General features: G+C 40.0%; 2 protein-coding genes across 4 annotated transcripts; both read right to left on the bottom strand.

Moving 5' to 3' along the window:
• Positions 1–481: 481 nt before the first annotated feature.
• Positions 482–6,372, bottom strand: FBXL22 (F-box and leucine rich repeat protein 22). Its single transcript, XM_043555226.1, has 2 exons — positions 4,668–6,372; positions 482–1,576 (listed from the first exon to the last, which is right to left on the bottom strand). The coding sequence occupies exons 1-2, from the start codon at positions 5,000–5,002 to the stop codon at positions 1,240–1,242; spliced, it is 672 nt and encodes a 223-aa protein (XP_043411161.1). The 5' UTR covers positions 5,003–6,372; the 3' UTR covers positions 482–1,239.
• A 1,445-nt stretch (positions 6,373–7,817) lies between these two features.
• USP3 (ubiquitin specific peptidase 3) lies at positions 7,818–114,641 on the bottom strand. 3 transcript variants are annotated; one of them, XM_043555222.1, is made up of 16 exons: positions 114,328–114,626; positions 83,602–83,662; positions 79,851–79,982; positions 61,855–61,938; positions 59,903–59,984; positions 58,596–58,678; positions 56,179–56,292; positions 53,355–53,468; positions 43,190–43,336; positions 42,478–42,522; positions 39,532–39,638; positions 39,309–39,389; positions 15,351–15,469; positions 14,013–14,126; positions 13,805–13,872; positions 7,818–11,561 (listed from the first exon to the last, which is right to left on the bottom strand). In XM_043555222.1, the coding sequence occupies exons 1-16, from the start codon at positions 114,416–114,418 to the stop codon at positions 11,396–11,398; spliced, it is 1,608 nt and encodes a 535-aa protein (XP_043411157.1). In that variant the 5' UTR covers positions 114,419–114,626; the 3' UTR covers positions 7,818–11,395. The 3 variants fall into 3 exon arrangements, with proteins under 3 accessions (XP_043411157.1, XP_043411160.1, XP_043411159.1); XM_043555225.1 differs by lacking the exon at positions 114,328–114,626 and adding an exon at positions 82,377–82,494; XM_043555224.1 differs by lacking the exon at positions 42,478–42,522 and having other exon boundaries at positions 114,328–114,641.
• Positions 114,642–144,179: the final 29,538 nt, after the last annotated feature.

Genomic DNA, 144,179 nt, shown 5'->3' on the forward strand with positions numbered 1-144,179 from the left:
CCCCACCTTCCGCCACTGTAGCTTTATTGTCTTTTTATATACCAATTACTGTCCCTTCTACTAGAAGGTAAGCTCCGTGAGAATGGAATTTCCTCGCTGGTTCCCCAATATTGGGCAACCGTGAGTAGGGATGGAGAGCCTCTTTCCCAGAAAAGAAACACCTGGCCTCAAGTGCCTAAAGGCCCTAGGTAACCGCTGGTGGTGGGCGGAGCCAGAGCGTGAGCGTCGCCTGCCCGCCGGCCCATGGCTCCCTGCCTTCCTCTCTTAACCCAAGTTTTCACCGTGTACCTGGGACCCGGAGGCTGCTGCCTGGACGAGAGCCTATACTTTGTGGCTAAAGGTGAGACATCAGTGACTAAAGCCCTGAAATTAAGTCAAGGCGTGTGCCTATGTTGAGCAAGTCCAGCATGTAAAAATCTAACTTTGTATCAGCTTCTAATTGGTTTCATTATCAAGAGACTTAACCGGGGCTGCTGCTCTTGTTTTCAAATCTTTACTTAGGGTTTTTCAAACGATTTCTTCTGCCTTTGTGATAAGATAACCATAGAAAATAAGGATATGCTATTTATGAAAGAATCACATTTACCAGCGCATTTTCTAGAATTATGTGTGCGGTCTCTGCTGGGGAAAGGCAAGCGGGCTCGCCCGGCCACCGAGCAAAGGTGCGGGCGACAGGGCCGCGGTGGCGGGTTCGGTGGCTCTCTCCGACTGTGAGTCCCGGGTCCCCCGCTTCTCCCGCCCGCTCGCGCTGCGCGGAGGCCACGCTCCTGGGAAGCAGGAGCCGCAGAGGTAGTGCGGGACGAGACGCCGGCTGCGGACGTCGCCCCACCCCCGTTCTCAGGGCGCTTGCGCGATGCCGGAGAGCTCCCGGTGGCCACGCCTCCCCGTGCGGGTATTTCGGCCCCCGCCGGGGATTGTAGTCCATGCGTGGTGCAGGCCTGTCCCGCTGCTGCAGGCAGTGTGTGGTTGAGGACCTGGGGCAGAAGGGCGTCGGGAAATGTGCTGGTGTTTAGTGAGAACTATCCGAGTGTTTTCCCAGCATCCGGTTAATCTTGCACTCCTGTGCGTAAAACCGTCATTAATGTGAGGTAGGCATTAGTGTCCCAATTTTGCAGACAGGGAAACTGAGCTTCAGAGGTGTGACAACGCTCTGGGGGGTGGAGGGGCTGTGGCTGGAAACCAGGTTGCTCCTTCCGCCTGGCGGCCCTTGGCCGCGTGTCGTGCCTCGGCGCCGTCTGCCTAGCGCGGCAGTAGCTTCCGAAGGGCAGTGCCGGGCGCCCTGGGGAGCTGGTCGGGGATCATCGTCGCGCTGTGCTCGGCTCGCAGCGCCAGGCGCGGGCACGCGGCGCTCAGGCGGCGCAGGCCGGCCGCGCTCACGTTGCGGCAAAAGTCCACGTGCAGGGTCTGCAGCGCGCGCCCGTGCGTCGCCACAGCAGCAAGCGTGCGGTTGGTGACGCGCGCGCAGTTCTCCAGGCGCAGCGCACGCAAGTGCTGGCAGCAGCGCAGTAGGCGCACGAGGCAGTCGTCGGTGACATGGCCGCATCCTGAAAGCGTGACAGACTCGAGGTTGGGGCACCTGCGGAGAGATCGTAGTGACCCGGGGAGGGGCCCGCGGGGTCGCGATTTGCGTCTGCCCTGGGCCGCGCCCGGTCCTGGAGCTCCCAGGCCAGGTTGCCCCCTAACAACGCTGGGACTCTGCATATTGTGGGCACGGAAACAGGGAAAGGGACTCAGCAAGTTTAAGGAACTTGGCCTGCGATGCCGCGGCCAGGATCAAAACCAAGGCTTCTGTCCCATTTCCCCTACTTTCTACCTCTCCATTCCACCAAACTTTAATCTGTGTGGCTTTCAGCCTCGTGAGCCGCCCCTGGTCCTGCTGTAGGTGGACAACTCTGGATGTTCTTGGGTTCTCTCCGGACTTGTTTGCTTTGGGGTGAGAGAAGAGATGCTGGGTGACCAATCGAGTCTAGCTTCAAACTTAGGCCTTGATGCTCCTGGGAGGATGGTCAGGTGGGAACAAGGGTTTCCTGTAGGGTGGCTTAGAGACAGGCACGTTCAACCCGTGAATCTGGGGTCGGGACATTTCTTCCAGTGTGCCTGGCTCTGGGTTCTAGAGCCCGGGTTTCAGCTCAGTTAACTAAACAGTTATTGCATGCCCACTGGGATGCCAGCCTAGAAAAGGTCAGGAACCAAGAGTGAAGTGGGTATAGTCAGGGCCACTTCTACACAGTTTGGAGGCTCCTCTGCCTCAACCTAACCAGCACCTGCTGCTGAGAAGAATCTTGAGCAGAAGTTAGATTTGGCTTGTTTGCGGTGTGACCTTTGCTAAACCACTCACTGAGCTTTAGTTTCTTGGGGGAAGTGGGGCAGGCACAGCAGGAAGGGAATAATGCCTACCGGTGGGGTTGTAGTGAAGATTGAGATGGGGGGTGTAAAGAGCCTTAGGGCCTTTTGTAGGCAATTGTAACTCACTTTTTCTGGGAGCACACAGAACCAGACAGCTTTGCAGTCAAGAAGGACCGGTCTCGTGGGCAGGGGCCTTGGCTCCCTGTAGCCAGAAGGAGCTGGCGTCTAGACTGGGGCTTTCCCTTTCCTGATAAGCTTCTCCCTTAACCCCCTGACTGTACCAGACTGGGCACCACCTCATTTCAGGCACTGAGCCCATTCCACCTCCCCAAGTTCACATGGCTTCTTTAGTCTTCGTATCCAATCTTCTGTCTACACCCTGTTGTGTGAATGAGGGCTCAGGTAACTTGCCTGTAACTTATTTGCGCTCTGACCAAGGACAAATGCCTGAGCTGTGCTAGTCCTCCTTATCTGTCAAGCGGGAGAAATTATCACCTTCAGGGTGGTTATGATGATTAGGTGTTTAAGCCACAAAGATGGTGAGTGGTCCCTTTTGTTGTAAGAACCTTTAGAATAATCTTGCTTGTAGGAACAAAACAGAGAAAGCAGACTCCTTCCCTGCCATCCTTCCCTGTTTTCCCGTCTCTCCCTGCCAAGAGCCGATTGCTTAAAGAACCAGATTTGGTGGATATTAGTATCCACTGTGTGCCAGTGCTACTGTGTCATTTAATCCTCTTAGCCTGTGAGAAAGGTGACTTAGCCCATTTTAAAGATCAAGAAAGTAGGTTGAGAGAGTGTAAATGTTTGGGCTGGGCTCCCATGGTTGGACAGGAGCAGAGCGGGGAGACTCCGCACGGAACCCTGACCACCAAGCCCTTTGTTCTTTTTGTGTCACTGGGGCCCCTTGCTGCACCCACATGGTGCCACGAGGGGCCTAATCCTTACCTTGTCAGCTCTCTTACAGCAAGAATGGAACAACTTGAGAGCAGGCGTGACCCTCCCCTATATGTCACTCCAGTCTGATTTCCGGGCCTTGTTAAACCCATCAAGATGGCCTCATCCCGGCAGGGCCTAGCCAAGATGGGCTTTTCTTCCTGCTGCCTTAAAAAAAAGGCAGGGCGGGGCCACCACACTGTTTGCTTTCATTCCTGTCATGCTGCCAGTAAACAGCAGCTTTTAAACCTGGGTGGCAGCAAACTGGCGGAGCCTAGTGTGTTACCAACCAAGAGTGCTCTTCCTCAAAGTCAGGACAGGACTGGTAAATACAGGCTGAGAGAGAGGCTGGCAGCGGAAGTCTGCTTGTGTGGGCTACCTTAGGCAGGAGGGTGAGACCATGGAGGGTTGCCTGTGGCTCAGCCTCTACCCATGGTAGGCTTGACGGATGAGTACAGGATGTATTTGGGACATACTTACATCAGAAAATTAGGGGCAGCCTGGGTGGCTCAGTCGGCTGAGCTTCCGACTGGCTCAGGTCATGATCTCGTGGTTCCTGAGTTCCAGCCCCACCTCGGGCTCTGTGCTCACAGCTCAGAGCCTGGAGCCTGCTTCGCATTCTGTGTCTCCCTGTCTCTCTGCCCGTCCCCCATTCATGCTCGCTAGCTCGCTCTTTCAAAAAATGAATAAACATTTAAACAAATTAATTTCGTCTAAAATTCAAATTTAACTGGATGTCTTGCATTTTTTTTTTCCTAAAATCCAGTAATCCTAGGCTATGGGCAAATCACATGATCTCTCAGAGCTTTGATTTGTTCATTTATAAAAATAGGCCAAAACACCCTTCCCTAGGGGTACAGTGAGATTAGTAAATTTCTAATGAGGAAACCATTCTTCAATACCACCACCCCTCCTCCCCCTGCAGTCTGGCTTGGTTCGACTAACCCAGAGCACCCTTGCTCTCCTTCCTTAGTTGCATGTCACAAACCTTGGAGTTTGTTTGCTAGGGGAAGAGTGGAGGCAGAAGCTAATAGCTGAGTCTAAGAACCTTTCCCAGGGCCTGACCTTGAAAATAGAGGCCCAGCCAGACCCCCTGAGGTCTTAATGGCTGCCAGGGCAGACAGCTGCCCGAATGCTTCCTCCTTGTGGCAGAAGCAGCTCCAGGACCTGTGAGGCTAAGAGGAGGAGAATCCCCACGACTGTACTCATCATCCTCTGGGGACTGTGCTGTGGACAGGCTGGGACATTCTGCCTTGGGCCTAGTTAGATTCTCCCCCAAATGGAGCTATCTTGGTCTTGTGGTTTGTTCTTCCCTGTCCCCCAGAAGTCTCCTAGAGCTCTAGAATCCAGACCCCACCAAAGCCAGCTCTGCTCAGGAGGTGGCCTACCTGTCGCACACCTGGAAGAGGAAATCATTGACCAGACTCTCATGCCGGCTGCAGATGGTCCTCTGGAAGGCGCTCTTGAGCCAGTCCTCAATACTGCACACCTGCACGCGACTAGAGTACCAGCAGATGGAGAGGCTCCTGAGGGCTGGGCTCAGCAGGAAGTTGTCCTTCTTGAGTTCTACGAGGGAGTGAAAGTGCAGCAGGGGCCAGAGTGTGGGGTCCTCAAACACGTCCTGGAGCTGGGGGCAGGTCCTGGCAAGGTTCTTCCTGCTGTCCTTGTCCAGGAAGGAGAAGAGGTGCAGCAGGCACTCCCGGTTGAGCTGGGTGAGATGCATGGCGTGCAGCAGCCACAGTGTGTGGCCGGAGCCCGGGGACCTGCCCTACCTCCTGCTCCTCCTCCCCCGCTCTGGGCTGGTGGACATATATGGTTGAGGAATGGTGTTTATTTTTGGCTAACAACTGGTGCTGAAGCTCTGAGAACGGAGCGGGGGGGAAGCCAAGATCCAGACATACGTGTAGCAGTCTGTGGTTCGGCTTATGTTCAGAGGAATTGAAAATCCTGGCAGAAAAGCAGGCTATTGAAGTTAAATAGCTTCCTTAAAAGGGATTTCTTTCCCTTTTAGCTGACAGTGGTGCTTAGCAGAGAGCTCTCTTGGCTCTTCCCAAGGCACTTTCATTGGAGGGTGGACTGCCAGACCACCTGTCTAGGCCTGCAGTCTCCGCTCACTGGGAGAGACCCTAATTATAAATTGTGTTTTCATTTTCTAGTGTATCAATAGGAGTCTTCTGTTTGACTTAGTAGGAAGCAGCCTGTTGTCTAGAGAGCTAAGGGTGACAGTTCTGTGTGCAGAGGGGGAAGGTGAAGCCATGGGTAATGCCCCCTTTCCTGTGAGTTTTGCAGGCCAGGCTGGACCACCTTCAAATCCTGCTACCCTCCACCAGGCGACTGGACTGCCTTGGCCTCCCAGCTGGCTGTTTTTACCTTGAGTTGTGTCGCAAAGCTTCCCCTCAAGTAGCTTAGCTGTCAAGGTTCTTCTGTGTGTATTTGTGGAACCTTTTAAGCTTCAGTTTACCTGGCTTTACATCTTCCTATTTTTCCGGCTAAGAGCCCTGCTGTATCTCGTCTGTATTTCCCAAAATGTCAGGATGGATGAGGTAGCTCTTAGTACAAAACTGCCTGAAACAATTCTAAGTATTTTAGCCTAAGCTTGCCCTTTAAGCCAGCCACACACCATCCTCTTTGTGAATGCCTTCATAACCGGGCCCCTGAGCCTAGGCAGGCTGCCTGGAGGCATCATCCCTTAAGTTCTCCTTTCCTGACGTAATTTAGATTTCTCAGTACGTGGATCTATTTTTTAATACTCCACTCCCACTCCCCCCGGATCCTACTGTATTCTGCTATTGTGAATTACCGGCATTGTATGCCCCTCTGTTAGTTTGTTTGGGGGAAGAGGCCAAAGGCTGCATGCTGCCTCATGAGGCATGAACCAGATATTTCTCTGCTCCAGGGAACACCATCTAAGAAGTTAGCTTTGTTCATTCTCCCATTTGATTGGAATTGGACATAAGGGGATACTAGGTGTCCAGTTGTGTGGCTATAATGCAGATGAATGCAGACTAAGGCTTAGTCATTCCTGGTGCAGCTTTGCGTTTGAAATAAGCATGATGCAGGGGCGCCTGGGTGGCTCAGTCAGTTGACTGACTTCGGCTCAGGTCATGATCTCGCAGTTTATGAGTTCGAGCCCTGCACTAGGCTCGCTGCTGTTGGCACAGAGCCCACTTCGGATCCTCTGTCCCCTTCTCTCTGCCCCCCCTGGAGCCCACCACTCTCTCTGGGAAATAAACCCCAAACAAAACAAACCATAATTCAGCTAAGGAAACCTCTGAGACACCAGACTTAGCGGTCCCATGTGCTTGGTTACCCCAGCACGGCCAAGGCGAAGTGGAAGGGGTGACTTTTCTTAAAAACATACACCAAGAGACAGCTAAAAGAAGCATTTCTCAAGGAAAGGGTCACTAGTCACAGCTAATGTTCCAGACTAACCATTTTAATGGTTCACAAGTACAGCTGACAGCCACGGCCCCTCTTTGGCTCTGGTTGCACTTAGCCAGTCTAACGGTATGCTCGGCTGGGTTTTAATAGAAAGCCTTACGATCTCCACTTTCCCTCCCAGTTCCTTTCCAAACCAGTACTTTTCAGAGGGCTGACCTCTTAGAAATAGGTGGTTCTTTGAACTTCTTAAAAGGTTGGCCACTGGCAAGTCCTTGTGGTCTGTTGTGGCATCCACAGAGTCCTGCGACCCTGCTGGAACAGTTCCAGGCTGGCAGGGCTAACGTTCAGAGCCTGGGGGAGGGGAGGAATATGCCGGAACAGGGGGTGGGCCCATGGAGGCAGGCGCGCCTGCAGGGAGGGTCTGGACCGCCAGGGTGCTGTTGACAACTGCTGCTCCCAGTTGGCCTGTAAGCCTCTGACCAGCACAGCTGCCTATGGGAGCTGGAGGCAAAACCATGTGCGCTTCCGGCACCTCTGTCTCCAAAGGTGGAAGACTGACAGGAGCAGGCCAATAAGTAAGAGGGAAAAAGGAGGGATGTGGACGGGGGAGAGGGGGATGGTTCTTGTGTTTTCATTCTCCAGGGACCATGGGGGCAGAGGGGTCGTGTGTGTATGTGTGTGTGTGTGTGTGTATATATATATATATATATATATATATGAGCTTACTGAAAACCAGAATGTTTATTTCTTAACAGTGGCACTTTATTTGCCTGTCTTACTTTATTTAAAAGGTGACCAAGAAACATCCTTTGCTCAGAGCCCAAAAGCCAGTTCCTCAGGGTGGGGTCTAGCTCTGAAGGAGGCAAGCAGACGGCACCTGATAAGATGAGCTGTGCCAGGAGAGGCAGGGTGATCTCACTTCGCTCTGGTGCACACGGGCTGCTCCTCCAGCACCTGACTGCAGGTGCCAGGGTGTCCCTTCCCGCCACTACCTGTCCCTGCAAGTCACTCCATCCCGGCCTCTGTACTCTGGCAGCCCCAGATAGGGAGGGTTGAGAAGCAAACTGCTGACTGACTGACAAGGCCCATGGCTGGAGCAAGTGCACCATTACTTCCTTGGCTCCCATGAAAGGAGCTCAGAAATAATAGCCAAGAGGAAAGAGACCAGAAATTTAATGATACGTTCATCCATAAAACAGTTCAGGTTGGTGAAGCAGAAAAGGGATGTGATTACAACATAAATGAAATTAGTCACTTGCACAGTTAACCCTCTCGCATCACACAAACGAGGCTTTCGCGGCAAACGGTCACATCAGACACAACCAGCACCGGCGGAGGGCAGGGCGCTCTGGAGTCCATCATGCTCAGACCCGCGAGGCGATGCGGAGACCTTGCCCTCCAGCATGACCCACCACGTGGCTGCCTCTTCCTGCACCGCAGCCCGTTCCTGTGGCTACACCCCAGTCCCCTGGGACCGGTGCCCTGGCCGCAGAAACAGACGGCTCACGAGCCTTTTCAGGGCCTGAGTGAAGAGGCCACTTGAGCCACAGGGTACATGAGGGAGTTTAGGGGACGCTGGGGGCCGAAGTGGGAGAAGCGTATCTAAATAGACTTATGTACACTAAACCAATGAAAGAGGTTTGGCTGTTAAGAAATAAAGATGTCCCCAACTGCAGAACCAAGCTGCTGAGTAGGTTCCCCAGGTGAGATACACATTTAACACTTGACCGGGGCGTGTACACTTGACTGGTTTAATTCTATTACATTTGTCATCACTAGACACTGAGTAGAATACAGTGGATAAGCAAAGGTTTCTCCACCATGGAGAGAGATTTGTGTTGCCACAAACTGTTTCTATCACCCACCTGTGTGGGAGGACTTCTGAGGAAGTTTTCTTGTTCCAGGGGAGAGGTGTGACAGCATGAGGCACCGCCTCAGCATAAGCTCTCTGCGCGAGAAGCCACACACACACAGACGACATGGCACAAGGGGAAAGCCCTGAAGAGCACACAAAGATCAGCTTTTAAAATAGGTGTGATAAGGCTACACAGTTAAATTTTGTAAATACGAATAGGCACATTTACATCACTGGTGTTCAAATGCACAGTTCAAATGGATCCAATCACTTTTCCAAACAGCCTTCCTTCATAACACCATTCAAACATTCTGCTTAAGTAAAATCAAGCACTAAAAATACTCTAAAAATTCAAAGAGGAAATGTGTCCATCTCTTAAGCCAATGATGTTACCTGTCTAAGGACCACCTTCCCCCAGCAAAGCAGTCTGGCTGTCACTAAGTTCCTTTTGGTACGAAAAGACAGTTTTTCTCCACCAACATCAACACTGCCCAAGGCTTTATTGTTGAAGTCATAGCAGCTGCCCATTAAGAGGGAATAATCTAAGTGCAAATGTTAGAAGTCACAGCTATATACCATCTCAGTGAAAGAGCCTGAATTCATAGGAGATACTGAACAAAAATCAAAGAAGATGCACATTCCAAGTTCAATTACATGTGGTGTTAATATATTAATAGGTCAAATTATGTGAAACTTTCACTTTAGTAGATCAAAAAAGCAAATACCACAAACTTCCTATGGTTCAACCTAATGTAATTTAGAAGTTTAAACTATTTAAAATATATGTTGCCCTCTTAATTATCTTCCTAGACTCTAAGGTGTCAGACCTAAACATAAAGGCAAAGCTTTTTTCTCTGGAGTGAAAATTTAGACCACTGCTATCTAAGAGAACTGCCCTAGACCTAAGCAGTCCTATGCCACACATGGCTGCTGAGCCCTTGGAATGTGGTTTGTGTGACAAAGAAGTGAGTTTGAAATTTAATTGAAAAATATATATAATGTTTATTTTTGAGGGGGGGGGGATGGGAGGGGCAGAGAGAGAGAGGAGATACAGAATCCGAAGCAGGCTCCAGGCTCTGAGCTGTCAGCACAGAATCTAATGTGGGGCTCGAACTCAGGAACCAAGAGATCATGACCTGAGCCAAAGTTGAACATTTAACCTTCTGAGCCACCCACGTGCCCCTAAATTTAATTTTAATTAAAATTTAACCACATATAACTGGTGACCACCATAGTGGATAGTACAAGTTTAGACACAATTGCAGTTTTCTCCTGGCCATGTTAAAGTGTTGAGCAGCTGATTTTTGCTCTGAGAGAATAGGAGATATACCTAGCTAATAACTGAAATGGAGCCACATCTTCTCTTGCAACTTCAAATATCCACCCTGAGGACAGCTGTTAGACTTTATTTTACATTCATGCACTTAAAACTTGACAGTTTTTTCTTTTAATAGAAAAAAACAAGATTACCAAAAAGTCTGGTAGGTTGGCTTAACATGAAATACATTCTGCCCCTTGTGACTTGTAGACACTTGAGAAGAAAATAAAGGCTGGAATGAGAGATGAACCTGAAAACAGTGCCTAGTCCTAAGGTGCAACCCTCTCTGGGAGTCCCTTTCTCTGATTCCTTCATCAGTGCTGCCACTGCCCCCCACCCCACCCCGAAATCAACAAACTAACCTGGAACACTTGCAGAAATCACAATTACCTTTCTTAGATGGAATTCTGGTTCCAAATTTCAATTTGAGTTAAATCTTAATGGAGCCTGTACCTATGTTTCTTGAACACAGTTTTAAAACCAAGACTGCTAAACTCAAGAATAGAAACTCTGTTCACAGTGAGAATATTTTCAGCTTGCTCTGCTATCAGGATAGGCCAGTAGGAGTTGTTAAAACCCAAAGTAGCAAAGACTCAAATTTCCTTCTGGGAAGTGTAGGTGATGGTCAAATCAGCTCTGGAGGTCAGCATCTCAACTTGAGATGGCCAAGCAAGAAATAAGGCAAAAGTGGACAGGTAGTTCCTTCCATCCAGCACCACAGACAGTGGGGGAACTAGAGTCTGGTTCTAAAGGCAAACAAGCTGTGGTCTCCTCACCTGACAGTATCTATACCGTGTAGCTGAGTCACAGACATTTTTAAACACTAAATGTATCTGGTCTTATCTGGACTTTGCTGTACTCTTCTCTCCATGAAAACACACGCAAGCAAAAAATAACCCCGAAACAAAATAAAACTTCAAAGGACTAATTCTTGAATTTGCAGTACAGGTACAAGTGATCCAACAAATTTATTTAATCAGTGCTGATAAGCAGCAGCCTTGAGAGATACCAAGAGCAGCAATCACCTGGTCTACTTAATGATGCTCTCCCAGTTACCTCTTACAATCGAAAAGAAAGATTACTGACAGTCACTGAAATCTTGTGGGCCACAAATGATGTGCACACATGATCCTGGATTTCGAGTCCACCTGATCTCCCATTACAGCTGTGAAAGGCAGCAGGCAGTTCTGCTCTTCGCAATCAGGAACATATCTTGCTTTCAGCATGTGACAGTAACAAAGCATTGATGTAAATGTGCCTCAAAGTGAGAATTGAAAACATTAATATAAAAAAAGTCAAATAGAACTAAGTTCTTGAAACTACATATAAAAACAATTATTACAACTAAAGCAGCAAATCAAAGTATCTGCTGAGGTTTTCTGGTAGAACTAAAAAAAAAATTAGTTGGTGCCCATGTTTAATATGTCACTACCATTGACAAAACTAAACCAAAAATAGGAAATTGAAAAGTGCATAATGAAATTAAATCTCGGATCAAGTATTTACGGAAAACTGGAAATGTTTGTCCGGTATAGTTGACAAATAATGATTTAAAGGAGGTATTAAAGTTTATCTGATCCAGCTTTGGCCTGGCGTTCCACATAAAAAAGGATGTAGGCCTTTGCCTTCACAACGGTGTCTTCATCAGTCAGCGTTACAGTACTGTCATTGAAATGGAACCAGCGACCTTCATGAGTTGCATATGCTGTGTAATGTCCAGAACCGACCCTATAAGGAAACGTAAAAAAAAAATGAAAGAAAAGGACTACAGAAATAACAGAAGGATCTGTGCCATCATATAATCTGTTAGATATGCAATAAATTATAAATATTGTAATAAAGAATAAGCCCTAGGGACTTGTGGTTTAAGATGGCGGACAAAACTCGTGTGTATGTTCCTCAAAACTCAAGGAAGTAACAATGAATGTGCAGGCATTGGAAATAGAGGGAAGAGGGCCATTGAATGAGCAGGAACTGAAGATGTTCTACATCAAGGAAAAGCAGTGTTCACATAGCACTGGGTTAATGGAAACACCAAAGGGGCCAAGGAGCTCAACCTAACAAGCATGGGTCTAGGCTTATGGACACATGGAAAAGTGAGGAACAGATTTCCATCACAGCCTTGGAAAAAACCTGAGCTTAAGAAAGTAATCTGCCTCCAGGAAAAGGCTTTTCTCTTTCAGCATGACCCACCCACTCAGCCATACAGTCAGCCCTATAGTCAGCCCTCCCAGGTGAGAGAAAAGCCTCAGGTAGAACAGACACTTTTCGTAAATGCTAGAGAAACCCTTACCATTTATCAATAATAATCTCATCATCTATTAGGATTCTAAATAGCCCCAAATCATCAAACCCTTGGGGGGGCAGCGGTGGGGACATAGTATGAAAGAAAAGTACTGGGAAGAACAAGCAATTAACCACTAACAAATTTAATGCAGAAAACCAAAGAGCTTTAAAAATTCTTATGAATACAATGGTTTAAAAAAGATAGCGCAACCATAAAACAAAAATGTTTGTTAGGAAAAGGAGTTACCAGAAAAATGGTATTGCCATGGTATTAAAAATGACATCTTCAATTTGGGTACAGATGAAATCCAAATTGGTGATTTGGAAAAATAGGCCATGGCAGTCTTAAGAAACAGAGATGGAAATCATTAAACAATGGTTAAAATGTGGAAAAGAACCAGAAAATTCACTATATAATAGTCACCCCTTGTCCTCAGTTTCCCTTTCCACGGTTCAGTTTACCACAGTCAGCTGCGGTCCAAGAGATGATGCTTTCTAATATATTGTCCAAAGGTCAAGAGAAGCCTAACACTGTCACAATTATAATTAATATTATAATTGTTTATAAATTAAGCTATCATAGGTATGTCTGTATGTACATGAAAAAATAAAGTGTATATATAGGATTTGTTACTATGATTGTAAGCATCCAGTTGGGAGTCTTGGAACGTATCTTTGCAGATACGGAGGGATTGCCACACACGTAACAGGGAGAGAATGGGGTGGAACAAACAATATTTTCATGAGCTGAGGACACCAAAGAGTGTCCCTATCAACTACTAACAGGAATACATCTACTATAATTTCTTAAATCTGAAGAGAGAGGATCCTACAACCTTCCAGTAAGTAAAAAAAGGTTGCCTATAAAGAGATGAGAATCAGACCTGTAGTGGACTTGGCCCTGGAATGATGAAGTCAAGGGAGCAATGTCTACAAAGTTCTGAGGGAAAAGGGTTCTCAACACGGATAGGGGTTTGTCCATGTTTAAAAGTAAAATAGCCATTCTCAAGGAATCAGAAAGCATAAACTAATAACAAAATTACCAGAAAAAAACTATTCAATAAAATAAAAAAATCTTTAAACAGATGATATGAAGTAAGTTACTCCAAATAATTTCCCATTTTCCCCCAATTTAAAAGTCAAATGGCAAAGGAAATAAACAACTTTAGAGTAAAGCCTACTGAGGATTTTGTGGACAAATAGGTTCTCAATGCTGAGCTCAAATGAACCCTTCTCCATTTTGCTTTCATGTGCCTTTTCTTCTAACTTCACAACATCCTCTCCAGAACATTCTTTGACACCACGACTGAAAGAAAGTTCTACCTCACCTGTGTTATGTATCTGAAACCATTTTTAAGGAGTTGATGGAGAATGATCAAGAGTGGTGCAAAATTGCAGGTCTTCGCTGTGCTTTTTATTTATTTATTTTTTTTAGCGTTTACTTATTTTTTGAGACAGAGACAGAGTGTGAGTGGGGAAGGGGCAGAGAGAAAGGGAGACACAGAATCAGAAGCAGGCTCCAGGCTCTGAGCTGTCAGCATACACCCTGACGCGGGGCTCGAACCCACAAACTGTGAGATCATGACCTGAGCTGAGGCTGGAAGCTTAACTGACTGAGCCACCAAGGTGCCCCTTTGCTGTGCTTTTTGAAAACCAACCATAAGAAAAGCCACTGACACACTTACCCAGAACCATGGTGCACCACCACAGCAGCAAGGTCATACAGGCAGCTCTCCGGGCCACTGTTCTCAGGCTATAGAACAAGGGAGAAGACATCCAGGACTGAGTTAGGAGCAGGGGTCAATGACACCCTAGCTCCTATCAATGTAAAGACTTAATTTTACTGAAAAGCCATCTTAGCACCTCCTAGCAAAGGTAATTAATTTACCATACCTCTAGTAAGTAGCATTTCATGTCTAGGCCTCTCAATGGAAATTCTACATAGGTATCAACTTTGTTTCTTAAATATGCAGTCCAGTGAAATCGTTTCAGATGTAAGCATAGTACCTGGATGAGAGATAAGGACAAAGATTGTAAAAAAAAACAAAAACACCTAATTTCCCTTTCAGTAAAATTAGCTACTTGGTACTAATACCTCTCAGTAATATTTTAGGTGGCCTATCAGTTTTTTTTTTCTTTTTTGAACCTTGATAGTACTTTCTTCCACATACCTTATTATGATATTGTGATTTATAATAAATATAACACCTGAAATTAATACAACACTGTAGTTAACTGACTGGAAATAAAAACTAGAAAATATATATGCTAAGGGTTTAGGAGCTGTATGGAAAGGGGGTTAAGACCTAATACACACATATATATATATATTATATACATATATATATTATATATATACACTATGTATTTTCTAAAATAATTATATATACTTTATATAATGTTATATATTTAATTAGACTTATATAGTATATATATTATATATGTATTTCCACACAGCTCCTAAACTGTTAGAATTTCCAAAGGGATGGCCATATAGGTGTCTTTGTTATGCCAATAAGGGAACTTGTTGACCGCCTCAAAGGATCGGGCGTGGTTGCCAGGGGTCCAACCATGTGATTACAGAATTGGAACTTTCAGTCTCCCCTACCCAACTCTCCAGGTAGGACAGAGGGGCTGAAAGTTGAACAACTGCCAACAGCCAATGACTTAATCAGCCATGCCTATGTAATGAAGGCTCCATAAAAATCCTAAAGGAGAGGTTTGGAGAGCTTCCAGATGGGGAACCAAAACACTGCAAAGTGCTACTGTGCCAGGCCCAAACTCCACAAGGACAGAAGCTCCTCTGTTCAGGACCCTGCCCTATGCATCTCCTCATATACATGTCTAGCCTGTTGGGCAGAAGCATAAAGTAACAAGCTGCATTTGCTGGGCTTCTGAAGCAGAGGTAGTCTTATGGGACTGAGCCCTGAACCTGTGGAATCTGATCACTATCACCGGCTTTGACAGTGTCAGAGTTGCACTGAATTGTAGGACACCCAGCTGGCTGCTTAGCAGTGGTGTGATAGGAAACCATCCTCTCCACATACTGGAAATTGTGATCAGGACACATTAATTATACATTCTCAAAGGGTTTATTTACCTCTTGCTGAAAACTCTAGAGACCAATATAGAATAGATCACATAGGCTAAAGTTACAAAAATAATTTGTCTTCTCATCAATCATAAACATTTTTCCCCTCAAAATTGCATAATTTGAAACTCCATGCTTACCTTGGGTAGTTTCTGAATCCAAAACTTTTTAGTGGATTTTTGTTTCTTTTTGCATTTGTGGCACATATATAACTCTGTCTCATCGAGTTCTTCTAAGTCAGTAAAACTGCGAAGACAATCTAAAACCAAATTGATTTTGGCGACATTAAAACAGAAAGCCTTCTATAGAGACAGTGTGTTGTAGAAAACAGACTGAACTTTGAAGCTGGACAACTATGGCTCAAATCTCAACTTTATTAGCTTTGTGACCTTGGAAAAGTCAGCCTTTCTTTGTTGCAAAATGGATACCAAAAAACCCCAAACAAACCCACTTTGAAGAACTGCTGTGAGGAAAATAACATGTGAAGTTCCTGGCCATCATGTCTGACATCTGGTAGTGATCAGTTAACGACAGGTGATACGGTTATTGGGTTTGTTGTTTTTAATGAAGAATTAGTCTGGATCATTTTGATGAAAATGGTTTCCTTAAATCCAAGTTTGAGGAGCAACTTTCTCTCAATGTCTTACATTATAGTTGGACAAAGTCAGATCCAACATTTTCAGTCATAACTTACTTAAAAACATGGATTGCAGGAAACGACATTACTGACCTTCCTACTATACCTCCAGTGAATCCTTTGTTCCAGGCTCTACTCTGAATCCACTAGACAAACCACAGATAGTTTTTTTTTTTCTTTTAAAGGTTTAACTGTGTAATCTGGGGTTTGGTGTACTGCAGCCCCAAGCCAAATCCAGCTAGTTGGTTTTGTAAATAAAGTTTTCTTGGAACACAGACACACCCACTCATTTATATATCATCTGTAACTGCTTGTACACTTAACAGCAGAGTTAAGTAGTTGGGATGCAGAACTTCTGTGCCATAATGCCTAACATATTTATATCTGGCCTTTTATAGGAAAAGTTTGCCAACTCCTATTGTAATCAGTAAGGTATGTATTGTTCTGTAGAGAAATAATATTCTTTTTAGAGAAGAATATGAATGCCTGTACCCAGCCCTCAGGTAAAAAAAAAAATGGATTCTCTCTAGTACTGGAGGAGCCAGACTTTATGTATATATACGGCTTCCCCTAGAGTTCTGCAGTGAACGACCTAAATGGCCATGTGTGGGAGCCCTGCTAGGAGTTTCCTGTATCTTCCCACTCACAAACCCCGTATTTCCCCCTAGAAATAGCCATTATCCTGAATTCTGTACTGTCTTTTTGCTTGCCTCTCTAGACCACATATATGAACATATGCATCTTTAAACAATATAATGTTTGAAAAGTTGGGTAGCAAGCACAAACCTATCTATATAAGGAAAAGGGACACTGGTCTCTGTACTCAAGAGTTTTCAGGTCATAGTCCATGCTGGCTTCCATGAGACAGTATAAGTAAGAGCCTGGGAGTGCATGGGCCAATGTGTGGAAAAGGGGACCATGCATTCTTTGTGGGATTTTTTTGAGGTATAACTGGCACATATTATTTTCAGCTGCACAACATAATTCAATATTTGTACTGTGAAATGATCACCACAATAAGTCTAATTAATATCCATCACCATATGTAACATAGTTTAATTTTTTTTTCCTGTGGTGAGAACTTCTGATTTCTCTTAGCAACTTTTAAACATACAATACAGTATTATTAACTGTAGTCAACATGCTCAAATTGTATCCCAATGACTTACTAACTGCAAGTTTCTACTTTTTGATCCCCTTCACCCATTTTGCCCACCCTCCATCCCTCACCTCTGGTAACTACCAATTTCTTTTCTGTTATCTATGAGCTTGGATTTTTTGTTGTTGGTTTGGTTTGTTGTTTTTTTTTGTTTTTGTTTTTTTTTAGATTTCACATAGAAGTGAGATCATAAGGTATTTGTCTTTCTCTGACTTGTTTAACTTAGCATAATGCCCTTGAGTTCCATCCATGTTGTTGTAAATGGCAAGCAAGATTTCATTCTTTATGGCTGAAATATTCCATTGTATAAATATGTTGTCTTTATCCATTCATGTAACAGTTGCTTCTATATCTTGATTATTGTAAATAATGCTGCAATGAACATGGGGATCATTTATATCTTTTCAAGTTAGTATATTCATTTTCTTTGGTAAAACACCCAGAAGTGGAATTGCTGCGTCATCTGGTAGTTCTACTTTAATTTTTTGAGGAACCTCCATACTGTTTTCCATAGTGGCTACACCAATACACATTTTGACCAGAGTGTACTCCACATCTCTGCCGACACGTTATTTCTTATATTTTTGATAACAGCCATTCTGACAGTTGTGAGGTGATACTTCATTGTGGTTTTCATCTGCATTTCTCTGATTATTAGTGACGTAGAGCATCTTTTCATATACCTGTTGGCCATCTGTATGTTATCTTTGGAAAAATGTCTATTAGGATCTTCTGCCCATTTTTTAAAAGGAACTGGTTGTTGTTTTGTTGTTGTTTTGCTATTGAATTATATGAGTTCTTTATATATTCTGGATATTAACCCCTTACCAAATATTATTTGCAAACATTTTCTCCCATTCAGTAGGTTGCCTTCTTATCTTATTTCCTTTACTGTCCAGAAGCTTTTTGGTTTGAAGTTATTCCTCTTCTTCTAAGTAGGCTTCAAGCCCAGTGTGGAGCCCAATGCAGGGCTTGAACTCATGGCCCTGAGATGAAGACCTAAGATAAGATCGAGACTCAAATGCTTAACCATCTGAGCCACCCGGGCACCTCTGAAGTAATCCCTCTTACTTATTTTCCCTTTTGTTGCCTTTGCTTATGGAAACAGATTCAAAAAGTCACTGCCAAGACCTATGTCAAGGAACTTACCTCCTATGTTTTCTTCTAGGATTTTCATGGTTTCAGGTCCTAGGCTCCAGTCTTCAAACCATTTTGAGTTAAAAAAAGTAGTCCACTTTCACTCTTGTGCATGTGACTGTCCAGTTTTCCCAACATCATTTATTGAAGAGACCATCCTTTCCCTTGTATATTCTTGGCTCCTTTGTTGTAAACTGACCATGTATGTATGGACTTATTTTTGGATTCTCTATTCTGTCCCACTGATAAATATGTCTGTTTCTATGCCAAAACCATACTGTTTTGATCTGCTATAGTTTTGTAATTTAGTTTAAAAGCAAGGAGTGTGGGGCACCTGGGTGGCTCAGTTGGTTGAGCATATGACTCTTGGTTTCAGCTCAAGTCATGATATCATAGTTTGTGAGTTTGAGCCCCGCATCGGGCTCCATGATGGCACTGTGGAGCCTGCTTGGGATTCTCCTGCTCTCCCACTCTCTGTCTGTCAAAACAAATGACTAAACCTAAAAAAAAAAAAAAAAATCAAGGCGTGTGATGCCTCCTGCCTTCTTCTTTCTCAGGACTTCTTTGGCTATCTGGGGTCTTTTGTGGTTCCACACAAATCTTAGGATTATTTATTCTACTGTGAAAAATACCATTGGAATTTTTATGGGGGTTGCAGTGAATCTGGGGATTGCTTAGGGTTAATATGAACACTTTAACAACATTAATTATCCCAATCCATGGGCATGGTATATCTTTCCATTTATTTGTATCCTTTAATTTCTTTCTTCATTCTTACAGTTTTCATTGTACAGGTCTTTTACCTCAGTTAAATTTATTCTTAGGTATTCTTTCTGATGCAACTGTAAAGGGACTATTTTATCTTTCTGACAGTTCATTATTAGTGTATAAATTGCAATAGTTTTTTGCTATAATGATTTTGATGCTAAAACTTGAATATGCTTTTTGGTGGAATCTTAAGGGTTTTTCTATATATAATTCTGTGTCATCTTTGAAATAGGATGCCTTTTTTTTTCCCTTGCCTAATTGCTCTGGTGACGATTTTCAATACTATATTGAATAGAAGTGGTGAAAATGGACATCCCTGTTTTATTCTCTGCTCTGGGGAAAGGCTTGCAGCTTTCACCATTCAGTATTATGTTAGGCTGTGGGCTTGTCCTATATGGTCTTTACTATGTTGAGGAAAGTACCCTCTATATCCACTTTAAGAATTTTTATCATAAATGGGTGTTGAATTTTGCCAAATGCTTTTTATGCATCTACTGAGATAACCATAGAATTGTTATCCTTCATTTTGTAATGTGTTGTATAACACTGACTACCTTGCAGATGTTAAACCTTCCCTGCATCCCTGGAACAAATCCTACCTGATTATGGTATATGAACCTTTAGTGTACAGTTGACCCTTGAACAACACAGAGATTCAGGGCATTGATACCCTGTGCAGCTGAAAATCCATGTATTAAAAAAAAATCCATATATGGCTTTTGACTCCCTCAAAACTTAACTACTGATAGGCTATTGTTAACCAGAATCCTAATAACACAATTGACACATATTTTGTATGTTATATATATTATATATGATACTCTTACAGTAAAGTAAGAAAAAGGAAAATGTTATTTTAAAAAATCACAAGGAAGGGGCTCCTGGGCTTGTTAAGTGTCCAACTTTTGATTTCAGCTCAGGTCATGATCTTAGGGTTTGTGGGATCAAGCCCCACGATGGGCTCTGTGCTAACAGGAAGGAGCCTGCTTGGAATTCTCTCTCTCCCTCTCTCTGCCCCTCCCCCACTTGGACGCACATGCTTGGTCTCTCAAAATAAATAAGCTTTAAAAATAATCACAAGGAAGAGAAAATACGTTTATGGTACTATACTGTATTAATTGAAACAATTCGCATATAAGCGGACCTGTGTAGTTCAAACCCATGTTATTCCAGGGTCAACAGTATTGTTGAATTCACTTTTTTAATGATTTGTTGAAGATTTCTGCACCTATGTTAATCAGGAACATCAGCTTTTCTTATGGTGCCCTTGTCTTTGGTATCAAGGCCATTGTAACATGGCCTTGTAAAATGAATTTGAAAGTGTTCTCTCCTTGGGGCGACAGGGCAGCTCAATCACTTAAGCATCTGACTTTGGGTTTCAGCTCAGGTCATGATCTCATGGTTCGAATATTCAAGCCCCGCATTGGGCTCTGTGCTGAAGGCATGGAGACTGCTTAGGATTCTGTCTCCCTCTCTCTGCTCCTCTCCTGCTTGCTCTATTGCTCTGTCTCAAAAACGAATAAACATTAAAAAAAAGTGTTCTTTCATTTTCTATTGTTTGGAAAAGTTGGAGAAGGATTGGTATGAATTCTCTAAATGTTCAAAAGAATTCATCACTGAAGTTGTATATAGTCCCTGGCTTCTGTCTGTTGGGAGTTTCTCAATTACTGATTCAATCTCCTTACTAGTAATGTCAGTTCACATTTTCTGTTTCTTCATAGTTCAGTCTTGGTAGGTTGTAGGTTTCTAGGAATTTTTCCAGTTCTTCTAGGTTGTCCAGTGTGTGTAACTGTTCGTAATAGTCTCTTAGGATCCTTTGCATTTCTGTGGTATCAGTTGTAAGGTCTCCTCTTTCCTTTCAGATTTTGAGTCCTGTCTTTGTCTCCATGAGTCTGGCAAAAAGTCGGTCAATTTTATATTTTCAAAGAACCAGCTATTTCATTGATTTTTTTCTATTGTCTAAAGTCTCATCTATTTCCACTCCAATCTCTGTTATTTCCTTCCTACTACTAACTTGGGGCTTTGTTCTTTTTCTCATTCCTTTAAGTGTAAAGTTATTTTGTTTATTCGAGATTTTTCTTGTTTCTCGAGGTAGGTATTTATCACTGTGAACTTCCCTCCTAGAACTGCTTTTGCCCTTAAGTTTTAGTATGTTTTGTTTCCAGTTTCATTTGTCATAAGGCATTTTTTAAATTTCTCTTTTAATTTCTTCTTTGACCTATTGGTTGTTCAGAAGCATGTCATTTAATCTCCAAATATTTGTGGATTTTCCAGTTTTCTTCTCATAATTGATGTCCAGTTTCATACTCCTATGGTGAGAAAAGATGTTTGATACGATTTTAATCCTCTTAAATTTATTAAGACTTCTTTTGTGGCCTAACAGATGATCTATCTTGGAGAATGTTCCATGTGCACTTGAGAAGAATGTACATCCTTTTGCTTTTGGATGAAATGTTCTGTACATATCTGTTAAGTCCACCTGGTCTAATGTGTCATTTAAGGCCAATGTTTCCTTATTGAGTCCATCTATGTTGTCCCACATGGCAAGACCTCATTCTTTTTTATGACTAATATACATCATGTATATCTATCCCACGTTCTTTATCCATTCATCTACTGATGGATACTTGGGTTGCTTCTACATCTTGGCTATTGTAAATAATGCTGCAGTAAACACAGGGGTGGATATATCTTTTGGAATTAGTGTTTTCATTTTCTTTGGATAAATACCCAGCAGTGGAACTACTGGATCATATGGTATTTCTATTTTTAATTTTTTTTGAGGAATTTCCATGCTGCTTACCCCAGTAGGTTGCACCAATTTACATTCCTGCCTACAGTGCACTAGGATTCCCTTTTCTCCACATCTTTGCCAACACTTGATATTTCTTTTCTGTTTGCTACTAGCCATTCTGACAGGTATAAAGTAATACCGCATTGTGGTTTTGATTAGCATTTCCTTGATTAGTGACGTTGAGCATCTTTTCATGTCTAGCCATCTGTATGTCTTCTTTGAAAAAATGTCTATTCATCTTGATTTTTTACTTGGATTTTTTTGGTGTCAAGTTTGTGTGTGTGTGTGTGTGCGTGTGTGTGTGTGTATGTGTATTGGCTATTAACCGCTTATGGGATTTATCATTTGCAAATATCTCCTCCCATTCAGTAGGCTGCCTTCTTGTTCTGTTGGTTCCTTTGCTGTACAGAACCTTTTTATCTTGGTGTAGTCCTATTAGTATATTTTTGCTTTAGTTTCCCTTGCCTGAGGAGACCTATCCATAAATATGTTGCTAAGGGTGATGTCTAAGAGATAACTGCCTGTATTTTCTTTCAGGAGTTTTATGGTTTCAGGTCTTACATTTAGGTCTTTAATCCATTTAGAGTTTATTTTTGTGTATAGTGTAAGAAAGTGGTCCAGTTTCACTTTTTTGCAAGTAGCTGTCCAATTTTCCCAACACTATTTATGGAAAAGACTGTCTTTTCCTCAGTGTATATTCTTGCCTCCTTTGTTGTTGATTACCTGACCATATAGTTGTGAATTTATTTCTGGGCTCTTGAGTCTGTTCCATTATCTCCAAGTCTATTTGTGCTAGTTCCACACTGTTTTGATTAGTGTAGCTTCGTAGTATATTTTGAAGTGTGGGATTGTGATACCTCCAGTTTTATTCTTTATCATGATGGTTTTGGCGATCTTTTGTGCTTTCATACAAACTTTAGGATTGTTCTACTTCTATAAAAAATACCAGTGGTATTTTGATAGGATTTACATTCAATCTGTAGATTGCTTTGGGTGGTATGGACATTTTAACAATACTCTTCCAACCCATGAGCATGGTATATCATTCCATTTCTTTGTATCATGTTTCATTTCTTTCATCAATGTCTTACAGTTTTCAGAGTATATATCTTTCACTTGGTTAAATTTATTCCTAGGTATGTATATCTTTTTGCTGCAGGATTTTCTTTCTGCTTCTTCATTACGAATTTTTTGGTGGAGTGTTTAGGGTTTTCTATATATGCTATCATGTCATCTACAAATAATGACAATTTTACTTCTTCCTTACCAATTTGAATGCCTTTTCTTTTTCTTGTCCAACTGCTACAGTTAGGACTTCAAGTACTATATTGAATAAAAATGGTGAGTGGATATCCTTGTCCTGTTCGTGATATTAGAGGAAAGGTACTCACTTTTTCACTATTCAGTACTATGTTAGCTGTGGGTTTGTATATGTGACCTTTATTATGTTGAGGTATAGTCCCTCTACACCTACTTAGTTGAAAGTTTTTATCATGAATGGATGTTGTATTTTGTTAAATGCGTTTTCTGCATCTTTTGAGATAATCATATGGTTTTTGTCCTTTCTCTTGTTAATGTGATCTATCACACTGATTGACTTGCGAGTAGTAAACCACCCTTGCATCCCTGGAATAAATCCTACTTAATTATGTTGAGTGGTTTTTTTTTTTTTTTAATGTATTGTTGAATTTGGTTTGCTACTACTTTATTATTTTTGGATCTATGTTCATCAGAGATACTGGCCTATAGTTGGTGTTTTTGTTTTTTGTATCTTTGTTTTTGTATCTTTGTCTGGTTTTGTTATCAGGTTAATGCTGGCCTTGTAGAATGAATTTGGAAGTTTTCCTCCCTATTCTATTTTTGGGGATAGTTTGAGAAAAACAGGTATTAACTCTTCTTTAAATGCTTGATAGATGGGGGAGGGGAAGGAAAAAAAAAAAAAGAGGTTAGAATGGGAGAGAGCCAAAGCATAAGAGACTGTTAAAAACTGAGAACAAACTGGGGGTTGATGGGGGGTGGGAGGGAGGAGAGGGTGGGTGATGGGTATTGAGGAGGGCACCTTTTGGGATGAGCACTGGGTGTTGTATGGAAACCAATTTGTCAATAAATTTCAGAAAAAAAAAATAAATGCTTGATAGAATTCATATGTTAAGTCATCTAGTCATGGACTTGTGCTAGTTTTTCTTTTTAATTGTTGATTCAATTATATTACTAGTAATTGATCTGTTCAAATTTTCTATTTCTTCCTGGTTCAGTTTTGAAAGATTGTAAGTTTCCAGGAATTTACCCCTTTCTTCTAGGTTTTTCAATTTGTTGCATATAACTTTGCATAATATTCTCTTATATCCTTTGTATTTGTTGTGTCTCCTTCATTTCTGATTTTATTTACTGGGAGTCCTCTCTTCTTCTTGGTAAGTCTGGCTAAAGGTTTATCAATTACCTTTTCAAAGAACCTGCTCTTAGTTTGAGCGATCTACTTTTTTTTTTATTTCCTTCGTTCTAGTTTTGGGGTTCATTTATTCTTTTGGGGCCCCTTTAGGTGTAAGTTAGGTTGAGAATTTTGTTTCTTGAGGTATGCCTGTATCAGTATTACCTTCCCTCTTAAAGCTGCTTTTGCTATGTCCTGAAGATTTTGGACCTTAATGTCATTTTCACTTGTGTCTATGTATTTTTTTATTTCTGCTTTGACTTCTTCACTGACCCAATGGTTGTTTAGTAGTATGTTGTTTCTCCATCTGTTTTGTGTTTTTTCAAGATTTTTTTTTTGTAATGAATTTGTAGTTTCATTATGTTTGGAAAAGATAGTTAATATGATTTTAATATACTTGTTTTGTGGCCTATCATGATCTATCCTGGAGAATGTTCCGTGTGCACTTGAAAATAATGTGTATTTTACTGGTTTTTGAGTATAATGCTCTGAATATACCTGTTAGGCCAATCTGGTCCAATGTATCATTCAAAAGCATTGTTTCTTTACTGACTTGCTGTCTAGATAACCTATCCATTCATTGATGTAAATAGGGTATTAAAGTCCCCTGATATTACTATTGTCAATTACTCCCTTTAGGTCTGTGAATGTTTGCTTTATGTGTTGAGATGCTATTTGGGGCACACAGATATTTACAATTGTATTTTCATGTAGGATCAATCCCTTTATGTAGTCCCCTTCTTTGTCTCATGCTACAGTCTGTGTTTTAAAGTCTATTTTGTCTGATATAACTGTGGCTACCTTGGGTGTGTGTGTGTGTGCGTGTGTGTGTGTGTGTATGTGTGTGTGTTGTGTTTTGTTTGCTTCTATTTGCATGGTATATGTGTTTGCATCCCTTCAGTTTCAGTCTGTATGTTTCTTTAGGTCTGAAGTGAGTCTCTTGGAAGCATACAGTTGGATTTTTTAAAATCCATTTCATCACCCTATATCTTTTGACTGGAGCATTTAGTCCATTTACATTTAAAGTAAGCAGGATTCTTTGAACTGTTTTCTGGTTGTTTTGTAGTTTTTCTGTTCCTTTCTTGTTCTCTTGCTCTCTTCCTTGGTAGTTTGATGGCTTTATTTAGTGTTATGCTTGGATTCCTTTATTTTTTGTGTATCTGTATCTACTGTAGGTTTTTTATTTATGGTAACACTTGGGTTCATATATAACATCTTATGTGTTTAGCAGTCTATATTAAGTTGATAGTCCCTTAAGTTCTAAAAGGACTACATTTTTACTCCCCCTCCATATTATGTATATGATAGATTTTGCATCTTTTTTATTGATCCCTAGACTGATTTTTGTAGATATAATCTATTTTGCTACTTTTGTGTGTTAACCTCCATTAAGTGATTAATCTACTACATTTACTATATATTTGTTTTTACCTGTGAAATTTTTTCCATTTGTAATTTCCTTTTAGTTATGGCTTCTTCTTTCCACTTAAAAAATTCCTTAAACATTTCTTAAAAGTCTTGTTTCATGGTGATGAATTCCTTTAACTTTTGTCTGGGAAACTCTTTCTCTCTCCTCCTATTCTGAATGACTACCTTGCTGGATTGAGTATTCTTGGTTGGCAGGGTTTTTTCCTTTCAGTACTTTGAATACATCTTGCCATTTCCTTCTGCCCTAGAGTAAGTTTTCTGTTTCCTTCTCTCTTTGCTCCCTCTGAGATCTCTGTAAAGTGAATGTCACTATGCTTGATGATGTCACTGAGGTCCCTTAACCTATTCTCATTTTTTTTTCTTCCCCATTTAGATTGGTTGCTTTTGATTACCCTCTCTTCCAGATGACTATATTCTTTTGAATCCTCTAATCTGTTGATGGCCTCTAATGTATTTTTTATTTCAGTTATTGAATTCTTTACCTCTGACTGGTTTTTATACTTTTAAGTTCTGAGTTCATCCACTCTTAAGTCCAGTGAGTATATTTATGCCACCACTTTCAATTCTTTATTAGGCATATTGCCTATTACCATTTCATTTAGCTGTGATTTTGTCTTGCTCTTTCATTTGGGACATATTCCTCTCTCTACTCATGTTTTATAACTCTGTGTTTTTGTTTCTATGTATTAGGTAGGTCAGCTACATCTCCTGGTCTTTAAAGTGGTGGCCTTGTGTAGGAGAGAACACCCCCCTCAGGTCACCAAAACCAGGTCCTCCAGGGGTGCCCTTTGTGTGGGTTACATGTGACCTACTATTGTGGGTAAGCCGCACAGTTCGGTCCCATGCCCTTTATATGCCTCAGGCCACCTTGGTTGGGCTCGTTGTTGGATGAAGTCCACATTCAGCCTAGCTGCTTGCAATTAGCCTCTGTGCCACAGCTACAGTGGCACAGAAGACCAGGTTTTGCTCCATTGCTTTTGAGAGGCTTAAACTTAAAGGGTGACCTAAGTAAGTGGTCCCATAACTGATTTATGCATAACTGGTTTATGATAAACCAAAATACAACAGAAGACAGAAAAGGCTCATTAAACAATTCATTAGTAAGCCATACAAGCTGAATCTGGTTTTTCAAACATTCGGTTTTTAAAATGGTAGCCCCAACTGTCTCTCAAAGCCATCTTGTGTTCTCACACCCCTTTCTTGCTACAAGCTCAACAGCCCACACCTGCTGCTATACCCCTCAGACATTGAGTCAGCTTTACTGTCACAGCTGCATCAGAAAGTCAGAAGACTGTCGTGTCCGTGGGCAGCCTCCAGTTTTAATAAAGAAGGAACATTATAAACCCTCGTTGGATTAGTAAAGAACTACCCACATAGTCCTCTCCATATGGGTTTTAAAAGCTTGTTTTTAGCTCTCCTTAAAACTAATGCCTATTTGTAATGGCTTCTATGGGTTAAAACAGTAACAATCCACAATAATTCTAAATTTCCAACTGCTGCCTTTTTATAAAACAGCTTTTATATCAGTTTTTAAATAAAAATTCTCTTAACCATGGTACTGCTGGACAGAATTATAAGGGTCACTTATTTTCCCCTTTGTATTCTTTTGAATCTTTGCTAAATTCTACAATGAATATGACACTTTTCTTAATGTCCTTCAACTTTTATTGAAACATACATGCATACAGTCATTATTTCTCAAAGAAAAAGACTGCTTAGGCACAGCCTACCCCTGACATTCACAGATTTGATGCCTGCCGTTTTAATTATCTGGAAAGTCTGAATGACCCTGAAATGACTACAGTTTACTATTTTGCAGCAGCATGAATACAAATTTCACTTCTCAAAGCTTGTATGTGGAAGTGAATCACATGGCCAGTGAACAGTCTACTAGCTACCCAGCATTCACATCTCAGCAAAGCTTTGTTCTCTACTTACCTTCACACCTCCCATCTGAGGAAGCTGCTTAAACTTTTTTCATTTGTACATTACTGCATTTCATGAGCAAAAAAAAATATATGCCATGGTGGTTTTTGAAACTCCTAAGATTCTCAAAGGTTTCAGGGCATATATTTCACAAGTGTCAGTCTTCCACATTATTTAAACTGTTAAATACATCCCTATGGAGAGCAGGGAATAAAACTGATTTGTTGACGTTATTAGATCCCCTTTATCCACTATATAAATTTAATTTAGCAAAACAGTAATTGGGAAGTATGTTTAAATTAATCCACATTTTTTTTTTACTCCCCCAAAGCAAATATATAATTATGAATGTGATAGAATAGGTTAAAAAAATCCAAACAACATAAAAGAGCATGAAAAAGGAAGTCCTAGTTCACTTTATTCTGGAATGCCTGTCCCTAAGAAATCACTGTGAACAGATGGATATGCTGCTCAAGAATTTTAATGCACACCTGAATGTTTTTTATTTTATACCAATGGAATCATTCTATAAACATACTTCCATAGATAGTATTCCACAGTACTTTGTAGCTATCTTTCTGTGGCCTGGCTACTGATCAACTTTATATCTTTCTTAATTACTACATAGCATTATTTATTAAATTTACAATTTATTAAACTAGTGGGCACATAAAACTGTTTCTGATCTCTGCAATAACAAAGAATGCTTCAAGGACATCTTTTTACAGCTTTCATTGTCCACATTCACAAGTAAAATTACTTTTTAAGGAAATGCTCACTGAAAATGATCACTGTCCTCCCAAACCAGCAATTTACATTGACCCCAATATGTGACAGTGTCCACTCTCCAAAACCTTTACTAACAATGAATATTACCTATCTTTGTCATTTTGAACAATTCTGCTTTATGTACACTTTCTTGAATATGTGAGACAATGCATTTTCATATGTTAAATCAACTGTTTGCAATTCTCTTCCTATTCATATACTTTACTCAAGTACTCTTTCTCACAGGTCATCTCCTTTTCCACTTTGTTTATGGTGTCTTTCACCATTACGCAGTTAAATTTATGAATATTTTCCTTTATGGGTTCTGGCCTTGGTGAAAGCTCTCCCTTACAACAAGATCCAAAAAAAGCTTGCCGATAGAGTCCTGTGGTTTTATTTTTCATATTAAATTTTTTAAGTTTTTTTATTATTTGAGAGAGAGACCAGGGGAGGGGCAGAGAGAGGGAGAGAAAGAAAGCCCAAGCATGCTTCGCGGTGTCAGTACAGAGCCGAATGGATTCAAACTCAACCATGAAATCATGTGTTGGACACTTAACCAACAGAGCCACCCAGGTGCCCCTCATACTAAATCTTGAAACCTTGTACTAATTTGAGAAAACACAGGAATTAGGGATGAAATTAACGTTTTAATTTTCATTTTCACTCAAACTATCTATTGACTTTCTTTTCTGCACTGATTTGAAATTTTTTCTTTGCTATATAATTCCCATATATAAGCATTTCTGCACTAGTACCTGCTAAATTAGTACATCTAGGACATTTTCTACCTCATCTCTAACCTGTTTCCTCATCTTCACTTAAAAAACTTTTTAAGCACCTCTTAAGAATTTTTCTGCTTACAGGAGAACTTTTGAGCAAATTAGAATAAATTTAGGGAATAATTTGGGGGATAACTGACATCTCTACCATTTCATATTGGGTCTTCCCATCCAAGAATAGGACATGGCTCTGTTTATTAAGACTTTTAATCTGTTCTTGTATAAAGTTTTATAATGTTCTTCACCTAGGTCTTAAATATTTTTCAATAAAGATTTTACTGCTACTGTGAACAGGATCTTCTGCTATGTATAGTAAAGCAATTGTTTTTTTGCCTACTTTTTAAATATTTATTTTGAGAGAGCACAAACTCATTCTTGAGTGGGGGAATGGGAGAGAGAGAATCCCAAATAGTCTCTGTGCCTGACATGGGTGGAGCTCAATCTCCCTTATCTGAATCGTGAGAACATGATTTGAGCCGAAATCCAACTGAAACACCCAGGGACCCCTTGCCTATTTATTATTTGGCTGCCTTGTTAAACTTTTTAGCTCCATGTTTAGAACTTATCAAAATAATACCTGTTTTTTAAAAAATGGACAGTTTTAGAAAAACAAGTCTCCTACCCAGGGCTGCTCTTCAGGGATAGCTATTAAACATTCTCTCATAATTTCCAACTAATTTTCTTGAAATGTTCGCAGCGTCTAACCAGTTCATCTGCAAATGTTGACAATTTGGTCTTTCCTCGTCCTTATTTTTATTTTCCTTGTCTAATGCCTTGTCCCTCAGTGGCAGGACTCCTGGCTGCTTCCACACTGTAATGGAAAATCCTTAGTGCTTCACTGTTAACTATGAAGATCACTGACAGCTTTTGATAATCTCCATCAAATTAACATTTTTATTCCTAGCTTACTAAGAGTCAGTAAAAGGTTTTTTTCCTTCTTCAATCAGCGATGTATTTGGAATTGTATCAAACCCTATTTGGGCGTTTTTATCTTCTCCCATTAAATTATATTTTCCAATATTTCATCTGCAGGGGCATAAGGCAGGCTGGCCAGAGCAGGCTGCCCCAAGATAGGCCACTTTGAATTTTTTTTTTTTTTTTTTGAGAGTGCAAGTGGAGGGGAAGGGCAGAGGGGAAGAGAGAGAGGGAGGGAGAGAATCTTAAGCAGGCTCCACACTCAGTGCAGAGTCCAACATGGGGGTTGATTCCCATGACCCTGGGATCATGACCTGAGCCAAAATCAAGAGTCTGACACAAATGACTGAGCCACCCAGGTGCCCCAATTTTTTTTTTAAGATGGGCCACTTTAACATGAACATTATTTTGAGTTAAAGCAAACAAAACCCAGCAGGTTCAGCAGGCTCAGGAAAAGCTCTTTACCTCCCCCTCAACTGCCAGCTCACCAGGAAGAGATTCCTCTTTAAGAAACTTATGTGCCTAAATAACAGGACAATCTTTGTTTTACAAACATCTCTTCTCCCCTTTGATCCTCAGACCCCCACCCCTCTCCTTAGCTCGTGGAAGCCTCATGTTGGTCCTCAGGATTTCAAGTCTGTGTGGATTCCCTGTACATACCTAAATTTGATTTTCCCCAGTTAATCTATCTTGAGTCAATTTGGTTCTTTGCCCAGAGAGAAGGACTTTGAAGGGCAGAGGAAATTCTTCTTCAGAAACAGTTGACATAGTCAGTAGGATACTTTAATTCACTAGACACCACTGCAACGGAGATCCTTGGGACATCTGACATACACCCGGCAGAAGGTAAGATTTCTTACCCTGTCAACCTCCCAAAATCTCTATCTGCAGAGTCCAGTACACCAAGAGTGGTGAGAGTCCTCCTCACTCTTGCTAAGTTAAATTAGCAGTAGAAAATATTGGTGGAACCTAGTTCCTCAGGCTAAGCAACTCTGGTTAAATTTGGCAGAGTCCTCTTTTGGTTACTGATCCATTTCCTCCAAAAAAAAGTTGTTGGGATTTTCTGTTTGTGTTTTAAGTCATTTGTCATATGAACTTTGTTGCTAAGGGACATCTTGGAAGCTAAAGCCCCAAAACTGGTGGGCACAGATCAAGCACTTAAAAGCTATTAATTAGAGTGCTGTCTCAAGAAGACTCTTGTGATAGGTAAGTTGATCACAGAACAGGTTAGATTGACACTAGGTTTACCCACTAGCCTCAAGCAAACTTCCTTGCAAAAGGTACATTGCAATACAACACACAGTCCCCAAACCTACAGCACATCCCTTCTAGGTATTCATGTGGCTCCAAGAAACCCAAGGTTTAGCCAAAGCTGTTAACATGTATAGAAGATATTTTTTCTTTCATCTCATTCTGTATCCTAAAAGGGTAGCCTCATGGCCAGTGGAATAGACTGGGGATTGGACTCTCCCTCTGGCCAAGCCAGCTCTCAGGGGTGTTTGTCATGGGAGGTCCCACCCCCTTATAATCTTTGTCATCTCGGGCACCTGGGTGGCTCAGTCATTAAGCATCTGACTTTGGCTCAGGTTATGATCTCACAGTTCACGACTTTGAGTTGTGCTTTGGGTAAGCTCCTGCTCTGCTTCAGGTGAGCCCCACTTCTCTCTCTGCCCCTCCTGAGATTCTCTCTCTCTCACACACACACACAAAAAAAAGTGATTGTCATCTCAGTCACCATTGCCTGTTCATGCTGGCAAGTCCCAGTCCATCAGCACCTGCCCAGTGTCACAGATTAGCAGGCTGTGACTGGAGGAATCTTGTGTTTTTCTGGGAGACCAGAGAACCTGTTTTTACTATCCTTACCACCTGTGAAATGAATGTCTTTGCTTTCTTAGACTAATTTTGGGAGCAGATTGTTAGATCATGGGGGCTGTATCATCTATGCCCTTTTTGGATGCTTCTTGCTTCTTTGGTTCAGCCATTAAAAGGTTAATTGGAGTCACTGTTAATAGATCCTACTCATAGATGGTCTTTAAATTGGTTATATTTAAAGGAAAGACACTCTGTATAGAGAGATCTCAATGGTCTTATTAGAGAACAGTGAGGCTTAGGGACTCCCTTGACAAGCTGAACAGAAATCAGGCCTAAGACTTAAAAATAAATGTCCACATCTAATGTAAAATCCCCTTAAAATCTGGCCTCATCTACCTGTTTTAACCTCCTTTTCCTACCAAGAATTACAGGCAGCTAAATCTCTGGGTTCAAAGAATACATGTTGCTAATGTAGAGGCTGAAAGCCAGGTAATAAATTTGACAAAAGCACTTGAGACTGGCAATAAGGCTTGCTTTGCTCCTACCTTGCAGGGCTCTGTAAGCACGCTCTGTTAGCTTGAGGCATTCCTTTGCAATACACTTTGCAGATGTATCCTAGACCCCCTTCACAAAGAAAAGAAGACCAAACTTTCTCCCAGGCCCTCACACAAATGATCTGCGCAAGACCAGCATTCAGGGGCTAACAGAAGACTGAATTATGTATGCTGCAAGAAGGCTTTTGTTAAATTGCTTGATAAGGACTTTACTACATCTGTCGATTCCCATTTTAGTTAAAAAAATTTAAAAAAAGGGGAGAGGGGGGTTAATTTAAAAAGGCAAGCCAATCCCTTGATATTCTGACTGTAATCCAGTCCTTTGGGAATTAGAAACAGTTGGCTTACAAACCTCTACAAAACCAGAAATGCAACTCTAGTATCAAGTCAAATCCCAGCTATTTTTACCAATCCCTAAAGCTCGCCTATTCCCCTCAAAATGTTGGTAGCTATTTATTATAAAAGATCAGGATACTGGAACAAAATTGTCCTATACTTAAAACAATAATAGTAAGTTTTAAATCGCAACTGCCCTGAAACTCTAAACAAATTTTTTTCTTTATATTATTTTTTTTAATGTTTATTTATTTACTTTGAGAGAATGTGAGCAGGAGAGGGGGAGAGAGAAACCCAAGCAGGCTCCTCGCTGTCAGCACAGAGCCCAGTGCGGGGCTCTATCTCACAAACTGTGATATCATGACCTGAGCCAAAATCAAGAGTTGGACACTTAGCCAACTACCCAGGCACCCCTAAAATTATAAATTTCATCATGTCTTTAAACACAGTTCACAGTCACCTGAGACTGAAGAAAAAATAAAAGACCTTTTTAAAATGCATACTGCTAAAATGTCTTGTGCCCAGATTCCAGCACCTCTGGTAATAGGCAGATATGCTCCAGATTTCCATTTTGGAGAAAACTTGGGATTCTTTGTGATCTAAGTTTTCTGTCCGCATCTTCTCTAGGACCTAAAAGCCATTCCTTTGAAATACAAACTTCAGGGAAGTTTGTAAATAAAGGGCAATTGGGCCTTAAATGTCCTCTCCACAAATTATTAGTAAAAACAAAAGCTATAATATTTTGTCTCTTGACTGGTTTGAAGCCAAGCACTTATAAGTACTGGGAATTCCAAAACTCAGAAAGACAGAAACTAACCCAAATGTTTTCCCAATTCGCATGATCTGGGAAATTTTCAGTACGAAAGCTAACTTAAAGTTGGTTTAACTAAAAAACATGTCTTTAAGAGTTAGCATGAAATGTAAGACTGTCATCCTACCTGTGTTTACTGAAAGTCAAGTAAGTTCACCTCTGAAAATTTATCAGGAAAAAAAAAATATTGATTTTTGTCTAATGCTTCATGAAGTTTTCTGGGAATTGTTAAGAACAAGCAAACAGATGTAAATAAGATAAAAAGATTCGTAGGTAAACTTTTAGTTTCCCAAATCCCTGAAACTAAGTTAAATGATCGGTTAAGTGAAATTTATTGAATATCTAGGTCATTTCCAAATAAAATAAAACCATAAGTACTGAACATAGGTTAATTTATTTTTGTCGTCTTATAGAGAAACTAAAACAGAAGTCTGTTAGTAAACCTAGTTTTTTACTGAAAAACTATGTTTTCAGAAATTATGAAATGTACTCACAAATTCGCCATTCTAAAAAATACTGTATAACTTCATAGTTGCTTACCACTTAGTTTTCACTAGAAACAAATAAATGTAATTAAGACTACTAGAAACAATAAGAGAATTCCATATGGAAGGAAAGAAAGATATGTGGTTTTGGTAGAAAAAAGTATGAGGGATAGGAATACATTTTTTTGTTTAGGGAAAAGAAAATTTTGTCGTAAAGGGAGACTGGTTTTTTAAAGAGGGGAAAACTTAAGAAGTGAATATAAAAGAGGTTTCAGAAGGTTTATGGGAAAGGAATTTTATATATGATCGGTACTGGCTAAGATTAGGATAAACTTAAGTTTTAGTTTTTCTCTTTGCTAAAAGACCAAGGTTTTCTTAAACATAAACAAATGTTTTTGTTTTTAATCTTTAAAGGTAATCTGCCTAGAAAAGAGAAAATGATCACAGAATGCTTATTTACCAAGTCTTTGAGTATTTAAGAAAACGGGAGTCTAGTTAGTTGTGAGCAAAATTTAGCTTTTTTAACCCTATGTGAGGTTCTATATTTGCCTTTGAAATCTTTTACTGTCACTTTGGTTAAATAGATAATTATTGTTTCATAACGATCTGTGATCCTAATATGAAGTCTTTTGACCACAATGTAAGGTGTTCGAGAGTGGTCCTAGAATATTTCAAAGTTTTTGTGAGAAATTAAACTAATTAGGTATGTTAAATTATGTGGGAAATGTTGTCAAATATCTTACATAAAACCCCTAGCACTCTGATGTCCGAGTATGTTATTATGTGTTGTGTGTCACAGAAATAACCAAATTTCCTTGTCCTCTACAGTGTAATGAACTCTGATACAGTCACTGTTTTACTCTGATGGTACTGTAGATGTGCCTTATCTTCAGTGAGACTCACATAAAGAACTCTAAGTATAGGTTTCTGATAAGCTTAAGATCATAAAACTGAATTCTTACCATGAAACTGGTAAGAATTTCTGAACTAGGAGAAAAACTGGATTCAACCCAAAACAAGAATTAATGACATAGAAATGAAAGAACTGAAAAGGGTAATTTGAAATTTTATGACTTTTTTATTTACCACATTGCTGACTTTCTAAAATGCTTTGTTTTTCTAGATTAAAAAAAAAAAACAAACTTTTTCTCTTAAATGACTTAGAGCAATCTGATAGAATACTACCACTGGAACAAATTGAAACTTGCATCTTTTTCTCTACCTGAACCCTCCAGAATTCAGAAACTCTCAGTAAGTATTCTTATAATTATTTGCACAAGTTCAATTCTGTTCTCCTGGTAACAGGACACAATTGGAAACACTGGTTATATAACCAAGGCTTTGACTGGAATGTCACATTTGATACACGCATAAATTCAGATATGACCAGACAGCTTTAAGGAGCCAATAAAGCCCCTCAGAGATATCAATTTAGTACCTTGCTTACAGAGTTCCCAGCAGCCTTACCAGGTGAGTAAATGTTGTTAATTCCTGACAAGTACAGGAACCTCAGGATATTTTGGGGACCTCAGGAAGAGAGGAATTCACCCAAATCTATAGGTATTGCAGAAGTTGTGATGATGTTTTGTTGGGGATCTGGTCTCAAGAGGCTGTTAAAGCTTCAACCTAGAAAAAGCTCCAGGCAAAGCAGGTTTTATTGCTATTCCTGCTGCACTTATATAAGTGATCAGGCCACGTTTTTTTGAAACTAGATTTTACAAACAAATGAGTTATTAATTTGGCTCTCTACAAAAGGTGATTATAGAGTAAATAGGTTTCAGTAACATACCTATTAGATTCTAATACTGTTCATTATAATCTAGACTAGATCCTGATTTCTTCTAGTTTCCTACGATGCCTAGCTATAACTCTCCACAAACATTTTTTATTTTTGTCCCAACCTTCTACATTGAGAAGAAACTGCCCTTTCCCCTGAAGCCCTCCAAATTAAATATGAATAAATTTATGTAAACCTCAGAGAAATAAACACATCAGCATATACAGGCACTCTTCATGCCTTTTGCTCTGTGGGCCATTCAAAAAGATCACCAGAGACATTCAAACTACAAACCAGAGAAAATCTGTCAGACTGCCACTGCACTGAAGACGCTTTAAGCTTGACATCTAGGAATCTTCTCAACTGGCTACCCTCAAAACTCAGACACCAGCTTAAAATTTGATCTAATCACTAACTGCTCTGTGTGTTTCCACAGAAATGCCTCTTATTTAATACCTGATTGCTTGAACTATAGTTCAAGGCCTAACTCTGAGAACACACTTGCATCATGCCCCCCAAAATGAGTTTAACTGAACTGATCTACTGACCAGGACTGGTTCAACCAGACAGAACAATCAACCGGCTCAATTTTAATGTGTGAAACTTGAGGGAAGTTTCAGAGGAGGAAACTGCAGGTGCCCAGGGTAGGCAGCCCCAAAGACAGGCCACTTTGGCATGAACATTGTTGTTTAAGTTAAAATTCAGGAAAAGCTCTTAACCTTTCCCTCAACTGCCTAAATTTACATTGGAAAGGCGAGCCTGTACCATGAACAAGAGATACATCTTTACTGAAGAAACTTCCCTATGTAACAGGACCACCTTTATTTTCCAAACATTTCCTCTCACCTTCCTGCTAATATTCCTTACCCTCCTACCCCTCTCCTTACCTCATGTTGCTTGTCTTCAGAATTTCATGGCTGTGTGCATTCCCCATACATAAGATATTAAATTTGGTTTTCTCCTGCTAATCTGTCTCAAGTCAATTTGGTTTTCAGTCCACCTAGGACTTTGATGGCCAGAAGAAATGCTTCCTTCCCAATATATCAGTCCTGCAGTGCTGGAAAAATCCTACTTGATCTCTTTATGTTATTGTACTACAGTACTAAATTCTATTAGCTAATATTTTATGTAGGATTCTTTGGTCTATAATAATATCTTTCCTTTTTGATGCCATCTTTGTGAGATTTTAGCTTCTCATAATATGCATGCTTTCAGTTATATAATTTCAAATTCCAGGGATCTTTCTCACCATATTTTTCCTTTCTATGAAAACTAATCTTATCAATTAACATTCCAGAAACCACACAAGGAATCCTTGCATAAAGCATGTAAAAGCGTGTGAAAGGTAATCACATCTCCATCTGTTTAATAAAGAAATGCATATCGACTAAAATTCATCACATTCTGGATGTCCCAAGAAAAGTAGTATCTTTAATTGATAACAGTGGTACACAGAAAGAATGAGGAGATACCCAACTCTACCGTCTAGTTTTTTAAGTCAACAGTAAGCTCTTTAATAAAATAAAAATCAAGTTTGAAAATTCAAAGGAAAACCAGCTGAGAATACAGGAAACCTGTTTCCAGCCAAACCCTAAACCCCTCAGGATGGTCTGGGCCCCCTGAAGCTAAATCCCAATCAAATCAGATTTCAGGGAGTCTATGCCAAGAAAAATACCACTTGGGAAGTAAGGCAGATGCCATTTGCCACTTGTTTATAGTACCAATCAACCACTTAAGCTATGTCATACACTCTCCGCTCCTGGACAGTCTCCAGAGAGTAAGGTCTTTGAGTATTACAGCATTCTGGAATAGGTAGTAAGTGAAATGCCAGAGGGGACTATAATCACGTATACAACCAATTCAGGATAGGGGCACACAGTGCAGAAGGAAGGTAAGAAACCTGAACAAACCAGGGTCTCTGGGTTTCCAAGATCATCTGGACTTACTGGGTTTTGTTAAACATTAGGAAATACTGTTCAAATATATATTCACATATTTGTACTAAAGAACATTTGTGGGTTTTTCTTACCTAATGTCAGCATTATTACTGTTCTCACTGAAGGAGTTATAAAATAAGCCATGTCCAGTTTAGATAACCAGACTTTGACAATAACTAATAATTTCTCACTGCTTTCCTCGCTAAATGATCAAATGTTTGTCTTATGATTGAGTTAGCTTGTGCTCACATGCCATCAATATAAAGAGAAAATAATCTGACATTTGATACCAAGTACACTGTGGTATTTTTGAAACCTGTAACCATGTCTTTTAGAGGGAAGAGGAGCAGATGGGATTTGCTTAAATTTCTTCTGTTCAAAAGAGACCATCAATACTGTTGCAAAGGTGAGGAACTGAAAGCATCTACAAAATGTTCTCATACCCAGTTTCTTCCCTGTCTCACAGGAGTCCAGTGTCTTGGACAGCCACCCCGAGAGATTTCAACATACTACCTGAGGAACAGGGCTACAAGCACCTATGCTGCTCCTTTTTTAACAAAACTAGATGCTGCCCAATGTACCTGACACAGACAAGCCTGCCCCTTCCCCAACAGTTATTTTTACTAGGTGATGGTGGTGGTGGTTTTACTCTTTTCTACTTGGATAATTTGATTCTAGAGCACTACTGCCCAGTAGAACTTCACGCAATAATGGAAATATTCTCCATCTGTGCTAATACAGTAGCCACTAGTCACATGTGGTTATTGATCACCTAAGCAAATGAATTTTTAATTTTAATTTACATTTTTACCAACCACCTATGTGGTATGACTTCACCACAGTGGACATTGTAGTTATAGACCAATTAGAATTTTCTGTAGGAAAACTCTGTGTGTGTGTATATGTGTGTGTGTATATATAAATGGATATATATAATATATAAAATACTAAACATATAAAATATATAAAAATCCTTATGACAACGCTCCCTAGAACAGCTGAAAGAAAAAAGAATTACTTTCAGTGAACAGACAATTCAGGGTATAAATTGTTATTTGCCTTCAGTGTAGAGTTACTTAATCAAAGAACACACACTAGGCCCTCTTTCTCCTATCTTAGTTTCTTTTTATGATGAGTGAGAACAACTAGTCACTTTAGTAACTGGTCAGAAATCAGTCTTTGGCCTTGACTAAAGTAGTTAACACTCATCAAAGAAAAAATCTGTTCCAAATCTCATAGTCCTGCTTTCAAAATCAAGGCCTCAGGCTTAACCAACAGATGTAGCATCAATAGATTTCTAAAACTTAGTCACAGAAAAGAATAACACCCTAACTTAAAAAAATTTAGCTGAGTGTTCCTTCCTTCTATGGATACTAGTGGTATATCCACAAAATGAATTCTATTTCATTAGGTCAGAAACTGTTACTCTCAATTTTAAATCAGTATTAAAGAAAAAGGTGAGAAATACCTTATGTCTGATTTAGTATCTCTGGCACACATTCTTTTGTTTGATAGAAAAAGACATTCAGGTTTGACTTTTGTTATAACACAAGTTCATTAAAGCAATTAACATCATAGCACATGTAGATGGAGTTTATAAGTCTATTCAGGTGGAAAAACAATTCTACAACATTAAAGTATCTTTACCTCGTAATGAACAAACTGGTCCATTTTCTTGATTCTTAGAGCGCTTATTTCTGAACTGACTTGGAATATCTAATGAAAGGTCTTAAAAGGAAATAGGAAAACAGCTGTTAAAGGTACATACCACACTCAAAAAAGAATTTCAAAAACTGGCATATTTGTACATTTATCTCTTTACGGTCATTTTAATACATTATTTTATCTCTACATGCCAAGTATGTCTTACCTAGGAATGGATCAAACTTTCTAGATTCTGTCCCACATATGAGGCAGTTAACCTCATTCTGGAGAATACCTCCGAATATAGCTGTGACAACCGTAGATGCTCCATTTCTAAAGAAAATCACCACAGAGGAAAATACCTCAGTAAAAAATGGAAAATATGTACAAAGCTCCCCTTTGGGGAAATATGTCATTTATTTAACAGATATTAAATATTTTATTTAAATTATGAAATACAAACACTTTAACGCTATAGAGATATCTACCAAATAAAAGGTTTAAGCCACTGCCCCCCCTTCCCCCACTATCACTTCCAATTCCACTGATTTCTCCAAAAGTCACTAACCCTGGACATTTGTCATTACTAACAGATCACGCACATGCCTATACTCAGGACAAGAGGACCCCTTTACCCACAAATATATCCCTCAGAAAAAAGGGAAACCACCTTATATTCAAATTTTTGCAAAGTCTCTCATATGGAGCTCTCTCAATTACTTTGAATAACTTCACTCAGGGATAGTTTTAGATTTTTTACATGGCCAACTGTCAGGCTGAGGAAAAAAAGGTAAAGAAATTTAATACATAGTAATTACTGATGGAGGTATGACTTCACAGTTGAAGGCTAGATGTTACCGTCAACAAGCCTTTTAAAAATCTCACTTAAAATAATACTGTAATTTCCTTGCTGAGATCAAGAATATAGGTTGAGAATGATTAAACAAAAAACCAAAACCAATAGCCCTAAAGTACTTTTTGTGCTTCAGCTTCATCATATGTCCCACAGGAATAACATCTACCTACCTCAGAGGCCTGGTGAAGATGAAATGGGAGTCTACACAGTGCTTTCAGACAAGTGCTTACCAAAAAGAAAGCCTTCAAATTATTTCAAGGCTTTTCTACTGGCATAATAATTAGGCTCATACCTGCATTTTGCTTTTTTTTTTTTTCAAAATATATGTCTTGAACACGTACCTCACTCTCTTTGACAGCAGTATGGCATGCCACAGTACGGACACATAATAGATGCAAGAACCACCAAGAAAGTACACCATGAAAGCAGGATTAGCAAACACTTAGAGAGCACTTAATCTATGCTGAACTACATTCAAAGTACTTTCCATGTATTAAATCAATTCATCTGCAAAACAACTCTATGAGGTAGATACAATTATTCCCACTTCAGAGACCAGGAAGCTGAGGTCCAACTTGGCCCAGGGTCACACAGCTGATCTGGTGTGAGCAGATGCTCTTAACACTATGCTCCTTTTCTTAATTTAACCAATATAATGTAATGGCTTTTCAGGTGGTTTCAACTATTTGGTATCATTGATAGTACCTACCACAAACACTTGTGTATTATTAACCTTTGTGCACTTACATATGCAGTTAGGTCAGTAAATGCTCCTTTTCTGCTGATAGCAATTTTAGGTGGTTTCTGTCACTTGCAAGCAGTAATACTTCTAACATACGTAACCGTACTTTCTGATTTGCTCCAAAATTAAACCCACTGCAACGATGAGACAGACAAAACCTACTTGAGCAATTATATTATTTTAAATGTTGGCTTCCTTTTCCACAGAAAGGCTTCTGTTCCTTACTGGCAAAGAAATATACTGTTGCTTCACCTTTTTTAAAGTTTTTCATAAGATATCTAGATTTAGTAAGTTAAAAAAGGGAAGTGGGGCGCCTGGGTGGCGCAGTCGGTTAAGCGTCCGACTTCAGCCAGGTCACGATCTCGCGGTCCGTGAGTTCGAGCCCCGCGTCGGGCTCTGGGCCGATGGCTCAGAGCCTGGAGCCTGTTTCCGATTCTGTGTCTCCCTCTCTCTCTGCCCCTCCCCCGTTCATGCTCTGTCTCTCTCTGTGCCAAAAATAAATAAACGTTGAAAAAAAAAATTTAAAAAAAAAAAAAAAAAAGGGAAGATACATTGGAACTATGGGACATAAAGCCACTTCAGGTTTCAGGTGGAATATCTATGTCATAAAGGACTATGACCTTTTCATACTGATGTTCTCATACAATGACACCCTTAGTTAAAATGGAAACTGCTTTATTTCTTCCACTGAGAAAAGGATACTAATCAAGTCTTGACTATGCGATGTGTATGGCATTAAATGATTTGTTAAAACAAGATTCATAAATAATTTCAAAACCGCTTTCCCATTTATTATAACTGTGTTATAAGAGTGTTTAAATATTAGCTACTTGGACAGCCTCACACCGCTAGCGTCCTTTATGTTGGCAGTAATGATTTTCTGTGTACTAAAAAAAACATGTCTGTCATTTATTTCTACCATCCCCACCTTCAGCAGGGCTGGATGTGTTTACACAAGTAAACAGTGCAGAGGAGACCTTGTTTACAGTTTTAGCAAATATGATGCTTAGATCCTGAAATGATAATTTTCTTCTTTTTGTTCCTAACTCACTAATGGAACTTACAATTACTACTCTTTAAAATATCAAGAAAAGATTGAGCTAATGCTGAAAACTCATCAGTTACTAGAAGATCATCCTAGGACTATTACACATTGTGACTCCCATGAGGGTGCCTTGGGCATCAAATAAAATAAAAACATATACCCTCTCACCTCACAAAGACTATCCTTGATAAAGGCCCAGTTCAATATTCTTAGTGTATGAAATTCCATCATAAAATACAAAGCAGAAGTTGTCACTTAATACTACTGTCAACTTGGTGCTAGCATCAAGAAGAGTTCTACCAGGTCACAGATCCCTCCCTTTCTGTACTGGATTCTAACTGGAATCATAGCCAGTAGGACCCAGAGAGCCAAACACTTTGAAAAGCATGGCAATTCAAATGGTTGCCCTTCTCTGATACATCCAGATTAGCTATGAGGCTGCTCTGTCATTATAAGGACCCTAACTCCAAATTAAATCAGATTTGTAAATTGCAAGGCAATACTATAGTGACCCCCATATATTACTTACTCTTTTCCTTCTGTCTCTAGGGAGTTTGTCTTGTAAATCCCTTTCCTGCACAGGTCAATACAAAAAATTTGTCTTGTAAATCCCTTTCTGACACAGGTCAATTCAAAAAAATTTGAACAAAAGGAGACTACACTTAAAATCAGCCTGAAATAACAGCAAATCATCCCAACCTCAAGCAAAATAAACTTTCTAATCTCAATGTATATTTTGGGGTTTTAGTACCCGGGAAAACAATCTAAAAGGTTTGTTTTATTCCTACTGACAGGCAAGAAAAATTCTGAGAACTTACAAAGGCCTCAATTTCATTCAAGAACAAATGTAAGGAAAATTTACATTCAAATATTTTAAGCCTTTGTTTCTACTGAATAAATATAATTATTTTAGTAAAGAAAATTAAGTCTCCCAAACATTATTCAATACATTTGGCAAGGAATTTTTAAATGCTAAATTGTACAAAATATTTTCTGTTCTTTTTCATATTTTAAAATATACCAAAAACAATCAGTACTACACCAAGAAGCAAGTACAGAATGCCTCTGGTATGGAAGCAGGAGGCACGTGCTCACCCACTTGTTACTAAATTCGAGTGCCCAAAAATTTCACCAAAGATCCAGGAAAACTCTCCACCTTCCATTACAAAGCTAATAAATAGTAACACCAACAGAAATGTCTGAGGTCCTCCTAAAAACAAAAGAAGAAAACTACATCTTACATGCAACATTTGTTACTTCCAGACAGAGCAGAATTCTCCTGCAGAATTGCTGAGCGGGAAACGCCATTGAAACCGCCCTGGAGTTCCAGGTGCAGGTGGTCCAAAAGGTATCGCATGAATTCATGGGCATCCTGTTGCTGATAGCCCCTAAAGCAAAAAGAAACAACCGTCACTGGGGAGGCTCCACCTGCCCAGCCAAACATTCAGGAAGGCAAAGCGTTGTGAAGGGCTGCAGTCCCACCTCAGAGCACAGTCCCCCCACTTGCCCCAGGTTTTACTTCTCTTCAGGGAGAATTTCTAAAATTTCTCTATGAGGAACAATTCTCCTAAAACAAGTGTGAAAACACAGAACATTAGAGCTAACTGGGCTTGCAGTGATCTCAACTGAACTCACTTTAGAGATGAAAACCGAGGGGGCAAGAAAAGGGGTGTATGACGTGCCTAAGTTCTATAACAAAGGACTTACAGAGATGGGACGAACTCTAACCCATGTCTCCTAGATGGACTCCGAGCTTTCCCACTATCACACATGGCCTCTCTAGAAGATGCTCAAATGTTAAAAGTGTCACATGTTGCCCTCACCAGAAAATTAGGTCTAAACTACCGTTATAAGAGATAAGGAATTTAAAACTATTTTTTTAGATTGAAAGATACTAATTTTTTAACTTTCTAAAGAGTCTATACTTTGTTCCTAATCTCTGATTCAAAAGACATTTTTTAAATAAATACTCTAAAAAATGCATTGACTCATATACAATTATGCTCTAGCCTAAAACTTGAATATAAGCAGCAACATATTCTTAACTTATTTCTTGTACTATATTCAGACAGGAAATTGTATGGAATTCTGATACTAATATAGACCATGACAAGTGAACAGTAATGAAGGCAGACAGAAAATGAAGCTGGTACAGTTGAAGATTATAGAGGTTAACGTACATAAAATAATCAAGCAATGATACACGTACAAAGTACTTTAAAACACTATGGGTAGAAAACATTTCTGACTACAGTTTGCTAGCATGGAGGTTCTTTTTATCTTTTAAATCACAAGTTTTTCTGGCTTGGTCTTGAGTCAAAACTTCCACCACTCTTCTAGGCAGTGGTTCCACAAACAAATTTCTTTCAAGCAGAGTTTCCCTCAATATATATTTTCCTCTTTTCCCTAAAATTTCTCCTGGAAATCATAAATTATTGAAAACATCTACCCAACCAATGCAACGTAAGTCAGAAGTCACTTGACCACTATAGCTTTAACTGATCTGTTCAGCAACTAAGTATCAATATATGTTCAAGGATTTCTTCTAAGACTTCTATAAACAAAAATGTTAAAATTCAGTCAAAAGTATTCCAAGTTGGTAGTTCTTTTACATATCTATGGAGGTGCTTTAAACTTTTTCATCATAACATCCAATTTTTTTTATGACTCAAAGTTAAGATTAGTATCTCAGATCATATGTGAAATTCTATCACATATAAAACAGTTTTATTCTCTCACCAAAATAAACTAATCTCTAATCATTTTTCTCAAATGGGTCATGAAAACCAGTACTTTGTAGTTATGTTGATTTGTTCTTTCATCAAACACATATCCATTCCTTTTTAAAAAACAATCTTCCTAATGTACATTCATGAATGCTTCCCAACACACCATGATTCTCTTTTCTTATATAAAAGCACATTATTTTCAAACACTTCCCTTACCATTAGGAACATTTTTTTTTAACCTTCATGTGATCATGGAACACTCAGCTGTTCTATAAAGGTATAACTTATATTTTTGTTCCAATTTGTGATCTTTACCAAAAAAAAAAAAAATAAATAACCCACCGGCTCTGCTTCTTTTCTTCTAAGACTAGGAAATTTTGGGGCCCCTGGGTGGCTCAGTCGGTTGAGTGTCCGACTTTGGCTCAGGTCATGATCTCGCAGTTTGTGAGTTCGAGCCCTGCATCGGGCTCTGCGCTGGAAGCTGGGAGCCTGGAGCCTGCTTCGGATTCTGTGTCCCTCTCTCTCTCTGCCCCTCCCTGGCTCACACCATGTCTCTCTCTCCCTCTCTCTCAAAAATAAACATTAAAAAAAAAATTAAGACTAGGAAATTTTTCTGATTGACTAAACAGACATTTACAACTCCATTTTTAAACACTTTCACTGACTTATCTGAAAGTCTTAAAAAATACTATTTAGTAAGTTACAACCAACAAACTTCAGTTAGCTTTTCAATTATTTCCCAATTATACAATCTGGAGCTTCAAAATTTCCTTTGCATTCAACTTAGGTCTCTCTTGGTTGGTAATCATGTTTAAAGGAAACACTCCTCACATTGGATGCAATGTTTGTTTTGTATACAAATCATTTCAGTGACGTCACCCAAGCAAGTGCTTGTGAGTTAGTGAGGAAATAGATTTAAAAAAAAACTGGGTGGCTCAGTCGGTTAAGTGTCTGACTTCGGCTCGGGTCAGGATCCCACAGTTCATGAGTTCGAGCCCCACTGTCAACTGTGCTGACAGCTCAGGGCCTGAAGCCTGCTTCAGATTCTGTGTCTCCCTCTCTCTGTGCCCCTCCCCCGCTCATTCTCTGTCTCTCTCTCTCTCAAAAATAAATAAACATTAAAAAAAAAAAAAAAAGCCAACTGGTATCTCTCTGACAGACCAGAATTAAGAAAGTAAAGACCGAGGGGAAAAAACAGTGGCTCCAGTTTTAATACTGTTCCTTATCTCCATTTGTTTGTAACCTTAGATAAAGATTACCTCCTTAATGCTTACAGAAAATCTGTGTCATAAAGATGCTGTGAGAAATAATGGTTGGCGACCACAATGCAAATATAAAAAGCCCAAAAGATCATGAAGCATCCCTTCTGAGTGAAGGAGACGAGAAAGAGGGGCACTGCTGAAGCACCACGTATAAGAATACAGGGGCAACTGTTTCTTCACAACAATTTTTGGCACGATAAGACAAGCTATGTTTTTAAAAATTTTTTTTAAAGTTTATTTTGAGAGAGAGTGCAAGCAAGGGGCAGAGAGAGAGGGAGAGAGAGAGAATCCTAAGCAAGCAACGCACTGTCAACATGGAGCCCAACGTGGGGCTCGAACCCATGAACCGTGAGACCAAAATCAAGAGTCAGGAGTATAACTGACTGAGCCATCCAGGTGCCCCAAGACAAGCTATATTTACTCACATCGTACAAATAAAGAAAAGTTCCAATAAAGAATAGTAAAAGAAAATGCTACTTTGTACCTGGGCTTAAGTGTGAAAAGCAGACATTCCAAGTAATGAAACATACCACAGAATACAAACAGACGCAAGTACTTCCTGTATGAAGCCAAAACACACACAGTCGTGACATACACCTGTACATTATTGATTATGCTCTGTTTTGGCAGTACCAGTACGTAATGCATAAAATGCAAAGTCCAATAGGGAACAGAATATGCCTACACAGAATCAAATTTTATCATTCCAGAGAAAACTTCTTCTAAAATACCTAGGACATACTCTAATTTTAGGTCGTGTTCTTATTTTTTAAATAACTTTAACATTCATAAAATAATTGTTACTATTTTTTCTAAATTATCTGAAATACCAAAATCAATTACATTTATCTATTCCTATCCATTTTGTGGAATCAACCATGGCTGAGTTTCTCGAAGATAAAAATACCAAAAAGTGAAAATAACAAACATGATTGTTTTTATTTACAAAACACACAAAAACATACAAAAGCAAAACTCCTACTCAGAAGAAATAGTACTACTTAATTACAAATTGCTAACAGCATACCTAGAAAGATTACCATTAAATTAAGATCTCACATGCAGAGACTTACTTGTTATCCACAAAGATATTTTTTATATTCTCTACAAAGCCAAGTTAGCTAGCAAATATAAAAATAATGTTTCGGTACTTTATTCACCCATCATTTTTAAACATTAATTACAACAAGAACTGATAAAAACAAAACTACAGAAAACTCGATTTTGAGAAGTCAAGGCCAATACATATTAAGTTAAGTTTATCTGAAATCAGAGACAGCACAAAAATGATATAAGAAGCAAGGGAATAAATACCAGGACCTGATCTGAATTATCAAGAGGCTCTCCTGGAGAGGTAGCATTAAACTTGACCTTAAAGAAGAAACTGGGCATCATAAAGCAAATCCCATAGGACAAACGTAACAAAGATACAGAGGCAATGAGACAACAAACATCATGTTAAGGAAAGCAAGGAGTTAAAAAAAAAAAAAAAAGGCCTATCGAAATTAAAAGCAAGTATCTTTCTTTTAAGTAATTTCTATGCCCAATGTGGGGCTCAAACTCACAAGCCTGAGATCAAGAGTCAAATCAAGAGTCACATGCTCTACCAACTGAGCCAGCCAAGCACCCCAAAACCAGTATCTTTTGACCCAGCAATTGTCTCTTGAACCAGCAAGTGCTCTCTTAGAACCTTGCACATACACGTATGAGACTATCCACTGCAGCACTGTCTCCAACAGCAAAAGAAATGGTCTATAAAACCACTGGTAGGGGACTGTATATAAATTATGATACGACCATAAAGTAGAACACTATGTGGCCATAAAATGAACAGAGAAAGAAAGTTATTGATACTAATATGAATCACTTCAAAGTTAGAAAAAAATTTTGTTACCACTTGTTAAAAATTATACACACACACCCCACACTTGTATATACACAGAGTATCACCAGAATATACCAGAGTATACAAAAAAATCTAGTAACTATGACTGCTTCCAGAAAACAAAATGAATGGCAGGTAAATAGAGTAAAAGAAAAAACTTTCATTGTATATTCCTTTTTTCATCTTTGGAAATTTGGAGCCATTTGTATTTTATCTATTTAAAAAACATAAACTTAAAGGTACTTTTATGAAAAGGAAAAGGACAGGAAAAGCAGGACATGCTAGGTAGCAGTAAGAAGTGTGGTAAGTAGATATGCATGTTGAGAAGGTCAAACTTTGGCAATTGTTTACCTGCTGGCTTTTGGTCTGAGTAGGGAAAAAGAAAGAATAGCTTTGGTGGTTTCTATAACCAAAGGTGCTGATTACATTTACAGTGTATTTTTTTCTGCATTTATTTAATGAATGAAAGCTGTTCCTACTTCCAGATGCATGTTTTTATTTCATTCCAAGGGATCAAATTCCCGAGACACTGTCATAGGTTTTAATCAGGAAAATGGGCTTCCTAACATCTTTTTTTAATGTTTTATTATTTATTTTTGAGCGAGCACACACAAGTGACGGAGGGGCAGGGGAAGAGGGGGACAGAGGATCTGAAACAGGCTCTGTGCTGACAGCAGAGAACCTGATGCAGGGCTCAAACTCAGGAACCATGAGATCATGACCTGAGCCGAAGTCAGACACTTAACAGACTGAGCCACCCAGGCGCCCCACTTCCTAACATTTTAAAAACATTTATTTGGGGACCATAAATATAACAAAAACATAGTTCAAGACTCCCTACACTTCTACATAGGCACACTATAGGAACTTTACCCTGCATACCTAATAGGAGTAACAGCTTTAAGAAGAAAGCCCCACACCTCCCTCACACCTGGGTGTTGTACAGTAACCTTACACTTTAGCTTTATCCTGGATATAAGCTCAAGATCTAGATCTAACCAAGAGAAAATTATTCTTTGATTAAAAAACAATGGGGAACAATCTCAATTACTGCAGAACTAAACGAAAGCCCTGCGAACAACACACAGTCATTCTACTCTCATCAGTCAGTAAGGAAATCTAAGAGTTCATGTGTATTAGGAATCACTCCATTTCTCAACTTTTTTTTTTTTTTTTTAAGAAAATAATCCAATTTATTCTCTAGGGAATGGGGCCACCCCTCTCAGATCTAGGGTGCCGTCCATCCTTAAATAAACAGAAACTTGGTTACCTTTTCCAAGAGTCCTTTCCTTTCATCGGTAAGGGAACAGGATGTGCAAAATTAAGCAGCTAAAAATAAAATCATGCTCACAGGCTACAGAAACTTTATACAAAGGGCAGAGATGTGGGCAGACTTAGAAGAAAAGTACAATTCTATTGAATACAAGTTTCATACTGTTTCTAAACTGATTAAGAATAAAGGACCTGAGGGGCACCTGGGTGGCTCAGTCAGTTAAGCATCCAACTCTTGATTTTGGCCCCTCCCCTACTCGTGCTCTTTTTCTCTCCCAAAATAAAAAAAAAAAGCTTAAAAAAAAAAAAAGAAAGAAAGAAAAATAAAGGACCTGAGTCACCATGGGGACCAAGCAGAATAGTATAAAGTTAGTTGGTGAGCTTTATTCAGGCATGTAGACAAATTACTGCTCACACATCTGTCATTTATCAACTCCACAAAGACCTGGGTTCTAATTCTGGTCCTACACTTACTAGATGCTTAAGACTGAACAAGTTTACCTCCTCTCAGTTTTATCTTTTTTAAAATGGGGCTAACCCTTCCTACCTTGAAAATTTTATTGTTGGGTTTTTTAATTAAAGTCAGACATAAAAGACGTAAAGTACTGGGCACATAGCATTCAATAGATAGAAACTATTTTTATATAGTTTATAAAACATATAAGCTATATAAAAACATATAAAAATATGTATGTATTTATAAATATATAGTTTACAAAACACAAAGACTAAGTCCCTACCAAGAGTCTAACTAGGAGACTGTGTTAGAAATGTTAATATTAAGTCCAAACTTGGTTAGTGGTAAATGAAACCGTCATTTCCACCTTTCCTACTTAGAGTCAAGAAACTTTAAAATCCTGGGGCACCTGGGTGGCTCAGTCGGTTGAGCATCCGACTTCAGCTCAGGTCATGATCTCGCAGTTTGTGAGACCCACATTTGTCTCACTTCTATTAGTGTGGAGCCTGCTTCGGATCCTCTGTCCCCCGTCCCTCTCCCCCTCCCCCACTTATGCTCTCTCAAAAAATAAACATTAAAGATTTTTTTTAATTAAAAAAAACAAAAGAAACTTTAAAATCCTTACAAAATTTATCTCCTCTGGAAGGGGATTTAAGTGGCATGATATATAAAAGAAATTTCCTTCAAAACAAAGACCAGGGGGAACAACAGTCCATCACCTCAGATCCTCAAGGCTAGACTTTTCAAGTTAAGGTAACAAATGACAGTTCTGTTTATTACCTTTTAAACATTTCTTTATATTACTAATATATCTAAACTACTATTAGGCAATAGAGCAAGAAAAATAGCTAACTTTTACTAAAGCAGGCTGTTGTGTTTTTTGTTTGTTTGTTTTTAAAGGAGAGGAATATACATTAGATGCCCACATCCTGACTAGCAAGAGCACGGACATGCTTCAGGAGGATAAAATCAGCAGAAGGTAGCAAAGACTGTTGTCAAACACCTGCAGTGCCTCAAATCTGCCACTACCTGAATCCCTACAGAGATGACTAACCAAGGAGAAGAGGCAGATTCCTCTGACAGCAAGGCTGTTTCCCTTCTCAAGTGAGGCCAGAGACAGCAAGGAAAACACAGTGACTCCACAGGCACATTAGGATGTGGCCCAGTTACCTTCTGAAAACTGAATCCCGATAGACTAGCCTTGACTAGTCTTCTAACACCTTTAGAACCCAGCCCAAACAGTGAAATGTAAGACACATATTTCTGCAGTTGCATTTGAATTTTTTTTTAGTTGAAATAACAAGATGGTGTATATGGTAATTATTCTTCATAAAAGTTTGAAAGTATCTAATATCTAAAAGCTATAAAGAACTTATCAAACTCAACACCCAAAAAACAAATAACTTAGTTAAGAAATGTAAAGATGATACGAACACTTTTCCAAAGAAGACATCCAGATGACTAACAGACACATGAAAAGATGCTCAACATCACTCATCATCAGGGAAATATAAATCAAAACCACAATAAGATACCACCTCACACCTGTCAGAATGGCTAAAATTGGCACAAGAAACAAAAGCTACTAGCAAGGATGCAGAGAAAGGGGAACAGTCTTACACTGTTAGTGGGAATGCAAACTGGTGCAGCCATTCTAGAAAACAGTATGAAGGCTCCTCAACAAACTAAAAACAGAACCCTACAACCTAGCAATCGCACTACTAGGCATTTATCCACAGGATACAGATATGCTGTTTCGAAGGGACACATGAACCCCCATGTTTATAGCAGCACTATCAACAATAGCCGAAGTATGGAAAGAGCCTAAATGTCCATCGATGGATGAATGGATAAAGAAGATGTGGTGTGTGTGTGTGTGTGTGTGTGTGTGTGTGTGTGTATATATATATATATATATATATATATATATATATATAATGGAGTATTACTTGGCAATGAAAAAGAATGAAATCTTGCCATTTGCAAGTACGTGGATGGAACTGGAGGGTATTAGGCTAAGTGAAATTACTCAGAGACAGACAAAATCATATGACTTCACTCATATGAGGACTTTAAGAGACAAAACAGATGAACATAAGAGAAGGGAAACAAAAATAATATAAAAACAGGGAGGAGGGCAAAACAGAAGAGACTCATAAATATGGAGAACACACTGAGAGTTACTGGAGGGGTTGTGGGAAGGGGGAGGGGCTAAATGGGTAAGGGGCACTGAGGAATCTACTCCTGAAATCATTGTTGCACTATATGCTAACTAATTTGGATGTAAATTTTAAAAAATAAAAAAATTAAATAAATAAATAACATTAAAAAAAAGAAACTAAAAATAGAACTTCCATGTGATTCAGTAATTGCCTTATTAGGTATTTACTCAAAGGATACAAAAACACAGATTCAAAGGGGTACATGCACCCCAATGTTTATACAGCATTATCAATAATAGTCAAATTATGGAGACAGCCCAAATGTCCACTGACTGATGAATGGATAAAGAAGATGTGCTATGGGGCGTCTGGGTGGCTCAGTTAGTTAAGGGTCCAACTTCAGCTCAGGTCATGATCTCACGGTTACTAAAGCTGAGCCCCGCATCAGGCTCTGTGCTGTCAGCTTGGAGCCTGGAGCCTGCTTCGGATTCTGTGTCTCCCTCTCTCTGCCCCTCCCCTACTTGAGCACTCTCGCTCTCTCTTTCTCTCTCTCTCTCAAAAACAAATAAACATTTAAAAAATTTTCTTAAAAGAAGATGTGGTATATATATATTATAATATATATATAATATATATATACACACACACAATGTATTGTATGTATACAATATATACAATGGATTCAGCCACCAAAAAGAATGAAATCTTACCATTTGCAATGATGTGGATGAAGAATGTGTTATGCTAAGTGAAATAAATTAATCAGAGAAAGACAAATACCATATGATTTCACTCATATTTGGAATTTAAGAAACAAAGCAGATGAACATATGGGAGGGAGGCAGTAAGAGAAGAGAGGGAAACAAACCACAAAAGACTCTTAATGATAGCGAACAAACTATGGGTTGATGGAGGAGGGTGGGAGACAGGCTAGATGGGTGATGGGTACTAAGGAGGGCACCTGCTGTGAGGAATACTGAGTGCTGTATGTAAGTGATGAATCACTGACTTCTACTCCAAAGCCAATACTTCACTGTATGTTGGTTAACAAAAATTTAAATTAAAAAAAATTTTTTTTTGAAAGAATCAAGGAAATTTTGTCCAGTATGTTTTCCTAGAGCACCTAAGTTATTTATAAGGGCTTTGTTTTCAGAACAAAATATCCTACTCCCTGTGTGTGTGTGTGTGTGTGTGTGTGTGTGTGTGTGTGAAAAAGAGTGCATGAGAACATGTGTGCACCAGCAGGAGAGGGGCAGAGAGAGAGAGGGAGAAAGAGAATCCCAAGCAGGCTCTGTGGTGTCAATGCCATGTTAGTGCAGAGCCCGACCCAGGGCTTGATCTCGTGAACCGTGAGATCATGACTTGAGCCAAAACCAAGAGTCAGACACTTAAACGGAATTAGCCACCCAGGCACTGCCCCTACCCTTTGTTAAAGTCATTTTTAATGTCTATATATTATTTAAACATACACATTTGTCTAGTCAAATGATCCAACTCTTGTTCTTCTCATTTTAATAACAAAACAAAATAAAGCCAGTCTTTATTATTTAGAATACCACCGCTTCATAGGAAATTGTTCCAGGAATAGTATGAAGACTAATATTGATTTTTAAAATATGCTTCATTAAGTAATACTTACCTAAAATTTGGCATGATCTTCCAAACAACATAAAATAAGGACTCTGGGCTAAATGCAGTCTGGCTACCTTGCCATAAAGCACAGAGTGTCTTTCTAAACTCTTCGACCAAAGACCTGGAAAAGAAGAAAGTGAGAGGCTACTATTTCAATGCATAATGTCCAACTGGCTACAACTCATAATAAAAGTGAAAACATATATGCTTAACTTGGATGTAAATTTAAAAAAATAAATATATTTAAAAAAATGAAAACATAAAAAGGGTTTGGTTTCTTCTAACCTAATTCTGACAGTTAAGTAAGAGCATCTCAAAAACCCACATAAAGAGCAGCAATTATAGACAAAACTAGGTTTTTTTAACCCCACAACTAACATTGAGTGTGCCAGAGTAATGGCATACTTGTACAATAAAGCAATAGAGAAGTTACAAATTACTTCAAAATGTACATTTTTAAAAAACTTTTTAAGTTTTTAAGTAACAGAATCTCTTTCTCCATTTCCTGTAGTTTTCCTTCTTACCACTTACAAGGAGCACTTCCCAGACCTCAGTGTGTGAGAATCGGCTCATTTCTGTCTGAGACAATTCATCTGACCACAAAGCTTCAACACTCAGCTCTACACCATGACTCCCGAATCCAAATCTAAAAGCCAGATTCTCTCATGACCACATTTCAGTCAGGTTTTTCCAGTTTCCAAGGGGAATTTTCTTCTGAATGTCCTTTGTCACTTCAAACCCAATGTACACTAAAGCTGCTCTCTATACTCTCCCTACTACCGCCCAATAACCATTGTCTTCTCTCATAGGAACAGAACTTCCATTTTTTGCTTGGTGTAAGAACTCTTGGAATAAAAAACTTTGAGTGCGTTCAACTTCTGAGAAATTTCCTTAAAGAGAAAGAGTAGTCGTCATTAATCCCTTCCTTCTTCCTTCTAGCTGGAAGGACAAAATGGTGGCGATCCAGCACCACTCTGAACTATGTGGATGACAGCCCTACCCTAGGGTTGGTGGAACAGAAAGCTAGAAGGAGCATGATGATGGTGTCAAACAGCCCTAGAGGGATAATCTCTAACTTTTACACGAGAAAATAAACAACGGTTGTTTAAGTCACTATTAATTTTGTTTTCCTATGCAGGTAGCTAGAATGAAACACCTCCAATAACCAGTTAAACTGAAACATCACCAAACAACTTCAATACCTATGTCTGTCAATACACCTACCATCCTCACAGATACCTGACTGGTTTCTCAGAGAATCTCACTAATAGCTCAACCTTTGTCATCCAGGAGTGTGCTCACAAATCATATTTTTTGCTTCCTAGTACCTGAACCTTCTTCCTGTATTTGAGGAATTCCCCACGTTAAGAGTCTGGGTAAGAGTCAGAGCCTGCTTCCCACTATGGAAGTTGGAAAGCCCAGATACTTGCTTTCTCAAACCACCTTGCAGCCAGCACTCAGGTACATGGCCTGGGTCCTGCCTATTTGAAGCAGAAGTTAGTGAGGCGAAGAAGCTGGGGCAGTGGCAAATTCCTTCTGATGACAAAAAACATCACCTGGAGTACAGAGGCAGCAATAATAGCAGAAACCGCAGCATTCACCCAGCACTCAACTCCAGCAGTGCTGGCAACAGGAACTCTGGTGTCACAATGGGAAGTGTGTTAGAGGACAGTAATATCCTTATGGGATAGTTCCATGGGGTGATTGTGGCTACGGTTCTGGATGTCTAGATGCCAGACCTGATTTTCCACCCATCCAGTAATAGCTTACCAACAGACTTTTAATAAATTCTTTTTCTGCCTAAGATGGCCAGAGATAATTTCTGCAATTTATAACTAAACCCTAAAAGACACTAATGCATCAAGTACTACTCATACATCCCTTAATTTTCCTAAAAATGTATTTTTCCTCCTTATTTCACTGCTATCCCCTCCAACCCAAATACTATAAAGTGTGAAGTCTCCTTGAATGCAGGCATTTTTCCAGTTCATTCTATATGCTGCTAGCAAAGTAAACTCCTAAGACATCACTTATAGTGGTATGACTACTCCCTACTCCAATGCCTGGCTCTAAAGTTCCCTGGTATTTTGGCTCTATGCAAACTGTACACTATTCTAACATGTTCCATCGTAATTTCCCTGAGCGTCTTAAGCAGAATAATGTCAGATCGTAAAATGGTTTTTCAGAATGTGTGGGGACGGGGTGTGTGGGAGCAGGAATGGGCAGGCAGAAAGAATATTACGTTAAAATATATACCAATTATAAAACATAGCCTTATTTCAGTAATGTTAAAATATGAAAAAATGTGCCCACTGATAATGGATAATAGAGATTATCTGAACCCCAAATAGAGCACAGCTGCACTGAATTTGCAAACATATCGGTTCTCAATAATCATTTGTCAATTTTCCCTTCTCCGTGTCAACTAAAAATTGATTGCATTGCCCCATAATTAATGTGAGGACTACAAATTAATTTTATTAGCCAAAAGAGGTTTATCTACTATTATAAGACAAATCAACTCACAAAGGCTAATGATATTCATGCTGGTCTAAACCTAGAACTGTGTTTCATATATAGATGTCAATTTGAGAGCTCAAATCCACAAAGACTTAATAAGTAGAGAGCTAAATTTATCCTCCCATTAGGTAAACAGAAATAAAAGAATTCCAACAATTATTAAGATTACCAGCTACATATTTAAACACAATTTTTAGAAGAGTGTTTTAAAATGTATGTGCCTATTAACTCACATAATGAAATGGAAATCACCAGTAAGAGTCACTTGTTTTGTAGCTCAAAGCCAGAAAGGACATATTCTTAGAACTCACACATTGTTATCCCCTTGGCTCCTGGTGTGGTATGTTCGCCTTCCTGCTGTTTTCCCATTCCTTAACTCCACAGCGGGCAGTTCTTTGAAATAACAGCAAAACTGCTCAATGTTACTATTTTAAAAGGAAGGGAAGAAAATTATTTAAAAAAAAAAGAAAAGAAAAGAAAAAAAAGAATTTACTAGGACTGTAAAGAAAGTTGTATAAAACCCACATGTGAATTTTGAAAATGTGATTTCACTTTCTCAAGAAATTGCTTTGAGTTTCCTCATTAAGTTTCTTCATTTACTCTAAGAAAACAGTATTAACAGATGACTTTGTAGAAATGAACAAAGAGCTTAAAGCAAAATCTCTTTAAAAAAAAAATTCCTCACTTCTGGGGTGCCTGGCTGGCTCAGTTGGAACAGCATGTGACTCTTAATCTCAGGGCTGTGAGTTCAAGCCCACATTGGGTGCAGACATTACTCATATAAATAAAACTTTAAAAAATGTTTCATTATATCCTCAATTCCCCTCCCCCAAAGGTTGTCACCATTTTTGGGGGGGGGTGCCTGTTTCCAGGTATTCAATAATTTCCTCAAATAAAAACAAACCATGAAACCAACCGTATTGTTTAGATATACAGTACAGAGTAATAAGGAGAATTCTGCAGTGATTTGAGTTTCTTGTTTGAAAAAAACTAGATAAGTCAAGAGATAGTATCTTTAAGGTGGGACCAAGTATGATTTCTGTTCCTTATTAGCAAGGTGGCCTTAGGACGATAATTTATTCTGGCCTTTGATGGCGCATTAAAATCTACAAGTATATGGCTTTCAAAATAATTTCTTCCATATAACTGAGGTCAACCTTGTTGGGTATTTTATTTTTACTACTTATCTTACATTTTAAAGATCTTCTAAACATCTGATCTTATCATATTTAAGACTCAACTAATGGGGGGGCAGGGTACCTGGATGGCTCAGTCGGTTAGGCATCTGACTTTGGCTCAGGGCATGATCTTGCGGTCCGTGGTCCGTGAGTTCAAGCCCTGCGTTGGGCTCTGTGCTGACAGCTCAGAGCCTGTTTCAGATTCTCTGTCTCCTTCTCTCTCTGCCCCTCCCCCGCTCGTGCTCGGTCTCCTTTTCTCTCAAAAATAAATAAATAGGGGCATCTGGGTGGCTCAGTTGGTTAAGCGTCCAACTTCAGCTCAGATCATGATCACACAACTGGTGAGTTCAAGCCCCACGTCCAACTCTGTGCTAACAAGCTCAGAGCCTGGAGCCTGCTACCGATTCTGTCTCTCTCTCTCTCTCTCTCTCTCTCTCTCTCTCTCTCTCTCTGCCTCTCCTCCGCTCACACTGTCTCTCAAAAAATGAATGTAAAAAAAAAAAAAAAGTTAATTAATTAATTAATTAAATAAATAACATAAGACTCCCCTAGGTGGCTCAGCTGGTTGAGCCTCCAACTCTTGATTTTAGTTCGGGTCATGATCCCAGGGTCATGGGATTGAGCTTAGGATTCTGTCTCTTTCCCTCTGCCCCTCTCTCCTGCTCATGCACTCTCTCTAAAAAAAAAAAAAAAAAAAAAAAAAAAAAAAAAAAAAAAAGACTCAACTATAATCAGATTCAACTCTGAACAACGTTCCCTATAATCCTGGGGTCTGCATACTACAGCCCACAGGCCAAATCTGATCCTGGGCCAGTGACCTTTTACATTTAAAAAAATTTTCTTTAATGTTTATTTATTTTTGAGATAGAGAGAGAGAGAGAGAGAGAGAGAGAGAGAGAGAGGGGGAGAGAGAGAGAGGGAGGGAAAAGGAGGCAGCCAGGGAGGAAGGGAGGAAATGGCGGGGAGGAGCAGAGAGAGAGGGAGACACAAATCTGAAACAGGCTCCAGGCTCTGAGCCATCAGCATAGAGCCTGATGCAGGGCTTGAACTCACGAACTGTGAGATCATGACTTCAGCTGAAGTCTGATGGCTAACAGACTGAACCATCCAGGCTCCCCACCAAGCTTTTACATTTTTAAAGAGATGTTTATAAAGGGTTGGGGTAGAAGAGAGGGGGAAGAGAAGAAGATATGAGACACTGTGTGTGGGATGCAAAGACTAAAGTATTTACTATCTGGCCATTTACTGAGAAAGTTTTCTGACCTCTGCTCTAGTTCATTCAAGAAGCAACAGGATATAAATAATGACAACTAACAGTTACTTACTGCTAGACACTGTTCTAAACACTTTATATAAATTATATTATTTAATCTTCCCAACCATCCTATGAGGCAGAACTATTAACCTCAATTTTACTGATGAGGAAACTAAGGCACAGGGAAATGAGATAACATGCCACATGACTAGAGTTAGTGGCAGAGATAAAATCTGAACCCTGAGCCTTTGCTCCTAACCGTTTTGCTAGAAACTAACTCTGATCTGAACATTACCTGAGTGACTGAAGGATGGCATTCATGAAACATGTGTTCCCCAAATTCCGAAGGCCTGTGGCACAAATGCCAGTGGTGCTTCCCTGTAAAATGGGATAAGAAAAGGCCATCAGCAATACCAAGAGAAGGCTGTGTCAGACATCAAAGCAAAGGCCTATATTTGAAACTCTAGCATCAAACCAATTTGGAATTGGTCCTTTTTTGTCCAATGAATATTTCAAACTCTCGTTCTACTCTCTAAGTATCCAGATATTTTTAAAAGCCTACTTTTGATCCTGGGATTGTTCTCAATGGAAGTACCCCGTGGAAGCTTATATGGAAATCAGCATTAATAAATACCATGGAGTACACGATATAAAAACCAGGAAGATCCTTAAATGAAATAAAGTTTTAAGACTGAATGCTTTTACAAGATTTTATTAAAACTACTACAAATTGAAAAATATAAACATATACACCTCAAATAAATCTGTCCCCAAACTTTTAACTCTAAGCCATGCATAAAAGACCAATACATGTATTCCTAGCAACAGGATATCAGTCTTTAAAACGCTACCTGAATTTCCCTTAAAGACCAAGGCTTTGTTTTCTGATTAACTCTACAAATGCACCATGACATCTAAATATTACACCTTAGAAGTGAATCTACCAATCCAACACAAAACCTCTCTGCCCATAACTCAGATGGCCAGGGAACACTTTAAGCTCTTTATCGCACAAAATCATAACACTTCAATTAAGTGCATGTCTAAACATAACTAGCATGACAGCAGAGAGGCAGGTGTAGGGCAAAATTACTGATGTATTTATAAGTATTTAGCGACCGTTAAATTTTTTAAATTTATTCATGGCTCATACATCTGGTAACAGATGGTTACCAAAATGAGGAAGCATATTCTTTCATGATAGACTTTTATTAATGAAGTCCTAAGAAACAAAACTTACCAAAACCTCACACCCATAGAATTTGCACTTAGGACCTTTAACAGAAGGAAGCAAAGAACTTTGGGATCTTCAGGAACAGAGTAATAAGATACAGGACTAGGCTTTCAGAATGAACACTTGCTAAGGGAGAGGAACACAGTAGTAATCCTGATGGAAGGAAGGCACTGACAGATGGACTCACTGGGGTATTTAGTCACATCAAGAATCATTAGTACAAGTGGCAAACATTTCGTAAAATATTCCAAATCCAAGGCATACATTTATGAAAGTTCATAAGGACCAACATTAGTGTTAGAGATGTAACAAAAACAGCGACTAGGTCTAAACCAATTCCTACATTTGCATAAATTTTAATTACTTACATTTACTTTTAATAACTTGGTGTTTAGTGATGAATTTTCCAAAAGTTTTCTTTTCCTATGCCTGTCAGCCGTGAAAGCGGAGCTATTAAAACAAAAACAGATAGTAAAAAAGACATTGACGCACACATACTACACAGCCTGTACTTCTGCCTCTAATCCTAGACAGGGCTTCTGTTGCTCTATTCAGATTACAAGAAGGGAGGAAGCCCTTGAAATGAGAGGGGCCAAAGAGTACTTAAACTCCAAGTATTTTAACTAGTTGAGATTTTAAAGAAATCAATTCTTCCCTTATCAGCTCTATAATCTATTTAGTCAGTAAGACATGCATAAAGACTTCAGTTAATGAAAACTATACCATGTTTTACTCAAAGACCTCAGGCTATTTTCTCTCATTATATGATTGAAAAATATTGTATTGCCTTTACATTTAAGTTTCCTAAGAGACACCTAGTTTTGGTATGTTCATACAACAGCTTTTAATATCAACTGCCAAAATAAAATAAATGGTACCTGATGACTAGGGGTGATTTGTACAAATTTCACTAGCATCAGCAGCCATTCCAGAGCCATTTCTATTTGTACAGCTTCAAAGCCATCACTGTTTAGATTTCTGTTTATTGCTTCAATTTTGGATTCAGGGAGTTTTATCTGAATAACAACCTATCTTGCTAGAGCTAAAAAATTCTATTCACATAAGTACTGTAATTTCTTTATGATGGCAAAGCATTTCACAAGTTACTGTAATTTCAAGGGACACAGCCCCTCACAAAAGAGGAAAAGAAGAGGGGCGCCTGGCTGGCTCAGCTGGTTGAGCATCCAACTTCGGCTCAGGTCATGGTCTCACTGTCCGTGAGTTTGAGCCCCGCATCAGGCTCTGTGCTGACAGTTCAGAGCCTGGAGCTTGCTTCGGATTCTGTGTCTCCCTCTCTCTCTGTCCTTCACCTGCTCGTGCTCTGTCCCTCTCTTTGTCTCTCAAAAATAAATAAACATTAAAAAAAATTTTAAAAAAAAGAGGAAAAGAAGAAAATAAGATCTTGTGCTATCATACAGGTGCAAAGGGACAATAATATAACAAACCTAATTTCCCTTAAAAATAATGCATAAATTTTAGTGCTTCTAAGAAGACCTCATAAAACATTTGACAAGGATTTTCGAATATCAAAGGTAACTCTATAATGATTTTCTATCATTTTATGTCCTTTCCTTACAACTCCAAAATTCCCCTTGCAAATAAATTGAGTAGCTTATAAATTGATGGGTAATAACTTTTTTTTAAATTTTTTAAAATTTACATCTAAATTAGTTAGCATATAGTGCAACAATGATTTCAGGAGTAGATTCCTTGATGCCCCTTACCCATTTAGCCCATCCTCCCTCCCACAATCCCTCCAGTAACCCTGTTTGTTCTCCACATTTATGAGTCTCTTCTGTTTTGTCCCCCTCCCTGTTTTTATATTATTTTTGCTTCCCTTCCCTTATGTTCAACTGTTCTGTGTCTTAAAGTCCTCATATGAGTGAAGTCATATGATATTTGCCTTTCTCTGACTAATTTTGCTTAGCATAATACCCTCCAGTTCCATCCACGTAGTTGCAAATGGCAAGATTTCATTCTTTTTGACTGCCGAGTAATACTCCATTGTGTGTATGTATATATGTATATACGTGTGTGTGGACATACACTGATGGGTAATAACTTAAAAAAAAGTCTCATGGACTCTTGGCTATAACTTATGATAAATATTAAATGAAATAAATGCTCAGTTATGACCATTAACTATGGGCACAGTTTCAGATATCCAAAGTAAACCCAAAGTTTACTTCACTAACATTTCAATCATACTAAAAACATGATGGAAGTTATGGAACTCATTAAGAAAAATCCCACTCAAAAATTCTAAACAACCCCTCAACCCCATTCTATCTCCCTTCCTTTCCCAAAGCCTATTACTTACTTTTCCAAGTTCTGTAAGTGTTCTCTGACTTTCTGTACCAGTCCCAGCTTGGTGTCATTAACCACAAAATCATCACAGCGATAACTGCAAGAAAAATATTAATCAATGTGTGTAAAGAGCTTGAGGAAACCACAGTAATGAAATCACTAAAAGGCCTGGCTGCTGCCAAGACGATCACATGGCTCCGCAGGCAGTTACTGTCAGTGGTAAGTTTAAAGAGAACTTGGAATCCACAATGGAATGTTTTTTAAAAGCCTTTTAAAAAAAGCCACGCAGGCAATGATCACTAGCTTCTTTTCACATTTTTACTCAAAAGCTCTTCAATGTCTCCTTCAAAAACAAAATAAGCTGCTACAGGTGTTACATTCTTTTTAGTGGTGCATAATACACAGAAAATAAAAAGCACCAAGTCGATTCACATTGCCTCAAGCCTAAAGCTTTCAGGTGATATTTCCCAACTCAAAATAATGGGAATTTGCAGGGAGGGAAGATTTAAGTGAAGAATAGGGAAAAGGTAGGGATAAATTAAAAACAAAAAAACTAAACTAAAAGATATACATTTAAAACAATTTAACTAAAATAAACTGAATTCAGATGGTTGAGAAGAATCTTCATTCTGAGGTGCTAGAAAACAAAAATAAACAGCAGCTACACCTTTTAGGAAACTGATAACTGCTTTGAAGAAAGATGTTAAGGTGTTCTTTAAAACTGATCCTGTGAGGGGCACCTGGGTGGCTTAACTAGTTGAACATCCAACTCTCCATTTCAGCTCAGGTCATGATCTCATAGTCATGAGTTTGAGCCCCACGTTGGGCTCCACACTGAGTATGGAACCTGCTTGGGATTTTCTCCTTCCCTCTCTTCTGCCTCTCCCCCACATGCACTTTCTCTCTCAAAAAAAAAATCAACACTTAAAAATTAAGAAACAAAACAGATATTGTGTGTGTTTTTAGCAAGTCAGTAAGCAATTACAAGAACTCATATGTAATAGACATTACCTTGTACATTAGCATTCAATTTTTTTTCCTGGAATAAAGCCAATTTTAACAACAACAACAAAAAACCTTACAAGCTAGTACCAATATGTTCTTTTGAATAGCAGCTTTGTATAAAACCACTATTTTAACTACCAAAGAATAATGACAATAATGCTGCCATTCTGAGCAAATTAAACTTTGAATGCATAGCAACTAGTAAAAATTAGGTCATTTAAGCAGAATCCAAAAAATATTTCTTACATGTCTGTAATCAGTCTATAAAAAAATGAGAAGAAAAGGGGGAGAGTAATGAAAAAAAAAGATGACACACACAAAAGCATGGCTTGTGTCTCTTATTTACAGAAGTTAAAATTTCAAGTGATGCTTTTGAAAACTCTAAAATAATAATATATATGTAATTATTTAACACCCCTTCCCCCATTAACTGACTACCTATGCTGTCAATCATGAGTCTCTAATGTATTCTCCAAGTTTCCTAACATGTACACAAACAGCAAAAGCTACCTTTTACATCCTGGAGTGTTTTTCTATGGCCAAAGAACCACCAATGGCAGGAGAAGAATTCTTTATCAGTTTTATGATAAAAACATAAAAAGTTAAATTAGTGAAAAGGTTTAATTCCTTGCTTCTTCTCAGCATAAAGGTTAAGAGGGTTAAGGTCTACTCTATGAACCTGGGCTTATATCACTTGGTTCCTCCATGAAGCTTAAGCATTGACTGAAGAATCAAATTGCACTGCTACATTCTTCCTTACATTTTCATTTTATGTTTACATAAATTTATGCATGTATTACAAATAAAATACTCAGTATTCAGAACAAAAACAATATTAAATGCTAGTTTTCAACTGGGGAGCAACGTCTAAGAGTAAATTTAGATCACTTTTCATATATTTACCCTAAGCCATAATATCTAATAATAGCTAACTGGAAAAAAGTTGTTGTTCTGTTTAAACAAACTATGTCCAGTTAAACTAAATAACTGGGTTTTTTTTTCTTATTAAAGTAATTCTTTTTGGCGTAATATGGATTTAGCCTAGAATATAAAATAACATTTGTTAAAGTAACACTTTCATATACTGAAATATAGATTTACTTATGCTTTTGCTCCATTCTAAATAAATCTGGCTTAACTGGATATAGTTGCTTCATCTCTCTGAACTTTCATCATTAAAGTAAGTAAGGTGCTGGGTGCCTGGGTGGCTCAGTCCGTTAAGCATCCAACTTCAGCTCAGGTCATGATCTCCCAGTTGGTGAGTTCGTGCCATGTCGGGTTCTATGCTGATGGCTCAGAACCTGGACCCTTCTTCAGATTTTGTCTCCCCTTTTCTGCCCCCCCCCCCACTCGTACTGTCTCTCTTTCTCTCAAAAATAAACATTAAAAAAAATTAAATAAGTTGCTCAAGACTCTACAGCTGTGCTAATGTGACTGATGCAACTGAATAATTGAATTTTAATTTTTAAAAAATTCTAACTGATACAAAATTTCACTTAACATCTAAAGTATTTTTACAAAATACTTTTCCACTAAACACAATTTTATGGTTTTGGTAAAACTATGTTTCATTTTTATTATTACATCACATGATGGGTGCATGTGTCATTTCTAGTATTACACATTAGCATATTACCAATCTGGTTTATGTCAACAGAATGGTTGAGTTCGTTATTTTTCTATGCAACAATGCAGCACTGCAATGTTTATGTGAATATTTTATACAGACAGCAGAGTTATTGTTATGTAAACAGTAATTGATAGTTAAGTAGAAATACTTATTTTAACTATAATAAAAATTTTTTTCTAGCTTAATTATGAAAAAAATTTTAACTTTCACATGAAGGCACACTAATGAGGCAGTATCAAGTAGAGAAGTTATGTCACAAATTTTACAAAGGATGGCAATTACAATTTGTTACAGCAGAGCAAAATGAATGTTATATTGAAAAGGTTTCAAGATAATGGAGTAGACAATATTAAGAGTCACCTTCAGCAAATGCATATTCATTTAATAAGAAGTTGCCTCTCAACAGACAAAACTTAAAGCAGTTCATGAAATCAGAATTAAACATACAACAAAAAAATGTCTCAATGATTAGTAAAGGATCTGAGCTTATAATTTTGGCCAACTATAAAATGGCCTAGATTCTTGCTCAAGAAAGAAAACCATTTTTAGAAGGAGAGATAAAAAAAAAATTATCATTTCATTAAGGGAATTAGGATTTAAAATTTGAGGAAAAGATTAAAAAGAGATTTTACAAAATGTGAAAAGTTTTTTTTTTTCTAAAAGAGAAATAATCTTAAGCAGCCTCCACGCGTGGCACAGAACCTGATGTAGGGCTCAATTCCACAATCCTGGGATCATGACCTGAGCCAAAATCAAGAGTTGGACACTTAACCAATTGAGCCACCCAGGCACCCCCAAAATGTAAAAGATCTTAAATTGACCCACCAAGCAAGTGTCAGTGAATAAAGGACTTTTCTAACAATTAAACTCAATCAATTCAACATTTGAAAAATTGCAAGTACTTTTATTTTTAGCTTTACATGAGTTTCACAAGAGATACTGACCAATTAATACTGTGGGTATGTTTTGTCTCAAACGACTGTAGATAGGAAAAAGTTTCTATCAAGACAGACAATGGGTCAGCTATGTGAGATCAAAAATCTGAATTTATGGGGCACCTGGGTGGCTCGGTTGGTTAAGCGTCCTTTTCTTGATCTTGGCTCAGGTCATGATCTCATGGTTCGTGGGTTTGAGCCTCGCATCAGGCTCTGCAGTGATGGTGCAGAGCCTGCTTGGGATTCTCTCTCCCCTCTCTATCTGCCCCTACCCCACTCACACTCTGTCTCTCTCAAAACAGTAAACAGTAAACTCAAAAAAAAAAAATTTTTTTTTACTATAAAAAATTTACTAAAATTCCCTTGTATTTATTCCACTGCATGATACATATTGAAAATATCTGTGTTCTGAAGGAGACTGTATCATGGATGTGGTTATTAAAATTGTTCAGTATATATGTGCAAATGCTATGAATCATCACCAATTTATGAAATTGGTTTTTAAAAAAATTTTTTAATGTTTATTTTTGAGAGAGAAAGAGACAGAGCACAAGTGGGGGAGGGGCAGAGAGAGAGGGAGACACAGAATCCGAAGCAGGCTCCAGGTTCTGAGCTGTCTGCACAGAGTCGGATGCAGGCTCGAACTCATGAACTGTGAGATTATAACCTGAGCTGAAGATGGACACTCAACCAACTGAGCCACAGGCACCCCTAGAATCTGTTTTAACTGCAATTTTTATAGAAGTCAAGCATTTCTAATGAAAATTTAGCATCTGAATGGAGATGTGCTGTAAGTGTAAGATATACACTGGATTTGGAAGGTTTCATGTAAAAATAAGAATACAAACGATCTCTAATTTTATGGTGATTACATGTTGACACATTATTTGAACAAGTGGGTTACATAAAATATACAATTAAAACCAATTCACCTATTTCTTCTGCTTTAATGTGACTATTAGGAAAGTTTAAATTGCATGTATGACTTGTATTATTTCTGGTGGTAGCACTGCTAATCTAAAGGGTATCTAGGACATTACCCGCTCTAACACTCTATATTACTACCCAATATCATAAAGGGGTAACAAATTTAACTTTATTGAACTATAAGAAATATTTTTTGTTTTGTCTGGTGTTGTTTTCACTGGTTTGAACTTTTTTTAATGTTTTCACAACTGCCCCTATTTCTCAAGAGCCAATTTTAGGTTTTCTTACAGTCACTAAGGACACTTACCTTTAAGATTATAATTTTTATACTCTCTGAATTTACCACATGATTTGATAACTGAAATAATTTACCACTATTATTTGATGATGATGATGATGATGACATTTTGAAAGGAAAGCACCTACTTCTATAGGCCAAAACTTCTAAGAGTGCCTGGCATGTGGCAGAGATCAAGAATTGTTAGTTTCCTTCCTCTGTGTAACCAAGAGCTGCCTCACAGCACAGGCTTCTCTACCTGCCCCAACTCCTTTTGATTTCTTCTTCCTCCCTGGCCCAGAGGTCAAAAGATAACAAGGAGCAAAAGTAGGATATAAATGAGAATTTAAATGTTGTCTGGTTGCCTTAGTCCTAGCTGAAGACACTGATTTCAAACTGGAAACTATCCCACTAATATTGGTATTAAAAAGTCCCAAGGCAAACAGAAGGATTTAAAGTAAACAAGTTCTGGGGTGCCTGGGTGGCTCAGTCAGTTAAGCATCCAACTCTTGATCTTGGTTCAGGTCATGACCTCATGGTTTGTGAGTTCCAGCCCTGTGTTGGGCTCTGCGCTGACAGTGCGGAGCCTGCTTGGGATTCTTCTCTCCCTCTCTCTACTCCTCTCCCCCCAAATAAATAAGCTTAAAACAAAAAAAAGTAAACAAGTTCTAAACATCTCTTCTGGAGGCGCCTGGGCAGCTCAGTCTGTTAAGCAGTCAGGTCATGATCTCAAAGTTTGTGGGTTCAAGCCCTGCATCAGGCTCTACAGTGTCAGCGCAGAGCCCACTTTGGATCCTCTCTCCGCCATCCCCTACCCCTGCTCCTTCCCTGCCTGCGTGCTCTCTCTCTCTCAAAAATAAATAAACATGAAAAAATATATTAAAAAAAATAAAATTTAAACACCTCTTCTGGTTTACAACTGTGTTGAAGCCAATCGGTCAGAATTATACTTACCTCAAACACCTAAAAAAAACAAAAACAAAAACAAAAAAAAACCAGCCACTCTCCTTGGTTTTCCCTTCAAGAAGATTATGTCAGAAAAAGAAGTAAAAAAAAGTACTTAACTTGTAGGATGGGTTTCAAAAGCTTGTAGATCGGTCCTCTGAAACTCGGAATGCTTTTCCCATTTTGAAATAAATGTTATAAAATATGGTTAAATGTCATAAGGTGAACATACACCTGGCTCACAAAATGTAGTTGAAATAATACTATAAAGAGTTGTATTCCTCTTTTTCTTCTTTCTATAGTGCTGTCACTGAGAAACTGTGAAAGGAGGAAGCTGGTCAGAGTTCAGGTAACTAACTTGATTAGTACTTCTCTCGAAGAGGGCCTGGGTTCAGCAACTCCTCATACACATAGGACTTCAAGTATGTAACAAACACAAGTCAAGAACCACCAATATTACACGACCAATTTTTAGGTTATTAAATTTACAATTAAGAAAGTTCTTATTTAGTGATTTTAGGTGATTTTTCAAGTAAAGATAAGCTCTACTTCTTTTTTTTTTGATTCATCAAAGCATCACATGACTATTTCAGGCTTAGAGAAGAACTTCCAAGAAAGTACAAAGATGGCTATAAGTTCTACTTCTAATAGACTATTTGTCAGATAAGGAAAAGGTCCACTTTTGTATTTAGAAAAAGGAACTTTTTAAGAAAATGTAAGTAACTTGAGCATTAAAGATAAAAACACTTAGAAATCAAATCAGGCAACATATTAGTGATGTTAAAGAAACAGGATATAAAAAAAACAAGGCAGGAAGGGGATTGGTATCTTTCTTTATTTCTAACACCTTGAGACAAACCACACTATCATCTTGGCTATGTAAAGACTCTTCTCAAATCCAAATTCCCTCATCCAAAAATGATCTCTAAATAGTTTCAAATTACTTTAAGCCAATAGTTAATAAAGAAATTAAGCATATAGTATGGAATTACATGTACACTGATGTTAAGATAATAATTAACTTTACTACCTTGCAATGAAAGAATATACAAGTAGCAGCTAAATTTTCATAAAAAAATATGTTATTTATACCACTATATAATTAGGGAGGTAAAAAATGGATAAAATTAGAGGTTTATTTCACATTCTGCTTACTCTAATAAAGAGCAAAATAAAACTGTCCAATTTCTGGATTACATTGATTCCTTATGTGTATACTTTTAGGTTTTCATTTATTTCTAATTTCTAACATCTAATCATATCTAATCCTTTCTACTTTTCTGTTTATAAAATCTCCCCCAAATCAATCTTTTTTCTCCTCTATTTCAACTAACATTCTATTCTCTACTTTGGTTATTTCCTCTGGTATGATCTTTCCCACCCCACCCACCCCCTTATACAGTGACTTTCAAATCCACAGATAACTACAGCCAAATTAAGCTATAGTATTTGATGGTCCCACAATGTTAGCCTTACCTTCATTCTCTTCTCTCTCACCTTTCCCTCCCAATCTTCCCTTTCACTTCAGTATTACATGCTTTGCATTTAGATTTAAGCTTTCATCCCATATATATCAACTCCCTTACCTTTCTTTAGTATCTTCCATGTAGCACCATTCACTTGTTTAATGACAAAAATATTCCTCACTTTTGGTCATCTCTGTATGTGCTTTCTTTCCCTGGCTTTTTTTTTTTTTTAATTCTAACTTAAAAATTTTTTTTTATTTTAACGTTTATTTATTTTTGAGACAGAGAGAGACAGAGCCATGAACGGGGGAGGGTCAGAGAGAGAGAGGGAGACACAGAATCTGAAACAGGCTCCAGGCTCTGAGCTGTCAGCACAGAGCCCGACGCGGGGCTCAAACTCACGAACTGCGAGATCATGACCTGAGCCGAAGTCGGACGCTTAACCGACTGAGCCACCCAGGCGCCCCAATTCTAACTTTAGAAACACTTCTTTCTTCCCTATTTTCACTCTTGCATGCCCCTCTAATTCTAAAAGGCAAAACCCTCATCTATTAAGAAGAAAACTCCAAATTAGTTTCATCAGGCACCTAATCAAGTTAAAAAGTAAACCACAAAACTACCCCCAATATATTTATATGTTTGTATTAAGAAATCACATATATGTAAGTAAATCTAAATTAATGTGCATAATATAAAAAAGAAACATCTTAAAATAAGCTGGAGGTAAAATAAACTACTTGAAAATGTCTTGTTATTCATGATATCTTCACACTATGATTAAACTAATATCTCAAAGTATAATATACACAGGGTGAAATTTGACATTAATGATAATAGATACAAATTCATACTTCTTATAGCTTAAGCTTTCTGTCCAAACTTACGGATCTGATTAGTCTGTGTTTTTATTAGATAGCCAATATTTTTATCTTCTCCTGTGTTTGATGAGCTCAGAGTGGGAAAGTCTGTTAGCTTTCTCTTTTCTTGTTCACTAGTATTTGCATTATTATCTTGCAGGGCTTATTTGGTAAAAATCTCGTATTATTTTTTTATTGTAAGTAGCCTCCACACCCAATGTGGGGCTCGAACTCACAATCCTGAGATCAAGAGTTGCATGCTCTACCAACTGAGCCAGCCAGGTGCCCCATTTGGTAAAAATCATTTAAACAGTGTATCATGTGATGAGGGTTGACTTGGAAAAACTAAGTAAATCCATGTAACTAAGCAGACTACAATAAACTGCAAAATGCTAAAGGTGAACAAGGGTGAGGACTCCACACACGAAGCTCTGATTCAAGACATTCTGTGTACAGTTCATGACACATGACCACTTAATCTAAAGACTACCAGCAGCAGGTATATGAAATGCTGGCCAGAGCTTTTTTTTTTAATAAACTTTTTTTTTTTTTTAACGTTTATTTATTTTTGAGACAGAGAGAGACAGAGCATGAACAGGGGAGGGGCAGAGAGAGAGGGAGACACAGAATCTGAAACAGGCTCCAGGCTCTGAGCTGTCAGCACAGAGCCCGATGCGGGGCTCAAACTCACGGACCATGAGATCATGACCTGAGCCGAAGTCGGACGCCTAACCGACCAAGCCACCCAGGCGCCCCTAATAAACTTGTTTTAAAAAGTTTATTTATTTTTGAGAGAGAAAGAGAGAACATGCAAATGACTGAGGAAGGGGCAGAGAGAGAGGGAGAGAGCCCATCAACATGGAGCCCAACTCAGGGCTCAAATCCACAAACTGTGAGATCATGACCTGAGCCAAAATCAAGAGTCCGACGATCAACTGAGCCACCCAGGAACCCCAATAAAAACATTTAATAGAAGTCCTATATTTTCTTTCATCCCCTCAAGGGCATTATTTTGGTGACTGCTGGCACTAAAAAAACTAGGTTCCTAGCACAGAGTAGGTTCTCAATGGATATTTACTGAATAAGAGCAACACATCTGCTCTTGTGATTTTTTCTGGATGCTGTTCACATTATGTTTTTATTTTTTAATGTTTATTTATTTTTGAGAAAGAGAGAGAGCATGAGCAAGGGAAGGGGGGGGAGGGGGTGTGGGGGTGTGGAGACAGAGGATCTGAGATCTGAAGCAGGCTCCAGGCTCTCAGCTGTCAGCACAGAGCCCAATGCAGGGCTCAAACTCAGGTGAGATCATGACCTGAGCCAAAGTCAGACACTCAAACAACTGAGGCACTCAGACACTCCTGTTCACATTATGTTTGAAAATCATTATGCAAATTAGACTCTCAAGTAAAAATTTTGAAGGTAAAAATTTGGGGAGGAAAGGACTGCTTATAACACTGAATTTTATTCACAAAGGATCTATGTCTTTGCTTTGTGTCTTTAATACGTTTATTCCTACATATATAGTTTTTGCCATTACGCTGGGGTTTTGTTTGTTTCTTTGATTATTTCCTTTTTTTTTTTTAAGTTTATTTATTTATTTTGAGAGAGACAGAGACAGCACAAATGGGGGAGGGACAGAGAGAGAAGGAGAGACAAGAAGGCTCCACACTGCCATTGCAGAGCCGGCTGCAGGGCTTGAACCTACGAACCATGAGATCATGACCTGTGCCAAAACTAACTGAGTCACCCAGCTGTCCCTGGGTATTTCCATTTTTGATTGATAACTGCTAATGAAGCTATTATTATTTGTATATGATATATCACCATTTCAAAATTTCTTAATTAATTCTAGTTGTTTTCTACTAAAGTTTCCGTGAATTTTCTGGGCATTCTATTATGTAATTTGAAAACAAAAAAATTTTTCCCGTTTTCCAATATTAATACTAATTATCTCATTTACTTACTGTCTTACTTCAAAGGCTAGAACTGCCAAAACAATGCTAAATAATACTGACAATCATGTAAGTGATTTTTAAATATTTATTTATTTTTGAGAGAGAGAGACAGAGAGAGCACGCACACACAGGCAGTGGGGGATGGGGGGGTACAGTGCAGAGAGAAAGGGAGACACAGAATCCGAAGCAGGCTCCAGGCTCTGAGCCATCAGCCCATAGCCCGACATGGGGCTTGAACTCAGGAATCTTAAGATCATGACCTGAGCTGAAGTTGGATGATAAACCGACTGAGGCACTCAGGTGCCCTGATCTTTTTTTTTTTTTTTTTTAACGGTTTTTAAAATTTGTGTGTGTGTGTGTGTGTGTGTGTGTGTGAGAGAGAGAGAGAGAGAGAGAATGAGAGGGGGAGGGGCAGAGAGAGACAAGGACAGAGCTCTGAGGTGACAGCAGGTGAGTCCAAGTGGGGTTTGAACTCACAGAACTGCGAGATCATGACCTGAGCTGAAGTCGGATGTTCAAAGGACTGAGCTACCCCAGCACCCCGCATGTAAATGATTATAAAAGGTATTTCTGTCTTGTTTCTGATTTAATGGAAATGGCTTTAGTACATGATGCCTCCTTTTTTTCTTTAGTTTTTAGAAGACTATGATATTTTAATAATTTCCTTTTGTTTCAATGTTATTAGGATTTTTAAATTCAGAAATGGCTATTTATAAATGTATTTTTGCTTGTAATGATATAATAACTGGGGGTTCTTTATGAAATACGTTGATACAAATAATGAATATGTCCGCAGGCTTCACATGAAATTAACTAATTATATAATTTTTCTTTTTGGTACATCTTGCTGGGTTATATTTGCTTTAAGTTTTAATCATCTGCAACTATTTTAATTTGTGAAACTGACTTATTTTCTTTTTGGAGTTTCTGTCAGATTTTTGTCTAAATGCTTTGAAAGATTTATAACATTAAAATATATCAATGTTAAATTGTAATAGTTTGAGGCTGAACTGTCCAAGATAATAGCTGCCAGCCACATGTGGTGATTTAAAATTATATTAATTAAAATAAAACAAAACAAAACATTCCTCAGTCCCACTGGCTACTTTTTTTAAAGTTTGTTTTTTAAAAAAAAATTTTTTTTAACGTTTATTTATTTTTGAGACAGAGAGAGACAGAGCATGAATGGGGGAGGGTCAGAGAGAGGGAGACACAGAATCTGAAACAGGCTCCAGGCTCTGAGCGGTCAGCAGAGCCTGACGCGGGGCTCGAACTCACGGACCGCGAGATCATGACCTGAGCCGAAGTCAGACGCTTAACCGACTGAGCCACCCAGGTGCCCCAAGTTTATTTATTTTTGAGAGAGAGAATGCACACATGCGTGAGAGCAGGGGAGGAGCAGAAGGAAAGCGAGAGAATCCTAAGCAGGCTCTGCACTGTCAGCATAAAGCTTGATGTGGGGCTCTATCTCACAAAATGTGAGATCAAGACCTGAGTCAAAATCAAAAGTTGGACGCTTAACCCACTGAGCCACCCAGGTGCCCTGTACTAGCCACTTTTAATTTTTATATATTTTTTAATGTTTATTTATTCTTGAGACAGAGACACAGAGAGAGAGAGAGACAGAGCAGGAGAGGGGCAGAGAGAGAGGGAGACACAGAATCTGAAGCAGGCTCCAGGCTCTGAGCTGTCCACACAGAGCCCAATGCGGGGCTCAAACCCATGAGCCATGAGATTCAGTTGGACGCTTAACGTACTGAGCCATCCAGGTGCCCCTGTACTAGCCACTTTTAATTGCTCAAATGCTACCATATTTTATGGCACATATATCACACCCAAAACAGAGAAAACTTTCTCTTTCTTAACTTTAAAACTCTAAGGTTGTTTTTCCATTCCTATTAAGTGCTATTAAAGTTACAAAGATCCGTATGGCATCCTTGAAGAACTTAGAAAATACTCCCAAGCCACACGACTCTCCACCAATCGGAGACAAGAAGCAACCATCATACAAATGAACCTGATTTTTTATGCAACAGTAAAGAAACAATCTTTTAACCTACAGCTACAAAGTGATTTTTTTTTAATGCTATTTTTAGAGAAAGAGAGCGCGCACACACGCACATGTACGAGCAGGGGAGGGGGCAGAGAGAGAGGGAGAGAGAATCTCAAGCAGGCAACCGTCAACACAGAGGCTGCTATGGAGCTCAAACTCATGAAGTGTGAGATCATGAACTGAGCTGAAATCAAGAGTTGGATGGTTAATCGACTGAGCCACCCAGGTGCCCCTACAAAGTGATCTTTAAACGGTAAGTTGTGTATAATACTAATACCAAAAAATCCCCTCAAAATAAAACAAAAACTTCTATGCAAAAAGTACCCCTCAAAAAGGGCAGCAGGGGATCCAGCAATAAATTTTAAATTCCTTTTCATTCCCTTGTATAGTATTGTGATATTTGGAGGCAAATTTGATCTCTGGTTTTATTATAAATACTAGATATGGATACAGAAGATTCATCTTTTCAAACCAAGAAAAGTTAAAACTCAAAAGAACTCATTTACATAGCAAGCTTATTTTTAAATTCTTTTATTAAATTCTAATGTATTGCCATCAAATAGGCCAATTTTGGAAAATCAGAACAATACCTGCAGAGAAAATCTATATCCTTTGTTAAAAGCAAACAAGTACTAGCTTATTAGGAAAGAGCCCTTTATGTTTTCAGAACACCTCTATTAAAAAAGTTCTTTTTGAAGTTCAAAATGATTATATACACAATGGAATACTACACGGCAATGAGAAAGAATGAAATACGGCCTTTTGTAGCAACATGGATGGAATTGGAGAGTGTTATGCTAACTGAAATAAGCCATAAAGAGAAAGACAGATACCGTATGTTTTCACTCCTATGTGGATCCTGAGAAACTTAACAGAAGACCATGGGGGAGGGGAAAGGAAAAAAAAAAAAAAAAAGGTTAGAGAGGGAGGGAGCCAAAACATCAGAGACTGTTAAAAACTGAGAACAATCTGAGGGTTGATGGGGGGTGGGAGGGAGGGGAGGGTGAGTGAGGGGTACTGAGGAGGGCACCTGTTGGGATGAGCACTGGGTGTTGTATGGAAACCAATTTGACAATGTATTTCATATTAAAATAAATAAATAAATAAACTTCAAAATGCTGTTTTTAAATAAACAAAACTCTTCCTGTTCTCTAATCTTTACATCACTGAAAATTTGTACTAAAATTGTTTATAAAGATAGTCAAAAGATGTTCCCCTTTTTAATAGTCAATCACAATTTTCTTTGAGAACAATTCGGTATCAATTTAAGTCCACAAATAAGAGCTTTATTTTTACTAGTTTTAGTTAAAACTATTTGTTACAGGTGTTTAAAATCTGAAATACAAGTCTTCTTTTTTTTTTTTTAAATTTTTTTTTAACGTTTATTTATTTTTGAGACAGAGAGAGACAGAGCATGAATGGGGGAGGGACAGAGAGAGAGGGAGACACAGAATCGGAAGCAGGCTCCAGGCTCTGAGCCATCAGCCCAGAGCCCGATGCGGGGCTCGAACTCACAGACCGAGAGATCGTGACCTGAGCTGAAGTCAGACGCTTAACCAACTGAGCCAACCGACTGAGCCCCTACAAGTCTTTTTTCTAAACAAATGAATTGCTTAACATTTCATAATATTTCCTTGTGTGAAAGAGTGCCTTAAAACATTACCTGCCAGAAAAGAAAAATTCTAGTAACTTAGTTTTAATATTCCTTTTACATTTTTTGTATCCTCAGAAATTCAGTTACTGTTGATAAGGATCAGAATCGGCAAGACTATGTCAGATGTCAAAAGCTATTTGTTCAGTATTTAAAAACTATTAACTCCAAATATCTACATAAGAAATCAAAGTTCCTAATTTTAATCTTAGTTTCTTTGTGATAAAAGAACGTATACCACATACAATTCCATTTTTACTGACTGGAGAGAGAAGATGGGGTGTGAGGAAAAAATAAATTACTTAAATAATAAAAGTGAACACTAGCCCTTGTGGGAGTGATTTTCATTTTGGGGGAGATTTTCATTTTTATAGAAATCTTCACTTGACTTCAAAGCTCAGTTTAGCTGACTGATCTCCTAAATGAGTAGGTCTGTGTCAAATCAAAATTACTCCTTTTGGTGTCGCTTTCCCTCTTTGGAAACAGTGACCCATTTTATGTTGTTCTGTTTGGATGATATGAACTTCTTCCGGATGTCCTGTTTATGTGAGAAGTGAAGGGAGCTGTAGCAAGGTGTCCCTCTTGGGAGGTAAATAAAATAGCTCACACTTGCCATGATTTAGGTCTTCTTGGAGAAAGATTTTCCATGGCTATTCAGTCCTCCAAAATGACCAAAGGACACGATATTATAGATGTGATGTAACCTTCCCCATTTTTGGAAGATACGTAACAAAATACAAACCTTCAAACATATACTGCCCTCTCTGCACCGGACACTGAGTAGCGTGGAAGAGATTATCTGACATATGGTTCCTGCAGTCACCAAGGACATTTACAAATAACCTAATGCACAGCAGGAAATTACAAGTATCCCAAGAACTATGAGTTTAAGAGCGATTACATCTAGCTACAATAGAAGCTGGGAGGAGGGACTGGGGAGAGTTGAGTGGTTAACTTCACTGAAGGATATGCAAAGATAAGACAGGGCAGGGACTCTTGGAAAGGGGAAATAAAGATATGGCATGTTTCTCAAGAGCATGTTTCAACTTCTTTAGAGTACAGAGCACATGGAAAAGGAGCTTTAACATTAACTAAAGTAAAAAGATTTTGACCACGGTAATAATAATAAAGTTAAAACTAATGCACCAATATTTTACCAACGAAGCAAATCACTGAGTCTAACCACAAGAAACTTATGGGCAAGGAAAATTTATAAACTGAAGTGAAATTACTGAAGTGTACTAGAAAATAACACACACACATTCATACAGAAAGAAGAAATCCTTTTTCATTTCTTTCTTAATCACACTGAGGTATGAGGAAACTTCATTTAGAGTACAGCTTTCTCAGTTTGCAACTATCACAGATTTCTTTTAAGGCATCAATGTAATCCTGCTACAGGGTGAGTCCCTGGCATTTTGTTTTTAAACCCCCAAATGATACAGTAATGTGACCAGATGCAGTTCCCTTCCTACATTTCAGAAGCTCTGAGCGTCCATACACTTGCAGCTCTGTATAACTTCACACAAAAGACTGGCAATTGGCCAAGAAGGCTCTGCCATGGTGTATATTCCCCAAGATCTGCCATTTAAGGGGCACCTGGGTGGCTCAGTCAGTTAAGTGTCCGACTTCAGCTCAGGTCACGATCTCATGGTTCGTGAGTTCAAGCCCTGTGTTGGGCTCTGTGCTGACAGTTCAGAGCCTGGAGCCTGCTTCAGATTCTGTGTCTCCCTCTCTCTCTCTCTGCCCCTCCTCAACTCACGCTCGTGTGTCTCTCTCTCTCAAAAGTAAAAAACGTTAAAAAAAAATTTTTTTTTAAACATCTGCCATTTAATTCCAATTCAGCCATGAAACCACACGTACTTTAGCATATTATACCAACATAAAACATATCAAATTGCAATTCTGGTTAATAAAGGCATTCCTTCAAAATTCATAAAGTCTCAAATGTATTTTTACAAATAAAGACACTGAAGTATACAACATATTTTTAAATAGACCTATGAATATTAATTCCACTCCATTATGATAATTTTTTAAATTTCCTCAAAGAGTTACTGTTTCCTCATAATCTTACCAGCTGCAAGAAAACCCACTGCAAACTTTTTACATAGCACACAGAGATTGAATTGTATTTCCAAACTTCCCCATTTAACATTTCATGCACACTGCTAAATGAAAATGAAGAAAAATGTGTGTTTTCAATATCTGGTATGTATAGATTGATCTGACTCACAACAATGATTGTGAGATTATGCCTAAAGAATGATCTTAATTTCCACTCACTAAAAGAAATAGTCTTAAAGAAACATGGTTCTGTCAATTAGGTAGCTACCTCATTCTAGTATGTAAGTGTCCTGAAGGAAAAGAGGGAAAACTAATGAGAACACTTTAAAAGCCTGGCTAATGCTTAACTTTCATAGGAAGTAGTGTTTTACAACAGCAAATAACAATAAACTGAGCACTAGCCCATGTGTCAAAATCTCGGCAAGATTTTCATTTTTTTTAAATTTTTTTTTTCAACGTTTATTTATTTTTGGGACAGAGAGAGACAGAACATGAACGGGGGAGGGGCAGAGAGAGAGGGAGACACAGAATCGGAAACAGGCTCCAGGCTCTGAGCCATCAGCCCAGAGCCTGACGCGGGGCTCGAACTCACGGACCACGAGATCGTGACCTGGCTGAAGTCGGACGCTTAACCGACTGCGCCACCCAGGCGCCCCAAGATTTTCATTTTTATTGAAACTTTTTATTTTTATCTACCTCCAGCTTCTCTCTCTTCCAGGTCTGGACATCTTCCACCGAAAGAGCAGTAGTCTAAATGACTAAATCTTAAGATATTTATTCAGTAGCCACAATTTAATAATGTTCAACCTGTAAAAATTTTAAGAATGGGAAGCCATTCTTTCCTCCTTTTAATGGACATTTTTCTACAATACAATAACCAACTAAGGATGATATAGACAAGATTAGCACAAAACTTCAGTAGAGTGTGAATCAAAAGTGGTATTTAGACTTTAAATCCCCATCCGCGTCCAGTACTGCTTTCATGTGACATTCAAGGGCTGTATGGCCAAAAAAAAATCTCCAAAGGGATCCTTCAAATGGCTTTTTCCCCCCTTCAATGTCAAAAACCTTTTGAATTGAGAGTAAACTGATTAAAACAAGTAAAGAATTATTCATCATAATTTACTAGTCAACGACAAACATTTGCTTAACACTGAAGTTAAAACTGCAAAAACAGGGGCGCCTGGGTGGCGCAGTCTGTTAAGCGTCCGACTTCAGCCAGGTCACGATCTTGCGGTCCGTGAGTTCGAGCCCCGCGTCAGGCTCTGGGCTGATGGCTCAGAGCCTGGAGCCTGTTTCCGATTCTGTGTCTCCCTCTCTCTCTGCCCCTCCCTGTTCATGCTCTGTCTCTCTCTGTCCCAAAAACAAAAAAATAAACGTTGAAAAAAAAGAAATTTAAAAAAATAAAAAAAAAAACTGCAAAAACAGTGACCTTCTGAGTATAACAAATGGATATGAATTGTTAAACGTTACTGTAAACTAAATAACCTAGTTCTAAGTAGTCACAAAAATCGATACTTCTTTCATTGCCATTTATATGAAACATATATGTATACTATATTACAAAGAGAGAACAGGGACTCTAATATTTTAAAGGATGTGATATTTACAAAACAAAACAAAACAAAACAAAACAAAACAAAACAAAACAAAACAAAACACAGCCTGAAAGGCTACACATGAAATCCTTAACATTTATCTACAGAGGAGGAGAAGAGAATGGATCTGTGCTGGGAGAAGAGAGAGTGTCAGAACAGTTTTTTTAAAAAGAAGTTACATTTTTAAGATTACATAACAAAATGTTACCCAGACAATAAAAGGATACGCTTGGTTTTTTTTTTTTTGTTTTTTGTTTTTTTTTGGTTTGTTTGTTTGTTTTTAACAGAAGTTTGTATCATAATATTCTTCAATTAAAAACAAAACAAGAAAAAGAATTATAAAGAACCACAAACAAATGCTTTTCATTGCCCTGCAGTTTACTGAGATGAACAAGGAACAGAGGGGGTGGGAAAGAGAAGGAGGCCCAGAAGTTGAAGGGAACAATGCAGAGTAAAAACTGAATGAATAAGGACAGGCATTCCTAATGGCTCCAATCCCCTATGAGTCCTAACAGAACAAAAAGGAGGTAATGGCAGCAGCACTGGTTTAGAGATCGACGGGGAAGAGGTGAGAGCAAGGAAAATGAGACAACATTTGCACACTGAGTAAGGAATATCATTTCCAGAAAATACTAATACTTACCAGTATGTACTGTAGCTACTGCAATCCATACACACTGTGTGCTGAGGTTTATCTTGCTTTTCTGATTTCTTATGATTAGCTAAGGGTACTTGTGCATCTTCATAATGTTTTTTTGCATGGCCATTCACATACCTTATAAAAACCAAATAAAAATTCATTTTAACCCAAATATTACTTTGGAAGTTAAAATAGTAGCAGATGACAATAAAATCAGATGATAATCAAACTAGAATGAGAAAGAATTCCTCCTTTTAAGAGTACTCAGTCCTATAAAAGCATTCAATTGGATAGTGATTTATTAAGCTGAGTGCTTAAAATATGCTTTTTTACAATCAAACATGACAGTCAACTTTTAATTATACACAGATTAGGGTGAGGCAAGGAAAAGCATCATCTATGCAAATCAGTTTCAATACCATTGACATTACACTTATCAACCCCTTTGCTAATGCTTTTGTTGTAGCTTTTTTCTTTTTTTAAGCTTTTCTCAGACTGCTCACCCCCAACTCAGGTTGTTCTCAAAGGTGAACTCTGTAAACTAAATCACTCAACCACTTCCCAAAGGACCATAGGTTATGCCTGGACTGCTGCTTAATATAAAAGGTGAAAGTTAGATATGGAAACAAGATCATCTTCTGTCTCTTTCTCATCAATATGGCTTCAGATCTTGTATTCGAATGCCTAAATAATTAGTTCCACTCATATGGAAACACATTTGTTTGGAAACAACAGAAAGTACAAATCATCTTAAACCTACATAAACTTATTTCTTTACATGGACAAAGACAATCAAAGGTCAACTATATTCATAAAAATCTCCTAATACTTTCCAACTCAGATTTAATAAATCAATGTGTTACAGAAGGCAGAATGAAACTGAAATAATGCGTATGGTGTACACCCAAATTCCTCTCAACCTCCACCTAAATATTGTACTATGTTGTAACTGACCAGTACTGTGAAGACCTTATAAAACAAAATTTCCCAGTCCCTAGACAGTAGTCGATTTATAGAAGGCAAGGCCTAATTGAAAACTCAGTCAAAACAAATGTTGTTTAAATGGTACCAAAATAAACATACTCGGAGAATTAAAGTAACACTTTGTCATGAGGCATCTCAATTATACTAGGAGCAACACTCACCTTGGGGAAAGTAGGACAGTTGGGGCAAATAGGGAGGATGAACTTCAGGTCCAGCCTCTACCCCAGGAAAGCTGGAAGCATCAGAGGCACTACAACCTCACCTTAAACTTTGATGTTTTTTTTCCCGTTTTTTTCATCATAGTAAACATAACCAAAACTTGTGTGTATATGAGTCCTCTGTCCACAAAGGTATAAAGCAATTTTAAAATAAAATAATGATTAAGAGTATAAGCTCAAAAACTAGACTTCCTGGCTTCAAAAGTAACCTTGTCACATGCTAGACATCGTGAACTTAGACGAGTTACTTAACCTCTGTGCTTAGAAAGTGGTCATATTACGCACATACGTTGCATAGGTCAAGAAACACCCAATATTTAAATTCCAAAGCATCATATAGGTTCAACATCTAATTACCTCAATTTCCTATGCTTATATAATTTATACTGTCGAGAAACACAACTACTATTTATAATGAGTACCTTCCAAATCAAAGAAAAAGCAGTACTGAATGATGATAATAAGGCATTACTTTAAGTCTCTGAAAACTGGTCATCTGTACATAGTACGTATACTTCACTTAGCCACCACACTATAGTCTTTCAATGTACTAGAGGTTTCAATGGTTACTGTAAGACATCACTGAAAAGTAGGAAGTGTATTACTGCTGACATTAAGATTAGCAATGTTTTGGGTAATATTCAAATATATCACTCAGAAGTTAACAGTTACGTATAAGATGAATAACATAAAAACAAGTATTTCCCTCATTTAGATTAGATTTTAACTGGACAATTTGGTCTAAGAAGGAAAAGCATCAATGTATATATCACAGACTTCTAACAATCACAAAAATTTGAAAAATAAACAGGATGATGTCGTGAAGGCCAACTAAATTACATAAATCAAATATGCTACTGACAAACTATGTTTTCTAGTTGAAGGAATATTCAATTTAAGACTTTCTGCAGACAACTGGCCTAAAATTACTGAAAATCAGAACCCTTGGCAATCAACACCCAGGATTACATAAAAGAAAATTAACCAATCAGTTATGTAAAATGAAGAACCAAACACAAGTTACTCTCATTATCTGTTTAATCTATTTAATCATATTTCTCCGAAACTATGTAAAATTTCTAAATTTAAGACTGCTTGCAATTAGAAACAGACTACCTGCAGAGTCTAGAAATTTTTCATTTTGTTTTTCCAAAACCTACTTAAGAGAATTGTTTGTTGCTTGCTATTAAGAATATTAATCTCTCCAATTTTTGCGAGTTTGTTAGGTCTTTTTGCTGGCATATGACCTTCAAGATTTAGGTCGTAGAGCACTATGAGACAACTGGAGAACAGAACTACATAAATTTTAGTGCATTATAATTCTCACCTCTCAAAATCTAGGAGAGGAATCTGTCTCTTCAAGTGCAGAATTTAAGTGCTTGTACTTTTCTTCTTTTTTTAAAAAAAATGTTATCTGTACAAAGTATTTTCAGGTTCCCCAAATCCTAGAGATTTCAAAACCACAACAGCCACAATTAAGATATGCAGTTAACATTTTCCAAACGTACTTTTAAGTGTACATGGAAAAAAATACTCAATTCCACGACTCAAAATGTAAAAACTCAAAAGTGAACTGAACATAGATGCTTTCTTCATGCAATGAAGATTTAAAAATAACAATGGGGAAATAGTCCTAATAAATACAAAGTATATTTCGACCTGTGTGACAGTATGATTTCCCGTTCTAAGTAAATTCAAAGTGGATTTTCTAAGTTAAAAGAGCAATAGGAATAAATGTGCTACTGCCCAAGGTAAAAGAACACAAAGGTTGGTATTTATTTGAGTTTGACGAAAAGAGTTATCAAAGTATTTAACATCATTTTGAAGCCAAGAATGGGGAGGAAAAGCTAGGCTTGAACCAGAATTGGGGGTGGGGGTGGGAGTTTTTCGTAAAACAAAAAATGTATTCATGGAACAATGAAACAGTTGGTACATCTTAGACACCAATTAATAATGAACTCCACAGTGAGATCATTTTCAAGGGGATTCCTTTATCTGTAATAAAGGGAACTCTTTATCTGTAAACATTTTGTTATTTTGTTTTCAGAAGAATGATGTGATAACTGGAATTTGATTCAAAAGTTAGTAAAGCTGGGCATGGTATAGGGAATAGAAGAAATAAGACAGGCAACGTATGGACAGCTGTTGAAATTGGGTGATGAAAGTAATGGGGTTCAATTATATTATCTCTCTACTTTTGCATATGCTTGAATTTACCCTATTAAAAGGTTTAAGAAACAACCATAAGGTAAACTTTTATTTAAAGATTTTGAAGTTCTCTCATTTCATCTTTTTAATCAAATATTACTAGATTATCTGATCATCAAATTAATTCTTCTGAGTATCAATACAAAGGTTTTTCCCCCTAGATTTTCCTCAGTTTTATCACTGAGCAAATAGACTGTATTAGGAGAGGGAAGCCATACAGAGAAATTACAGACTATGATTAAGCAATGGTGTTGATAATCCAAATCAATAAAACTTTGACATAAAGCTTAAAGGCAAATTGAAAAAATCAAGTAGGGTAGTGAGGTAATAAGTATGTCACCTACCTTCCACAGTGGACACTTGAACAAGTCAAACAGACCCAGGGGCTTTTGTTGGACCGGCACACTAATAAAAAGAAAAATACACAATATACCAATTGTATCATGTTATTTCCCAGTTTCTCCCCTAATCTGTAATATCATATCCTGTGATTAAGTTATAAATTCCATGGCTGCTTAGGTGTACTGAAATCCTAAATCCTTGCTTTGTGAGTGCATGTACACAGAATGGCTGCCTAATTAAAGTTACACTGAAAAGAACTGAAATGCATGTCCACAGCAGCTGCTCATTTTAATTGTTGACTCAAACAGTTCAATCACAAGTTAAGAACATATACATTTTTCCTTTATTACTTATTCACTTTTACCAGTCTCCAACAAGCTAATGACAGTCTATTTTCTCTTAAAAACATTTTTTAAGTCTAATTTTTTAATCACATGTCTTTGCCAGGCAGATTATATACTAATATAAATGACAATTCTTTCAGTTTACTTAGTTAGAGACAAAGCCTAAAGATACAATTAGGAAGACTAAACCCAGCTCTTCCCAGATGAATGTCTTGGTTGCATGAAATTCAATTCTAAATAGGACAACTGCATATAATTCTTGCTGAGGGTAAATCAGGACATTATTTTAGTTTAAGTATTATAAGGATGGGACAGGCAAGAAAAGCATGAAAACTTTAAAAATACTGCTTATAATTTTGCCTACTGTTTACCTATTCAATTAAAAAAAAAGCCCAAAAAACATAACAATGATTTTCAAAAAGAAGAGACACAAAAATCACGTGCAAAGCTATTTCAAAACTCCTATGTTTTACTCAGGCAAAGATATCTACATTCGGGTGGGGAAAGAGGACAAAGAACACATGTATTTTGAGAAAAGTAGCTTCTCAGGTGACTCCATAATACAACCCCTTGAGAACCATAAGTCCACCTCCTAGGGGTATGGGAGGGGCACCATGGCACAACCACACAGTCAGGAGTATAATAAATCCATTGCCTGGCACACAGTGTGTACTCAATAAACATCTGTTGAAAGTTCAAATTTCCTAGTTTAAGCTCCTCCAAATCCTGGTCCTTATTGTACTATTCTTGCCTTACACATTACAACAGGCCTTTCTGGCTGGTAAGAAAAACTGACCAAAACTTGAAATGAAGTTAATCAAGAACCATTGGCCTTTTCAACATGTAATGAAGCATTAAGAGGTCCTCCCAAAGATTTTAATTATAGTACCACTGTTTGACTACTGTTTATTGTTGATTAGGACCCAAATTCTATGAAGTTAGAGGTAAACAGGTAGATTTTTGAGATGTATCTGTCCAGCACACTCCAAAAGTAATGGTTTTACTACTATATAGGACATTAACCAATTTTACATCAAGTTTAACAATTTATTTCAATGTTCTTTCTTCAATATATACATGCACTCAATTCCTCAAATGCTCTTAAAATCAGCTTTATCATCCTGCTGTTTCCTTCATTAATGAGTTAAATAAATCTCTGACATACATTCATTCTATATTTGTATGGGAGGGAAGAGGTGGGCAAGGAATAGGAAAGCACAGTGATACACTGCCCAAGGGATTCTGCTTGTCTGGCCAGCACAGGGCTCTAACCTTTCTTGAATATGAAAGCTTTGTGTGGTAAAATTTCCTTCAGCAGGCAAGGTTCCTACCTTTCCTTAATGTATTCACACCTTTACAGTAACTGCCAGGGCCATCCTGAAGGCATCTGAGGTTTTTACTTGATTGGGTCCAATTTTATTATACATGGCATGTAAGCCACATGACCAAAAGGCCATGAAGAATTCTAGCCAAACTACTAACAGCAATTATTATAGGCAGGTACATGAGAAGACTATATGTGAGGGGAGACTGTTAGCTTTTCATTTGTACACCCCCATGGTATTTGATTTATATCAACAGGAGTATGATGTTTTTATAGTTTGAAAACAAAGTTCTAAAGTATATATTTTTTAAAGGAAAATAAATTAGAACACAGCTTACTCAAAACAGGTATTCATGGTTTGAGATGTAACTGGAGGACTGAAAAACCATGAATACTCTAACTTTGTTCCTCCAGCAAATCTTTTTCTCTCATTAAATACTAAGAAACACATAACTCAATCGGGGGTGGGGGGAGCTGCTGAAGTTTAGTATTAACCTGAAATAAGTAATTATATTACAACAGTAAGTTTAGGCCCAAGTTTTTAACTATCTAGAGTTTGTTTTCATTTTAATTATGGAAACTTTTTTTCCTCTTTTAAATGAGAAAAAAATCTAGAGTAATATCACTATCACTTTGGTGTGTTTTCTACGAAGTATTCCTTTTTCCTCCTTATAGTTGGAAATATACACACAGAACATACAGTTTTATAAACTAATTTCTCCACTGTCAGCATATTAAATGCATTTCTGCATGCTGTTGAATTTAGAACAACATATTCTACATCTTGTGTTATAACATCTCAATTAACTCAAAAAGTTTTATTAGCTTTTTAATTTCTCAATATCAAATTTTAAAATAGCAAATTTTGCCCTGAGGCTAGGGCAAAAAGAAATGGGAGTAACTACTTAATGGGTATAGAGTTTCTTTTGAGATGATGAAAATGTCTCAGAACTAGATAGAGGTCATGGCTGTAGATGTACTAAATGCCACTGAATTTTTCACTTTAAAATGGTTACTTTTGTTATGTGAATTGTACCTCAATAAAATAAGTAGGTAAATAAACAGGTATGTTACACAGGGATGAAGAAAGAGAATAAAAGAAAATAAAGTATTGACTTTCAGAAATACTGCAAAAAGGGACTGTGCCTTTTAATAAAACTCAAAAAAGACTTCACTTCCTAAGTTAAGAAACCTAACTTCTTCTAACATGAATCTTTACAGTAATAAGGTTGGTCTTGGCTATTTAAATGACAGTGCTTTCTGAGGGCTTAATACTTTAACACCAAAAAAATATCTGAAAGCTAAAAAACTATAGAGAATAGGGTATGATGAGACATTCTGAAGCCACTTATTGCACTGTGTTGGGGAACAGTCACCATTTATACATACCTTATCCAAATTAAAAACCTTTTTTAAAAAAAATTTTATGTTCATTTCTTTTCGATAGAGACAAAGACAAAGAGAAAGAGAGAGAGAGCATGAGCAGGGGAGGAGCAGAGAGAGGAGACACAGAATCCAAAGCAGGCTCCAGGCTCTGAGCTGTCAGCACAGCTCAACACGGGGTTCAAACTCACGAGCCATGAGATCATAGCGTGAGCCGAAGTCGGACATTTAACTGACTGAGTCACCCAGGCACTCCCAAACAAGGAACCTTTAATGTACCCCATTGTAGGGGTACATTAAACTAACTTTCAATTGTTGTTGAGAACAAGACGTAGCATGAATAAACGAACACTACAAATAATTTTAAAATTATTTATTTTATCACCTTAAGGGGCACTATCTTATTATAAAAGGTAGTCTCAATTTATAGGCAGATGAGTTTCAAAAGTTTATCTGTAGGATGAACATATTTTCCATGGGAACAGTATTAGAAGTTTCCCAGGCTCTTCTATAAAATGCTAGATGAACCATAATGTAACTGAAATAATATACAGTTGACCCTTGAACAAGGCAGGGAGGGTTTAGGGTCCCAACCCCACACAAAAATCCATATATAACTTTTGACTCCCCAAAAACTTAACTACTAATAGCCTATAGTTGACTATAAGTGTTAGTGACAACATAAACAGTCCATTAACATATATTTTGTATGTTATATAAGAGTAAGCTAAAGAAAATATTAAGAAAATCATGAGAAAGCACATTTACAGTACTACACTATATTTACTGAAAAAATCCACATATAAGTAGACCCACATAGTTCAAACCTGTGTTGATCAAGGGTCGACCATATATATACATATATATATGTTTTTTTTTAAAAAACACAACCCCACAGAGTCAATAAAAATGTTTTTAAGCTATGAATATTCATACTATCTATTCAGTGAAAAATAAAAATATTAAACTGAAGAGGTTTTATTTTTTTAAATCTTAAATGCTAGAACTTGACAGAAACAGTTATAAGGATAGAAACTTGTAGAAGTTTAAAAAGATAAATCTAAGAACTTATTAGAGCTCTTTTTATTACACCTAATTATACTTAAAGGTGATATCAAGGCAAGGAAGTCAGGTGGTGTATTTCTCAGTTACACTTGGCCATGACAGAGTCACTGGATCTCATAAATGGAGTTTTGCCTTTACTCAGATTATAAAATGTCCTCAAAGTTACTCTTTCTTTCACCAATCTCTCCAATTTATTTGGATTCTTCCAACTATAAGCTAAGCTTGGGCATCTCAGCTCAGAGGTTGGTACTAACTAGGCTCCCTCTACTCTCCTCCTTCAACTATGGCATCACAACCTTCTTCTGGCCCTGTTCTCACCTCAGCCACAATCTCTACAGTTTGGCAAAAGGGCCTTTTTGGAGGTAGAGAGTCTTGATCTTCTCCTGGCTAGAGCCAGTCTCCAGAAGGTAGAAGCTATAACACATATGCTGAGAGGGGTGAAGGAGCACCAGCCTCTAAAACATGCTCATGCCAGATCTTCTTCCTAAAAGCCCCAAAGTTTTAACTCTCCTGGAAACCAGGAGGTGAGAACTAATAGGGCACACAGGCAGAGGGAAGGCATCCAAGTGATCTATGACCAAAATGATTTTATTTCTTAACTACTTTTGCAAAAGGAATGGTAGTGTGCTCCTTTATCAAGAGATAAAGAAAGGCAGAAAACTAGGGGCCCATTTTGTGCTTAAAGGGTCATTTACACACAAATGTTTTCAGCTTGTGTTCTGAAGACAAGGAGTTCGTTCACAAGACAAGATGGCATCCACATTGAATACAACGTTCTTTCCACATAACCACTGATCTCCAATATCCTTAGTATTCACTACCTAGAACCTAATAATATACAGTACATTTGATATTCAAAGCCTATCAACAACTCTCATGAAATTCTAAAAATGTTTTTAATAAAACATCATGCACCAATGCTTATGATACAACTTAGTCACTGTTTCTACCCACAAAATAGTTCAAGCATACAGCACTGACAGGCAAGCCACCTATAGTGCATCCATTACTCACTAGTTGCTTCAACTCAAAGTGAGGCTCTTTACCTTCTTAAGAATTCAGAAAGGTGAGGATCCAATGACCAAGATTCTAGTCCTGGTTCTACCATTACTAGAACCAGAGAACTCCTGAGAATATCAGGAGTGTCTGGGTGGCTCAATCGGTTATGTGTCTGACTCTTGATCTCAGGGTCATAAATTCAAGCCCTCATTGGGCTCAGTGCTAGGAATGGAGCCTACTTAAAAAAATTTTTTTGAGACCATCACTACTATTCTGGGTCTATTTCTTCATTGTAAAATGAAGACTAGGCGATAGGCATGTCCTCTCTAATCATAAAATTAGTCAAAGAATATAAGGAAAAAAATGAAACAATGTCATCTTCCCATATAGGCAGAAGTCTCCCAACTCTACTCTCCACCTAATCTGAAGGCCTAACACAAGGATTAATTGCTAATGTAGTATAAAATTCTAAACCAATGGTTTTCAGCTTTTTTTCCTGCCTCCCACCACTTGAGAGGCGAACACATTCCCACCACGTCGCCCATCAGTAACAGCAACTCACTTCAACAGTAAGGGGTAGGAAGTGTAAGTGTATGGAATCACTGTATAAAACTGTTATAGACAAACACGCTGCTATGACAGTAAAACTCAGAACACTACTCCCCCCAAACACACACAAAATTTTTTAAGTGTAGCACTCTAAAAATATTACCAGGCCATAAGAAAACATCCACAATACGGGTTTTTTAAAAAGCAAGTTCAGGGGTGGGTGGGTGGCTCAGTCGGTTAGGCGTCCGACTTCGGCTCAGGTCATGATCTCACGGTCCGTGGGTTCGAGCCCCGCGTCGGGCTCTGTGCTGACAGCTCAGAGCCTGGAGCCTGTTTCAGATTCTGTGTCTCCCTCTTTCTCTGACCCTCCCCTGTTCATGCTCTCTCTCTGTCTCAAAAATAAATAAATGTTAAAAAAAAAAAATAAAAAAAAAAGCAAGTTCACTTTTATCTAATTCATATTTATCTAGGACATACTATGTATCAGGCACCATGGCAACCACTTTATGAATATTACTTAATCTAATCCTCTAAAATCCAATAAGGAATATATTATTCTTTGTACAGATAAGCCAACTAAGGCATAGACAAGTTATGTAACTTGCTAAGTTAGTAAGTGACAGAACTGGAAATCAAACTCTGTTTGAAGGCATGAATGGCTATAAAGCAGTAAGTCCAGAAGGTTGTCATATTTTTGGAAAGATTTTATACTATGTGTTTCCGTGTGTATATTATATACCTGTTTACGGAATTTTTAAAGTCTGAAAAGATATATAGTATATAACTGTTAGTGGTTATGTAAAACAAACGGGATGGGGGATTGGAGCCACATGGGCCTATTTTCTACTACAGTGTTTGAAGTTTTTCAGAAACCATTACTACTTGTATAGTAAAATTTTTAAATGGCTTAAATTTAAAGATGCTGATAATACAAAGTTGTGCTAATGAAATAGACTTAATTCTAAATTATTAAGCATGAGTGGTAAATTAAATCAAAATCCAAGACTACAACTTACGGGTTTGTAAAAATATAATCAGTGAAAACAAAATTTTTGCAGCTGTTATTCAAAACACACACACATACACATTACACAAAAGTGTCAATAGTAAAAGTGTTATTCCCTGTGAAACTGAAGAACAGAGCAGTATTATCATAAAAATTCTATGAGTATTCCAGTAAATGTAAGTAGAACAATATTCTAGGACTAAACCAGCTTACCCTCTAACTAATGTATTTTTAGATATTTAAGAGCAAGGCATATAATCTTCTTTATACCATAAATATTATTTGAACCATATGTTCACAAGCCTATTCTATGCTACAAGTTCTGAAGTCTCTCCTATCTTCAACTCGAATCCTCTGAAATCACTGGGGGAAAAGAGTTGGTAAAGTCACATAAAGACAGCAGGAACTGGGCCACAATGTAGTCCAGAAAAGAAGAAATCCAGCTATACTAATCAAATGCCAAAGGTGCCAGAGCAGTTTGAACACAGCCAAAATCATGGTCTGTCACACCCCATCACCCAATGCTGCTCATTCTGGGAGTGGGCATCGGGTTCCCAAGGAACAGAGAAATAGGAGAGTCCTCTTAAAAAGCAATGGGAGGTGCCAAGGGCCAAAGGAGTAAGCCAATGCAGAGTCTGGGAGACTAGGCAGAGGTCCAAATACTAGAGGGAGAGGAGGAGGAGGGAGGAAGGAGGGTGCAGAGGAGGAGGAGAAGATGATGATGGTGACGACGATGACCACCAAGCATGAGCATCAAATCCAAAGGGGAAAGAAGTGGCAGGGAGGGACTCAAGGCCAAGATCACAGAACAAAGAGTTCAGGGCCAAGGCAGGGAAAGCAATTATGAAGCAAAGTGTACCTTGGTCGCCTTTCCACTTTGCCCCATAAGAACCTTTTCTACCTTCCTCCTTCTGGCAGCTCTCTCCTGCTCACTCCCATTCTTATTCAAGACTAGCAATCCATTAATCTCTCCTGAATCATTAAATAAGTAAATTGTTTTCTGGTAAAGTCACGGTTCAGTATTTCTCATAATCCTTCTCTCCTGTTTAATGGCCCTGTGATAGATTAAAGATAGCCACAAATACTTTCACATTCCTTCCATCGAGAGGTAGGTCTATGTCCTCATTCTTTGAATTTGGCAGGCTCTGTAACTGCCCTGATCAACTGAATATAAGAGAAGAGACTCTGTATCCATTTACAAGTCCAGACCTTAAGAAACTGACAGCTTACTCTTGATATTACTTGGAATGCCTACTCTTAGAAAAGCCAGCCACCATCTAAGGAGTCTGATCATCCTGAGACCAACGTACTATGAGAACCCACACCACATGGAGAGATATTGGAGAATATGATACCATGGGATCAGGGGTTGGGAAAGGGAGAGAGACTATGGAGCACAGAAGCACCAGACATGTGAATTAAGAAGCCATCTTGGAAGAAGATTCCTGATTCACAAAATCATAAGCAACATAAAATGGTTGCTTTAAGCTATTAACATGTAGCTTTGTTATACAGCAGTAGATAACCAGAAAACCACATCTAGAAAGAGAGCTATCAGTGATATAGCATCCATCACTCACACCTACCAAACTCACTGGAATGATTGACATTGTTTAAGAGAAGCGAGGATGGGAACCTTCAAAAGGTTCTACCCATAGGAATCAAAATTATATAAAGGCTAGACTATCCTCTCTGCAATAGAGGTAGTAAGAGAGTAAAGACATGGTGGTCTATCATCAACTAAACTGCCATCATCTCTGGGACTGGTTCTTTCTATATCCTCTCAATATTTTAATAACTCAAATCCAGATGTGCTGTCACTACCATAAGACAACCTAACTCTTATTTGAGCACAAAAATCACTTCTAATGTTGTCCTATATTATAAAAACAAACTTCAAATTTCAAAAACACTATTCCCATAGCAACCCCAAATTCTGAATAAAGATTCTTATGGAAGTGTTATGGACACTTGCAAGAATTCCTTTTCTCTCCTTTAAAACTACAAAGCCTCGGGGCGCCTGGGTAGCTTGGTCAGTTAAGGGTCCAACTTTCTTTTTTTTTCTTTTTTTTTTTTTTTTGTTCTTTTTAAATGTTTACTTATTTTTGAGAGAGAGCGAGACAGAGCATGAGCAGGGGAGGGGCAGAGAGAGAGGCAGATACATAATCTGAACCAGGGCACAGGCTCCAGCTGCCAGCACAGAACCCAACGCAGGGTCGAAGCCACGAACTGTGAGATCATGACACGAGCTGAAGTTGGAGGCTTAGCTGATTGAGCCGCCCAGGCGCCCCAAGAGCTTATCCTTCTTTTTTTGGGGGGGTCTCTCTGGATTATTTTTTTTTAAGTTTATCTATTTATTTTGAGAGAGAGAGTGAGCAAGCAAGCAGGGGAGGGCAGACAGAGAGGGAAAGAGAAGGTCCCAAACAGGTTCTGTGCTGGGACCAAAGCGGGGCTCAAACTCACGAACCATGAGATCATGACCTGAGCTGAAGCCAAGATGGGAAGCTTAACCAACTGAGCCAGCCAGGCATCCCCAGGAATATGTTCTTTAATAAGCATTCTGGGTAACCTCAGATTTTACTGAAGGTTCGATTGGAAAAACTGAATAGTTATGAATGAATACTCTATCTCTGTTTCCAATTCTATCTTTGCTCTAAGAGTTCTAACATACTCCTCAGCCAGCCTGACTTGATCCCTACCTTACTCAGCAATGTCTGATCCCAGGCCTTTCTAGCTGGGATCAAGAGTCCCCCCCCCCCCCCCCCCCCCATCCTATCTAGAATGCCAAGATTTCTGAGGAAGTACTCACACTCTTCTCTTGGATTTCTGAGAAAATTGCTGCATGGCCAGCCTAGAAGAAGGAGGAGGAAAAGGACGGGCACAATGGCCAGAACTCTTTTCTATATCATTTGGGTTGAACCTAGGCAGAGGCCTTGATCATCTGCCCTTGACTCAACCCTGCCAAAAGAAGTCTTCCTTCTTTAACACAAAAAATACACCAAATGATTAGGTTAACCCTTATAGGAATGTAGCTGTTGTTCTAAAGACTCAAAATAAACATGTTAAGAGGTCATGTGACCTAATGAAGCAAGCATGGGCTTCATAACCAGCAGTTTTACGTTTACCTTCTAGCTTTACCATTGTTTTATTCTGTGACCTTAAGAGGCTGGTTCCAGAGCTAGCTTCTTCATCTGGAATAAAGGACAAACACCACCTCAACCTCACATGGCTATGGTAAAGATTTCCTAAGACAAAAGATACAAAGTGCACAGCAAAGGACCTAACAAAGAGACAGCACCAGTAACTGTCAGTTTTATTTCCCTCAAAAATGTATTAAAAAGAATAAAATGGCTGCCAGGGGTTAATTCTGGTGGCTGCTATTATATATAATACAGTTAACATATGTCCACATATACCATGAGTACCAATTCTCAGAATTTTTTCCCTTAGTTTACACTCACTAAAAGGAGTTGCAGCTGGGGCGCCTGGGTGGCGCAGTCGGTTAAGCGTCCGACTTCAGCCAGGTCACGATCTCGCCGTCTATGAGTTCGAGCCCCGCGTCAGGCTCTGGGCTGATGGCTCGGAGCCTGGAGCCTGTTTCCGATTCTGTGTCTCCCTCTCTCTCTGCCCCTCCCCCGTTCATGCTCTGTCTCTCTCTGTCCCAAAAATAAATAAAAAAATGTTGAAAAAAAAAATTAAAAAAAAAAAAAAGGAATTGCAGCTGACAATTCTTTTTCATAAAAAAATTCAAATACATAAGTCACATTAAAGTCAGCAAAAATCCCTCAGAAACCCCTCCTATATCTGACCCAAAATTATAATACTCAAAACATCAAATGAAAGAGGTAAAAGTCAATTTTAAGAAGTTTATTTCAAAATTGATTGAAGTACAATAACCACCTTAATGTCAGAATCATTAAATTTTATATATCCAATGTAAAAGAAATATACTGTATTTAGAAAGCAAATGCATTTTAGATGTACATTTTGAGAGATGTGCAAAGAGGTTTAAATAACTTAATGACACAGATAAAATATTTAAGTACAGAAACAACTTAAGTGTCAAAACCACACTGAAATACACTCAACTCAAAGGTATTTAGAACAGAGATTATATGATGGCTCACCAATCTAATCAAGCAAAATATACCTTGGGTATTCCAATATCCAATACAATGCACTAAGCCAAGTCATTTAAAAATTTTTTTAATTTATTTATTTTATTTATTTTTTTTTTTTTAATTTTTTTTTTCAACGTTTATTTATTTTTCGGACAGAGAGAGACAGAGCATGAACGGGGGAGGGGCAGAGAGAGAGGGAGACACAGAATCGGAAACAGGCTCCAGGCTCCGAGCCATCAGCCCAGAGCCTGACGCGGGGCTCGAACTCCCGGACCGCGAGATCGTGACCTGGCTGAAGTGGGACGCTTAACCGACTGTGCCACCCAGGCGCCCCTAATTTATTTATTTTTAATGAAGTATAGTTGACACACAATGTTACATTAGTTTAAGGTATACAACAGTGATTCGACAACTCTATACTATATCACCACAAGTATAGCTACCATCTGTCATCATACAACACTATTACAATACCATTGTACATGCCCTATGCTTTACCTTTCATTCCCATGACTTAAACATTCCGTAACTAGAAACCTGTACCTCCCACTCCCTTTCACCCATTTCCCTGTCTCTCCACCCCTCCCCTCTGGCAACCACTAATCTGTTCTCTGTTTATGGGGTCTGTTTCTGCTTTGCTTGTTTGTTTTGCTTTTTAGATTCCACATATAAGTGAAATCATACGGTACTTGTCTTTCTGGCTTATTTCACTTAGCATTATACCTTCTAGGTCCATCATGTTGCCGCAAATGCCAAGATCTCATTATTTTTGATGGCTGAGTAATATTCCAGAGAGACAGAGAGAGAGAGAGAGAGAGAGAGAGAGAGAGAGAGAGAGAGAGAGTGAGTGTGTGTGTGTGTATAAAACATCTTTTTTATCCATTCATCTATCAGTCCACACTTGAGTTGCTTCCTTATTTTGGCTACTCTAACACTGCAATAAACACGGGGGTATATATATCTTTTTTGAATTAGTGTTTTCATTTTCTTTGGGTAAACAAAAATATTTTTTAAGTTTCCAATTCTTTTTTAGCAAATTTCTTTTTAGCAAAGAAGAAAATAGGAATGATTTTAAATCACACCAAATTAAATATATGGTGTTCAGCCTATTTTTATGAACCAGTAGGCTAAAATTTAATTCCTCTTTATCCACCTTATTGCTAGATTCTCTTTAAGAAGCAGTGTCCCTGGGGCGCCTGGGTGGCTCAGTCAGTTAAGTGTCCAACTCTTGGTTTCAGTTCAGTTCATGATCTCACGGTTCATGAGTTTGAGCCCTGCATCAGGCTCTCTGCTGTCAACACAGAGCCCGCTTCGGATCCTCTGTCCCCCTCTCTTTGCCCTTCCCCAGCTCAAGTTCTCTCTCCCTCTCTCTCTGTCTCAAAACTAAACAAACATTAAAAAAAAAAAAAAAGCCAAGTCTTTGGCTCTTTGACGCTAATTTTGAAACTGTGCTCTAACCTACTTTTCCAACCTTTTCCATGTCAGGACATGCACAGAAAATGATCAACATCTGTATGGCACATGCACATAAACTCAAAAGGCTTCTCTTAACCAAAAGTGATCTATTGGGAGGCTACAGCCACCCTTAGGCTGAGGGAATCATTACCTCAACACATGTATAATTCATTCATGGTCCCTGTGATGGGAAACTGTACTAGCCAATGTTTTACATGGTTATCTACTAATGTAGGAAGAAGTCTTCCTCCTGCTGCAATGCCCACGTATTGGAACAAAAGACTGGAAGTCCTCAGCCACCTGAGAGGGCCAGCAGCATTATCTGGGAATCCAAGAAGCCATTCCTTTGAAAATCTGCAGTTTATAATGTTGACTAATGCTCTGGGACCATCAGAGAAAACAGATGCCCAAATATCCACTTCTGTCTCATCCAATGCAATTCTATAACCCCAGGGAGTGGCCAGTCAGCAGTACAACTTGAAGGAAACTAACACGAATTAAAAGAAAGAAAGAAGTCCCAGAAACAGTTCAGTCTGCATACTCAGGTGGTAAAATAGCATTGATTAGCATGCACAAGGAGCAGTCAACTGCTTAAAATGAAACTGGGCCCAGAACACATATGATTAGCTATTATGTACTGACTAAAAATGTTTCCAAGGCCACTTAGAGCTCTCTGATTTCAAGGTTTCTCAAACAGAAAAATAATTACAACACAGTATTTCCCTTCAACAGCCTTAAATACGCTTGTAAGGCCAAAGCAGATGGGAAGACATGAGCAGGCAGACAAATAGGTTGAGATATAATTATAAAATGACTTACACATTACTGCTCACACAACTAAAAAGTTAAAATTTCCAATATGCTTGATACAAAAGCATATTTGGGGGCACCTGGGTGGCGCAGTCGGTTAAGCGTCCGACTTCAGCCAGGTCACGATCTCGCGGTCCGGGAGTTCGAGCCCCGCGTCGGGCTCTGGGCTGATGGCTCAGAGCCTGGAGCCTGTTTCCGATTCTGTGTCTCCCTCTCTCTCTGCCCCTCCCTCGTTCAAGCTCTGTCTCTCTCTGTCCCAAAAATAAATAAACGTTGAAAAAAAAAAATTTAACAAAAGCATATTTGTACAAGGTTATTAATTGAAACATTATTTGTAATTGTAAAACATTGGAAACAACCTAAATATAGGAGCCAAAACACAGGAGAATTGTTGAATTCACTGTGACCCATCCAAAGATGGAGTACTATGAAGCTGTTAAAAAATAATACAGAGGGGCGCCTGGGTGGCTCAGTCTGTTGAGCATCCGACTTCAGCTCAGGTCATGATCTCACAGCTCATGAGTCTGAGTGCCATATCAGGCTCTGTGTTGACAGCTCAGAGCCTGAAGCCTGCTTCAGATTCTGTGTCTCCTTCTCTCTCTCTGCCCTTCCCAGATTGTGCTCGCTCACTCTCTCTATCAAAAATAAACAAACATTAAACAAAATTCTTACAAACATAAAATGATATACAGGGTATACTGTTAAATAAAAGAGGCAAAGTCCAGCGCAGTCTGTGCTGCCAGTGCAGAGCCCTACATGGGGCTTGAAGCCATGAACCGCGAGATCATGACCTGAGCCAAAACCAAGAGTCCCACTTACCCAACTGAGCTACCCAGGCACCCCCGCCCCCCAACCAGTATAGCTTTAACTTTTGGAACCATGCTAATGTTTTATACATTCAAAAAGTAAAATAAAAATCAGCCTTGAAAGAAAAGTGAAAAAAATCCAAAATGGGAATCAAATGCAAATGAACCCAAATGTAAATCAAATAAATAAGTTTATTAAAAGACAGAAAGTAACCTAAGTGGCTTTTGAGCATAATACTTTATATATTGTCAGTATACAGATAAACATAACTATGAACAAATATTGAACTCTAGTTAAAAGGGGTTTTCTTTACAATGGTATGGGTTAGCAGTTCTGGAACTACTTTCTCTGATTATGGCACACAGAACAAATAAGTACATATACTGAGGAAAATGAGAACCAGATTTTCAATGTCAGAGAAGAGCATTGCAAATATGAAAAGGCTGTTGAAGGGAAATACTGGGCAAGACCAGACCTGTGTTGTTGAATTGGAATTATAAGGATTAATATGAACTCACACACACATACACATACACACACACACACAGACATGTGCATTTATTTATATTTCTTAGCTCTTATCTGCTGAGAGATCCTAGTTTACAAACATCACTCCCACTAAACAGAATAAGGAATACTTGGAAAAACGGCTGACTCCAAGGCTGGGGAAGGCTGAGTATAAGACGAGACTGGAGTATCCTGCTGTGTCAGAAAGTAAGAAAGAGCTCAAAGAACAATTAGGGACATGTCAAAACTATAGCTTAAGTTGCCCCTACTAGTCATACATGCTAATATGAGCCTCAAATTATAACAGTATCACAGAATAAAATTTAAAAAATCTATGAGTCCATACTAATACAATAAATGAATAAATAAATAGGTGGGAGAGAAATGAAAGCTCTTCTTTACAGAATACTAATATATTTAGAAGAAATACAAATTAAAAATTCAACATCGTAAAAAAAAATTCAACATGTCGCAACCATCCTACTAATAAGTGATTCAGTCAAGAATCATCAATGGATGCTAAATTATTGGGTGAAAGCTTGGAACAGCATATACACACAAATTCTAAAGGACCTCCGAAAAAGATACTAATAGCAAAAGGAAAAATAGTAACTTTACAGTGGAATAACGTGGTAAATATTACCTTAATACTGGAAGTTAACATTACCAAAAATGAGACAAACCAACATCATATACCTCTTGATAGGAAGTCCTGAGAAGACACATTACTTTTGTAGTAGTCCTATGAAAAAAGTGCATGACCTGAATCTAATCATGAGAAAATATCAGAAAAACTCAAATTGAAGTACATTTTATAAAATAATTGGCCTGTATTCTTTAAAAATACCATGATCTGAAAGATAAAAGCAAAGAAACAGTTCCAGATTAAAGAAAACTAAAGAGTTATGACAGCAAAATGAAATGCATGATCCTGGATTAGATCTGAGGTAGCTAGGTAGGTGTAACACAAAGGAAAAGTGCTGTAAAGGACATACATAAGGGACATTATTGGGACAAATGGAGAAATCCGAATATGGAATGTGCATACCATTAATATTCTATCAGTATTAATGTCCTGTTTTCACCAATATCCTACACTTACTGAAAAGAAACTCCTTGTTCTTAGAAAAAACACAAACTAAAGTATTTATTGACAAAGAAGCATTTTATCTGCAAATTATTCAGGGGGGAAATATACAAAGAGAGGGTGCATACATAAATAACACAAATGGGGTAAAATGTTAATGATTGGTGAGTCTAGGCAAAGACTCTTAACCATAGAGAACTGATGGTTACCAAAGACGGGAGGGAATGGGTTAAATAAGTGATGGGGATTAAGGAGGGCACTTGTTGTAATGAGCACTGGGTGTTGTTTGAAAGTGTGGAATCATTAAATTCTAAACCTGAAACCAGTATTACACTGTATGTTAACTAACTGGAATTTAAATAAAACCTTGGGGGAAAAAAAGTACATGGGAGTTCTTTGTACTATTCTTAGCAATGTGTCTTTAAGTGTGGAATTATATCAAAATACAAGTTTTGGGAGATTAAAAAAATTTTATTCTTTACTTCCAATTCAGGACACACTTTTTGGGGTACCTAGATGGTTCAGTCAGTTAAGCATCCGACTTCGGCTTAGGTCATGATCTCATGGTTTGTGGGTTCGAGCCCCACATTGTGCTCTCTGCTGTCAGCAAGGAGTCCGCTGGCTTCAGATCCTCTGTCCTCCCCCCTCTCTCTCTGCTGCTCCCTCTCTCTCTCTCTCAAAATAAATAAATAAACTTTTAAAAAGTTAATTAATTTAAAAAGAACACACTTTTTTTAAAATACCAAAACACAAGGAACAAGGCTAAATTACCAATGCGCAGAGCCAAAGAGTTTTATGAACCCAGCATTAACTCCACTATATTGATGATGAACTAATCCAGTAAAAATATTACAACATATTAAATGTAGTAGTCCAAAGGACCTTACAACTTTCTTTTACATATTCAAAGTCTGGCGTGTGATTTGGTTTCCTAAGCAGAGTCAAAAATCCCCTCTGGTCTACCTAGTTTTTCTGCTGACTCTAATAGAAACAATATCTTGCTCTGTCCATCAGAGAAGGTAAATCTGAGTTTGAATTTTTACTCAAATAGAGTAAGGCAAAAGTTCAGTCTCAGTGATTTAACTATCTGAATGATAATTAGTAAGATCCATTTTTGACAGGACAAAGATCTTGCCCTAAAAACAGATTTAAAATATTTCATTTAAAAATAGACACCAAATTAAACATGGCAGACCAACTTCTCTCTAATCTCCTGTTCCTAACATCCCACTAAAATGACAAAAAAGGAATTAAACTGATAATAATTCACAAGGATAAAGAGAACACGTGAGGCAACCACAGCACACAAAAGATTTCAACATGTTTTTGGAAGTCAGGAAGAAGTTAGAGGAGCTTTAAGAATCTTAGTAGTGCAAAGGAAGCTACAACCTAACTGCCAGCAGAAAAGAATGCAGACAGGAGGTGGCCCTGGGCTCAGGGACACTAGGCACAGCAGACAGCAGGAGAAGGACAGGATTGAAAACAATGGATCTAAGGGCTGTAAGGAACAACTGAATCATGAAACTTCCTACACCCTGATGTCAGAACATTCGTGGCCAGGTGTATAGCCTGGGAAAACTGGAAAACTGAAAAACTGAATAGAGCTAAAAAAAAGTTCTCATAGAGACATCTTCAGTGTCACCTCCAATGAAAAAAGTTCCCCTTACCTCATAGCAAAGCCAAATATAAACAAGCCCCATCAACTCACGAAGCTTTTTAGTGCCTCACTCTTGTATGAAGACAGATAGACAAAGATTAAACAAATCCTTGAAAAAACCCCTAGTCTGAATTGTTTTAAAAGAAAGGGACACCTGGCTGGCTCAGGCGGTAGAGCACGCAACTCTGGACCTCAGGGTCATGAGTTCAAGCCCCATGTTAGGCACAGAAATTACAGAAAAGAAAAGAAAAGAAAAGAAAAGGAAAGAAAAGAAAAGAAAAGAAAAGAAAAGAAAAGAAAAGAAGGAAGAAAGGAAGAAAGAGAAGGAAGAACGAACGAACAAGAGGAATCCAGAGGAAACAAATAATGTAGCACAGAAGCACAGAAAAACTTTAAAACAAATTCTAAAACTCTGGAGTAATAGAAGATACTGCAGAAAAGCAAAAGGATATATGAAGAGGCAATGGTCAGAAAAACGAGAAAAAGCTCTTGAAAATTAAAAATATGATTGTCAAAATTCAATAAAAAGGATAGAAGAAAAAATTAAGGAAATATTTCAGGAACTGGAGCCAAAGGGCAAAGAAATAAAAAGATAAAAAAATTGCAAGTTCTATCCAGGACAACCAACATTCAATTAATAGGAGTTCCAGAAAGAAAAAAGAACAAATTGAGAGATATGAGTATGGGAAGATAAGTATGCTATCAAACACGGACACTGAAAGGCCCCTTCAGTACCCATCACAATAAAAGAAAAACTACCCATACCAACACATATCACTCTGAGATTTCAGAACACTAAGGGTAAAAAGAATATCCTAAAAGCATCCAGAAAAAGAATAAAAGGATATACACTATGTGAAGTCTTAATAATCAGAAAGGCATCAGGTTTCTCAACAGCAACACTGGAAGCCTAAAAACAAAGAAACAACACTTTCCTATTTCTCAGAGAAAAGTCTTTTCTAACTAATAGTCTATAGTCAGTCAAGCAATCAAGTATGAAGGTGGAATAAAAGTGTCAGGCTTGCATGGGGTCAAAAATCTGCCTTCTATGAGGAGGGGGCTGTATAACATAGTCCAACAAAAGTCTAATAAACCAAGAAAGAAAAAGAAATGGGATCCAGGAAATGGGAGATCTCAGTGACAAGAGAACAGCAAGGGAGTAATAGGATAAAATAGGATAAAAAGTGCACAGTAGGCCTAGAGAACAATCTGTTCAAATAGGAGCAAGAAGGCCCTGGAAAAAAGGTCTTCAGAAAAAAAAATAATACTACTAAGAGATTGTCTGCTTAAGTGCTTGAAAAACAATATTCATAGACATTTGACAAATTTAGAAGTAAATCTGGGAGAAATTTTGTAGAAGGCAAATTTTTTAAGAAAGGCAATTATTAACTCAAGCAAAAATAAAATTCTGGACAAGAAAGAAAAAGTACTCTCCATATTAACCAAAACTTGTACTCTAACTATATTGAGAAATGCAAAAATGGGCAGAAAGGAGGGTGGAACAAACACTAGTGTCCCCATTTACCAGAGCAAGATGCCAAGAGATAAAGCCTAAAAGCAATAAATTAAGAAATAACAATGTATTACTTAGAAGTATACAGGTATTTACCTGCATGAGAGAGAAAACTAAATGGACCTTAAAGTGGTTGTCTATGGCAGTAAAATTGAGGGCAGAGGGGAGGGAAATTGCTGCTGTGTTTTAAACCTTTGGCTACTATGACTTAATTATGTACATGTATTACTTTTTGAAAACATGAATTAATCTTTAAAAGGTAAATTGGGGGCGCCTGGGTGGCGCAGTCGGTTAAGCGTCCGACTTCAGCCAGGTCACGATCTCGCGGTCTGTGAGTTCGAGCCCCGCGTCAGGCTCTGGGCTGATGGCTCAGAGCCTGGAGCCTGTTTCCAATTCTGTGTCTCCCTCTCTCTCTGCCCCTCCCCCATTCATGCTCTGTCTCTCTCTGTCCCAAAAATAAATAAACGTTGAAAAAAAAAAAAAAAAAAAACAAAAAAAAACAAAAAAAAAAAAGAAAAAACAAAATAAAAGGTAAATTGATAAAGTCCTATCAATTCATGTAACTGCCCAAACCATTTTTTCATCTTTAAGAAAAAGCATGTCTAAAAGTTATTACATGGCACTTAGTGATGTATGGAATTGCTGAATCACTATACTGTACACTTGAAACTAATATAAAACTGTATGTTAACTATACTGGAATTAAAAATTTTTTTAAATCTCTTACATGACATAAAATTTACAATAGCAACTTATCATATGAGGTGTGTTAGGCACACAGTGAATTCCCTATATACTACAAGTAGAATTTGCAGAGCTAATTGTATGTGTTTTTTACTAGAGAATATAATTTCAAAACTGGCCAAAACGTGTCATCTATATGTTAGCAGATCCAGTTACCTACAGAGCTAGAAAAGAGAGGGCATCTGGTCTTGCTGACTTCCCACATAGAGGCAAATTTTGATCCATAAGGCTGGTCCCCTCACCTGAGATTAAATGCTCAAGCATTTTAATCTATTTTGAAATTTCTGTAATCAGTTTTCAACATCAAATGCAAACAACATATGGAAATAATGTATGTGAAACTATATAAGCCCCCAAACAGTAATGCATTAAATAAAATTGTTATTAGTCATTCTATCACAAACTCTGACTTCTTCAGACCTATTTTGGTGAAAAACCTAATGAAGCTATTATGTATGCTACATCTACCCTACCAGCCTTCAGCTAACTGCTGGAAATGTGCCCCTACCTCCAAATGAGGGGAAAGGGTAGTGGGGAGGAGGATTAAAACTACTAAAGCCAAAGCAGATTACCAAATCTAGAGTCAAAATGGGCCACTTTTGCCTTTGGAAGACCAGACACAAATAACTACAGAAAAATTACCAAGAGTTTATATTTATATCGTTTCAAAAATAACTTCCCCTATGAAGCAGATTATGCAGAATGAAAACAAAAGCCATGCATCACTTAAGAATAATTCTGATGGGGCACCTGGGTGGCTCAGTCGGTTAAGTGTCTGACTTCGGCTCAGGTCATGATCTCACAGTTTGTGAGTTCGAGCCCTGCGTCGGGCTCTGTGCTGACAGCTCAGAGCCTGGAGCCTGCTTCAGATTCCATGTCTCCCTCTCTCTCTGCCCTCCCCCGCTTGTGCTCTGTCTCTCTCTCTCAAAAATAAACATTAAAAAAAAAAAGAATAATTCTGACATCCAATTTTTCCATTTATTTCACATAGCAAGATCTAATCTATTCCATGCTTTTGCCAATAAACTGAGTAAGCAAATCCAATGGTAGTGAGATCTTCAAAAGAAAACAATCAGGTCATAAATATAAACACCACACAACTATTATTTCAAAAGAGCAAGTATATGCAATACAAGACTCATATATATACGTGGGTACATATACGAATATTTATAATTTATATTTATAAATAAATAAAATAAGTAAGAAGTTTAAGAACCTCCCATTGTCAAAGACTTTACTCAGAGAACAGGTTTAATATCTGCATTGTATAATTCTCTTCCTAGTTTTCTGTGGTTACATAATAAAGGAAAGCAGTAAAGCACAAAGGGGTGGGGGTGGGGAACACCACACTTGTATTTACTGGTATGCTGGGAATCTCTTCATTCTCCAAAAATCAGTGTGACTATTTATGAAAAAATGGAAAGAAAAACTATAAAATGGGCACATACTTATATTCTGCCTAAGGGGCTAGATACCAAATATTACAGAAAATAGGCACCTGCAAACTCCAACAGCTGTTCTAATTGTTTAACAAAAAACAAGAGTTGGAATTTTTTAAAAAATAGTGGACCCAAATCTAAAAACTGACCCACATTTCCCCAAAATATCTATTAGTTGTTCAAAGAAGAAAAACCCACAAAAGCCTAAAAAATGTTTTTAAATGAGGCTCTAAAAAGACTACAAACAAACAAAACACTTAAAATAACTGAATGTAACTGATGTAGTAAAGCTCTCAAGTTAAACTCTCGTGTCATGAATGTTGACGTCTGGCAACTACTGCACACCCATAAGGTAAAACTTGAGTCCTTAGTCGGTGCAGAGCAATTTCTCCAATGTTAACACATCTCACAATTAACATTCAAAATAACTTTAAAATTTTTTAATATTTATTTATTATTTTTGAGAGAGACAGAGCACAAGTTGGAGGGGGAAGAGAGAGAGGGAGGCACAGAGTCTGAAGCAGGCTCCAGGCTCTGAGCTGTCAGCACAGAGCCCAACACGGGGCTCAAACCCTCAAACCATGAGATCATGACCTGAGCAGAAGTCAGAGGCTCAACCAACTGAGCCACCCAGGCTCCCCTAACATTCAAAATAATTTAAGTGGAAGCTAGAGTTAATCTCAAATAAATCAAAGGACGTTTAACAGTGTGGCATTAAAATTAAAAGATTATCAATCAATAACCTAAGTACTGGACCCAAGAACTCTAAGAATGATTGACAGATTGATTGATGGATGTTTATTTATTTTTGAGAGAGAAACAGACAGACTGTGAGGGGGGTAGGGGCAGAGAGTAGGAAACACAGAATCCAAAGCAGGCTCCAGGCTCTGAGCTGTTAGCACAGAGCCTGACACAGGGCTCAAACCCATGAACTGTGAGATCATGACCTGAGCCAGTCAGACACTTAACCGACTGAGCCACCCAGCCACGCCAGCAACTAACTCTAAGTTTTAAATAGAAGTTCTTTTTTTAAAAAATATTACATTAAAGCATTTCTCTAACATGTTATCTATCAATTTTTCCAAAACATTCTAGAGCAAAAACTGTTTCCTTGAAATTTCAGTATGATCTTCAAAAACTTTGACCAAAACATTACCATCCCAATATTGTGCAACAAATGTTCAAAACAAAGGAATGAACAATAATCTATTATTATCCAATAAGTGTAGTATCTTACAAGCAGTTAAATTAAACCTGTAGGAATATGACAGTTAATCACCAGCCTGCTCTTTCTGATGATGAGATAGTACAAGAACAGTCTATAAAATGAAGAGTCTTCAGGGTAGGTCAAGGATAAACAGGCAAACAGATGTTTACAAAGCTGTCTTAAACCTAACTAGAAAAAATATCAGGACTGAATGTCTACTCAAGATGGAAAACGGCCCACTGATAGAACTATTCAATCCTAAAGCACAGTACAAAGTCTTCACATAAAAACCAGTTGGTTATATCTTTTCAAAGATACAAGCTAGTTCATATTGTAAAAATAAACTTTGAATTCCCACCTTGTATTTATTAATCATGAAGCATTTAGCTAACACAAACACTAAGACAACTATAAACTTCAATGTCTAAGTTTAATTTCAACAATAGTTTTCAAAATCTGAAATGGCCTAAGTTCATCTGCATTTTATACATCTGTAAATAACACACATACATACTTTTCAATATTTAAGAGAGGGAAATCTGTTTTAATCTTTGTAGTCTAAAAACTATAATTAACCTTTATAAGAAATACAACTGGAAAATCTTAGACCATAACTAAGTGGAATCTACAAAGTACACTGGCCTAAAAGCAAAAATTCAAAAAACCTCTGAGCTACCAGAAGCAAAAGCAAAATTTCATATCTTAAGAATTCCCTATCTCCCCTACCCCATATGAAAACCACCTCCAAGAAGAATCTCCTCTACCAGAAACAAAATTTAAAAATGAGAAGGGACTTGGAGCACCTGGGTGGCTCAGGTGGTTAACCGCCGACTTCAGCTCAGGTCATGCTCTTGCAGTTCATGAGTTCGAGCCCCATGTCAGGCTCTGCACTGACAGCTCAGAGCCTGGAGCCTGCTGTGGATTCTGTCTCCCTCTCTCTCCGCTCCTTCCCCACTTGTGCTCTCTCTCTCTGTGTCTCTTAAAAATAAATAAACATTAAAAAAAAATTAAAAATGAGGACAACTTCAAGAGCAGAAGCACATTTATTTTTTCTTAATGTTTTATTTTTATTTTTGAGACAGCACAAGCAGAGGAGGGGCAAAGAAAGAGAGACCAGGATTTGAAGTGGGCTCTAAGCTGACAGCAGTGAGCCAATGAGCCCAATGTGGGGCTCAAATTCACGAACACAATGTGAGATCATGATCTGAGCTGAAGTCAGATGCTCACCCAGCCACCTAGGTGCCGGAAGAACAGAAGCGCATTTTAAAAATAACCAAAGGCTAACTGCATTTTATCCATTGCTATGTTGAGAAGGCTGATTTATTATATCTGAACTAAAGTAATATGAATTTCAGACAACAAAAAAAAAATTAGAGCTGAACTGTAATGAAGTTAAGACATTCAAAAACAGCAGTTTCTTCCAACCACATTACCAATCTTGTTCCAACTTGTCTGCACTTTAATCAATAAACAGGGAGAGGAAAGGCTAATCAAATACAGAATTTTAAAATAAATTATTTTCAAAATGTGGAATTTAAAACATATTTCTGCCAAAAATCTTCAAAGGAATTATTTCCAGTATGTTTCCAAACACGTTAAATCCTTTAAATTATTAAGCACTAAGTTACTGGATGACAAAATAAAGACCCTGCTTTTTAAAAGGCAAGCTGAAAGTATGGTTTGAATGGTATGTGAATCTAAGCTTTGGGCTATCTCTAATACCCCCAAGCATCTTAAGCAACTCTCTTAATCTTTGTCTCAGTTTCACAATCCATAAAACAGGAAAAACTACAAGGATGGGCAGTTAATTAAATTAGTCAGGATTAAACGCTAGCAATCTTCTTTGAAGTTACTTTATGTTGTTCTCCATTCTCCTCCTACTCAGTAAAACTAATAGATGAGAAAACATCTGGAATTACTATAGATACTAACATCTGCAGACTCACAGCAGCTAAAAGATGATCTCTACATACAAGTTTCTAAATTAAAAAGCATTCAAACCCCAAAAGATTCCAAGATACAACTGCAATGAACAAGTTTTAGGTAAATTTTCTTTCAATCTAAAAGACACCTACTCTTACCTACATTCTCAATTTAGACTTACTATGAATCACAGAGCATCTTGAGAGGTCTTGGCACAAAATAATTCTAGGTAAGACGAACAAGCTGTTAGTAATATCAATGCTATTCTCACCATTCTAAACTGTCAATCAAGGTAAGCTTCATCACAAATATACCATCCAAAAAGTACTAGCCCCTGCTGACAATCTAAGTACTTCCTTCTAAGCCATCTGTCCAGGAAAGCTCTATTAAAACACCCAGAATGCAATTGCTCTCATGTCTAAAGGAGCTATGAATAAACATGAAACACTAAAATATATTAAACCATATATATTTTCCACTTCAAGCACTGATAAACTACCTACCCAACTCTATTCCAATGCCTAGGCTGAACACCAAACCCATAAGGAGGGAGGTGGGAAACTGCAGTTAATCGAAGGATAATATTTTTTTTTTAAAGGAGAAAAATAGGGGTGCCTGGGTGGCTCAGTCGGTTAAGCATCAGACTTCAGCTCAGGTCATAATCTCGTCATTTGTGGGGTCAAGCCACCATGTGGGGTTCTGTGCTGAGAACTTGGGAGCCTGGAGCCTGCTTCAGATTATGGATCTGTCTCTCTCTCTCTCTCTCTCTCTCTCTCTCTCTCTGCCCCTCCCCTGCTCACGCTCTGTCCCTGTCTCTCAAAAATATTAAAAAAAAAAAAAAAAGAAGAAGAAAAAATACATAAAATAGCTCAAGAAAGAGAGAAAAACTCTAAAAGAAAGAAAAAAAACAAAGTTGGGGGAAATGTACATGTAAATTACTCCCTGATAGAAGAGAGACTCAATTAAATTTTTAAAACAGGAATTTAAATTACTCACTGAGCTCAAACTAAACTACTTACTCTCCTGCTTACTGAGCTACAAATACTACAAACGTAAGTATTTCTAAATCTAGTTTCAACAATCCAAAAATGAATCTATTAAATTCCAGTAAAGAAGGAAATTGCATATATTAAAATGATTTAAAAAGTAGGATGTTATAAAGGCCTAAGGCTAATGCTGTAAAAGCAAATAATGATGAGAAGGAATTATTTTGAGAATAAATGAATAACGGGAAACCGAAACAAAGAGTTCACATTCTCCTCTTAACCCTATCCTTTCTTCTGCTTTGGACATGAAGGATATTCTTTGTATACTACTAAGAATACTATTTAGAAAATAACTTCTGATCAATGTGTCAAAACTTCACAACAGCAAAACGTTAGGCTCAATGCCCAGACTACAGCCTCTCCAAGCAAATACACAAAGCACACTCTGGATTCTAGGTATTTCACATCTACTACCAATTATTTAGAGACTTTGCTAAGGCTGGTTTAAGGTTCTGGGGGTGAGGGGCAATCCTGCTAGAAAAACTCGAAAGACAATTACATTTGACTTAAGCTTACAAATATTACCAACAAAGTTTAAGTTCTTCAGAGAAGTATATAAAATTCAAATGTTAGCCTCTAGAATTAATGCGAAAAGCATCACCTGTCCACTCACTGATTTTGAACTGCCCCAACCACACTGACACTAAAATGTCCACCTGCCCATCTATAAACACAGAATGCCAAAAGAATACAAATTCATTGTGGCAACAACATTGCAGAAGGCCATTTGCTCATAATCCAGACAAAGTATACCTTACAAACTAAAATATTGGGAGTGAGGTCTGGTGAAAGGATTCTGGGGAGAAGTTCACTCTGCATTTATTTTCAACATAAAGTTTAAGGCCATTCCAGCCATGATCTTAAGTTGAAGAAATTCCTTCATTCATTAAGCAAATATTTACTGAGTGTCTTATATACATGCTAAGCACCTAATAAGTACTTCAAACAGTGTTACCAAAAGCAGACAATACATTCGACTCAAGGATGACCAAATGACTGATCCTATCTAGAAAATTTAGTCTACTGGGCATCCAAGAGTCTTCTTTAGATGAAGGTTGTAAGAGAAATATGACACAAGATAACCCATCACCAGATCAAGGTAATTTCTCACATTTATCACAAGCTTTACTAAAAATCACATATTACCACTGTCAAGGACTCAATAATTAGTGCCTATTCTTATTAAACGGATCTTCAAAACGGGTGGGGGTATCTCTAATGTCCACCCCCAATTGAAGAACACTCACTTCATTTACACTTAGTTTTCTTGGGTAGAATAATGTGAGGGCAACTGTGTACTGGAAACTTAAAGAGGTATTCTCAGCTCTTTGAAGAATTAATCAGGGAAAATTCTCATGACTATGCTATTAAAATTTCTCCAATTTACCTGGCTATTTTATTTAATCCAAACGCCTTAGGTCCAAATGCTTATTCTTTGGCTTTAGTTATTAAAACAGTTGTGTTTAGGGCACCTTTTTTTAAACAATTTGTGTTTTCTCTCCTGTATTTTACCACTTGTTCAGTCATTTTACCCACAAAAGTAAGAAATGCCCAAGCCTCCAGCTTCTGAAAATAACATCTGGTATGTGCACGTAACAAAGATCTTGAGAGAATGTCCTAGTTTTTATTTAAAACTTTTTCACTTAAAATGAAATGCCCTTAGCAAAGATTAGACATAAATCAGCCTTTACCTTATTAGGAAATTGCTATTTTCAACATTTACCTTAAACCACAACATGGATTTATCTTCTAACCTGTTAGCTTCCTGTCTCTCACCAACTAGATTAGACTGTAACTTTCTTGAGAGGACAGGACAACTGGACCCCAACAGAACTGGATCCGTTCCCAGCAAATATATTTGAAAAACCCTGTAAGTCTCCACAAAGACATAAATGTGGCTAGCCTTAAGGATTTATCTAATATTTTAAAGCTTTTTATTAGAGCAATTGTCCTTCACGGTTAGTATAGTTATATTACTAGTGCATTCTCAAAGTGTGGTCCTGGACCCCTGAGAGTTTCCAAAACCCTGTCAGGGGTATAGTGAAGTCAAACCATTTTCATAAATAATAATAAGATGTTACTTTTATTGTTTACCCTCATTCTCTCACAAGCATACAGTGGAGTTTTCCAGAGGCTACATGATGTGTGGTATCTCAAGAGACTGAATGCAGAAGCAGATACGAAAATGCAGCTGTCTCCTATTAAGCTAGACAATAATAAGAGCTGCAGAACTGTAAAATAATGCCACTCTCCTTATTAAATCTTTGTTTTGAAAAGTACAGTTATTTTATGTAAACTATTGTTTCTATTAACAGGTAATGGGTTTATTACTGTTATTTGTAAATGACTTACTAAAATATATTTAAATTTTGTTTTAATATCTAGTACAGCAAATATCAGTAGATACAAGCCATACAAAAGCTGAGGTTTCAGTAGTTTTTAAGTATATAGGGGTCCCAAGAAGAAAAAGTTTGAGAACCACTGTAGTATACAATTATATAACCTAACATACAGTGCCTTATTCCATAAATAAGAAGCTCAAGTTAATGCTGAAATATAATTACTTCTTACACACCCTAATCTTGTTGAGTAAGATATCTCCTTGCAAAGCGTAATTCAGCATAAAGCCAGTCTGTCCTAGGCCCTATTTAAGGGGCTTTAGATATTTAAGTATGCAGACTCCTATTTATAAAGATGTTCTGGCTGTAATACCACCTACTACTTGCCTAGTGTACAGGAGTTTCCCAACACTTTCACGAAAAATTATCTTGTTCATCCTAGCAGCAACCTGTGAAGTAGATGTGAAGTATTACCCCCCCCTTTTTTTTTACAGATGAAATAATCAAAGTGATGCTCAAAAGAAAAAGAACTACTTGTCCAAGGATGTACTGCTAGCTAACAGAGCCTAGGACGTTGGCCTTTTGCAATTTGCTTGGCTGCCTTAAGGCTGTTTCACTGTGGTGTAATTGCAAGCTCCCAAAGAAAACAAGGCGAGGGCATTACTTTTATTGTCCCAGTGCCAAAACAGGGATTTTTTTTTCCCTCCTTAATAAGAATGTAATCGGACTCAATACTCAGTCACAGCATTATTCAACACACTGGCTACCCTTTTGGTCCCCTACCAAAAAAAAGAAAGAAAGAAAATAAATTCCAGAGTTAGAGAATAAATACCAGAATACATAACACTCCAAGATGATGAATTAGTTAACGACTCACAGATTTACTAATCATTTAATCACTGAAACAGGCAGGCAAGAACAAGATCAAGCTCAATACAGTAACAGAAGATTATATCAACAAATGGATGACAAGAGGTTAAAACGGGAGGCCCATACAAAACGGGTTCAATTCACAAAACATGAACAGAAGGAAAGAAAACATAAAGTTGTGAATCTAGCTTTATTGATTCTAGAAATCCAAGCACGTGACTAGAACCACCCTTGTGAAGCAATGTCAGAGACAAATTTTGTTTCAAGATGCAAAGACCGCCATCCTCCTCCTGGGAAAGAAATCACCCCACATTTAAGGCTACACATAATACTTTGTTCTTGTTATCAGCACAAGTCTGTTAGTTATGCTCCATTTTAACTTCAGTTCCTCAAGAGATACTCATTTTTCTGCACTTATTTCCACAGTCAAGTGGACTCCCTGACTGACAAAGGCCAAGACTGACTCACAACAGGCTATCTGCCACTTGCATAAGCTCTTTCCCCTTTATAATTTTTTTAATGTTTATTTATTTTGAGATATAGAGAGCACGCCCACAAGCACAGGGGAGGGTGGGGGCAGGGATGGGTGACTGGAGCAGAGAGAGTGAGAGTGAGAGACAGTGAGAGTGAGAGAGTGAGAGAGAGTGAGAATCCCAAGCAGGCTTCGTGCTGTCAGCACAGAGGCCAACACAGGGCTTGATCCCATGAACCGTTCATGACCTGAGCTGGAACCAAGAGTCAGACACTTCAACAACTGAGCCACCCAGGCGTCCCTCTTTTTTAGATGCATATGCTCAGCGAGGCCATCTTTAAATTCGATGTGATTTTACCTAGAAAAAACCAGAAGTGTGCTGTCCACTTTGTACCCCTGAAGTTTACTACAGATGAGCAAGAGCCCCATTCCTCAAGTGATAAGCTTTTCCTAGTGTTTACTTTGGTCCTTTGTTTTTCAAATCTCTGGGGCGGGTGGGGGGGGGATTAAAAGTTAGGTTATAGCACCACAGCTATAGCTACAATTATAGCTAATGCACCCCCAACCAATTTGTAAAACGATTTGCTACACCGTATTTATTTTTCCATACTCAACATTCACTGTGGAAGAGAAATTTGTAGGTGAAAGCTAATTTGTACAAGTTTCTGCACCTTCATAAAAAAACTGCAATACTGCACTGTAAAACCAATTTAACCAGTTAATCTTTAAAGGCATCATGCAGAAAAAGATCATCTGACTTTACAAAGGCACGAAAAAGCATCAAACCTCTGAAAGCTCCAAGAAACCGCAGTTTTTTCTAGTCCTTACCCTAGAGTACCTTTTTCTTTGTGGCGTTGCCTATGTTTTTCTCCAAGGACATAATCACCATTTAAGAAGTAACCTGTCAAAAGTGTTAAAGCGTTCTCTCAACTACCTTCCCAGCTCCAAACCACAATGATAAATGTCACACATCCAAACTGTACCATTTTCATTTTCCTATATTTCTTCAAGTGAACTTAAGGGTTTTGAAATGCACAATTCAAATTTTACACTACACCTCAAGCTACCATTGATCATCTCAAAGCTAATAAACAAAGACTCTAGCGGCGGCACCAGGGCCCTACCAGGAAGTAATCAAAGCAGTGTGGCTGGTGCGATCCTAAGTCGCTAGAGCAGACAATAAGAGGGCACTGGGGCTTCCAAAGAGCCCAACAGAAGGAGTTAAGATGCTTAAGTAACGCAAAAGCAGTACATAAACCTAATAACGGTCCTACAGCACATGAATTCGGGAATCCTAACGCAATTTCAGACAACCCAAAAGATATGAAAGGCAACTCGAGCCGCCCTTCCAAACCAGCTGCTGGCTCAGCCTCCGGAGCTTTTTAGCCCGCAGCCTGTCTTCAAACTTCACCCTTCACGTTTGATGAAAGACTCCAACCTCCGCCGCCCGAGTTCCGAGCGCCTCTCGGGGCTGAGGGCTCCCACCTGGCGTGGATCGAGTTGCCCGAGCCTGCCGGGAAGCGAAAGGAAGCCGGGCGGAGGAAGCGGCGAAGGGCCCCTGCGCGCCCCGCAGCCCAAACAAAGCTGCGCCCGGTGAGCGGCGCTTTTCTCGTGCGGTTGAGGAGGGACGCAACCCGGGCCCCACCACACGTGCGGCCGCCGCGTGGGGGCCGGACACCCGCCCCCACAGCCCCGGACCCGGCGACACGGGTGAGTACAGCCCCCCGGCAGGGCGGGGCGGGGGGCGAGCCGCGCGGGCCCGGGCCCCCGCCCGCCGCTGCCCCCACGCGCTCGTGGCCCCCGCGGGCTCCCGCCCCTCTCGGGCCTCTCCTCAGCGGGCCGGGCCGTCGGGCCGCGGGAAACAAAGGAGCCGCCGCCGCTCCACCCGCGGCGCCCGCCCGAGCCCGCCTCACCGAGTACCCCTCCCCAGCCGCCGGGCCCGGCTCGCCCTCACCCCACCCTGGGTCCGCGCGCCGGCCGCCCGCGGCCCCTCGACGGCAGGCCGGGCGAGACCGGGGCCTCGGGTGCGCGGCAGGGCCGCCCCGGGGCCGCACTCACCGCTGCAACACCAAGACGACGGGGAGCCGTTGGGGAACTTGGCTGAGTCCGGAGTGATGCAGACGCTTGAGCTGAGGTGTGGACACTCCATTGCCACGAGGAGGGCGGCGAGGAAGACTAAGGCTCGGAGACTGGGAGACGGGGCGGGGGGCGGCGCGGCTGCGAAGGCTCCGTCTGGGGTCGCTCCTCGCCGGGCGCTCGGCCGACGGCGGCTGCGTCCCGAGCCCTTGCGTCAAAGAAAGCAAAGGCTTCCGGGCGCCGGGTTTTCCCACCCGCCGTCTCCAGAAGCCCCGCTCCCAAGAACGTGGAATTCCGCGATCCGGGTTCTACCGCCACCCATAGGCTCAGGGCTTCCGTCTTCCCAGGCCGGCCCCGCCCCGCCCCTAGTCAGGCCCCGCCCCCAGACCCGGCCCCGCCCCCGTCCTCTCGCTCCGGGTGGGGTTCCAAAGCGCGCGGGCGGGTGGCGCTGAGAATCCCGCTGCGTTCGCGAGTGACTTCCCAACTTTGCAGCGCGGAGCGGCTGTGGCTTCCCCCTCTTACCGGTAAGGGTGGGGCGCCAAGCCCCCACACGCCGGGCAGGTCCGCTGCGTTTACCGCGGAGGAGCGAGTGCTCACAGAGAAGACTGATCCGGCGTGTTGTGTGGTGGTCTGACTACTCTGTGGTAGAACATCTGGCCACTCAGAAAAGTGTGAAGAAAATAAAAACCACCTGGGCAGACGGGGACTGGAGCTCCCATTTTACACACGAAGACACAAGCGCAGAGAGGTTTAGGTACTGGCTCCCGGTGGCCCAGCGGGCTGCATACATCCCAGAACAGTCCCGATTTAGTGTTATGCTCCCTGCGACAGGTTCGATATTGACCTGGTTCTAGGTTCTGAACACGTGGCCTTTAGCCAGTCACCTGGGTGCTGTATGGCTGGGACCGCGGGGGCGCCCACGAACCTGGCTTCAGATCTTGTCACTGTGACTCACCATCTGCTTTGCCTGGCACACGTGGTTGGACTTTCATCCCTAACCCCCCAGTGTGGGTTTAAGCGAGATGTAACCTGGGTTTGCTGCGTGCGAGGTCTCAATTACTATGTGATAAAAAGGGAAGGGATCTAACATTTGTTAGATCCTACTACTTTTTTCGTTAGACACCTACTAGCCAGGCACTTGACACACAATATCTCATTTAAACCTCGTACCGCTCTGCTAGCTGCCGTTACCCTACCCTTTTTGGCCTGGGGGAATTGGTTAATCCAAGCGAGGACTGGATCCCTGGCTCTCAGACCGCTCTGTAGAAAAAGGGGCCAGGGCAATCCTCAACCGGCCGCTTGGGCAGTCATTACATCCGAGCTAGCCTGCGATCTCTCTGGGGAATGGCCTTGAGGACGTCCGGGGCTATTACAAATATTGCCTCAAAGTTGGAGCTTCTTGTAAAACCCGGCGAAGGACCTGCAGGGCCAGGAGGCGAGCGGGGGCGGGGTGGGGGTGGGGGCTGATGTGGCAATCCTGCGGGCAGGGCGAAAGGGGGAAGGAAGGTCAGGAAATGATTAACCGGGCAGGGCCGGGTAGTGGTTAGAGCTGGGCAACTCCCCGCAGCAGCGCAGTCCTGAAGCAGCCCAGGACGCCCTCCCGGTCACTTGTCACGCCTTCCCATTCCTACCCCTCCTACGCCCCGCTCCCTCCCCCGGCCCCCTCCCCCCGCCCCCCACACCCTCCACCAGGACTCGGTTTCTTCCTCTCATTCTTCTGCCTCATGATGTTTAGTCAGTCACCTGGGGCATCTCTGCCGACCCTTTTCTCCCAGCAATACTTTGGAATTAAAGCTCTTCTGTTGCTTTCCAAGTTTTATTTGCTTGCTTTTAGAGCATGCCCCGGTCTGGGGATTTTATGGCAGTGAGGAGTGTGGAAAGTGTAGCTGCTCAAATACTAGCTCTGTTGCCTACTTGATGGCCAACTTTAGCAAGCAAATGTCTCTCTAGTCCTCCCAACCCTTTTTTTCCTAATCTGTAAAAGTGGAAAAATAATACTTATCTCACAAGGAAGATGGAAGACTTCATAAGAATTGCCACTACTGAGTAGATAGCCCATAATTTATAGCTTTTTTTTTTAATAGCCTGTGAGGACATAATTCCCCAGGAAGGGGGTGTTTAAACAATAAATCGGACCTTTGCTCAATCTGACCTTCCAGTCCTCTCCAGTCCTTCTTCCAATGCCTGGCTAGAGCAACCTCTGTTTCTCTCTAAACAACTACCCCCCCCCCCCCATTTAGTATCCATACCCTCTCATTTAGCCATGGAGCAGGCGCTGACCCATGTCCTCTTCATTTCAGTATGTACTGCTTTTTTCACCCTCCAAGAGACTCAGTTTCCTCATCCTCTAGACCTCAGCTTAAACATTACTTCCTCAGAAAGGCCTTTCCTGACCCCTCTCCACCCCTAGGTTATTTCCAGGTGATGCCTATGTGATGCCCTTGTCTGGCCCCATACTCTGCCTATTGGGAACACTCTTCATGCGTGTAATTATCTATTTAATGTCTGTCTCCCCCTTGGAGGTCCATAAGAGTAGCAGGCAAGTCTGTCTGGTTTCCTTCTGTATTCCTAACATATGGAACATGGACGATTTCCAATAAGTAAGTGTTCAATAATGCATGAATGAATGAATGAATGAGTGATCGATTAGCAATGTCTACCAGGGGCAGGAGCTGAGGAAGTGGCTGGTATTAGGGCAGGTATTTGCCACTCCCCTGCCCCTCCCAGTTGATCTCTAAATTTCCTTTGGGCTCTGAGTTTATCATTTTAATGACATTAGGAATGCTCAAGCACCTAAAGTGTAAACTGCTAAAAAAAAAAAAAAAGAAGAAGAAGAAGAAAAAAAAGGAAAAGAAGGTTTTTATTAGCGTCTTCTTCCTCCCAAGTAGAATTAAAAACTCCTGTGAGTAGGGGCCCTAATTTAGTCATCACTGACTGCTAAAGTTCCCAAAGGGCAAACTATGACTTTCCAACAGTCAAACAGTCCAGAGAAGCTGGGCAAAATCAAAAAGGCCCTCCTGGGGCTTTCACTAAATTTCCCTAAAATATAGAGAACTTTCCTGTGTCTCAGCTTTCATTTTATATATACACATATATACACACACATATATATACACACATATATATATGCACATATATTCATATGTATACATGTACATACATACATATGCATGTGTATACACACATACACACATTTTTGGTGGGGGGGAACCTTCACGGTGAGTAAATGTGTCAAAAGGGGGAAGACCATGGCCATGCACGCTGAGAAATCAACTTTCTCAGTTCCTGATCTCTCCCGGCTACCTATAACAATGTTTGCTTTTTTGTTCTTAGCCCATATCCCTTTGGCTCCTGGGAGCCCTGACATACATAGAGCCCTGGTGGTGACAAGCCAACCTCCAGCTCGGGCAGTAGGGAAGGCAGCGGTGGGGATTCCCCGACCAGCCCTCTAGAGACCGGGGAACTGGGGCGGGGCAGGGACGTGGGGGGAGCTCCTGCCAGGAGCAGGGGGAGTATTTTAAAAGTTTGCACTTTTCAGAGGACAGGAATACACAATTTCAACCATGCTATCAAACGGTTTCTCTTATAAAGGATATATATATATATATATACACACACACATACACACATATACATATATATGTGTGTGTATATATATATATATATATATATATATATATATATATATATATATAAAGGAGGGGGCCTGCTGAGAGGGGACGTCATACGTTGCCATGGGAACAATGATCAGGAAAGGTCTCAAGGTTGCTGTGACCTTCCCCTAGCCTTACACTTGAGATTTGTACCAGAAGTGGGTGGCCCCGAAGCAAGGATTACAAACTGACCAGGCCCTGGAGAAGACTAGCTATCTCCACGCAGGCTTATTGGAAGCGCACAGAGAGCTGAGTTAATTATTTACCGTAGAGATTTTTTTTTTTTCTAAGAGCAAAGCCTCCTTGGGAAACCAAACTTAGATCTAGAGAAGGCTTGGCGAAGATTCAGAAGTGAGGGGGCAGGTAGGAACAGCCCCTCGGGACTCTTTTATCACCTGGTTTGATTTTCCAAGAGGCTCTTATCTGATACTTCCTTGCTTGTTTACTTGTTTATCTAGTATCAGTCTCTTCCATGAGAACAGAGACCTTTCCAGTCCTGTTCACTGCCTGATTTCCAACTCCTGGAATTGAGCCTGGTTCTCTGCAGGTCCTGGGTAACTATTTGAAAAACTGAAGGAAGGTGGGTGTGGCCTTGAGCCAGCCAGCGTTCTCTTTCGTAGTCCCGAATACTTACGTGCGGTGTAATTTTCCCACTTCTTCCATTTACCCCTTTCGCATTATCTCCCTGCCCCCAATTCTCCAGTGGCTCCCGATCTCCGGCAAGATAAAATCAATCAGAAACCCACTGCTGTCAATCACCTGTCCCTTCTCTTTTGCTAAAGCTTTTTATTTATTTATTTTACTGTTCCAGCAGTACTGAAATAGCTCCCTCATTTTAGAAAATGTGCTTCCTTACACATCTGTGTCCTCCCCTACCTGTTTCCCTTCTATCTGACAGCTCCTACTCCTTCCCCATGAAGCATATAACCTCCTCAAGAAAGTCCTCCATCACTCAGGTAAGCAGACTTCCTAGCCCCCCCCCTGCCCCCCCCTACCCATTCTGTCCCCTAAGCTTGTCATATAGTGCTGTTACTTTCTGTTTAGGGTTCAGTCTCCCTTGGGTAGAGTTGCTTATCTTCTTCTCAATGGATATTAGGTACCTAGTTCAGCGATTGCAGATATTAAGAAAACATCCTATTAGTTGATTAAATGTTGAAAGTGCCCCCTTTGAGAGTGATTATATCAATCATTATGTAATGGTCCCCTAGGTATTCACAGAAAGAATTGCAGTTATATAACAACAGAAACTTAACGTGTATTGGGTCCCAACTAGGTGCCAAATATTACATCAAGTGGTTTTCATTTCTTGTTTAATCCCCACAACAAACCTGAGAGGTAGATATTATCATTTCCATTTTATTGGTGAAAGAACTAAAGCTCAAAGGTGAAATAATTGCACAAATTTACACAATTAGTACTTGGTCTTTTATCCAATGTGGTAGAGTTTCACCCCTCATACACATGGTCAGCTAAAGGATTTTGTAGTATTATGTGTGTGTGTAGTGGGGGGGGGTAGCTGATGTTCCTAATAATGAAGCCTCTTAAGGACCACAGGACACAGAAGAGCCTTCTAAGTAACTAAAGAATCATTTACTCCCATTGTAATAATCATTATTTCATCAACATCTTAATTTGTATTGCTTTTAATGCTTTTTTTTTTTATCGTTGAAATGTAAACTTAGCAGTGCTTTCAGGAAGGAGATGAGAAGGTTCTCTTGTTTAAAGACCCACTTTTCAAGGGCGCTTGGGTGGTTCAGTTATTTAAGCATCCAACTTTCCAATTCTTGATCTCAGCTTATGTCTTGATCTCAGGGTCATAAATTCAATCCCTGCGTTGGGCTCCACGTTCCTCGCTGGGAGTGAAAACTACTTAAAAAAAATAATAGGAGTGCCTGGGTGGCTCAGTCTGTTGAGCGTCCAACTTTGGCTCAGGTTATCATCTTCCATTTGGTGGGTTGAAATCCCTCATCGGGCTCTGTGCTGGCAGCTCAGAGCCTGGAGCCTGCTTTGGATTCTGTGTGTCTCTCTCTGTCCGTCCCCTGCTTACGCTCTCTGTCTCTCTCTCTCTCAAAATAAATAAACAAACAATAATAATGATAATAATAATAATAATGGGGCACCTGAGTAGCTCAGTAGGTTAAACGTCTGACTCTTGGTTTTGGCTCAGGTAATGATCTTGCAGTTCCTAAGTTCAAGCCACATATCAGGCTCCTAGCTAACAGTGCAGAGCCTGCTTGGGATTCTCTCTCCCTCTCTCCCTGCCCCTCCCCTGCTCGTGCCCTCTCTCTCTAAATAAATAAACTTAAACTAAAACTAAACTAAAATTTAAAAAGATCCCCTTTGCAGATAAAGCACTGACCGATTAAGCAAAACAGCATGACCCTAGCACTAAACAACTCTGACAGTGAAGGAAATACTTCTCTCACTATGCCTTAGTGTCCCATTTGTAAAATTAGGGGGTGGAATTAAATTATCCCCAAGGGCCTTTCCAGAGTGAGCATCCAGTGATCCTGTGATAACTCATGGCCAGCCAGTGACACTGGCAGAGCCAGGATGATCCTTCTGTCCTGTGGCAGAGACTGCTAGCTGTTTACCCCAAATCTGTCTCTTTTCCTCCTGGGTTCACAACCAGCAATCTCTCAGCTTCCCTTGTGACTAGGTGTAGCCATTTTTAGTCAATGGAGACTGAGCAGAAATCGCAAGGATCAGCCTTGGCCGGCACTGTGGACAGCTGCCCAAGACAAAAATACTTCAGCGTCCAGTTTTGTGTATCAACACATGGAGGAAGTGGGGGGAATATTTTAGGTCAGATCTGGAAAGAAAGATGGGTTTCCTAGGCTTCCAATCTGCTCTTTCTGCGTTCTCTCTTCAACCGTTCATTCATTTGTTTGACAAATCTTGTCTGCTGCTGCCATATGCGAGGCACTGAAGATTCAGGGACTCAGAGCCTGGTGCTATGTGGGGGTCCCCCTCTACTAACATCTCTTTGCCATTAACAAGATGGAAAGTGTTGTGGTATCACTCCTTTCTCCTTGTTCGTTGCATGACTGCACATCCGAGCCTTTGAGTTTCAAAGTGCTATCTAGACGTGGAGCTTCCAGCCTTCTAATTGTGAAAATGGCTTTACATGTAAAGGGCCTGTCGGGGCGCCTGGGTGGCGCAGTCGGTTAAGCGTCCGACTTCAACCAGGTCACGATCTCGCGGTCCGTGAGTTCGAGCCCCGCATCAGGCTCTGGGCTGATGGCTCGGATCCTGGAGCCTGTTTCCGATTCTGTGTCTCCCTCTCTCTCTGCCCCTCCCCCGTTCATGCTCTGTCTCTCTCTGTCCCAAAAATAAATTAAAAAAAAAAAAAAAAAAAAAAAACGTTGAAAAAAAAAAAAAATAAAGGGCCTGTCTTGGTGCTTGGCATACGGTAGATCCTCAAGAAGTGTTCGTTTTCGGGGCGCCTGGGTGGCGCAGTCGGTTAAGCGTCCGACTTCAGCCAGGTCACGATCTCGCGGTCCGGGAGTTCGAGCCCCGCGTCAGGCTCTGGGCTGATGGCTCAGAGCCTGGAGCCTGTTTCTGATTCTGTGTCTCCCTCTCTCTCTGCCCCTCCCCCGTTCATGCTCTGTCTCGCTCTGTCCCAAAAATAAATAAAAAACGTTGAAAAAAAAATTAAAAAAAAAAAAAAAAGAAGTGTTCGTTTTCTCAATACCTTGTCAAACAGGAGGATTGATGTGGGAAATGGAGGGTGATGGCTCGAAATCCTTGATTCTAGTATAGCTGGCCCAGAAGGTTAGATTTTTGTTCGTTTAAAGGCATCTGGGCCAGACCATTCAATAAATATCACAGATGCTCAAGGCTCATGGGATACAAAAAGTCTCATCTCAAAGGGATGAGGAAGGGGCAAGAGAAGCAGACCAGCAAGCAGGCAATTGCAGCACAGTGTGATAAGTGCTAGGAGGGGAAGTACAGGATGTTGCTTAGCCACAAATAAGGGGCAACTAACCCAAACTGGTGGGTGGGGGTGAGGGAAAGCATCATGCAGGGCTTCCTGGAGGAAGTGAGATATGATGTGGGACTTGATTGATACCTAAGAGTTAGCCAGGTAAAGTATGGTGGTGGGAAGGGAACATAGTGTCCAAGGCAGAGGGAATTGTATCTGCAAATGCTCAGAGGCTTGGAGAGGATCTGAACCTGCCAGTCTGGCTGGAGAGTCATGTAGAAGGAGATGGAAAGCTGAAAGATGAGCTGGGAGGTAGGCAGAAGACAGACAACGTAGGGCTACTGACTCCCCAAAGCAGAGAACTGCCAACACAGAGAAACCTGGGGCCCCAAGACTCTGGCATCTTTCGGGGTTGCACTTTGCCAGGTCCTGGGAAAGGGGATAAGGGTGCAAAGATACAGAAGAATAAGAGATATGACAGAGTAAAGAAAGGCACTAACAATTATTAAACACCTATATGATGCTGAATTGCCTTAGCCACCTGGAAAATGCAAACTAAAACCACAGCGTATACCTACCTAGAAACAAAGAGGCAGGGATTAGAATGCAGATGTGACTCCCCTTTACCCCTAATCGTGATGGGAGACTGTGTCCTGACTGTGTCATGATGGGAGGAGCTTACAACCCACTGAAAAGGAGAGGCTCATGGAATTTTGATGGGGAAAGAATCCTAGGCTTGGAGAACCTCTGTCTCTACCTTCCCCTCTCCTTTCCTAACCTTAACCTGACCTGACAATTCAGCTCTCTGGAATATTCAGCTCACCAGAAAATGAATTTCTCCAAATGCAGAACACAGTCCCAGGCCTTTCTGTGAGGTGCCTGGTGCATTGGAAAGAAGTAGAGCTTTGGTGCCAATCAGACTAGGATCCTGCTTCTGCCACTGGCCTGCTGTGTGACCTTAGGCCCGCATCCTGACCTCTCTGAGCCTCTGTCTATGAAATGCGAATAATAATAGTTGCTTCCAAAATGGTGACTTCCCTACTTAATGCTCACTCTCCCTTAGCCATATACTTACTATTTGGAAAGAGAGAACAGCGATTCACATGTCATGATTGGAACCATTTTCTGAAGTCACCAACACCCATAACTTCTGCATTTATGTAATTATGCCTCAAAGGTTATAAGCATATATATTTTTTAATTTTTAAATTTATTTTTAACGTTTATTTTATTATTGAAAGAGAGTGTCAGAGTGTGAGCAGGGGAGGGGCAGAGAGAGACACACACACAGAATCCGAAGCAGGTTCCAGGCTCTGAGCTGTCAGCACAGAGCCCAACGCGGGGCTGGAACTCACAAACCACGAGATCATGACCTGAGCCCAAGTCAGACGCTTAAATGTCTGAGCCACCCAGGCGCATCTATAAACATATTTTATAATTACATTATAGAAAGCAGTGCTGTGGCTGGCCCGGTTATAAACTGGCAGAAGCATGGGGAAAAAAGGTATTTGACATTATTATCATCTACAGAACAATGGTGGGAAAGTAGGGAAAAGGCATTCCAGCCCTCTTGGCCATTCTCAGTCACCCATGGAGTAGCTGGCCCTTTTGGGCTGGAAGCGAGACCAGAAGCAACAAGGCTTCACAGAAAATGACCCTTCTCAAGAGTCCTTCGGGCAAAACGATTAACGAGCTGGAAGGGTCAGGAGTTTCACAGAGGAGGAAGCTGGTCCCAGAGAGATGTCACATTTGTCCAGCACCCCCCAGAGTCCTCTGGTTGGCTTCTGACACCAGAGTGCTCCTCGCTTGCCAGAGTCTGTGCAAAGCCAAGTTAGAGAAGAGTTTTTTTGTGCACTTCTTTCGGCCTTTTCCTGTGCTCAGGATGTTGGTTGTACTGGGGGAAAAGATGGCCAGAGAGGGAAAAATACTGGGTGCAGCACTCAGTACAGCAAGTTCCTCCATAAATAACTTCTAGACTCAAGCCAGTGAGCCCTCTGAAGGCAGCAGTAGCCCAGAAAAAAGTCCCTGGTGCATATGAGGCACTCAGGGAATTACATTACTCTGGTAAATAAGTGTGTGTTAAGCAGTGAGCAGCTCAGTCTAAAGCTTACTCTGGAAAGACATACAAGAAATTGGTAACAGCTGTTGGCTCTGGAGAGGAAGGCTGAGTGAAGAGGAGGGAGAAAGGGAAATTTCTTTTTCACTGTACACCCTTTTATTTCTTTTGAGTTGTGTACTACTGGTTATCAAAAAGGTAAGTTACATTTAAAGAAAAAAAAGTAAGGCTAAGGCAATTCCCCACTCAGAGAACCGTGCACCACAATAAGAGGGAGAGCTGGGTCTTTGGAGTCAAATCACCTTGGCTTTGACTGTCGGCTAATCCTGCTACTTCCGAGCTGTGTATCCTAAAGCAGGTTATCCACCCTCTCTGAGCCTCACTCTGGGCCTCATCTAACCACAACGAGGACAATGATCCCCGACTGGACTGTTGTGAAGGTAAATGAGATAACCTATCAACACTTCTAGAGCCTCACCACGGACCAGATACCCTTCTGAAGCTACTGTCTGTGTATTGATTCATTTCACCCTCAGGACAACCCTGAGGGATACTACTATTCTTTGGTTCCTCCTTATATATTAAAAAAAAATTTTTTTAACATTTATTCAATTTTGAGAGACAGAGAGAGACAGAGTGTGAGCGGGGGAGGGGCAGAGAGAGAGGGAGACACTCCGAAGCAGGCTCCAGGCTCTGAGCTGTCAGCACAGAGCCTGACGTGGGGCTCGAACTCACAGACCGTGAGATCATGAGCTGAGCCGAAGTCGGATGCTTAACCAACTGAGCCACCCAGGCACCCCCATCCTTATCTTACAGATGAAGAAACTGAGGCCCAGAGGGACTGAGAAAATTGTTCAGAGTCTCACAGCCAGGCAGGCTACCTCCCCAGCCTGGCTCTTCCCACCTCCACTCTGCTGCCTTGTAATGTTCCATCTTCTCCTTTTCAATAGGGAACCCTTAAAATATAAACATTTTCAAGAGCCCCCCCCAAATGTCTTTATAATGGTAGGCTGTTGGATATGGTGACAGGCTAGTAAGGGCGGTCCTGGTTAAGGAATCAGCAAAGCAGGTAAAAAGAAAAGTGCATGCATGCACACACACGTACACACACAAAATCGGTTCCAATGAAGTAAAAAATTGGCAATCAGAGAATGAAGTTAAATTGTAGCATATGTGTAATTTTTCTCTTTTATACATTATAGAGGAGGACACCAGAAGTTCTTCAGAACTTAAGGACTCTAAAAACATTAATAGGGTGGAGCAAACTTTTAGGTGGGGTTGCTTCTCCCACACCCTTCAAATGGGCCCCAGGCTGAGTCATCTGCTTGTGGTATCCATAGTAGGTGTTTTTATGACTAATATTCTGATATTAACTTGTCTGTGGTCATTTACCTCTTTTTCTTATAATTCAATCAAATAATAATTCTCTCTTGGTGGATTGAACACCCAGGCAATTGTGCTCTTAATTTCACTGAGTTTTTATTGCACTTAGAAGAAAAATTCATCTGCACTTCCTTAAAAAAGATTTTCAGGGTCACCTGGGTGGCTCAGTCCGTTGAACACCTGACTTCGGCGCAGGTCAGAATCTCGAGGTTCGAGGGTTCCAGCCCCATGTCAGGTTCTTTGCTGACAGTGCGGATCCTGCTTGGGATTCTCTCCTTCTCCTCTCTCTGCCCCTCTCCCACTTGTGATTGTTCTCTCTCTCTCAAAATAAATAAATAAACTTTTAAAAAAGCAAGATTTTCAAAGCCAGAAATGAGCCTGATTTTGTAGGGGGTGAAGGCTATTATTTTGCTTTGGCTGAGTTGAAAAGACTTCTTCACCATGTTCCAGAATGTGTTTCCTTTCCATCCCCCCTGCCCATGTCCACCACCTCCTCCTGCCTCGGGACCTTCTGAGTTTCCTACAGCCACCCCACGCCCCCAAATCAGGCCACTTCCTCCTCTGAATCTCTCCCACAGGCCTGTAGGGGCCTTATGCTCAGCCTGTGCTAAGATAGGGAGCTCCCACTGCTGGAAGCAATCCTCCTCTTTCTATCCCGCACTGAGTGCCTGGCCTAGCAGCAGGCGGTGGCCAAAGAAGGGAGGAACCACAATGGCCTCATCTCTACCTCCCACGGCCAGTTCTCACTGCAAACTTTGGTCATCTCTTCCTGCCTGTGCTCTGTCAGAAGCTTCCAGCAGCTCCCCCACTGCTCCCAGAAGCAAGCTAGACCCTCCTCTGGCATCAAGGTCCTGATTCACCTGCCTGGCTTCTCTCTACACCCCCACACTGGCCTGATTGCTAATGAGATTCTGAGCACTCTCGCCCTGGCTTCTCACTCAAGCTGCCTCCTCTGCCCATGTTACTGCAGCCTGTGGGAGATCTAAGACACAACACAAAGCCCATCTTCTAGAAAAATTCTTCCCAGTACCCATCTTAGTCATATTTTTTCTCTTTCTGTCATCCCTTCTCTTCTTCCTTTCTTCCTTTTCCCCTCCCCCACCCCTCCCTCTCTCACACACACAGTGTGAATTGATCTCTCTCCATCCAGTTCCCATGGACACTGCTTGTACTTTAGAGATCTCACTTATTTCAGTCTGCTTTGGAATAGAATCCTTTATGTTCGCCCCAGATCACAATTAGAAACTGCATTCCTGGGATGCAAGAACTACCCCTTCCTCATTCATCTGCACATTTATCATGGCCCCGGGGGGTTGCATATAGTAGGTTCTCAATAAATGTTTAGCCCTTGAGTACAGCGACTTGATGGATAGAGCCTTGGCTTTGACATGAGTCACCAACTTCATCCTCTGCACATTTTTCAAGCCCTAACTTTTGCCAAGGACCCCCTGGAGTGGCTATCTGGGAAGAAGGCTACTAGAATATTTGCACTGGAAGATAAAGATAAGTTGGTTGCAAACTAGGTCTGGTTACAGAGGGGATGGCAAAGACCAAATGATTCTAAAGAAAGGCCTGTGGCCTGAAGCTGACTCCAGGCCTTGGAGGAGGTGTGCCACTCCCTTCCCAACCCAAGAGGTCATACACTGCCCAGGAAATCAGCCCCTCCAGTCTCATTTATGATACATGAGCACCTACAAGAGACCCTTCCCAAAGCCATCTCCATACATTCATGTGAGCCTGGGTAACTGGAGAATAGGAACGACAGCTTGGAGCATGGATAAAGAGCATTTTCAAAGGATCTTGGCCAGTGTGTCCCTGGCACTGGGAACAGAGGCCCAGGAGGGCAAGACTCTGGAGTACCAGAGAGCCTATGCTATCATGGAGACATTCACCTTGCCCAAAAGCCTTCTGATCTTACCCTGGTTCCTAAGAGCAGCATCCTGGAAAGGGTGATGGGGGGGACAGAGTATAGTATAGGGTGGAAAGGGTAGAGTGGGAACAGAGCAATATTCTCTGCTTGGCAGCTGTGGTTCTCAGTACACATTAAGTGGGCGTTCTGATGCATTTCAGTCTCCCGAGAATTTGGGCAGGGCCATCAGCTTTTCCCAGGGCTGAGCTCCCTTGAATGAGGTGATCTGTTTCCTTCCAGGCACCACCTCCACCAGCCTGTATAAAATCTAGGTCCCTGTGACAGGGCAGTGTTGTGGGATTGGGGGTGGTGGTGACACTAGTTTGCAAAACACTCATTGTTGGAGGAATTGAATGTCACGTGGCAGCCTTTCCCTTGGAGTTACAATCTTGGACTGGGATTTGGCACCTGAATGACTTTTGGAGATCATCTAATCCAACCCACCCTTTTACAGATGAGGAAATGAGACCTAAAGAGTCCAAGAGTGTGTACAATGTGTAGGATATCAAATCATCAGAAGGAGAGCCCAGGTCTCTTCACCCCTAGTTCCGGGTTTTTATCCTGTTTCTCTATAATAGCCTCATAAAGGCATTTTGGTGTGGTATGATGAAGGTGTCACCACCAAATCTGGATTTGACTAGAAAGTACGAATCTTGCTTGTTCTATTCTCAAATTGGAACCCTTATTTACTTCTTGCTTGACTTGCAGCTTCTCATTCCTATTGGTGACGTGCAAATGGTATCTAGATTCATCCTCAGATGGAATCTTGGGGTGAAGTTGGGGAAGGTCCAAGGCATGAGAGTTTTGGCTGGATTAGCTTGCTGTTTTGAGTGGTAGGAAGGCAGGCAGTCATTCTCTCCCTCCTTCCCTAAAAGATCTCCAGCCTCTTAAAGTCCAAAGGAGGCTGGTGTGTAATGAGACACCCCTGGGAGGTAGCACCTGGCACCTCTCCCAGGGAAAGGAACAGAGTAAATGAAAAACTGACAGTAACTCATGTGGATTAACACACACACACACACACACACACACACACACACCCCACACAAGTAAATGAAACTGGGGGTGCCTGGGTGGCTCAGTCAGTTAAGCGTCCAACTCTTGGTTTCAGCTCAGGTCATGAGCTCACGGGTTCACCTGCTCCAGCCCCACATCAGGCTCTGCGCTAACAGCAGGGAGTCTGCTTGGGATTTTCTCCCTCCCTTTCTCTCTGCCCCTCCCCCGCTTACATTCTTTCTGTCTCTGTCTCTCTCAAAAATAAATACAATTTTAAAAAACAAGTAAATAAAACTGGCATGGGTATGACAGATGGAAAGGCTAAAGGAAGAGGGGGATGTCAAAAGGATTGATGAAACTCACAAAGGGACATTCATTCAGTCATTCAAGAGATTTTGATTGAACACTGAATTAAACCAGGTACAATTCTAGGCACTGGGGAAATCAGACCAAGAAGAGACCCATGTAAGTGACCCAGAAGAGGAAAACTCAAGGACATAGGTTTCTCAGTGAAATGGAAAGCAAGGATAAAGGACGGTGGGAGGAATGAGTTCTTTAAAAACTGGTTTTATTTTGAAGAGGATAACATCTGCACAGATAACATTTTTTAAAACCTGGAATAAAGGAGGCAGAAGGAGTTGTGATTTGAGAGCCACTTTGAACTCCAAGGACTAAACTTAAGTGTGTGCACTGCATGCTGGGATAAGTCCTTCACTTAGCAAGTGCTGACCGGAGCACCTATTTCTCTGGCCACACCAGGCTCTTTGCTGTTCCTTGCTATTACCACATACATTCCCCTACCTGCCTTTAATCCATCAGTGTGCTCTCCTTCCCAGAGTCCCCACCCTCTATGAATAGGACCATTTAGCAGATACATAAACAAGCTGAAGATACTGTGAGAGGAGATGGAACAATATCCTAGCAAGGACCCTGTGTAATTCATTTTTGTGCCCCACTGCCAGGCACAAAGTAGGCATTTGGGAAATGTTTGATGAGTGAATATCACTGCTAGGCACTGAGGAGGCCAAATTTTTATTTGAGAGAGACGCAGGACTTGAACCCACAAGCCATGAGATCATGACCAGAGCCGAGATCAAGAGTTGGCAGCTTAACTGACTGAGCCACTCAGGCACCCCCTTTTTTTTCTGGAGGAGGCCAAATTTTTAAAATCAGAAATGTTACCATGACTACAATGTTGTACAAAGTACATTGAGGGGTTCCTGAGTGGCTCAGTCAGTTAGGCATCCAACTTTGGCTCAGGTCATGACCTCATGGTTCTTGAGTTCGAGCCCCAGCTTAGGGCTCTGTGCTAACAGCTCAGAGCCTAGAGCCTGCTTGGAATTCTGTGTCTCCCTCTCACTGCCCCTCCCCGGCTTGCGCTCTGTCTCTGTCTCACTCTCTCTCTCTCTCAAAAATAAATAAACATTGAAAAAATTAAAGAAAAAATTGTTAAAAAGCTCATTTTAAAAGTGTTTTAAAAACCCACTGAAACATATTAACAGCAACTGAATGATGTAAGTATGGGAGTTTTCTTTATTTTCCATATTTTGTGTATTGTATTGTAGCAATATTTTTTAATGAAAAAAGCATATATTAACCCCATCCCTGCCTTGATTCTCCCCCAAGGAAAGAATTGTGAGAATAACCTACCACCTAGTTTTTTAAACAAATTTGTGCCATATACATTATAAAGACTGAGAAAACACGACCTCAGTTTCATAATGCAACCAAAATAAGCTTTATCACCATGTTACTCTGGTGTGTTTGATGATATGCATAATCATTGTGTAGCTGGGCATAAACAGCACTTCTCATAAAATGCTTTGATCAGTATTACTTGAAACAACCAGACAGGGCCATTTGTCAGAGCACTGGGGGAGAGGAGGCAGGAACTGGGACAAGGGGAATGGGACTGTCCCTCACGAGGGCCCCCGCTTTTCCGGCAAAGAATGTCAGGACCTGGGAGCTCTGAAGACCTCTGGCTGATAGATATGCAGGTGCCCAGATGTTGGCAGGGGAGCAAGGTGGTCACCGGGGCTGCTCCTGCTTCACAGAGGAGCTTTTCACTCCAACTGGAATGGGGCCACCACCCCAAACTCTCCTTTCCTTCCCCTCCCACAGTCTGCTTTCCCAGTATGAGAAAGCCCTTAAGATACTGCCTAAAATGTCATCAGTAAAGACTTATTCCAGCAGCGCAACCATTCATTGCCTTTTAGAGGGCTAGAGGAAGGACCTATTCATTCAGGCTACAGAAACTTACTGAGAACCAACAATGCACGAGACGTGAGGAAGGTCCTAAAGGTACATAATACCGTTTCTTCCGTTCATTAAACAGATAATGAAAAGGGCTCAGGAAGCTTAAGTAACTGGCCCAAGGTCACACATTTAAGTAAGTGGTGAAAACTGGGTGGCAGGGGGCCGAGGGGGACGCAAGGGGGAAGGAAGAGGGATCCGAACTCAGCTAGATGGGGCTTGAAAAGTCACTCTCCACACACCTCGCACTGCAGCAAGGCGGCATTTTCCAGACTTGATGTTTAAAAGTCTGTGTGACCATCAGCAACCACTCCGGGTTTCATCCTCCTTTTTAAAAATAAAGGACTTGAGAAATATGTTTTCGAAGTGTCCTTCCCACACTGGATTCTTTGTACAATGTTTCTTCTTCTCGCCTTTGTAAAAGCTCTGCTAGACGAATTCTCCCTGGCCGCCTGTGCAGAGCAACTCAGGGGCTCTTGCGTGCCTCCTGGGATCGCCCCCTAGAGGACATCCGTGGTGTTGAGGGAGCCAGGGCTCCCGCTGAGAGTACACGCAACTGACAAACCAACGTAATCACGCGGCCCAAGTCAACTTTAATTACCGCTTTTACTTTTTTTAAAAATGGATTTAGAAAACATTCTCACAGCCCTTCCCACGCTCACCAGGGCAATGCTACTGGAACATTTAATGATGGGGAGCATTTGTAGCCTGAAGACCTACTGGTTCTATGAGTCATGTTTTAAAATTGGATATTTTACTTCCTACACCTCAGTTTCTTTTAGTTTCTTTCTTTCACAAGGCCAGTTATTGATCCAATGCTGATTTTGCAGCGCTGCCCAACGGTGATTGTAAAACAAAATATCTGTCTCTCATTATTTTTATTACACTAGTCCATTTTTGGTTCGGTAATATATGCACATGGGATAACATTCCAAAGTCACTACAGAGTTTTCAGTAATTATCCTATGACCTAGCAGTTCCACTCCTGGGTATATATTCACCTAAATGGAAAACAGGTGTTCAAACAAAAACTTGCATGCAAATGTTTAGAGCAGCACTATTTACAATAGCCAAAAAGTGTAAACAACCCAAACGTCGTCAACTGACAAAAGATAAACACAACATGGTGTATCTGTACAATGGAATATTATTCAGCCATAAAAGGAAATGAAGTACTGATACATGCCACTGCTTGGATGACCTTGAAAACATTATGCTAACTGAAAGGAGCCAGATACAAATGGCCACATATTGTATCATTCCATTTATATGAAATATCCAGAAGGGGCAAATCCATAGAGATTTTCTTCTCTGCAAGTTAGTGGATGCCAGGGTCTGGGGGAACGTTGGAATGGCAAGTGACTCCTAATGGTATGGGGTCTCTTTTTGGGCAATGAAAAGGTTCTGGAACTAGATAGTGGTGATGGTTGCACAACATCGTGAGTGTACTAAATGCCACTGAATTGTACACTTTAAAATAAAGTGATGACTTTATTTTACCATAATACCAATACACAATGTTTATTTAGGTTCCATTCCTGAAGACAAAACAACTGTTAGAACTCTTCTCTTTCCAGAAATTATTATTGTATGTATGTATGTGCATGTGGATATATATTTATATAATATTAATATTACTGTATATGCTTATATGTATTATTTTTCTCATTTTTTGGACATACCATTCTGCAGCATTGTTTTTCTGCTTAAATTGTTTTGGATGGTTCTAAGTCTGTACTTTTTTTTTTTAAATGGCTTTTGATCTTTCTAAAATGATAAATGAAAAATATTATCTCATTTATAATTTTTATTTTCTTATGAATGAGATTGAGCATCTTTTCATGCATTTCAGACTCATTTTTAGGAGTGTCTGGGTGGCTCAGTCAGTGAAGTGTCCGACTTGATTTTGGCTGGGGTCATGATCTCACAGTCGTGGCATCAAACCCCACATCGGGCTCTGTGCCATCAGCTTGGAGACTGCTTGGGATTCTCTCTCTGCCCCCTCCTGCTTGTGCACTCTCTCTCTCTCAAAATAAATAAATAAATAAACAAACATTTTTTTTAAAAAGACCCATTTTTATTTTACGTGAATTTTCATGTATTTTGCCTGATGTGGAGTTGTTGGTTTTTCTTTTTGGTCTCAGACACTTTTTTAAATTAACACTATTAGCTCTCTATGTATGACATGCATTCTAAATGTGTTACTCCGTTGTCTTTTAACTCTCCAGCATCTGTGTAATCAGATGCATTAATTATCCCTGCTGGAATTACCTAGCATGGTTTCTGTCTTCCTGACTGGATCTTGACTGATACACTTGGGTGATTTTTTCCTTATTCATTTGTAAGAACTCTTTGTATAAGGAAATTAGCCAATTATCATATATGTAATGATTTTATTAGTTTGTTTTTGCCTTTGTTTCTATGTTTATTCTTGTTCAGAAATTTAAAAACTTTATATACTCAAATTTATCAACGTTTGCCTTTAGAGCTTCTATATTTCATGGCATCCTTTCTTAATTTCAAGATTATAAACATATTCCTTTTTTTTTTAAGATTTTATTTTTTAAGTAATCTCTACACTCAATGTGGGGCTTGAACTCACAGCCTCAAAATCAAGAGTTGCATGTTTTACCCACTAAGTCAGCCAGGTGCCCCTTTCTTCTTAATACTTTTGTGGCTTCATGGTTTACACTGAGTTTTTTATTCATCTGGAATTTATTTTGGAGTAAGGAGTGAAGTAGCAATATAATTTAAACAGTTTTCCCAAATGGAAAATGGCGTTTAGTCAATTGTCTCAATACCCACACACTTGAATAGTACTTCCTTTCTCCTTTAAAATGCTAGTTTTATTAAGTGTTATGTTCATATATATACTTGGGTCTATTTCTGGACAGTTTTTTTTTTTATTGGTTTGTCTATTTCTCAGTCGGTAACACTTTATTTGTTAACCAGAAATCAGCATTTGATTTTATGGAATCATCCATACAAATACCTCTACATTTGAAGTAAGTAACTCTTGGAAGTCAAAACACAAGATAAAGAGGGTGGGATCCAAACATGTCTAAGAAGCCAGATGTTGACGCAACAGGAAATATAGAAAAGTTGATTTCCTAAACCAAGGCTTCTTGAATACTTTTTGGTTGATAAAGCAAATGCATCTTAAGTTTCTGATTTCAACAAAAAGTTATGCAGGGTTTTTTTGTTTACTTTCTGGTCTGGGAGATTTTTTAAATTCTATCTTGTGACTCTGTTACTGAGCTGTCATTTCTGCTCTCATATTTAAAAAAAAAATTTTAACGTTTATTTCGAGAGACAGAGAGAGTGAGAAAAAGAGAGAGGAGAGGGGAAGAGAGAAAGGAGAGAGAGACTCCCAAGCAGGCCCTGCACTATCAGCACAGAGTGGGACGCAGGGCTCCATCCTATGAACCAGGAGATCATGACCTGAGCCGAAACCAAGAGTCAGAAGCTTAACTGACTGAGCCACCCAGACCCCACTCTGCTATCATATTTTCAAGTCCAAGAGTGTTTTGTTATTTTCCAAGTGCTCCTTTTTTGTTTCATGGATACATTATTTTCTCTTCCCTTCCTGAAGATTAAATATAGAATTTTTTCCCTCCTCTTTGCTGTATATCTCTCTTTTCTCTGAGTTCATTGTTTTGTTTTAGCTGCTTTTAGAGACTTTGCCTTAATTATATGATTTTTGCTTATTTATCCTTATTTAAGAGCGGAGCATCAGAAAAACTGACTGGAAAATGTGTGTGTGTGTGTGTGTGTGTGTGTGTGTGTGTGTGTGTGTGTGTCTAAGAGGGAGAATAAGGTTGTTTGATAAAAAGGCTTCAGGCAGGACAACTAGGCAGAGAGCCCACTGTTTATTTAGGTGACCTTCAACTGTCAATCTCTTAAGCCTTTTTCCCTTGGGGCCTCCAGTCTCCTGCTTAGTGGGTGTATATCTGGCTGCCTGCTCTTTGGGAGTTAAGCTAGGGAAGTGTGTGTGTGTGTTGGGGGGTGTGGGGGAGGTGGCATTGGCAACATAGGGACAGTACAGAATGGAAAAATCTTTTGGGAAAAAATTTGATATTTGATATCTCAAAACAATATTAAAATACTAATATGTGGAGAATCTATGTTGGAAACCAGTAAGTTTGCTGGGTAAGAGCCTCTGGATACGTGAAGTGTCACCGTATTCATAACTACTAATATAAGTGCGTTTGAAGGACAGATGTAACACGTATCCTTTACTACTTCCTTAGTCTGTGGCCACTGTAATGCTACCACCTGCACCTGTAGTTGAAAGAATGTACCATACACTGCCCATGGTGGGGGGGGGGGGGGGGGGTGGGGAGGAGCAGGAGTGATGGGGATGGTGGAGAAGGGAGCCCTTTGGGAAACAATTCCATTCATAGGAATCTTGGGTCTACTTCCCTACAACCTTTAGGAGTTTGTGCTGATGAGGATTGTTTCAGTGGCCTGTTTGGCCTCTATAAAGCTCTCAATTGTTCCTTCTTCCCTTTTAACTGGGGATCAGATGTGTGGGAAGATTTTGCTTTGAAATGCTTTTATTCCAGCAAGAAGACTCAGTTTTAAACACAGAATGTACTTGTTTCAGCTCTGGGCTCTCCAACTTCCAGAGGGAAGATCTTTTTTAAATGTGCTGAATTCTCTGTGAGCTCACAGTTTATCAAGTCCCACTGTTTGCAAAGTATTTTGCAGCGACATAAACATCATTTTAAAACAGGAAGTTAGCTTTTAATCATCCGTCTGAAATCAAGTGCTTCAGAAAATAAGAAGGCTTCAGCCTGAGAATTTAACATGACAAAAGTCACGGCAGGAAGTTAGGTGACTCTGGCTTTGCTTCTTCAGTCGCAGCCTTTGGGCATGTTCTTTCATTTGTCCATTTCTTAAATACCTACTCTGTGCAAGGCCTCATTTAACACTCTAGTCTACCTATCAATTGAGCTACTCAATCAAAATGCAAGAACTCTGCTAATACATAGACTTCCCATATACAAAGATGGGGGAAAGAGGCTTTATTTTTACTGTTAGAAAATATTCCATTGTGTGAATGAACTACAATCCATTTATTCATTCTCCTGCTTATGGGTGATACTTGGAATGTTTCCAGTGTTTTCTATTACAAACAATACTGCAATGGATAATCTAGCACATTCCTCCCAGCACACATGTTTAAGTTTCACTGAGACCACATTTCTCAAAGTGTGATCCAAGGACCCTAGGGGTCCCTATGTCCTTTTTGGGGGACCATGAGGTCAAAACTATTTTCACAATAATTTTTCCCTCTTATTCTGTCAGGCATATGCAGTGCAGTTTTCCAGAGGTTGTAGGATATATGCATCGTGATCAGAAAAGGCTATTTAAAATACTCCTGTCTTGGGGCGCCTGGGTGGCCTAGTCGGTTAGGCGTCTGACTTCGGCTCAGGTCATGATCTCGCGGTCCGTGAGTTCGAGCCCCGCGTCGGGCTCTGTGCTGACAGCTCAGAGCCTGGAGCCTGCTTCAGATTCTGTGTCTCCCTCTCTCTCTGACCCTCCCCCGTTCATGCTTTGTCTCTCTCTGTCTCAAAAATAAATAAACATTAAAAAAAAATTAAAATACTCCTGTCTTTTCCAACTATGTATCTGTGTGAGGTTGTCTTTTATTAAGCCAGACAATAAAGAGATTGGTAAAATGTAAAAATATGCCACTCATCTCCCCAAATTTTAAAGTATATATAATTCTTTCTCATAAAATATGTTGTGTTAACATGTAATGAGTTTATTTTAAAATTAATAAATTAATTTAAGGGTGCCTGGGTGGCTCAGTCGGTTAAGTGTCCAACCTGGGCTCAGGTCATAATCTCGCAATTCGTGAGTTTAAGCCCTGCTTCAGATTCTGTGTCTTCCTCTCTCTCTGCCCCTCCCCTGCTCACACTCTGTCTCTGTCTCTCTTTCAATAATAATAAACATTAAAAAATAAAATTAATAAATTTTCAGTTTTAATTTTTTAAATATCTATTTATTTTTGAGAGAGAGAGAGTGTGCATGCAAGCAAGGGAGGGGCTGAGAGAGGGAAACAGAGGATGCGAAGCAGGCTCTGTGCTGCGATCAGAGCCTGATATGGGCTCGAATTCAGGAACTAGGAGATCATGGCCTGAGCCCACATTGAATGCTTAACCAACTGAGCCACCCAGGCATCCCAGTTTTAATTTCTCATACAGTAAATATCAATAAACACAACCCCACATAAACAAAAATTCTTTGGGATGGGATCTTTTAATAATTGTTAAGAGGACAGAAGAATCCTAAAACCAAAAAGTTTAAGAAGCTCTGCATTAGGGTACATCCTGAGGAGTGGAATTGCTGAGTGACAGGGTAGGTACCTATCCATCCTTAAATGGTAAATCTCATGACCACTGGAGTTTAAATTCAGTTTGAGATTGTTTATAGAGAACCGCATCCTCAAAACCCAGCACAGGCAAAGTATATAGAGCTCAGAAGTGCATACATATTGGCTAAAACTGAAAACAAAAAAATGGAAGGCAATTTCAAGCTCAAAATACAGGACAGTGGTTACCTTTTGAGAAGAGACAGGATATATGGGAGGAGACCGTTTGGATTAGTTTTTAAGTGGAGTGTTTATTATTGTGCTTTATAATTTACAGATATGCTGTATTTTTCTTTTATATGTAGTAGGGTTGTTCTTTTTTTTTTTTTTAATTTACTGAAAACAAGAAAGAGTTTCTGACCCCACAGGGGTCCCAGTCTGCCGCTGAGGTCTGAGCAGAAATCCTGCTCCTCCTTCCATGTGGGTTTCAACCAGCTGAGAAACTGACCCAGGGCTAAGGGTCTTAATGGTTGGCAAAACTGGATTAGAGAAAGTGGATGGCACATGGTTTCCTCTTTCTCACCTGATTCAGCTGGTCAGTGCAAACTGAAAGTTCCCCTGCTGACCTCTCCTCAAGTGGCAGGGCCTCCCTGGGGGAGGAGGCAGGACAGAAACCACTGAAGGGAAAAAGAGACAGGGGCCCTCCTTCCTGGGGAGTGGAGTTGTAGTCCCCCGGATGAGTCTCAAGCTAACTACTGGGATGCAGAGCAGTAGGTGACAATTGTTTGGTCAAGAGTAAGTGAGCAGAGCAAGACAGAGTTATTTGCAGCTAAGAGTGTGATGGGAGGCTTCCCAGCAGAGGCCACAAACATTGTGCCTCCACGTGAAAGAAAGATGGTGGGCCCTGAGGGGGGAAGGGGGGAAATAGGGGGTATTAATACAGAGGTTGAAGGGGCCAGAATGGTCAGTGGGTCGAGGTCTGAGTTGGGGCTACTATGAGCTCCACATGGCAGAACTGGCTCTTCTGTGGACATTAAGGGATGTCACTTGAAAGCAAGCAAGTCCAGCACCAGGTTGGGCAACGAAGTGGGCTGGAGGAGGGACAAGTGTGAGGAAGAGCTGACTGGGTGCTTGGAGAACCCCCTCTCTCTCTCCTTTCAGCTGCCGATTCCTGAGCACACACAGGGAGACCAGAGGAGGCATGGAGATCCTGCACTAAAGTGAGGTCCCCGACTTACCCCCCAGGGGGATGGGTGACCTTGACTTTGGGCAAGGAGCAAGAGGAGCCACGTTCCCTGAAAACCTGCCTCCGGTGTGTCAGGGCCTTGTTTTCTGTGCATTATTGTCCTTAATTGGACGGAATCCTCACAACTCTGGGAGGCGGGCATTAATATCTCCCATTCACAGATGAGGAGTTTGAGGGTCAGGGAGGTGAAGCAGTGATATTAGATACCCAGTTCGTCTCTAAAGGTGATGACCTGCCCATTATACAGCTTAAGCCTTCTGGGCTAGATTCCCCTTCTGTCAAATGGGAATAAGATCTACGTCCCAGATTTGTCATGAAAACTAACTGCTTAACCTAGCACAGTGGTTGACCTTTCTTCTTTCCCTTCAAGTTCCGGGTGCAGGATCAGGCTGCAGCCTGAAGTTGCCCCTGTGTACCTCTCCTGGCTTGGCTGTTCTCGGATACCTTCATGGCTGGGACCTATCCAGAGAGGGCGGGACCATTTCACCTCATAATTCTCTTATGTTTCTGAGTTACATTTTCCCCTCACTGACTGTAGGTGGGGCCTCTCTTCCTCCCCCACCCCATTTATGTTCATTCACACCCCGGCTGAGCTCATACCCGGATTCTCTCAGAGACTTCACGCTCTTGACTTGATTCAAAGCCAGTCGTTTACCACAGGCAGTAACTGAGAAACCAGAGCTGAACCACAGAGCAATGAGCTAAGTAAGAAGAGAACCTTCCCAAACTACCAGAATGGGTGCTAGGAGTGTGCGTGCCTCCTCTTAGACACTGTGGTTTCAGCTGGGCTACATTTAAGGGGCCAGTGGCCCTTATGGGCAAGGCTAGGTTTTGGCCTATCAGTTCGATCTGGTTTGATTCTATTTAATTAGGTTTAACTCCTTTTAACAATTAAACTTCAGGTGGTGGGCGAGCCTAGTGTGTTTAGATGACTGAAGCTCAACTCTCCAGAAAACCACTTTGTTTGGGACACAATTCCAGGAATGGAGTCTACTTCACAAATAATTTAACTGGGACAAGAGATGGAATGAGAAGGAAATGGAGGGCACATGAGTTTCACTATTACTCAGGAGTCTAGTTCTCAGCCTGTCATGCTGAGACCTCTGATTTTACCAGCGAGAGGCAGAATCATGGCTCACCCTAATCAGGCCATGCCACAGAGAGCTGCCTCTCCAATGTAGTTTAGAAACATGCGTGTTTGTGCTACTATGGAGCTGGAGAAGGAAAACCAAGCGGGGGGGGGGGGGGGATGCAAATCAAGGGGGGAAAAACATAGTTAAAAGCTGTTTTCTCTAGCATTCTCCCCACTGGAAGTTTCCAATTCTGATATTCTTGTTAGTTTTTAATATATTGAAAATATATATATATATATATATATATATATATATATATATATATATATAAAATCATCTATTTTGAGTGAGCAAACTGATCACAACACAGTAGGGGAGGAGTGAAAGATATCAAAGTGAGCTGGTAAAAATAAAATGAGTTTCGTAGGTCATTTGTAGAAGAAATAATACATGTCAGGCAGACCTTATAAAGAGAGACAAGACAAGATGAAGGCTCCCCCCCCCCCCCCCCCCCCCCCCCCCCCCCCCCCCCCCCCGCAACTACCACCCAACGAGGAGAACTGAAGAATGTTTACATTATTGCAACCACAAATGTGAAGTGAGCTCAAAACCCAGTGGGAGTTTAACAAAATAGAATTAAGGTTGAGGTGGAGGCTGCTCTGTGCATACTCCCCGGTCTGGTTGCCCTGGCAATGGAACATCTGCCTTACAGTAATGAAAGCATATGGAGAAGAAACCCACACGCACAAGAGTTTGCTGGGTCTACAGTCTTGCTGGTTTCTCCCTCTGATGTTCATCTAGTGAATACAGGACACAGATGAGGTAGTTGTGTTTGCCTGTGGCTGCCCCTTTGCCCCTTTTGCTCATTGGCACCCCTGCCTGGCAGGAAACTTCAGGTACTCAAGACTGGGAAGTGTCAGGAGCTTTATCTCCTGGTGGCCTGCCCGAGGGGCTAGGATCAGAGGGGTTAGAGAGAGGAGAGCCTGAGTCCACTCGTTAGCCAGCTAATTCATTCTTGAGCAGGTCATGGGGTTGTCAAGGAGAAGATAAAATGAGTAAGAGGAGACCCATGTCCCCAAGGGAAAGGGAAAGCAGGCGCATATATGAATGAGGTGTGAGATAAACCACACTGAGGTGGGCAACCAAAGTATTACAGGAACGCTTTTCTCCTTCGGTATTCTTTTTCTTACGCAAGCCATGTTTTTCTAGGAAAAAATCTTACTAAATGTGAAAATAAGCAAAAGGAAAAAATTAAAATCACTCCATATTACACCACCCAGAGAGAAGCATCATTCATATTTTGGAGTATATCTTTTCACACTTTTTTCTCATGCAAATATGTGCATCAGTTCAAGACATATATATGCACTCTTTCTATAGATTGATATTTTTTGGAACAATTATATATATATGATTTTACCCTTTGGCATCTTACAATACACCACGAACATCTTTTCAACTAACACATATATGCTGCCATCAACATATTTAATATCTACCTTGCATCCATTATTTGACCTTAAAATAATTTAGCCAGCCAAAGTGGAGGGAGAGGAGGTTCCTGTCCTTCCCCTCAAGTCAAGGGAAGGGGCTCTGATGGGAACACTCAAAGAACTTAATAAGGGTTTCTTATTGTTCTCAGAGCCAATGCTGGTGTCCAAAACTAAGAAATCTAAAGGGCAAATGCAGGCTGGCTGGCAGCTGATGGACAGGATAAAGGAAGGGGCAGGGCCGGGATCAGCCCCCAGTCCCAGAGTTCCCACCAACAATGAGTGAGTGAGCATTTGCAAGGTGCAGGGTGATTCCATCACGTACAGGTTAAAGCCGTAAAGGAGCTCAGACATTATTTCGATGCTAAGAAGACTCTTTGGAAGGCTGAGGAGGGGAATGATGCTGTTGGAGCCTTGCTGTAGGAGATCAATCTACTAATTGTGCCTAAGAGAACTGTAGGGAGGGGAAACAAGAGGACAGGAAGTGGGTTCAGAGGCTGTTACTGAAGTCTGAAGACAAACATTCCCTCCTTTCAGGGGAGCGAGAGGATCTGGGTTCAAGTGTGGCCTCTACCACTGATGAACTTGAATCAGTCACTTTTCTTTTCTGAGCCTTAGTATCTCACCCATAAAAAGGGCATAAAAACAACCCCAAGGAGTGATGAAAATGCTTTGGAACTTGCTAAAGGTGGTGGTCACACAACATTGTGAATCTACTAATGCCAGTTGAATCGTACACATTATAATAGTTAATTTTATGTTATGTGAATTTCACCTCAATCAGAAAACAAACAGGCACCTGGGTGGCTCAGCCAGTTGAGCATCCGATTTCAGCTCAGGTCATGATCTCATGGCTCATGAGTTTAAGCCCCACACTGGGCTCTGTGCTGACAGCTCAGAGCCTGGAGCCTGCTTTGGAGTCTGTGTCTCCCTCTCTCTCTGTCCCTCCCCCACTTGCTCACTTCTGTCAAAAACAACGAAACACTCAAAATAAAACAAAACAAAAAAACACAAACAAAATATCCCCAAGGGTTGTTGTGGGGGGATTGAGTCTGGTGGATTTGTTTTTATCATCACTTTTACATGGGCAAACATGAAACTAGCTTTAGTCCCATAATGGCATTAACCCTTCTTGGCCTGGATCCCTCCATAGGCTTAGAGCAAGCAATTTATTTAGGTCCCTCTAAGGTTTTACAGGCTTGTAGTTCCAACTAGTTATTAAAATCTCAGTCACTGTGCAGTTTACGATTTCAATATCCTTCCTCCTCCTGGTCCTGAGGAAGGGGGTGGTGTTGAGAGGAGACAAATGAGGGCCTGTTGATGGCAGTAGGAGTTCACAGTGATTCACAGTGATTTTCCTGGGACTTCCCTTGCCTGAGTCATACTATCTGGCTCCTGGCCACGACCTCATCCAGGTGCTGCTGGGGTTGGCAGGGCCAGGTTCTCCACCTGCTCAGTCCAGGGTCCACTGAAGAGACAGTCTCAGTGTGAGTGCTGTACAAGGTTCCCTTGGGGAGTATTCAGTCTGGCCCCACCAAAGAGCACCCCAGAGGGGTGGCCACATCTGTTTGGGGTGGAGGAATGGTCTTTCCTCTTGGTGCTAGCTGGGCTGGGCGACCACTCAGGCTGCCTGATGGTTCTCCCCGTTCCTCCCTCAATCTCACTAATGTCTGTGCTTCCTTGTGAGAGTCCTTTCCCAGGTCCTCCCGGCCCCTGGTTCCCCAGCTGCTAAGGTGAAGCCATTCTGCTAAATTCCAGTCCAAGACTTGCTTTCTTACTTGCCCTGGTTCAGAGACACATTTAAATCTCCTCCCCTTCTGGCTTCATGCTCAACTTTTCATTGATTCCAGGCTGACATTTTCTTTGTTTTTTTTTTTTCTGATTTTTTAATGTTTACTTATTTTTGAGAGAGAGAGAAAGAGAGAGCATGCGCACGCGAGCATGAGCAGGGAAGGGCAGAGAGAAAGGGAGACACAGATCTGAAGCAGGCTCCGGACTCTGACCTGTCAGTACAGAGCCCAACACGGGGCTCGAACTCACAAGCTGTGAGATCATGATCTGAGCCGAAGTCAGGTGCTTCACCGACTGAGCCATCCAGGCACCCCTGGGCTAACATTTTCTTTCAGTGACTCAACAAGGACAGATGACACCCATGGTTGATGGCTCCTCCCTCATTTGTTCCTGGTCTGTCACGATCACTACATGATGGACTCTAGGAAAACAGTCATTGAGGAAAAATGGATGGCAGAGAGAGAAAATAATAGATCTTAACTTTTATCCCCAAGCCAGCCCTTGTCAGCTGAAAGCACATGTCCCCAGCCCCTGAGATGCCTATTTGCCAGCATTTGAGACATACTGGCTCTTCCGGAGGGAGCTGTCACAGGAGGGCAGATGTAAAAAAGCTACATACAGCCTTTCAACTGGGAAGGGAAGAGGCCCAGAGGCTGTCTCAAGCCTCCCTCCCCTCAGCTAAGGCTACAGTGCCTACAACCCCGAAGTCACAGTGAAACAAATGGCAGCGTTCCCTCCACCTGCAGGAACCTCCTTTTCCTCTTTTCTGCACGTAGAACTCCTAACCTGTCCTTCCAAGCCCAACTCAACTGCTACACTTCCAGGAAGGCTCACCCATCCCTCCGCTGTGAGTCCCCTGGGGTGTGCCAAGTGTCCGTGAGACATCAGGTGTGGAAGGACAGAATGCCTAGCACAGCAACCTTCCTCTTCGCCCCTGTGGTAGGGTCCTCGTGAGGGTCACTGGACACCGTGTGTGTGTGTGAACAGGCTTTCCAAACTATAAGGCACTATATTCAAATTAATTTATCTGCCTGGGTTTAGTTAGTTGCGTGTACCTGCTCCTAAACAGGTACTCTTTGAGGACTTTTTTTTTTCTTTAAAGGTGTAGCCTCATCATTTTGCACAATGCTGGGGCACGAAGGTAGGCACTTGACAGACATGCCTCTGGGCATGGGAGCTGCCTTCACAAAGGCCCGAAGCCTGGCCAGGAAGGCTGGCACCTGACTCTTTGGAGGAGCACAGCAGTTAGTTCTAACTTAAGGCCCCAGACTGGCTGTCACATCTTCCCCTGAGACCCGTGTGGCCCTGTTTGTCTTTGCCTGCCCCGAGCAGCTCTTGCAACCCACTCTTCTAGAATCCTAGGACCTCCCACTTGCTCCCCCAGCACTTGACCATGGCCTCTTTCCTGCCCACCAGACTGCATCTCAAACTGGACCTGTTATTGCTTCCCTAGCACTGACTACTACGTGACTGACTCAGGTTTTGTCTTATTAAGGCAGGCTTTGGACCTCGTGGGTGGCCCAAAGCTCAATAACTTTATGCTGAAAGTGGAGAGGATATCAGTGTTGTGAACTGACGGGCCAGCATTAGTGGAGAGAGCAGGGGCAGACCTGGGGGCAGATCGTGGAGGAGTTCTTTACTAGCTGTGTCAGAGTGGCCGGTTGCCGAACTTCTTATAATCTGAGTTTTCTCATCGGTACATGGGATCAAAAGACACACACACCCTAACGCATAGAGTCGCTC

This window comes from Prionailurus bengalensis, chromosome B3 (genome assembly GCF_016509475.1).
Source record: "Prionailurus bengalensis isolate Pbe53 chromosome B3, Fcat_Pben_1.1_paternal_pri, whole genome shotgun sequence".
Taxonomy (NCBI): domain Eukaryota; kingdom Metazoa; phylum Chordata; class Mammalia; order Carnivora; family Felidae; genus Prionailurus; species Prionailurus bengalensis.

Coding starts and splice junctions, on each gene's coding strand:
- FBXL22 (XM_043555226.1), bottom strand. CDS start 5,002: ATGCATCTCACCCAGCTCAACCGGGAGTGCCTGCTGCACCTCTTCTCC. Junction 1,577..4,667: donor CTCTTCCAGGTGTGCGACAG/GTAGGCCACCTC, acceptor ATCTCTCCGCAG/GTGCCCCAACCTCGAGTCTG.
- USP3 (XM_043555222.1), bottom strand. CDS start 114,418: ATGGAGTGTCCACACCTCAGCTCAAGCGTCTGCATCACTCCGGACTCA. Junction 61,939..79,850: donor AGTAGCTACAGTACATACTG/GTAAGTATTAGT, acceptor TTTTTCTTGCAG/TTATCGCTGTGATGATTTTG. Junction 42,523..43,189: donor GGAAGTAACAAATGTTGCAT/GTAAGATGTAGT, acceptor TGACCTGTGCAG/GAAAGGGATTTACAAGACAA.